The sequence below is a fragment of the Macaca nemestrina genome, chromosome 7, assembly GCF_043159975.1.
Source record: "Macaca nemestrina isolate mMacNem1 chromosome 7, mMacNem.hap1, whole genome shotgun sequence".
NCBI classification, from domain to species: Eukaryota; Metazoa; Chordata; class Mammalia; order Primates; family Cercopithecidae; genus Macaca; species Macaca nemestrina.
Window position 1 is genome coordinate 161,429,046 of NC_092131.1, and position 107,612 is coordinate 161,536,657.

The following is a 107,612-nucleotide window of genomic DNA, read 5'->3' on the forward strand; positions in this document are numbered from 1 at the left end:
AAATCAGCGCTGTGCTGACTTCAGGTCTAACCCAGTGCAGTCCCAGTAGTGAGGCCACATATGCTTGCATCACCACACTGCCACCTACAGGTGGCTCAGGACAGAGAGAGAAAGTGACTTCATTTGTTTGGGAGAAGTAAGGGAAGAACAAGAGTCTCTGCCTGGTAATCTAGAGTATTTTTCCAGATCTTAGCCAAGACTACTAAGGCAGTACCTCTGAGTCTGCAAAAACCACAGCGTCATTGGGCTTCGGGCCCAAGTCTCAAAGCCAGACTGTGAAGATTACAGTAAATACCTAACTCTTCAATACTCAGACACCGACAAATATCTACAAGCATCATTTCCATTCAGGAGAACATGACCTCACCAAACAAACTAAATAAGTCACCAAGGGCTAATCCTGGAGGAACAGAGATATCTCTGACCTTTTAGACAGAAAATTCAAAATAGCTCTTTTGAGAAAACTCAGATTCAAGACAAAAGACAAAAAAAGAATAAAAAATGAAGCACACCTACAGGATCTACAAAATAGCCTCAAAAGGGGGAAAATCTAAGAGTTATTGGCCTGAAAGAGGAGGTAGAGAAAGAGATAAAGATAGAAAAATTTTCAGAATTAGCCATCTAAAAAATATGAAAGAAAACAAAAATAAAAAAGCTTACTCAAAGGAAGAAATAATATCAGAGAACTTTCCAAACCTAGAAAAAAATAAATAAATTTTCAACTACAAGAAGGTTATAGAACACCAAGTGAATTTAACCCAAATAGGACTACTACTAATAATCAAACTCCCAAAGGTCAAGGTTAAAGACAGGGCCCTAAAAGCGGCAAAAGAAAAAAAAAACAAATACCATACAAGGGAGCTCCAATATGTCTGGCGGCAGACTTTTCTGTGGAAACCTGGAAACCTTACAGGCAAGGAGAGAATGCCATGACTTGGCCGGGCGCGGTGGCTCAAGCCTGTAATCCCAGCACTTTCGGAGGCCGAGGCGGGCGGATCACAAGGTCAGGAGATCGAGACCACAGTGAAACCCCGTCTCTACTAAAAATACAAAAAAAAAAAATTAGCCGCGCGCGGTGGCGGGCGCCTGTAGTCCCAGCTACTCAGGAGGCTGAGGCAGGAGAATGGCGGGAACCCGAGAGGCGGAGCTTGCAGTGAGCCGAGATCGCGCCACTGCACTCCAGCCTGGGCAACAGCGTGAGACTCCGTCTCAAAAAAAAAAAAAAAAAAAGAGAATGCCATGACATATTTAATGTGTTCCTTGTCATCCCATTCTTTCCTTGCTTGTAAGGTTTCCATTGAAAAGAAAGAAGGACCGGCCGGGCGCGGTGGCTCAAGCCTGTAATCCCAGCACTTTGGGAGGCCGAGACGGGCGGATCACGAGGTCAGGAGATCAAGACCATCCTGGCTAACACGGTGAAACCCCGTCTCTACTAAAAAATACAAAAAACTAGCCGGGCGAGGTGGCGGGCGCCTGTAGTCCCAGCTACCCGGGAGGCTGAGGCAGGAGAAGGGCGGAACCCGGGAGGCGGAGCTTGCAGTGAGCTGAGATCCCGCCACTGCACTCCAGCCTTGGCGACAGAGCGAGACTCCGTCTCAACAAAAAAAAAAAAAAAAAGAAAGAAAGAAGGACCTTCTGAGACAAACAAAAGCTGAGGGATTTCCTCAACACCAGACCTATCCTACAAGAAATACTAAAGGGAGCTCCTCAATCTGAAAGAAAAGAATGTTGACGAGTATAATGAAATCATCTGGGCCAGGTGCAGTGGCTCACGCCTGTAATCCCAACACTTTGGGAGGCCAAGGCGGGCAGATTACCTGAGATCAGGAGTTTGAGACCAGCCTGGTCTACGTGGCGAAACCATGTCTCTACTAAAAATACAAAAATTAGCTGGGTGTGGTGGCGGGTGCCTGTAATCCCAGATACTCAGGAGGTTGAGGTAGGAGAATCTCTTGAACCCAGGAAGTGGAGGTTGCAGTGAGCCAAAATCGCACCACTGCACTCCAGCCTGGGCGACAGAGACTCTGTCTCAAAAAAAAAAAAAAAAAAAAAAGGAAAGAAAAAGAAATCATCTGAAGGTACAGAACTCACTGGTAATAGTAAGCACACACACAAAAAGCACAGAGACACATATAACAGAGACAAAGAGACACATTTAACTTATAAAGATGCACATAGACTTAACATAAAGGGATGGAAAAAGATATTCCATGCTAATGGAAACCAAAAGAGAACAGGAGTCACTATACTTATATCAGACAAAATAAATTTCAAGACTGTAATGGTGGTATGTAGACTACTCTTAGTCTTAAGTAGAAAGACTAAATAATGACCCAGGCTGGGTGGCTCATGGCTGTAATACCAGCACTTTGGGAGGCCGAGGCGGGTGGATCACCTGAGGTCAGGAGTTCAAGACCAGCCAGGCCAACATGGGAAAACTCATCTCTACTTTTTTTTTGAGACAGAGTTTCACTCCTATTACCAAGGCTGGAGTGCAATGGCACTATATCAGCTCACTACAACCTCTCCCTCCAGGGTTCAAGCAATTCTCTGCTTCAGCCTCTCAAGTAGCTGGGATTACAGGCACCCACCACAATGCCCAGCTAATTTTTGTATTTTTAATAGAGATGAGGTTTCACCATCTTGGCCAGGCTGGTCTTGAACTCATTACCTCATGATCCACCCACCTTGGCCTCCCAAAATGCTGGGATTACAGGTGTGAGCCACCATGCCCGGCCTTAACTACAACTTTTCAAGACATAGATAGTACAGTAAGACAAAGAGAAACAAAAAGTTAAAAAGCAGGGAAATAAAATGAGTGTAGACTTTTTATTTTCTTTTTGTGTGTTTATATATGCAATCAGTGTTGTCATTAATTTAAAATAATGGGTTGTAAGACAGTATTTGCAAGCCTCATAGTAACCTCAGATAGAAAAACATACAATTGATACACAAGAAATAAAAAGCAAGAAATTAAAGCATACCACCAGAGAAAATTACCTTCACTAAAAGGAAGACAGGAAGGTAGGAAAGAAGGAAGAGAAGATCGCAAAACAACCAGAAAACAAAGGTAAGAGTAAGTCCCTACTTATCAATAACATTGAATGTAAATGGACTAAACACTCCAATCAAAAGACACAGAGTGGCTGAATGGATATAAAAACAAGACCCAATGATCTCTTGCACACAAGAGACACATTTAACTTATAAAGATGCACATAGACTTAACATAAAGGGATGGAAAAAGATATTCCATGCTAATGGAAACCAAAAGAGAACAGGAGTCACCATACTTATATCAGACAAAATAGATTTCAAGGCCAGGCGCAGTGGCTCACACCTGTAATCCCAGCACTTTGGGAGGCCGAGGCGGGTGGATCACGAGGTCAGGAGATCGAGACCATCCTGGTTAACACGGTGAAACCCCGTCTCTACTGAAAATGCAAAAAATTAGCTGGGTGTGGCAGCGGGGTCCCAGCTACTTGGGAGGCTGAGGCAGGAGAATGGTGTGAACCCAGGAGGCGGAGCTTGCAGTGAGCTGAGATCACGCCACTGCACTCCAGCCTGGGCAACTGAGAGAGACTCCATCTCAAAAAAAAAAAAAATAGATTTCAAGACAAAAACTGTAAGAACAGACAAAGAAGGTCATTATATAATGATAAAGGTGCCAATTCAGCAAGAGGATATGATTATTAATATATATGCACCGAACACTAAAGCACCCAGATTTTATAAAAGCAAATATTATTAGAGCAAAAGAGAGAGATAGACCTGAATACAATAATAGCTGGACAGATCTCCTAGACCCCTTTTCTCCCAGACAGAACATCAACAAAGAAACATTGGACTTAATCTGCACTATAGAAAAAATGGACCTAACAGATATTTATAGAACATTTCATCCAATGGCTGCAGAATATATTCTTCTCCTCAGCACATAGATCATTCTGAAGGATAAACCATATATGTTAGAACACAAAACAAGTCTTAAAACATTCAAAAAATTGAAATAATATCAAGCATCTTCTCTGACCACATTGGAATAAAACTATAAATAACAACAGGAATTTTGGAAAATATATACAGATATTGAAATTAAACAATATGCTCCTGACAGTGGGTCAATGCAAAAATTAAGAAGGAAATTGAAAAATGTATTGAAATGGATGATAATGGAAACACAACATACCAAAACCTATGGGATACAGTGAAAGCAGTACTAAGAGGGAAATTTAAAGCTATAAGTGCCTACATCAAAAAATAAGAAAAACTTCAAGTAAATAACCTGATGATACATCTTAAAGAACTGGAAAAGTAATGCCCAGGCATTGGCCTGTAATCCCAGCATTTTGGGAGGCCAAGGCAGGTGGATCACCTGAGGTCAGGGGGTTAAGACCAGCCTGGCTAACATGGTGAAACCCCATCTCTACTAAAAATACAAAAATTAGCTGGGCGTGGTAGTGTGTGTGTGTAATCCCAGCTACTCGGGAGGCTGAGGCAGGAGAATCCCTTGAACCCAGGAGGCGGAGGTTGCAGTGAGCTAGGATTATGCCATTGTACTCCCACTTGGGCAAAAGAGTGAGACTCCGTCTCAAAAAAAGGAAAAAAGCTCTGGAAAAGTAAGAGCAAACTGAACCCACAGTTAGGAAAAGTAAATAAATAAATAATAAGGATCAGAGCAGATATAAATTAATTTGAAATGAAGAAAACAATACAAAAATCAACAAAACAAAAAGTTGTTTTTTTTGAAAAGATAAAACTGACAAACCTTTAGCCAGACTAAGAAAAAAAGAGAGAACCAAGTAAGTAAAATCAGAGATGAAAAAGGAGACATTACAACTGATATGGAAGAAATTCAAAGGATTGTTAGTGGCTTCTATGAACAACTATATGCCAATACATTGGAAAATCTGGAAGAAACAAGTACATTCCTAGGCACATACCACTTATCAAGATTGAACCATGAAGAAACTTAAAACCTGAACAAACCGGCCGGGCGCGGTGGCTCAAGCCTGTAATCCCAGCACTTTGGGAGGCCGAGACGGGCGGATCACGAGGTCAGGAGATCGAGACCATCCTGGCTAACACGGTGAAACCCCGTCTCTATTAAGAAATACAAAAAACTAGCCGGGCGAGGTGGCGGGCGCCTGTAGTCCCAGCTACTCGGGAGGCTGAGGCAGGAGAATGGCGTAAACCCGGGAGGCGGAGCTTGCAGTGAGCTGAGATCCGGCCACTGCACTCCAGCCTGGGTGACAGAGCGAGACTCCGTCTCAAAAAAAAAAAAAAAAAAAAAAAAAACCTGAACAAACCAATCACAAGTAATGAGATCAAAGCCATAATAAAAATTCTCCCAGCAAAGAAATGCCTGGGGCCCAATGGCTTCACTGCTGAGTTTTACCAAACATTTAAAGAAGAATTAATACCAATCTTACTCAAACTATTCCAAAAAATAGAGCAGTAGGGAATACTTCCGAACTCATCCTACTGCCGGGCACGGTGACTCATGCCTATAATCCCAGCACTTTGGGAGGCTGAGGTGGGTGGATCACCTGAGGTCAGGAGTTCAAGACCAGCCTGGCCAACATGGGGAAACCCCATCTCTAATAAAAATACAAAAATTAGCCGGGTGTGGTGGCACATGCCTGTAATCTCAGCTACTCAAGTCATCTACCCACCTCAGCTCCCCAAAGTGCTGGGATTATAGGCTAACCCCTGGTGTTTTGATAACACCTTTTCTCTAAGATCTAGAACAAGATAAGCATGCCCACTTTCAGCACTGTCATTCAACATAGTACTGGAAGTCCTAGCTATAGCAATCAGACAAAAGAAAGAAATAAAGGGAACCCAAAATTGAAAGAAGTCAAATTATTCTTTTTGCAGATGATAGGCTTTTATATTTAGAAAAATCTAAAGACTCCACCACAAAACTCAAATTCAGTAAAGATAAACAAATTAAGTAAAGTTGCAGGATTCAAAATCAACATACAAAAGCAGCAGCATTTCTTTCCTTTTTTTTGAGGCAGAGTCTTGCTCTGTCGCCCAGGCTGGAGTGCAGTGGCATGATCTCGGCTCACTGCAACCTCCACCACCTGGGTTCAAGTGATTTTCCAGCCTCAGCCTCCCAAGTAGCTGGGATTACATGTATGCGCCACCACACCCAACTTATTTATTTATTTATCTATTTATTTATTTATTTCTGAGACGGAGTCTCGCTCTGTCACCCGGGCTAGAGTACAGTTGTGCAATCTTGGCTTACTTACTGGACCCTCTGCCTCCTGGGTTCAAGTGATTCTGCCGCCTCAGTCTCCCGAGTAGCTGGGACTACAGGCGTGTGCCACCATGCCTGGCTAATTTTTTTGCATTTTTAGTAGAGACAGGGTTTCACCATGTTGGTCAGGCTGGTCTCGAACTCCTGACCTCGTGATCCGTCCGCCTCGGTCTCCCAAAGTGCTGGGATTACAGGCACGAGCCATTGTCCCCGGCCAAGCAGCAGCATTTCTATATGCCAACAGTGAACATCTGAAAAGGAAATCAAGAAAGTAATCCCATTTACCACAGCTACAATTAAAATAAAATACCTAGGGCCAGGCGCGGTGGCTCAAGCCTGTAATCCCAGCACTTTGGGAGGCCAAGACGGGCGGATCATGAGGTCAGGAGATCGAGACCATCCTGGCTGACACGGTGAAACCCCATCTCTACTAAAAAATACAAAAAACTAGCCGGGCGAGGTGGCGGGCGCCTGTAGTCCCAGCTACTCAGGAGGCTGAGGCAGGAGAATGGCATAAACCCGGGAGGCGGAGCTTGTAGTGAGCCGAGATCTGGCCACTGCACTCCAGCCTGGGCGGCAGAGCGAGACTCCGTCTCAAAAATAAATAAATAAATAAAATAAAATAAAATAAAATAAAATACCTAGGAATAAACTTAACCAAAGAAGTGAAAACTCTCTGCAATGAAAACTATAAAACACTGATATGGCCGGGTGCGGTGGCTCACGCCTGTAATCCCAGGGAGGCCAATTTGGGAGGCCGAGGCGGGTGGATCATGAGGTCAGGAGATTAAGACCATCCTGGCCAACATGTTGAAACCCCATCTCTACTAAAAATACAAAAATTAGCTGGGTGTGGTAGTGTGCACCTGTAGTCCCAGCTACTCGGGAAGCTGAGGCAGGGAAATTGCTTGAGGCCAGGAGGTGGAGATTGCAGTGAGCCAAGATCATGCCACTGCACTCCAGTCTGGGCGACAGAGCAAGAATCTGTCTCAAATAATAATAATAATAACAACAACAACAACAATAACAACAACAACCAGGCTGGGCATGGTGGCTCACACCTGTAATCCCAGCACTTTGGGAAGCCAAGGCAGGTCGATCACAAGGTCAGGAGATCAAGACTATCCTGGCTAACACAGTGAAACCCCGTCTCTACTAAAAATACAAACAATTAGCTGGGTATGGTGGCACGTGCCTGTAGTCCCAGCTACCTGGAAGGCGGAGGCAGGAGAATCACTTGAACTCGGGCGGTGGAGGTTGCAGTGAGCTGAGATTGTGCCACTGCACTCAATCCTGGGCAACAGAGCAAGACTGCATCTCAAAAATAATAATAAAAATAATAACCAGAATATATAAGGAGCTGAAACAATAGACAAGAAATCTAATAATCCAATTAAAAATGGGCAAAAAGGGCCGGGCGCGGTGGCTCAAGCCTGTAATCCCAGCACTTTGGGAGGCCGAGGCGGGCGGATCACAAGGTCAGGAGATCGAGACCACAGTGAAACCCCGTCTCTACTAAAAATACAAAAAAAAAAATTAGCCGGGCGCGGTGGCGGGCGCCTGTAGTCCCAGCTACTCAGGAGGCTGAGGCAGGAGAATGGCGGGAACCTGGCGGAGCTTGCAGTGAGCCGAGATCGCGCCACTGCACTCCAGCCTGGGCAACAGCGTGAGACTCCGTCTCAAAAACAAAAAGAAAAAAAAAAAAAAAATGGGCAAAAAATCTGAATAGGTATTTCTCAAAAAACATACAAATGGCAAACAAGTATATGAAAAAGTACTCAACATCATTGATCCTCAGAGAAATGCAAATCAAAACTGCAATGAGAATCATATCACCTCAGTTAAAACGGCTTTTATCTAAAAGACAGGGAATAATGAACGCTGGCAAGGACCTGGGGAAAAGGGAACCCTTGTACAATGTTGGTGGGAATGGAAGTTTATATAACTACTATGTACAACACTCCGGAGGTTCCTTAAAAAACTAAAAATAGGCCGGGCGCAGTGGCTCATGCCTGTAATCCCAGCACTTTGGGAGGTCGAGTCAGGCGGATCACGAGGTCAGGAGATCGAGAACATCCTGGCCAACATGGTGAAACCCCATCTCTACTAAAAATACAAAAATTAGCTGGGCATGGTGGTTCGCACCCTTAGTCCTAGCTACTCGGGAGGCTGAAGCAGAAGAATCACTTGAACATGGGAGGCAGAGGTTGCAGTGAGCCGAGATTGCATTCCTGCACTCCAGCCTGGTGACAGACCAAGACTCCATCTCAAAAAAAAAAAAAAAAAGGCCGGGCGCAGTGGCTCATGCCTATAATCCCAGCACTTTAGGAGGCCGAGGAGGGCGGATTACAAGGTCAGGAGATGAAGACAACGGTGAAACCCCATCTCTACTAAAAATACAAAAAATAAACTAGCCAAGCGTGGTGGCGGGCGCCTGTAGTCCCAGCTACTCGGGAGGCGCCTGTAGTCCCAGCTACTCGGGAGGCTGAGGCAGGAAAATGGCGTGAACCCAGGAGGTGGAGTTTGCAGTGAGCCAAGATCGCGCCACTGCACTCCAGCCTGGGCGACAGAGCGAGACTCCGTTTCCAAAAAAAAAAAAAAAAAACAACAACAACAACTAAAAATAGAGCTACCATATGATCGAGCAATTCCACTGCTAGGGGTATATCCAATAGAAAAAAAAAAAAATCAGTATATCAAAGAGATATCGGCACTTCCATGTTTATTGCAGCACTATTCACAATAGACAAGATTTGGAAGGAACCTAAGTGCCCATCAACAGACAAATGGATAAAGAAAATGTGGTACCTACACACAGTGGAGTACTATTCCGCCAAAAGAAAGAATGAGATCCTGTCATTTGCAACAACATAGATGGAACTGGAGGTCATTACAGTAAATGAAATATGCCAGACACAGAAGGGCAAACTTTACATTTCTCACTTATTTGTGGGCACTAAAAATTTAAATAATTGAGGGCCAGAGCAGTGGCTCATGCCTGTAATCCCAGTACTTTGGGAGGCTGAGGCAGGCAGATCACGAGGTCAAGAAATCGAGACCAACCTGACCAATATGGTGAAATCACGTCTGCACTAAAAGTACAAAAAGTTAGCTGGGCATGGTGGCAGGCACCTGTAGTCTCGGCTACTTGGGAGGCTGAGACAGGAGAATCACTTGAACCTGGGAGGCGGAGGTTGCAGTGAGCCGAGATCACGCCACTGCACTCCAGCCTGGCAACAGAGCAAGCCTCCGTCTCAAAAAATAAAAAAATAATTAATTAATTAATTAAATAAAATTTAAATAATTGAACTTATGGAGAAAGACAATACAATGATGGTTACCAGTGACTGGGAGGGTAATGGAGATAGAGGCGAGTGTGGATGGTGAATGAGCACAAAAAATACAGTTAGGGCCGGGCGCGGTGGCTCAAGCCTGTAATCCCAGCACTTTGGGAGGCCGAGGCGGGTGGATCATGAGGTTAGGAGATCGAGACCATCCTGGCTAACATGGTGAAACCCCGTCTCTACTAAAAATACAAAAAAAAAAAAAACTAGCCGGGCGTGGTGGCGGGCGCCTGTAGTCCCAGCTACTCGGGAGGCTGAGGCAGGAGAATGGCGTGAACCCGGGAGGTGGAGCTTGCAGTGAGCCGAGATGGCGCCACTGCACCACTGCACTCCAGCCTGGGAGACACAGCAAGACTCCGTCTCAAAAAAAAAAAAAAAAAAAATTCCGTTAGATAGAATGAATAAAATCTAGTATATCATAACACAAGGTGATTAAAAATTTTAACAAATAATTGTATGTGATACTAAGTTTAGCATAAAAACAGGTTTTAGACAGAATCAGCTTATATGTCATGAAATCTCTATACTTAGCCATGGACAACAATATTTTCCATCTTAGTCCATTTTCTGTTGCTTGTAACAGAATACCTAAAACTCAGTCATTTATAAAGAAACAAAAATGTATTTCTTACAGTTCTGGAGGCTGAGAAGTCCAAGGTTGATGAAACACATCTGATGAGGGCCTTCTTGCTGATAGGGACTCTGATGGGGATGCCTGTTGGCAGAGGGCATCACAGGTTGAGGGGGTTGAGAGTGTTAGCTCAAGTCTCTTTTCCTTTTTTTTTTTTCTTTTTTTTGTGGGGGACAGGATTTCACTCTCATCTAGACTGGAGTGCAGTGGCATGATCTTGGCTCACTGCAACCTCTGCCTCCTGGGCTCAAGTGATATTCCCACTTTAGCCTCCCAAGAAGCTGGGACCACAGGCATGCACCACCACACCCTTCTAATTTTTTTTTTTTTTTTTTTTTTTGAGACGGAGTCTCACTCTGTCGCCCGGGCTGGAGTACAGTGGCCGGATCTCAGCTCACTGCAAGCTCCGCCTCCCGGGTTTACGTCATTCTCCTGCCTCAGCCTCCCGAGTAGCTGGGACTAGAGGCGCCCGCCACCTCGCCCGGCTAGTTTTTTGTATTTTTTTAGTAGAGACGGGGTTTCACTGTGTTAGCCAGGATGGTCTCGATCTCCTGGCCTCGTGATCCGCCCGTCTCGGCCTCCCAAAGTGCTGGGATTACAGGCTTGAGCCACCGCGCCCGGCCTAATTTTTGTATTTTTTGTGCAGATGGGGTTTTGCCATGTTGCCCAAGCTAGTCTCAAACTCCTGAGCTCAAGCGATCCCCCAACTCGTTCCTCGGCCTCTCACAATGGTGGGATTACAGGTATGAACTACTGTACCTGGCCCTCTCACCCTTTTTTTTTTTTGAAACGGAGTCTTGCTCTTGTTCAGGCTGGAGTGCAGTGGTGTGATCTCAGCTCACTGCAACCTCCACCTCCCGGGATCAAGAGATTCTTCTCCCTCAGCCTCCCAAGTAGCTGGTACTGCAGGCAGGTGACACCACATCCAGCTAATTTTTGTATTTTTAGTAGAGACAGGGTTTCACCATGTTGTCCAGGCTGATCTTGAACTCCTGACCTCACATGATCTGCCCACCTCAGCCTCCCAAAGTGCTGGGATTACAGGTGTGAGGCACTGCACCTGGCCAGCCTCTCTTCCTCTTCTAAAATAGCCACCAGTCCGACTCCCATAGTAACACGTTAATCCATTCATGAGGGCACAGCCCTCATGACTTGAATCACCTCTTAACGGCCCCACATTTCAATACTGGCACATTGGGGATTAAGTCTTAAGCGTTTTGGAGGGGACAAAACATTCAAATCATAGCAGTTGCTTTCTCATAACATTGATTCCTGCAATAATGCTGTTCTGATAATGTGAATGTCAGTTGTGTTTACAATAAAGTATATGAATAAATGTGTTAAGGTTTCATTAATAACAATTAATAAAATGTGTTTATGTTACACTATATAAGAGCTGCTATGTAGAAGTCTCTTGTGTTTGGTTAGTGCAAGTCTGAACACCTTACAGAGCTCCAGTAAAGGTTTGACCCAGGAAAAGATTTTAGACAGAATCTGCTTATGCATTGTGAAATCTATGTATTTACCCATAGACAACTGTGGTGGCAAACCACAGTTCAAGAGATTCTCCTGCCTCAGCCTCCTGAGCAGGTGGGACAGAGGCATGCGCCACCACGCCCGCCTAATTTTTGTATTTTTAGTAGAGATGGGGTTTTACCATGTTGGTCAGGCTGGTCTCAAATACCTGACCTCGTGATCCGCCCACCTTGGCTTCCCAAAGTGCTGGGATTACAGGCGTGAGCCACTGCGCCCAGCCATATCCTGGGGATTAAAATCTCTTACATCATTTTTTTTTTCCCTAAATATTTCTGGTGAAATATTTTTAAAGGAGTGAAATGTGTATTTTTGCCTCTTGGGATTTATTCTGTCATTTAGTCTAAAGACCTTCTTCAGCTAAGTGTAATTATTCTCAGCTATAGGTCCTACCAGGCTCAGTCTGATTTGTTATTTATGTTCCTTTTCTTTTCTGTTTTTCTGGAGACAGAGTCTCACTCTGTCCCCCAAGCTGGAGTGCAGTGGTGCCATCTCGGCTCACTGCAACCTCCGCCTCCCAGGTTCAAGCAATTCTCCTGCCTCAGCCTCCCGAGTAGCTGAGACTACAGGCAAGCACCACCACACCCAGCTGATTTTTTGTATTTTTAGTAGAGATGGGGTTTCACCATGTTAGCCAGCATGATCTCAATCTCCTGACCTCATGATCCGCCCGCCTTGGCCTCCCAAAGTGCTGGGATTACAGGCGTAAGCCACCATGCCCAGCCTTACTGTTCCTTTTCACAAACTTTAGAACTGAAGAAAATTTTAGGCCAGGTGTGGTGGCTCACACCTCTAATCCCAGCACTTTAGGAGGCCAGTGTGGGTGGGTTACTTGAGCCCAAGAGTTTGAGACCATCTTGGGCAACATGTTGAAATCACATCTCCACAAAAATTAGCTGGGGGTGGTAGTGTGCATTTGTAGTCCCAGCTATTTGAGAAGCTGATGTGGTAGGATTGCCTGAGCCCAGGGAGGTCAAGGCTGCAGTAAGCCATGATCGTGATACTGCACTTCAGCCTGAGTGACAGAGACCCTGTCTAGAAAAAAAAAAAAAAAGAAAAAATTTTAGAAGCAAACATATTAGTGCCGGGAATCAATCTCTTGCCCCACAAGTATTTTTTATTTGTGGAGCAATCACCTTCAAACTCTTGTTCTTCAAGTCTGATCTGGATCTTTGGGGCTGAGCTCTGTTATGAAGTCATGTTCTACGAAACAGTAATAATCTCATTTTCTTATTGACTAAGAAAGACATACATATTTAAGACTGGGCACAATGACTCAGGCCTGTAATTCCAGCCCTTTCGGAGGTTGAGGCGAGAGGATCATTTGAGCTCAGGAGTTTGAGACCAGCCTGGGCAACATAGTGAGACTTGGTCTCTCTCTCAAAACAAAAACAAAAACAACATAAATATTAAAAAACAAACAAACAAAAAAACAGATTAGGAGAAGAATGAGTGATAAAAAACATTACTTAGAATCAAATATATTGGGCCGGGCACAGTGGCTCACGCCTGTAATCCCAGCACTTTGGGATGCTGAGGCAGATGTATTACCTAAAAAAATAAAAGTATCATCTTTTTTTTTTTTTTTTTTGAGACAGAGTCTCGCTCTGTCGCCCAGGCTGGAGTGCAGTGGCCAGATCTCAGCTCACTGCAAGCTCCGCCTCCCAGGTTTACGCCATTCTCCTGCCTCAGCCTCCCGAGTAGCTGGGACTACAGGCGCCCGCCACCTCGCCCAGCTAGTTTTTTGTATTTTTTAGTAGAGACGGGGTTTCACTGGGTTAGCCAGGATGGTCTCGATCTGCTGACCTCGTGATCCGCCCGTCTCGGCCTCCCAAAGTGCTGGGATTACAGGCTTGAGCCACCGCGCCCGGCCAAAAGTATCATCTTAAGTACTTGTTAAAAGAATGAAAATAGGCTGGGCACAGTGGCTTATGTCTGTAATCCCAGCTCTCTGGGAGGCTGAGGTAGATGCATCAACTGAGGTCAGGAGTTCGAGACCAGCCTGGCCAACATGGTGAAACCGTCTCTACCAAAAATACACAAATTAGCTGGGTGTAGTGGCGCACACCTGTAATCCTAGCTACTTGGGAGGCTGAGGAAAGAGAATCGCTTGAACCTGGGAGGTGAAGGTTTTGGTGAGCCGAGATCAGCCACTGCACTCCAGCCTGGGTGACACAGCAAGACTTTGTCTCAAAAAAAAAAGAATGAAAATGAGCTAGGTACTTACTATCACAAGTTAGAAAAAGAATAGCAAACTGGGAGCAGTGACTGACACCTGTAATCCCAGCAATTTGGGAAGCTGAGATGGGAGGATCTCTTGAGTCCAGGAGTCCGAGACCAGCCTGGGAAACATAGTGAGACCACATCTCAAAAACAATGATTTTTTTTTTTTTTTTTTTTTTTTTTTTGAGACGGAGTCTCGCTCTGTCGCCCAGACTGGAGTGCAGTGGCGCGATCTCGGCTCACTGCAAGCTCCGCCTCCCGGGTTCACACCATTCTCCTGCCTCAGCCTCCGGAGTAGCTGGGACTACAGGCGCCCGCCACCACGCCCGGCTAATTTCTTTTTGTATTTTTAGTAGAGACGGGGTTTCACCGTGTTAGCCAGGATGGTCTCGATCTCCTGACCTCGTGATCCGCCCGCCTCGGCCTCCCAAAGTGCTGGGATTACAGGCTTGAGCCACCGCGCCCGGCCTTTTTTTTTTTTTTTTTTTTTTAGATGGAGTTTCGCTCTTGTTGCCCAGGCTGGAGTGCAATGGTGCAATCTTAGCTCCCTGCAACCTGTCTCCCATGTTGAAGCGATTCTCCTGCCTCAGCCTCCCAAGTAGCTGGGATTACAGGCATGCACCACCACGACAGGCTAATTTTGTATTTTTAGTAGAGACAGGGTTTCTCCATGTTGGTCAGGTTGGTCTCAAACTTTCGACCTCAGGTGATCTGCCCACCTCAGCCTCCCAAAGGGTTGGCATTACAGGCATGAGCCACTGTACCCACTTGGGTAAAAAATTTTACCCAAGACAAAAATTTTTTTAGAGACAGGGTCTTGCTATGTTGTGTAGGCTGGATTTGAATTCCTGGCCTCAAGCAACCTGCTTGAACTTGGCCTCCCAAACTGCTGGTATTACAGGTGTGAGCCATTGCACTTGGCCTAATCTCAGTTTTGAAAAGGTAGGTGTCTCCAGAGGAAGGTTTCTTTGGTATATCTTCAAAGGTCTACTGGATAAATGCTAAAATACTCTTTATAAAGAAACACTACTCACAAAAGATTTCAAGTAATACACTTATTTTAATAGTACAAAATGTAATCTGCTTTCCAACCAATGAAAGAAAAACTTTCAAAAAATTTATGAAACCAGTCAATACCTTGAACAAAGAAAAACGCAAATAACTAAGTAAATATTACAATTATGTACTCCAAACCCCAAAAAACAGAGACCATCATTACAAGCCAAATCTTTTTTAGAGTTGGTTGTTGCAGGTTACTAAAATGCATAAAACAAAATCTCTAATTTTCAGACTTACAGAAAAGAAATAAAACAACTCCAATAAGAAAGCTAACTTAAGTTTCATGGGAAGCAGATCATATTGATGACTTTAAAATGTTTTTCAAGGAGTTTACGGAACAGACATCTATATCTTGATTTTTATGGCAAATGAGATTTGTATTGACTTTTGAAGCTTATGTGTCTTTTGACATATCGTTCAGAAGAAAAAACCAATCAAGAGGGACAATAACATTCAGGGGACCCACAGGACTTTAACCTGATCTGAAAACATAAAGCAAAATTTTGAGACAAATTAGTTTAAAAATGCAAATGTATTTTGGTTTAGAATTAAATATTAAACAAAAATTATCACAATTAGGATGTGACTGAAGTTTGAGTAAATTTTTGTCTACTTCATACATCGTATTGGTCATTTAATAATGTGTATGACAAGGGTATGACATCAGAAAACAAAACTTACAGCAAGTCTATTATTACTGCTAGAAATTGATAAAACTAGTGTTTTGGATGTGACATTGTTTGATGTGTCATTATTTAATAAAATAAAATAGAAAATTTTGCTGTAAAACATTCTTCAGAAAGACGGAAACTGCCTAGGCAAGTGAGTATCTATATATCTCAATGAATTTCTATATACATCTCCTTACTACATCACAAGCACAAAAACATTAATATATTTACATGTATGTACTAGACAAAAATGAATTAACTTTCCCTAGAAAAACTACACTTATTAAGAAAACATTGCTGGGCATGGTGGCTCACACCTGTAATCCCAGCACTTTGAGAGGCTGAGGCAGGCAGATCACAAGGTCAGGAGATTGAGACCATCCTGGCTAACACAGTGAAACCCCACCTCTACTAAAAATACAAAAAATTAGCCGGGCGTGGTGGCGGGCACCTATAGTCCCAGCTACTCAGGAGGCTGAGGCAGGAGAATGGTGTGAACCCGGGAGGCGGAGCTTGCAGTGAGCTGAGATCATGCCACTGCACTCCAACCTGGGCAACAGAGCAAGACTCCATCTCAAAAAAAAAAAAAAAAGAAAAAAGAAAAAAAAAAAAACATTAATAGACACCATAGAATAAAAAGCAAGGCCCTCAACAAAAAAAAGGCAACCATTTCAATAGCTGAGTGCTATTGCTTTTTCTCTTTTTTTGAGACAGGGTCTTGCTCTGTTGCTTAGGCTGGAGTGCAGTGGCACGGTCTCAGCTCACTGCAACCTCTGCCGCCTAAGCTCAAGTGATCCTCCTGCCTCAAGCTCCTGAGTAGCTGGGACCACAGGCACAAGCCACCATGCCTGGCTAATTTTTGTATTTTTTGTAGAGGTGGGGTTTCGCCATGTTTCCCAGGCTGGTCTTGAATTCCTGGACTCAGGCTATTCGCCCACTTTGGCCTCCCAAACTGCTGGTATTACAGGTGTGAGCCACCGCACCCAGTCCTACTTTCTCTTAATAGCATTTTAGTAATGGAGAAAAAGGATAAAAGTTTGTAGAAAGATACATCTCTACTCCAGAAATATCTGCTAGGCAGAAGCCAGGCAACCTAAAAATCATAGCTCTATCTATTTATGGGAAAATGGCTCATGTTTTTGTCAGTGGTAACACTTCTTCTTATACTTAAAAGTTAATCCTTAGGGTTTGTACTAAAGCAGAAAGCACTAGTTTAGTTAGGAGACATTTTTCCTAAGTGTCCTATTACTTAAACCTTTGGTACAAAGATGAGTAAGTTGACAGTAGGCTATGAGGCCTACTATCCAGACTTCATCACCATCATTCTGCAGAAATCTAAAAAACATACAGATTAACTATAACATCATCAGAAGGAATTTTACTCAGCTTGTAATGACCTAAAAACAAAGGCTAAACAGCTATGGGACCCTGAAATAATATCAAGTACATTCCGCTTGGTTGTTCCAACGGTGGTCAAAGGGTCTAGTGGTAGAAATGGCAGTCCTGAAACAGATCTTGGTAAATTTGCTTGACCACATTCTTCAGGTAGTTGTTCTCCAGTGGCACTTTAGATAGAATGGCAGCAATATCATCTTGGCTGGAAAGAACAAAGGTTAATCAATTTTTTTTTTTTTTTTTTTTTGCAACGGAGTCTTGCTCTGTTGCCCAGGCTGGAGTGCAGTGGAACAATCTCAGTTCACTGCAAGTTCCACCTCCCGGGTTCATGTCATTCTCCTGCCTCAGCCTCCCGATTAGCTGGGACTACAGGTGCCTGCCACCATGCCCGGCTAATTTCTGTATTTTTAGTAGAGATGGGGTTTCACTGTGTTAGCCAGGATGGTCTCCTGACCTTGTGATCTGCCCGCCTTGACCTCCCAAAGTGCTAGGATTACAGGCATGAGCCACCGCACCTGGCCAGGTTAATCAATTTTTTAAAAATCTTACACTTGTCTCCAACTGAGTGGAATTTATGTTCTTGGTCTCTCAGTTTCCTAGGAAGCACAAATGAGCATTTCTGGAAATAACCAGATGTCCAGTTTGAAATGGGATTCCAAAACAGGGCCTAAGAACCAATTCTATATGTAATTGTGAAGTATCTTTACCTAGCTACTTTTGTTGGTCATAAAAAATGTTAGTCTTGGTGTTTGCTGACAAATATAAGGTGAGCACATTTTATTTTATTTTTTTGGGAGGACAGAGTCTTGCTCTGTCGCCCAGGTTGGAGTGCAGTTAGTGGCACAATCTAGGCTCAAGGCAACTTCCATCTCCCGGGTTTACGCCATTCTCCTGCCTCAGCCTCCCGAGTAGCTGGGACTACAGGCGCCCGCCACCTCGCCCAGCTAGTTTTTTGTATTTTTTAGTAGAGACGGGGTTTCACCGTGTTAGCCAGGATGGTCTCGATCTCCTGACCTCGTGATCCGCCCGTCTCGGCCTCCCAAAGTGCTGGGATTACAGGCTTGAGCCACCGCGCCCGGCCTCGAACTTCTGACCTTGTGATTTGCCCACCTCGGCCTCCCAAAGTACTGGGATTACAGGTGTGAGTCACCACGCCTGGCCAAAAACAAAGGGTTTCGTCATGTTGGCCAGGCTGGTCTCAAACTTCTGGCCTCAAGCGATCTGCCCAACTTGGCCACCCAAAGTGCTAGGATTGCCGGGCGTGGTGGCTCAAGCCTGTAATCCCAGCACTTTGGGAGGCCGAGACGGGTGGATCACGAGGTCAGGAGATCGAGACCATCCTGGCTAATATGGTGAAACCCCGTCTCTACTAAAAATACAAAAAAAAAAACTAGCCGGGCGAGGTGGTGGGCGCCTGTAGTCCCAGCTACTCGGGAGGCTGAGGCAGGAGAATGGCGTAAACCCGGGAGGCAGAGCTTGCAGTGAGCTGAGATCCGGCCACTGCACTCCAGCCTGGGCGACAAAGCGAGACTCCGTCTCAAAAAAAAAAAAAAAAAAAAAAAAACAAAAAAACAAAGTGCTAGGATTACAGGCATGAGCCACCATGCCCGGCCTAGGTGAGCACATTTTTAACATCTGTTATCTTCCAATCTGTCAGCAGTGTATCTAAAAAGTCACAGAATACATCACAGTCTAGGAGGAATGAGACATTTTTAGGTCTGGTTCCACAGACTCTGTTTTGAGACAGCCTGGTTCTGTCACCCAGGCTGGGGGCCAGTGGCATGATCCTGGCTCATCGCAACCTCCACCTCCCAGGCTCAAGCAATCCTCCCACCTCAGCCTCAAGATTAGCTGGGACTACTCACCACCACACCCAGTTAATTTACATATATTTAGTAGAGGCAGGGATTCGCCATGTTGGCCAGGCTGCTCTCGAACTCTTGAGCTCAACTGATCCACCCACCTTGGCCTCCCAAAGTGCTGGGCTTACAGACATGAGCCATCATATCTGGCCCTAACTTTCTGTTTTTTTTGAGACGGAGTTTCACTTTGTCTCCCAGGCTGGAGTGCAGTGGTGTGATCTTGGCTCACTGCAACCTCTGCCTCCCAGGTTCAAGCAATTCTCTGCTTCAGCCTCCCCAGTAGCTAGGATTACAGGCATCCACCACCACGCCTGGCTAATTTTTTGTATTTTTAGAAGTGGGGTTTCACCGCTTTGGCCAGGCTGATCTTGAACTCCTGACCTCGTGATCTACCTGCCTCAGTCTCCCAAAGTGCTGGGATTACAGGTGTGAACAACCGTGCCCAGCCAACTCTGTTTTTTTTTTTTTTTTTTGAGATGGAGTCTGGCGCTGTCGCCCAGGCTGGAGTGCAGTGGTGCGATCTCGGCTCACTGTAAGCTCCGCCTCCCGGATTCACGCCATTCTCCTGCCTCAGCCTCCCAAGTAGCTGGGACTACAGGAGCCCACCACCTCGCCCGGCTAGTTTTTCGTATTTTTTAGTAGAGACGGGGTTTCACCCTGTTAGCCAGGATGGTCTCGATCTCCTGACCTCATGAGCCGCCCGTCTCGGCCTCCCAAAGTGCTGGGATTACAGGCTTGAGCCACCGCGCCCGGCCCAACTCTGTTTTTAAGGTCATAAAAGTTGTTTACATATTATCTGTACTAAGCTAATGGTGAGTTTTTTCCTTCTTGATTCATGTTTTAGGTTGAAGTATTCAAAAAGTGAAGCAGGCACAAAAGAATAGACCAGTGGTCTCCAGCATCCACTGGAGATAGCAATGAAGGTCACTGACTTTAAGAAAAAATTCTTCGCCTGTAATCCTAGCACTTTGGAAGGCTGAGGTGGGCAGATCACTAGGTCAAGAGATCGAGACCACCCAGGCCAACATGGTGAAACCCCGTATCTACTAAAAATGCAAAAATTAGCTGGGTGGGTGTGGTGGCGTGTGCCTGTAAATCCCAGTTACTCGGGAGGCTGAGGCAGGAGAATCACTTGAACCCGGGAGGAGGAGGTTGCAGTGAGCCGAGTTTGCGCCACTGCACTCCAGCCTGTTGACAGAGTGAGACTCCATCTCAAACACACACACACGCATACACACAATCTTCAAAATGAACTCAAGAGAACTGATATTTAGCTCTCACTATGGTCCACTGATTTGCTGACCACTTTGAGGAATCCTTCAAATAAAATGAACATTAAAAAGTAGTCCAGAGTCTTACCCTGTTGGCCCTTTACTCACCTAGTGTTCCCAATATGATTCTGAATGGTGGAAGGTAATGGTACAGATGGATAATAGGCTGAGAGAGACAAAGTTATTTCAAACTTTGCAAATGCTGCAGAGCTAGAGAATAAAAGTCTCAATCTGTAAAAGACAAGATCCACAATTAAAAATGCAACACAATAACAGCATGAAACACAATTTTTTTTTTTTTTTGAGATGGAGTCTAGATCTGTCTCCCAGGCTGGAATGCAGTGCACCATTTTGGCTCACTGCAACCTCCACCTCCCAGGTTCTATCGATTCTCTCAAGTAGTTGGGATTACAGGCGCCTGTCACCACATCCAGCTAAGTGTTGTATTCTTAGTAGAGACAGGCTTTTGCCAATGTGGCCTCAAACTTCTGACCTCAAGTGATCCGCCTGCCTCACCTCCCAAAGTGTTGGGATTACAGGCGTGAGCCACTGTCCCAGCCCAATTTCATTCAGTTTTTAACTGGCATGTCCAAGTTAGGTATACATTATTTCTTTTCCTTTTTTTCTTTTTTTTGGAAACGGAGTCTCACTCTGTTGCCCAGGCTGGAGTGCAGTGGCGTAATCTCGGCTCACTGCAACCTCTGCCTCCCAGGTTCAAGCAATTCTCCTGCCTCAGCCTCCTGATTAGCTGGGACTACACATGTGCACCACCACACCCAGTTAATTTTTGTATTTTCAGTAGAGATGGGGTTTCACCTCATTGGCCACATTGGTCTTAAATTTCTGACCTCAAGTAATCTACCTGTCTCACCTCCCAAAGTGTTGGGATTACACGTGTGAGCCACTGTCCCAGCCCAATTTCATTTTCTTTTCACACTGGCATGTCCAACCAAGTTAGGTATATATTCTTTCTTTTCTTTCTTTCTTTTTTTTATTTTGAGACGGAGTCTCACTCTATCACAGGCTGGAGTGCAGTGGCGCGATCTCGGCTCACTGCAACCTCCATCCTCCGAGTTCAAGCGATTCTCCTGCCTCAGCCTCCCAAGTAGCCGGGATTACAGGTGCCTGCCACTGTGCCCGGCTAATTTTTTGTATTTTTAATAGAGATGGGGTTTCACCATCTTGGCCAGGCTGGTCTTGAACTCCTGACCTCGTGATCCACCCACCTTGGCCTCCCAAAGTGCTGGGATTACAGGTGTGAGGAGATGGAGTCTTTTTGTGCCCAGGTTGGAGTGCAGTGGCGAAATCTCGGCTCACTGCAAACTCCGCCTCCTGGGTTCAAGTGATTCTCCTGCCTTAGCCTCCTGAGTAGCTGGGACTACAGGCGCCCACCACCATGCCTGGCTAATTTTTGTATTTTTAGTAGAGACAGGGTTTCACCATATTGGCCAGGCTGGTCTTGAAGTCCTGACCTTGTGATTCGCCCACCTCAGCCTCCCAAAGTGCTGGGATTACAGGAGTGAGCCACTGTGTCAGTTGTTGACCAAGTTGACCAAGTACTTACTGTATATATATATTCATTTAATAAATTGTTGACCAAGTACTTACTGTATATATATATTCATTTAATAAATTGTTGACCAAGTACTTACTGTTGGGTTGAACTGGATTCTCCCAAATTCATATGTTGAATTACAAACCCCTAATACCTCAGAAAGTGACCTTATTTGGAAACCTGGTCGCTACACAAGTAATATGTTAAGATGAAGTCCTTCTAGAGTAAGGTGGGCCCCTAATCCACTATGACTAGTGTCCTTATAAAAAGGGGAAATGTGGATGCAGACATGCACAATGAAAGAACACCACGTGAACATGAAGGGAGGTTATGCATTTACAAGCCAAGGAATGCCAAAGATTGCCAGCAAACCACCAGACATTGGGAGAAGGCATGGACAGATTCTAACAGCCCTCAGAAAGAACAACACTGTTTACACCTTAATCTCAGACTTCCAGCCTCCAGAACCTGTTGTTTAAGGTACCCAATTTGTAGCACTCTGTCATGGCAGTCCTTGGGAACTAATACACTTACTCAGTATTATTAACATCTATGTTCATTAGGTTATAATTTGGTCCCCATCTCTTTAAATACTCAATCTCCTCTCCGAGGAGTCTGCAATGGTGCACTACCAGTGAGAATTCTTCAAGCATCTAGAAAAAGTGGGAAAAAAAATCCAATGAAATTATGAAAACATTTCAATGCTTAGTGGCTCACTTATAACTAACTCAAAAAAGTTAAACAACTGAATACATTTATCATTTCAGGGTCCACTATCATTTATGTAAAGTTTCAGTTCTGCTTTTTTTTGGAAAGATATCACAAATTTTCCTTTAAATACTTCAATTAGGCTTTACCTTGGGTACCTGATGTTGGGTTCTACATGTCTTCTTCCAGGATTCCTTTTCCTCAACGTACTGGAAAATAAGCTTATGAACTAAAAGGGAGGAAGGAGGAGCTTGATCCTCTGGGGAAGGAAAAAAAAGCAAAAGCAGGTTAATATTTATGATACATGTATTTTATATAAGCAAAAAATACTATATTATATAAGCTAGAAATACTCTAAACACTACCAGGTACATAAGTATTCTGTCCCTTTTTTTTTTCTGGAGTCTCCCTTCTCCCTCTGTCGCCCAGGTTGGAATGCAACGGCATGATCTTGGCTCACTGTAACCTCTGCCTTCCCAGTTCAGGCAATTCTCGTGCCTCAGCCTCCTGAGTAGCTGGGATGACAGGCATCTGCCACCATGCCCGGCTAATTTTTGTATTTTTAGTAGAGACAGGGCTTCACCACGTTGGTCAGACTGGTCTTGAACTCCTGACCTCAGATAATCCACCCGCCTTGGCTTCCCAAAGTGCTGGGATTACAGGCGTGAGCTACGGCACCCAGCAATCCTGGCTTTCTTTAATACCTAAGTGATCCTAGACACAACACTTAAGTTTTTTGATCTGTAGTTTCCTAATTTGTAAAATGGGGAACAAATCGCGTGGACTTCATAGTGTTAAGTAATACACATGCCTGATACAGACTAAGTGCCCATAATAGTAATTTTTAAATTATGAAAATAGCTACTATTAATCATTGCTCAAGACCTAGTAATCATTTTTTTTTTTTTTTTTTTTGAGACTGAGTCTCGCTCTGTCGCCCAGGCTACAGTGCAGTGGAGCGATCTTGGCTCACTGCAAGCTCTGCCTCCTGGGTTCACACCATTCTCCTGCCTCAGCCTCCTGAGTAGCTGGGACTACAGGCGCTCGCCACCATGCCTGGCTAATATTTTTTGTATTTTCAGTAGAGACGGGGTTTCACCGTGTTAGCCAGGGCGGTCTTGATTTCCTGACCTCGTAATCCACCTGCCTCGGCCTCCCAAAGTGCTGGGATTACAGGCATGAGCTGCCGTGCCCCGGCCTGTAATAATTTTTTTTTTTTTTTTTGAGACGGAGTCTCGCTCTGTCGCCCAGGCTGGAGTGCAGTGGCCAGATCTTGGCTCACTGAAAGCTCCGCCTCCCGGGTTTATGCCATTCTCCTCCTGCCTCAGCCTCCCAAGTAGCTGGGACTACAGGCGCCCGCCACCTCGCCTGGCTAGTTTTTCTGTATTTTTTAGTAGAGACGGGGTTTCACTGTGTTAGCCAGGACGGTCTCAATCTCCTGACCTTGTGATCTGCCCGTCTCAGCCTCCCAAAGTGCTGGGATTACAGGCTTGAGCCACCGCACCCGGCCAATAATCTTTTTTTTTTTTTTTTTTTTTTGAGACGGAGTCTTGCTCTGTCGGCCAAGCTGGAGTGCAGTGGCGCGATCCTGGCTCACTGCAAGCTCCGCCTCCTGGGTTCACGCCATTCTCCTGCCCCAGCCTCCCGAGTAGCTAGGACTACAGGCGCCCGCCACTGCGCCCGGCTCATTTTTTTTGTATTTTTAGTAGAGACGGGGTTTCACGGTGGTCTCGATCTCCTGACCTTGTGATCCGCCCGCCTCGGCCTCCCAAAGTGCTGGGATTACAGGCTTGAGCCACCGCACCCGGCCAATAATCTTTTTTAAATCATTTTTTTTTTTTTTGAGACAGAGTCTTGCTCTGTCACCCAGGTTGGAGTGCAGTGCCACGATCTCAGCTCACTGCAACCTCCACCTCCCGGGTTTAAGCAATTCTGCCTCAGTCTCCTGAGTAGCTGGGATTACAGGCACCCGTCACCGTGCCCAACTAATTTTTGTATTTTTAGTAGAGATGGGGTTTCATCATATTGGCCAGGCTGGTCTCAAACTCCTGACCTCGTGATCTGCCTTCCTTGTCCTCCCAAAGTGCTGGGATTACAGGCGTGATCCACCGTGCCTGGCCAAAAAGATCATTTCTTTTAAAAGCTACCAAAAAATTTGGAACATTACCCAAGCAGTTTTATGTCTAATACACATTTCTAAGAAAACATTATTAATGTTGTCGTTGCTTATATTTAACATAGTTTGTGAGAGTTCTCAAGGAGCAATTTATACCTGTAAAGCACCAACAAATATTTGTTTATTTATTTAGAGATGGAGTTTCGCTCTGTGGCCCAGGCTGGAATGCAGCGGTGGAATCTCGGCTAACTGCAACCTCCACCTCCTGGGTTCAAGCGATTCTCTCACCTCAGCCTCTTGAGTAGCTGGGACTATAGGCATGCACCACCACGCCTGGCTAATTTTTGTATTTTTAGTAGAGATAGAGTGTTTCACCATGTTGGCCAGGCTGGTCTCGAACTCCTGACCTCAGGTGATCCGCCTGCTTCAGCCTCCCAAAGTGTTGGGATTAAGGTATGACCCACTGTGCCTGGCCAATTTTTTTTTTAATTAAAAAATTTTTATTTTTATTTTTGTAGAAACAGGGTCTTGCTATGTTACCCAGGCTGGTCTCAAGGTCCTGAGCTCAAATGATCTGCCCACCTCGGCCTCCCAGAGTGCTGCAATTACAGACATGAGCCACACTGCACCTGGCCCAACAAATTTTTATTTTTATTTATTTATTTATGATTTATTTATTTTGAGACGGAGTCTCGCTCTGTTGCCCCAGGCTGGAGAGCAGTGTCGGGATCTCAGCTCACTGCAAGCTCTGCCTGCTGGGTTCACGCCATTCTCCTGTTTCAGCCTCTCCAGTAGGTGGGACTACAGGCACCTGCCACCACACCTGGGTAATTTTTTTTGTATTTTTAGTAGAGATGGGGTTTCACTGTGTTCACCAGGATGGTCTTGATCTCCTGATCTCATGATCCACCCACCTCGGCCTCTCAAAGTGCTGGGATTACAGGCATGAGCCACCGCGCCTGGCCTTATTTTTTATTTATCTTTGAGACAAGGTCTCACTCTGTCACCCGGCTGGAATGCAGTGGCGTGATCTTGGCTGACTGCAACCTGCACCTCCCAGGTTCAAGTGATTCTTCTGCCTCAGCCTCCTGAGTAGCTGGGGCTACATGAGGGCGCCACCATACCTGGCTAGTTTTTGTATTTTTAGCAGAGATGGGGTTTCACCATGTTAGTCAGGCTGGTCTCAAACTCCTGACCCCTGGTGATCCACCCGCCTCAGCCTCCCAAAGTGCTGGGATTAAAGGCATGAGTCATAGTGCCCAGCCCCAACAAATTTTTAGAGGCTTTAATGTTTTCAACTTACCATCCAACAGAGATTGAAAATTCACATCAACAATCTTCCTATAACGCTTGTCCAGGAAAGGGAGACCAACTAGAAAGAACCAGAATAATGATTTTTAAAAAATTTTTTAGACAGAGTCCCACTTTGCCTCCCAGGCTGGAGTGCAATGGCGTGGTCTTGGCTCACTGCAAGCTCCGCCTCCCAGGTTCAAACAATTCTTCTGCCTCAGCCTCCCAAGTAGCTGGGACTACAGGCACGTGCCACCACACCTGGCTAATTTTTTGTATTTTTAGTAGAGATGGGGTTTCACCATGTTAGCCAGGATGGTCTCGATCTCCTGACCTCGTGATCCGCCCACCTTGGCCTCCCAAAGTGTTGGGATTAAAGGCATGAGCCACCATGCTCGGCCTTTTTTTTTTTTTTTTTAACTACCTGATTAGAAGTCACATAAAACCCAGTACTTTAGAATCCTACTCCTGCGTAGCAGAGTTTTTTTCCACAGAAAGTTGAAGGGTTATCCTTGAATCATTATTCTCTGTATCTAGTAAAGGCTCCCCTGAGACTGTTCAACTACACTGATTGGCATGTCTTTGAAGGACATTTAAAAGGTAGTACACAGCTATATTTGTTAAGGCCTCCTCTTTTAACCCCTAACTTCTGTGCAAAGATAATTTTATTTTCAGCAATCATATAAGGAAAATGGCTATGATCTCCCTACAACTACTCTCCTTGTATAAATACAGTAAAAACGAGTTATGCTTTTAGCATTGCTATAATACGTTTTAGGTAGCTGAGATAGCTGCTAGTTCCTCCAGACTCTAGGGTTATCTCTGTCTCCTAAATTGATTATTTTCTCTTTGTTGAATGCTTTGTTATATATTTTCTATGTGTTAGGTACTGTGGATACCATGAGAAAAACAGCATACTCAACCTGTGCCCTTAAGAAGCTTACAACTCAGGGAGATGCACAGATAACTGCACTAATAAACACAGCAAGAACTACAAACTATGATAAGCACTATTAACGAAAACCACAGGAAGCAAGAACATACAACAGAAGGGCAAGAAACTGATCACCGAGAGCTGAGCTCTTACAATTATCAGTAGGAGTTCATTAGTGAAGTGGGGGAAAAGAGCGTTCGGGCATAGGAAACATCAGCATGAAGGTGTTGAGACAGGATAAATTCAGCTGAGCAGGAAAGACCATGATCATTTAAGGAAATAAAAGAAGTCCACTGTGGCCAGTGTGCAGAGGTAGGAAGGTAGTATGAGACAGGAAAAGGAGAAAAATTCAGTTCAGACAATGAATTGAATTTTTCAATGAATTGAATGATCAAATACTTTGATCATTAGCCTAAGAGTAATAGGTGCATAGTCAGATTTTCAATAATCACTGTAGCTTCAGGGAGAAGATTCATAAAGTCCAGTTGGAATGTTACTGTAGTCATCTAGGTTAGAGATGATTATTGACAGAACAGATGAAAAACAGTGGATGAATATTAGAAACTAAAACCAGTAGGTTGGGCACTGTGGCTCATGCCTGTAATCCAGCATTTTGGGAGGCCAAGGGGGGCAAATCGCTTGAGGTCAGGAGTTGAGACCAGCCTGGGACAACATGGTGAAACCCCATCTCCACAGAAAATAAAAAAATTAGCCAGGTTTGGTGGCACAAGCCTGTAATCCCAGCTACTTGGAAGGCTGAGGCAGGAGAATCACTTGAACCTGGGAGGCAGAGGTTACAGTGAGCAGAGATTGCACTGTTGCACTTCAGCCTGGGTGGCAGACTGAGACTGTCTCAAAAAAATAAATACATAAATAAAAATAAAAACAAAAACAGCATGTCGTACTGATGATTTGAATTATGTACAGCGAGGGAGAAAGAGGTATAGAGTGATTCCTAAGTTTTAATTTTGGACCTGGACAGAAGGTAATAATATTCATGGAGAAAAGAAACTTTCAAGGAGAATCAGGTTTAGAGGCCCAGAGATTGTGAAGATCCTAAGTTCCAATACGGCCATGTTTGCTCATGGTTGGCCATGTTGACACTGATTGGTTAAAGAGAAAAGACCTAAAAGAGGCCGGGCGCGGTGGCTCAAGCCTGTAATCCCAGCACTTTGGGAGGCCGAGATGGGCGGATCACGAGGTCAAGAGATCGAGACCATCCTGGCTAACACGGTGAAACCCCGTCTCTACTAAAAAATACAAAAAACTAGCCGGGCGAGGTGGCGGGCACCTGTAGTCCCAGCTACTCGGGAGGCTGAGGCAGGAGAACGGGCGTGAACCCGGGAGGCGGAGCTTGCAGTGAGCTGAGATCTGGCCACTGCACTCCAGCCTGGGTGACAGAGCAGGACTCCGTCTCAAAAAAAAAAAAAAAAAAAAAAAAAAAAGACCTAAAAGAGACTGACAATTAGTAAACTCCAACAAAACAGCTGGGCCTCTGTCCAGTTACCATATAGTGATTTCCACCCTTTACAGTGATTTCATCCTTTTAGATGATAAACCCACCTATACACACAGAACTTCCAATTAGCTTGTTAGGGCCTCACTTTTTTTTTTGAGACAGAGTTTCGCTCTGTTGCCCATGCTGGAGTGCAGTGGCACGATCTTGGCTCACTGCAAGCTCCACCTCCTGGGTTCAAGTGATTCTCCGGTCTCAGCTTCCCGAGTAGCTGTGATTACAGGTGCATGCCCAGCTAATTTTTTGTAGTTTTAGTAGAGATGGGGGTCTCATCATGTTAGCCAGGCTGGTTTCAAACTCCTGACCTCAGGTGATCCCCCTGCCTCAGCCTCCCAAAGTCCTGGGATTATAGGCGTGCAGGGCCTCACTCTTAAGTAAAAAAAGAAAAAAAAAAAAAAAAAAAAGAAGAAGAATCACCAGTCATTAGGGTAAATTCTCTATCACGAAAGATGGAGATGAAAAGAAAGAAATTCAGTAAATAGACATGAGTCTATTTTATCCATTATTTTGATAGCAAAATTTTTATTTATGATTGACTCTTCTAAGACTTTCAGCAGTGCTCTCATCATGTCAACAGTTATCAGTATAGTAAAATAAAGATTTGAATCTTTAGTGAGTGTAGCCATTTATTTTTTTGTAAAGGAATTCTCTCACTTTGGCTCCTTACCAACTGACTCTTCAAAGGTGATGGTGAGTTGTACTGTGTCATAAACAAAGGTGAATACAGCTTGATCATCACTCCACTCAACAACATCCCACTCAGACAAGCTGAAGAGAGATAAACAAGATTTTTAAAAAGCATTTTTAAAATTAAGATAAAAGAGAACTTCTGATACCACCCAAACAGTACCAACAGCAGCTGCTAATGTTTTTCCACTGGACTGGGAGACAATATTTCTTTTTTTTTTTTTTTTTGAGACGGAGTCTTGCTCTGCCGCCCAGGCTGGAGTGCAGTGGCCGGATCTCAGCTCACTGCAAGCTCCGCCTCCCGGGTTCACGCCATTCTCCTGCCTCAGCCTCCCAAGTAGCTGGGACTACAGGCGCCCGCCACCTCGCCCGGCTAGTTTTTTGTATATTTTAGTAGAGACGGGGTTTCACCATGTTAGCCAGGATGGTCTCGATCTCCTGACCTCGTGATCCGCCCGTCTCGACCTCCCAAAGTGCTGGGATTACAGGCTTGAGCCACCGCGCCCGGCGGGAGACAATATTTCAATTCAAATATTGTGAATGTACAAACTTAAGCTTTTGAAATAACTAAGAACTCAATCTTGAGTTGTATATCGGAGAAACACCAAGTCTAGGCAATGAAAAGTATAAAATATTGAGAAATTATAATTCCATAGTTCTTCTACTCTATTTTCAACTTACTGCTGAGTACACTGACTCTTTTTGAAACAGCACTGTATAGGTTAAGAACAGCAACACATTAAAATTACATCAATTACGGCCGGGCGCGGTGGCTCAAGCCTGTAATCCCAGCACTTTGGGAGGCCGAGATGGGCGGATCACAAGGTCAGGAGATCGAGACCATCCTGGCTAACATGGTGAAACCCCGTCTCTACTAAAAATACAAAAAAAAAAACTAGCCGGGCGAGGTGGCGGGCGCCTGTAGTCCCAGCTACTCGGGAGGCTGAGGCAGGAGAATGGCGTAAACCCGGGAAGCGGAGCTTGCAGTGAGCTGAGATCCAGCCACTGCACTCCAGCCTGGGCGACAGAGCGAGACTCCGTCTCAAAAAAAAATAAAATAAAAAAAATAAAAAAAAATAAATAAAAAATAAAATTACATCAATTGCTCCAGTTGCTTCAGACAACCACAAGGTACAGAATAAAACACAAACAAATGACACCTGCATTTCCTTACCTCAACTGATCCAGCAGCTCTTCAGTTCTATTTCTTTGTTTTTGCATAAAGTCTATTTGAGCAAGGGTCTGCTCTTTTTGTACCTCCAGTTCTAAAAGATTTCTGCAAATAAAAGCAGGTATTCAGAGAGAGATAAGGCTTTTGTTAGAGAATTCAGACTCTATCAATATAAAAGGTTTATAATAAGAAGTCACATGCTACGTGACTCCCCATTGAGGTAATAATGTTAGGTGTATGGCATCCATTTCTGCATTCTTAGTTTGTTTTTTTTTTTTTTTTAAATAAGCATTAATTTAAAAGTGCGTCTACCTGGGAAAGGCATAAATGATTGTTTTTCAAATTAGGATCCATGAAGATATCCTTGGGATTCACATGTTAAGATAATGTTTAAATATTACATTTATATTTTTGATAAAAAGCAAAAATATAAAAATATAAGCATAATGTAGATAAGATCTACTTTAAAACTGAGACATGTCACAGTTTTGCTTTTTTTGGCCTGTATTTGGTTTTGTTTAGTTGTTACAGCTAAACAGAACACATCTTTGTTAATCATTTTGCTAGCATCAATTTAATTTCAGCCAAACACTGTCACCTGTCAATTAATGTTGTCAACTAGAATTTTAGTGGTTTTGTCATTATTTCTATTTACTTTTAGACTTATAGTTGAATGAGATTCATAGGCCTAAGAAATATATAGTTCATTTTATACTTGTTTATATTTATATTTATTAAATAAAAAGGATACTGGTAGTATTCAAGCTTGAGAAACACTGTGGTGGATAAATGCCCTGTAAACAGTAAGTGCTTCAAAACTACTGTTGACTAAGATGGACTCTAGGTTTCCATTCAAAGTAGAGAAGCCCTGAGTCAGCCTAAGTCAAGACTCATGTCCCCAATTTTGTCAGTCTCTGGAGGCAGGAAGTCATCTAGCCTTCTATAGTTTAGCATTATATTTTCTAACACTTGGATTAAAGGCTGACCTTTGAAGCTCCTCTTCTTCAGTTTTCAGCTGTTCCAATTCTTTGGAAAAAGAAAAAAGAAAAAAAAAACAAAAACAAAAACAGAACAAACATATTAGAATGTTGCCACAAAAATCATCTGTTTTATTGAAAATTCTACCTAACTTAATCTCACCTAAGTATACAAATAAACTCAGAACAGAAGGGCTTCTCCCACACCCATTTATCTCCTTAACTAATTCAATTACCTTTCTCTGCAGCTCTCATTTCAGAATCCCATTTGTCCACAGGATTGTCTTTCTCTTCATCCTCCAAATTCTTAGTTTCTAAAATAGACAATATGTGTTAGAATAATTCAGTGAAAAATAAGTAAAAAAGAAAACAAAATAAGGAAGAAAAAAAAGAATAATCCAGTCAAAAACAATTTATTAAACAATGAGAGATTGTTTCTTTGGTAGTAGAAAGTTTAGAAGTTCCAGTCTGATGGCTTATATATTTTTTTTCTGTGAAAGAGAAAGTAAGGTAGTCAACAAAGGGGTGAAGTTTAGACTATGGACTTCATGTACTCGTGGTCAATTCAGTGCAAAAAACATGTACTAGGCACTTACTCTGAACGAAACATAGTCCTAGGGACTCTGAAGGATATGGAGAAAAAGAAGAGCTGATTCTTACCTCCACCGAGCTTATAATTTAATCAGGAAGATAAACTATACAAAATAACTATAATACAAGTAGATGTGATGGGTAAAATAAGAAGTACTAGCAAAAGAGCCGTGGGAGCTCAAGGAATATAGACTACTTTCTTTGGTGAAAAACAGGAGAATGTAGTATGTAGCAGCAAAGACAAAAGTAGAAATGATCAGGCTAGTGGCATGTGTCTGTAGTGTCCAACTACTCAGGAGGCTGAAGAGGGAGGATTCCTTGAGCCCAGGAGTTTGAAGCTGCAGTGAGACTCTGTCTCTCTCTCTCTCTCTCTTTTTTTTTTTTTTTTTTTTTTTTAAAAAGGCAGGTGTAGTGGCTCACACCTGTAATCCTAGCACTTTGGGAGGCCGAGATGGGCAGATCACTTGCAGCCAGGAGTTTTGAGACCAGCCTGGCCAAGATGGTGAAACACCATCTCTACTAAAAATACGAAAATTACATGGGGGCGGTGGTGCATGCCTGTAATCCTAGCTACTTGCTACTTGGGAGGCTGAGGCACAAGAATTTCTTGAATCCAGGAGGCAGGTTACAGTGACCAAAGATCATGCCACTGCACTCCAGCCTGGGTGACAGAGCGAGACTTTGTCTCAAAAAGTGGCCGAACTGCATAAAAATAGCAATGTTTGGTTGGAATTTAAGACGTTTATGGGAGTAGTAACAAATCATGTAAATCTGAATACAACTGTAGAGGATATGAAATGTCAAGCTCAGAAGTTTGGACCTTTTTTTTTTCCTTTAAGCCAACCACAGAGAAAGTTAAGTTTGGGTCGGGTGTTGTGGCTCACGCCTGTAATCTCGGCACTTTGGGAGGCCGAGGCGGGCGGACCACCTGAGATCGCGAGTTGGAGATCAGCCTGACTAACATGGAGAAACCCCATCTATACTAAAAATGCAAAAAAAAAAAAAAAAAAAAAAAAAAAAAAAAAAAAATTAGCCGGGCCTGGTGGTGCACGCCTGTAATCCCAGCTACTCAGGAGGCTTAGGCAGGAAAATCACTTGAACCCGGGAGGCAGAGGTTGCGGTGAGCTGAGATTACGCCATTAACTCCAGCCTGGGCAATGAGAGTGAGACTCCATCTCAAAAAAAAAAAAAAAAAGAGGCCGGGCGCGGTGGCTCACGCCTGTAATCCCAGCACTTTGGGAGGCCAAGACTGACGGATCACTAGGTCAGGAGATCGAGACCATCCTGGCTAACACGATGAAACCCCGTCTCTACTAAAAAATACAAAAAACTAGCTGGGCGAGGTGGCGGGCGCCTGTAGTCCCAGATGCGCGGGAGGCTGAGGCAGGAGAATGGCGTGAACCCGGGAGGCGGAGCTTGCAGTGAGCTGAGATCCGGCCACTGCACTCCAGCCTGGGCGACAGAGCCAGACTCCATCTCAAAAAAAAAAAAAAAAAAAAAAAGAAAGTTAAGTTTGGACTTTACTTTGTAATAAATGGAAAGACAGAAGTTTTTCAGAGGAGTAACATTAATGAAAACTATCTTTCATAATTACTAATCTGGCAGCAATGTGCAGTTTGGTCTGGAAGGAGGCAGAATAATGGTAAGAATGTATAAAGGTTAGATAGAAGACTGAAATAGCACATTTCAGAATTAAGATGAGCCTTAATGGGAAAGGGAAATAAACACATGAGATACTGAAGCTGCGGATGAGAGGACTTGTTAAGAGAACCTCAAAGACAATGAAAGTATTGAGCCTTTTACAATTTATAAGAATTGTGACTGCTATAAATAAAGATGAGAAACATCATAAGAGAGAACAAGTTTTTGGATTTTATTTTGGAGCTGGGAGAATGTATTTAAATTTATTTATTTATTTAGTTCACTCTGTCGCACAGGTTGGAGTGCAGTGGTGTGATCTTGCCTCACTGTAGCCTTGACCTCCTGGGCTCAAGAGATCTTCCTGCCTCAGCCTCCCAAGCAGCTAGGACTACAGGCATGTGCCACCACACTGAGCTAAACTTTTGTTTTTTGTAGAGATTGTGTAACTGTATTCAGAGTTTAAGGTGTTTAAGGATATTTTTGCATACAGGTTAAGTCTGGAACTCAAGAGAGAGAGGCTAAAGATGCCCTCACCTGAAATGATTATAAGCTACTTTAGGGCAAAATCTGTGTTTTAAATATTTTTATTGCTTTTCTGATACTAAGCACAGTATCTGGCATGCCGTACATGCTCAAAAAATGCTTGAGGAATTTAAATTTGGGAATCAGTCACATAATTATTAAGGCAGACGAAAGCACTGGGGGAGAGAATATAGAAAAGAATAGATGAGAAGATATAAATCCCCACAAGGGATCAGTTAGAGAAAGAGAGGCCAACAGAGAAGCTGGATGGAGCAGCCAGGAGAAAACAACTGGGTCAAGGTAGTGCATTATCATAGAAATTAAGGGAGATGAATATTTCAGGAAGAAAAGAACAGTCATCAGTGTCAAATGCTGAAAGAGGTCAAAATGGCTAAGGACTGAGAAGAACAAAATGTGATGACTATGCAGAATTATGTGATCTTTGAGAAAGCAGTTTCAGGAGAGTAACTCTAAAAAGTTGGGATTATGAAAGGCCAAACTGAAAAGACAGACAGTTTTCAAACTGAGATAAATTCATCTATTAAAAAACACAAAATTACAATCTAGGTTATCTTGAGAAGCTCTTGATTGTATTATGCATGACTATAGTAAAGGAACTTTAATTTGCTCTAATTTACTTATTTATGTATTTATTATTATTATTTTTGAGATGGAGTCTCACTCTGTCACCCAGGCTGGAGTGTAGTGGTGCAACCTTGGCTCACTGCAACCTCTGCATCCTGGGTTCAAGCGATTCTCCTGCCTCAGCCTCCTGAGTAGCTGGGACTACATGCGCCCGCCACCACGCCCAGCTAATTTTTAAATTTTTAGTAGAGATAGGGTTTCACCATATTGGTCAGGCTAGTCTCAAACTCCTGACCTCAAGTGATCTGCCCGGCTCGGCCTCCCAAAGTGCTGGGATTACAGGTGTGAGCCACTGTGTCCAGCCAATTTACTCTAATTTAATATCTCAAGTTGCTAAAAAAGGCTTCAATATTGTGGTATCAACATTCTCTACTGTAGGAGAGCATTTAGATACAATTAAATTTTTTTTTTTGAAAAGTATTTAAAATACTTTACCTGTTTCCATCTCACTAAGGCAGTTATCGATCTTCTTAAGTATTTTATCCATCTCATCTATCTTTATTTGAAGTTTCTCCTTCTCATTCTAAATACAAAAGATTATAGACTGTCAGGTTAAACCTCTAAAGAAAATATTATAAATGGTTCAGATTGCTCACATAATTGCTCTATCATGATCACAAACAGTCAAATCTTTTTTTTTTTTTTTTTTTTTGAGGCGGAGTCTCGCTCTGTTGCCCAGGCTGGAGTACGGTGGCTCGATCTCGGCTCACTGCAAGCTCCACCTCCTGGGTTCACACCATTCTCCTGCCTCAGCCTCCCGAGTAGCTGGGACTACAGGCGCCCGCTACCACGCCCGGCTAATTTTTTGTATTTTCTGTAGAGATGGGGTTTCACCGTGTTAGCCAGGATGGTCTCAATCTCCCGACCTCGTGATCTGCCTGCCTTGGCCTCCCAATGTGCTGGGATTACGGGCGTGAGCCACCACGCCTAGGCCACAAACAGGCAAAACTTAAAATGAAGGTCAAAGCTTTAAGTTGGAACTTAAAAAATAAAAGATAATTTTATTAAAATAAGTTTTAGCCAAAAGAACTCCGGAAAATAAGTTTATTTTATAAATTTAATAAAATATTTTGTTAAAAGAAAATGAAATAATTTAAAAAGTATATTGACATAAAACTAATTTTGGTACTTTATTTTAGCATTTCTGTAAGTGTTCCATGGAATACAATATATTAATATTTATTACTTAAAAACATTTCTATGATGAACTAAACATGGGAAACAGTGGTCAAAAATAATTATAGCATTTATGCTTAGACTTTAAAAAATTGTATTTCTCTGAAAGGGCATATTGCTTGCAACATTTCCCATACTTATTTGCCAATGGAAAGTTTTTTAATGCAGAGCCTTTTAAAAAAGCTAATCATTTTGGGAAATGCTGCTTTACACACATGTACACACATATACAGCTTAGTATGGACTATGAAGAAGATAATACTATGATATAGTCCTTAGCAATGGGAGACCAGAATCCTATATATTTTATTTCAGTATGTGTGATGGATAATAGTATTTGAGATTAGACATAGGTCCACATTAGTAATTATATTCCAGTATTACTCAAGATGCCAGGATTTGCCACTTTTGACAAATTGAACCTTACCTCTTAATTGTAAGTTTTTGCCCAAGTCTTATTCACATGTCTTCTAAGGAAGATTCTTCATATTCTATAACCACTATAAAGTAATTTTAATATCTCTTTCTATGATATTAACTGTCTCAAATTACCTGAGCTGACTGCACCAGCTTGCCATACAGAGCCACTTTTCCTTGGTGAGTGAAGACTTTAGTCATCTTGGTAAAACGTGATTTTATTTTGTTAAGGTAAATTCCAAAGGCCTTCAGCTGGAAGGGAAAGTTATAGAGTACATTGCATTAAAACAAATGAGTCAGAAGAGGTAAATGGATTTGCCTATCCTAAGGCACAACATTTGTCATTGGCAAATTTAATTCCATATAATTGTTGTCTAAGACCAGAAAAAATATTTCAGTTTTGATTCCTGCCTTTAATTCACTTATTCATATTATGAATTAGAAAATGACAGGCTCGGCCGGGTGCGGTGGCTCAAGCCTGTAATCCCAGCACTTTGGGAGGCCGAGACGGGCGGATCACGAGGTCAGGAGATCGAGACCATCCTGGCTAACACGGTGAAACCCCGTCTCTACTAAAAAATACAAAAAACTAGCCGGGCGCGGTGGCGGGCGCCTGTAGTCCCAACTACTCGGGAGGCTGAGGCAGGAGAATGGCGTGAACCCGGGAGGCGGAGCTTGCAGTGAGCTGAGATCCGGCCACTGCACTCCAGCCTGGGCGGCAGAGCGAGACTCCGTCTCAAAAAAAAAAAAAAAAAAAAAAGAAAATGACAGGCTCCTAGTTAAGGAAACTTTTTAATATATTAGGGCACATTTATAAAATGGGTCGCTTGCTATTTAATCAATTAAAGTAAATCTTCTCTTCATCTAAATCTAAGTGAAAGGCAAACAGCAAGGAGGGAACTCTAAATAAACTTCAACTATAGTTCATATATTAAATTGATCATCTCAGGTTTGAAATGATTACATATTAACAATTGTGTGTAATTAAATAAGACCTTGGTACCACATTACACCTAAAAAATAAGTTAAATAACTCATCACTGATGACCAAGTAACAGTTACTTATTTCACAATAAACATTGTTCAGAATGTCTTTACTGATTCCCATTCAGAAAATGAGACAAAAGTACCTCGTCGTCAGAGCAGTGTCTCATTTTTTCCCACAGGTTCTTATTTATATCAGCCAACAGCTTATCTTGGTTCAATGCAGAAAGCTTTAATCTAAAATACAGAAAAGTTAATTAGCACAGGGTTCAGAAGCCAGCTTGAACAAAACAGCCCAGATCTACAGTCAGGCTTAATTTAATTCTTCCTAGTTTTTTTCTACATAATAAGAGGGGAATTCATTCAAGAAAAGCTTGATTATTCAATCTGATTATTCACTTGAAAAACAGTTCAAGAATGTCATAAATCAAAAAAACTTCTGTCACTAATAGAATTCGCATCTCAACATACCAGCTTGTTCCAATGTGAAGCATTTTGCTTATAAAGAATCCTAAAGTCTGTCAATGATCGCTGCTATAAACTTGTAGCTACTGTTATTATTATTATTATTATTATTTTTGGGATGAAGTCTCATCCTGTTGCCAGGCTGCCAGGCTGGAGTGCAGTGGCGCAATCTTGGCTCACTGCAGTCTCCGTCTTCTGGGTTCAAGCAATTCTCTTGCTTCAGCCTTTGCCTCAGCCTCCCGGTTAGCTGGGAATACAAGTGCGCGCTACCACGCCCAGCTAATTTTTTTGTATGTTATTTTAATAAAAGTTCCTGGCCAGATGCGGTAGCTCACGTCTGTAATCCCAGGACTTTGGGAGGCCGAGGCGGGCAGATCACGGGGTCAGGAGATAGAGATCATCCTGGCTAATACGGTGAAAACCCGCCTCTACTAAAAATAAAAAATTAGCTGGGTGTGGTGGCGGGTGCCTGTAGTCCCAGCTACTCGGGAGGCTGAGGCAGGAGAACGGCATGAACCCAGGAGGTGGATTTCTCAGTGAGCCAAGATCGTGCCTGGGTGACAGAGTGAGGCTCTGTCTCAAAAAAATAAATAAATAAATAAATAAATAAATAAAGTTTCCAATTCAGTTCAAAGTCATATTTCACATTTTTAGAATAGCATTTATAAAAGCAGCAAAGCTATTATAGTCTCAATATATATATTAGTATTTTGTTAATAAATGGAGAAAATAAATTTCTAACGGAGATAAAAGATCTCTTGTAGAGGATATATGCAGGCACACAGATGCAAAATCAAACAGTAAAGCACACCTAAACCGACTGCTCATTGAGTGTAAGATCCTCTTTCATTCAAAATAAACATTCTCAGCTGGTGCGGTGGTTCATGCCTGTAATCCCAGCACTTTGGGAAGCTGAGGTGGGTGGATCACTTGAGGTCAGGAGTTCAAGACCAGCCTGGCCAACATGGTGAAACCCCGTCTCTACTAAAAATACAAAACTTAGCCCGGCCTGTTGGCGGGCACCTGTAATCCCAGCTACCTGGGAGGCTGAGGCAGGTGAATTGCTCGAATCCAGGATGAGGCAGTTGCAGTGAGCTGAGATGGCACCACTACACTCCAGCCTGGGCAACATCGCAAGACTCTTGTCTCAATTAAAACAAACAAAGAAACAAACAAACAAACAAACATTCTCAGGGAAATCCTGACCCAGCCAACTCTTTCCAACAACATGAAGATATAAAATTTGCCAGTTTTGTTCAGTGACGAACCCCAGTGCATTGTATAGTACCTGGCAGATATAGGTGCTCAATAAATATCTGTTAAATGAACAGAATCAGGCAAATCTGAAATATCTTACATTTCTGATTTTAAAACTATGTAATTCTTTTTAAAAATTTTTAATATTCTTTTTCTTCTACTTCTAAAACACAGATAATTCTTAAAGATTATTTTATTTCTTTTCTGTTAGATTGGTTCAAATTTAGTTGGATAGTCCCAGATGAGTATGACATAAACATTATTCTGAGTTTTAAAGTCTGATTTACCTAAGGGAATCTAGATATATCTAATTTGTAAATCAGTCTGCAGTATTTATGTATACCATAGCAATGAGCTATCTTCTAAGTAAAACCATGTTCTTTCATATACGTAAACAAGCGTAAATGTGGTAAAATTATACACTCAAAGGCAATCTGATTTCAGGCACTATATACAGATTGAGTACCCCTTATCTGAAATGCTTGGGACCAGAAGTATTTTGGATTTTGGACTATTCAGATATATGAGAAATCTTGCGGGTGAAACCCAAGCCTAAACGTAAAATTCATTTATGTTTCATATATACCTTGTACACATAGTTTGAAGGTAATTTTATACAATATTTTAAACAATTTTGTGCATGAAACAAAGTTTGTGTAAAGTACTTAAGTATTTACGTGTGGAATATTCCACTTGCATCATGTTTGTGGCTAAAACGTTTTGGATTTTGGAGCATTTCAGATTTCTAATTTCCATATTAGGGTTACTCAACTTCCATAAATCTCAAAAGGGTTATTTTCTTTTGAAGATGTTCTCTAGCAATCAACTTATGATATCATAATCTAATAATTACTGTTTATTCTTATTAAGGACCTACTTTTTCCTAAGAATGGTATGAAAACAATTTATATACGCCATTTCTATTGTTCATATCTATTGGCTGAGTAGGTTTTATTAAGCCCACTTGATGGATTTGGAAATGAAGGTTAAATGACTTACCCAAGGCTACACAGCTAGTGTTGAAGCCAAGATTGAGCTTCAATCTGACTACAAGGCCAAAGCTCTTTCTCCCACATCACACTGCCAATTAATGCCATCAACTTACCCCATGCCAGTGTTATTCTAATCAAAACGTTACCACACAAACTATTCACTAATCCCTCCCCTCCCCTCCCCTCCCCTCAAAAAAACACACATAAAAATTAAAGCCTTCATACTCTTCAATCTTTTGGCGACGAGCCTCACAATCTTCTCTATAAATCTGTATCTTGGGTCGGTAAACATATTGACTTAACATCAGGTCTTCTGGAGTAGGTGGTGTGTTTATAGTAAACTGGAAAAAAAACAATTCAGTCCCTGAGAACTGGTATCTTGCAGACAAAACCATATATAAGAATTAACTCAAATTTCAGACTGCCTATTTTAAAACGTTCTATAAAGAAAAATTTGAATACTCCATCAAGTTCATAATGCCAGTAAGCAAAAAATTGGAATCTGAATTCAAGTCTCTGACTTCTAAGTCCCTTTCCCCATAGATGTTTACTGGAATTGTGTTTTTTCTTACTCACATGGGAATGACAGTAGTTTGAATATGGCTATGTGTTAAGAAAATAAATATTGTCGGCCGGGTGCGGTGGCTCACGCCTGTAATCCCAGCACTTTGGGAGGCCGAGACGGGCGATCACGAGGTCAGGAGATCGAGACCATCCTGGCTAACACGGTGAAACCCCGTCTCTACTAAAAAATACAAAAAAACTAGCCGGGCGAGGTGGCGGGCGCCTGTAGTCCCAGCTACTCGGGAGGCTGAGGCAGGAGAATGGCGTGAACCTGGGGGGCGGAGCTTGCAGTGAGCTGAGATCCGGCCACTGCACTCCAGCCTGGGCGACAGAGTGAGACTCCATCTCAAAAAAAAAAAAAAAAAAAAAAAGAAAGAAAGAAAATAAATATTACCTAAAAATTCAAACTTACCAGGAACGCTTTTAAATTTTTTTTTTTTAAGCCAGTTTCCTAGTAACTATTCCTATTCTCTAGCCATAATCCTTACTCTATTCCAGGCTGAACTCAACTTTTCTGGCATATCCTCCAATTATAAAATAAGGCAGGGAAAATTTGGTTATTTAAAAATGTTTTTATAGCACTAATCCAATGGCTTTGATGTCCTTGATGCAGTATTGAAAAAAATCAAGTCAGGGCCGGGTTTGGTGGATCACACCTGTAATCCCAGCACTTTGGGAGGTGGCAGGCAGATCACCTGAGGTCAGGAGTTTGAGACCAGCCTGGCCAAATGGTGAAGCCCTGTCTCTTCTAAAAATACAAAAATTAGCTGGGCGTGGTGGCACACGCCTATAGTCCCAGATACCCTGGAAGCTGAAGCAGGAGAACTGCTTGAGCCCGGGAGGTGCAGGTTGCAGTGAGCCAAGATTCCACCACTGCACTCCAGCCTGGGCAACAGAGCAAGATTCCGTCTAAAAAAAAAAAAAAAAAAGAAAAGAAAGGAAAGAAAGAAAAGACAAAAATCAAGTCAGCTCCTTATTTACAAAAATCAAACAAAACCCCACAAATGAACCTCCAACTCCGAGGCTCAAGTGCTCTTCCTGCCTCATCCTCTCCAGTAGCTAGGAGTACAGGTGTGTCACCATGCCTGGCTAATTTTAAAATTTTTTGTAGAGATGGGGTCTTGCTACGTTGCCCAGCAATTCGTTGTTTCGAATTCCTGGCCTCAAGTGATTCTCCTGCCTCGACCTCCCAAAGCACTAGGATTACAGATGTTAGCCACTGTCTCCAGCTATGACTAGACTTTTTTTGTTTTTTTGAGATGGGGTCTGGCTGTCACCTAGGCTGCAGTGTAATGGTGTGATCAAGGCTGACTGCAGCCTCAGCCTCCCAGGATCAAGCAATTCCCCAGCCTCAGTCTGCCAAGAAGCTAGGACTACAGGTGCATGCCAGCCACCATGCTTGGCTAATTAAAACAAAATTTTTTTTCCTTTTTTTTTTTTTGAGATTAAGTTTTGCTCTTGTTGCTCAGGCTGGAGTACAGTGGAGTGATTTCAGCTCATTGTAACCTCCACCTCGTGGCTTCAAGCAATTCTCCTGCCTCAGCCTCCACAGTAGCTGGGATTACCGGTGTGTGCCACCATGCCTGGCTACTTTTGTATTTTTAGTAGATATGGGGTTTCACCATGTTGGCCAGGCTGGTCTCGAACCCCTGGCCTCAGGTGATCTGCTCACCTCGGCTTCCCAAAGTGCTGGGATTACAGACATGAGCCATCGTGCCCGGCCAAATTTTTTTTTTTTTAGGTATAGGGTTTTGCTGTGTTGCCCAGGATGGTCTCAAACTCCTAGACTCAAGTGATCCTCTTGCTCTGGTCTCCCGAAGTGCTGGGATTATGAGCATGAGCCACTGCACCCAGCCAAAAAAAAAAAAAAAAAAAAGATTTTTAAGGCTAGACTTAAACATAAAAATCAAAACTATATGTACTGGTTAAAAAAGAAATGGAAGGCTGGGCACAGTGGCTCATGCCTTTAATCCCAGCACTTTAGGAGGCTGGGGCGGGCAGATCACCCGAGTTTGGGAGTTCATAACCAGTCTGACTAACAATAGAGAAACCCTGTCTCTACTAAAAATACAAAATGAGCCGGGTGTGGTGGCACATCCTGTAATCCCAGCTACTCGGGAAGCTGAGGCAGGAGAAGCGCTTGAACCCGGGAGGTGGAGGTTGCAGTGAACTAAGATAGCGCCATTGCACTCCAGCCTGGGCAACAAGAGCAAAACTCTGTCTCAAAAAAAAAAAGAAAAAAGAAAAAAAAAAAGAAATGGCAGACAGGCATGGTGGTTCACGCCTGTAATCCCAACACTTTGGGAGGCCAAGGCAGGCAGATTGCCTGAGCTCAGGAGTTCGAGACCAGCCTGGGCAACACAGTGAAACCCTGTCTCTACTAAAAATACAAAAAAAGTAGCCAGGCGTGGCAGCATGCACCTGTAGTCCCAGCTACTCGGGAGACTGAGGCAGAAGAATTGCCTGAACCTTGAACCCAGGAGGCAGAAGTTACAGTGAGCCAAGATCACGCCACTGCACTCCAGCCTGGGTGACAGAGCGAGACTCCATCTCCAAAAAGAAAAGAAGAGAAGAAAAGAGGGAAGAGGGAAAAGGGAATACATACTGAAATGTATTCGGTTTGTAGGGAAATGTATTCAGTATGTAAGGAAATGTATTCAGTATGTAGGGAAATGTATTCAGTATGTAAGGAAATGTATTCAGTATGTAGGGAAATGTATTCAGTATGTAGGAAATACATACTGAAATACTTATAGATTGATTGATGATGCTTGGGATTTGCATCACAATAATGGGGGGCAGGGGAAATGGAGGGTTAGGTAGAGAGAAAACAAGAATTGATAATTTTGAGACAAGGTCTCACTCTGTTGCTCAGGCTGGAATGCAGTGGCGCAATCTCAGCTCACCGTAGCCTCCATCTCCCTGGTTCAAGTGATTCTCCCACTTCAGCCTTGCGAGTAGCTGGGACTACAGGCATGCACCACCACTTTCAGCTAATTTTAGAATTTTTTTGGTAGAGAGGGGTTTCACCATGTAGGCCAGGCTGGTCTCGAACTCCTGACCTCAAGTGATCCTCCTGCCTAGGCCTCCCAAAGTACTGGGATTACAGGTATAAGCCATAGTACCAAGACAAGAGGTGATAATTTCTGAAGTTGAGTGACAGACACACAGGGGGTTAATAAAACTATTCTCTATTTTCTGATATGTTTGAAATTTCCTATAATACTAAAACTTTTTTTAAAAAGGAGGTTTCATCATAAACTTTCATAACAGATAAAGTGAAGCACAAGACCACGTTTCCAGAGATCTGACAGGAACTCACGCCTGTAATCCCAGCACTTTGGCACTTTGGGAGGCCGAGGTGGGCAGATCACCTGAGGTCAGCAGTTCGAGACCAGCCTGGCCAACATGGCGAAATCCCATGTCTACTAAAAATAGAAAAATTAGCCAGGCATGGTGGTGGGCACCTGTAACCCCAGCTACTGGGGAGGCTGAGGCAGGAAGAATCACTTGAACCCGGGAAGTGGAGGTTGCAGTGAGCCGAGATCCCGCCACGGCACTCCAGCCTGGGCGACAGAGTGAGACTCCGACTCAAAAAAAAAAAAACCAAAAAAAACCACAAGAGTTCCTCAACCTTATAGAAGATGTGAGTTATAGTGCTTTGGCCTGAGTCACTACATGACCATGCAGGGGGGTCATGGGCCTCTACAATAGCATCTTCTGCTCATGCTGCCAACTGAGTTCCTGCCACAGTACGTATACATGGGAGCTGTGTACATGTCTATGAGGGCTGGTACACATCTCTCCCCCTGCCTCAAGAATACATTCCCCAGGTGGGTGCGGTGGCTCACACCTATAATCTCAGCACTTTGGGAGGCCAAGGTGGGCAGATCATCTGAGGTTGGGAGTTTGAGACCAGCCTGATCAATGTGTGGAAACTCCACCTCTGCTAAATATACAAAATTAGCCAGGCATGGTAGTACATGCCTGTAATCCTAGCTACTTGCGAGGCTGAGGCAGGAGAATCACTTGAACCCGGGAAGCGGAGGTTGCAGTGAGCCGAGATCGTGCCACCGCACTCCAGCCTGGTCAAGAAGAGCGAAATTTCATCTCAAAAAAAAAAAAAAAAATTCCCAAATTCCTCTACCTTAAAAGAGCCACAGTCATTCAAATCCTGAAACAGATTCCCATAGCCATGAACCTCATTTTCCATGTTCCATATATAATCCATCTCTTTGGCCTTTTCCTATTTTGGGATTTTCTTTTTTTTTTTTTTGAGACGGAGTCTCGCTCTGTCGCCCAGGCTGGAGTGCAGTGGCCGCATCTCAGCTCACTGCAAGCTCCGCCTCCCGGGTCTACGCCATTCTCCTGCCTCAGCCTCCCGAGCAGCTGGAACTACAGGCACCTGCCACCTCACCCGGCTAGTTTTTTGTATTTTTTAGTAGAGACGGGGTTTCACCATATTAGCCAGGCTGGTCTCGATCTCCTGACCTTGTGATCCGCCCGTCTCGGCCTCCCAAAGTGCTGGGATTACAGGCTTGAGCCACCGCGCCCGGCGGGATTTTCAACTTCTTTCCTGAGGTACCCTGAACTCTCTTCCCATTTTGATAGATTTGTTCCCAGATGTATTTTCTTATCATTGCCCCTCCTGACTTCAGCAAGACCTGGGAGGAAAGGGGAAGATTCATAAACATCAATTTGTCAAGGATCAATTCGTAAAGCATCCTCTCCCTCCTTCACCCTGCCAGCATCCTCTCTGTTCCTATCCTTCCCCTCTGCTCTCCTCTGTTTGGTCTTGGTCCCCTGATACTCTTTCTACTTTTCTTATAAAGGGAAAGTAGGCCGGGCGCGGTGGCTCAAGCCTGTAATCCCAGCACTTTGGGAGGCCGAGACGGGCAGATCACGAGGCCAGGAGATCGAGACCATCCTGGCCAACACGGTGAAACCCCGTCTCTACTAAAAATACAAAAAATTAGCCGGGCGTGGTGGCGGCACCTGTAGTCCCAGTTACTCAGGAGGCTGAGGCAGGAGAATGGCGTGAACCTGGGAGGCGGAGCTTGCAGTGAGCTGAGATCTGGCCACTGCACTCCAGCCTGGGCGACAGAGCCAGACTCCGTCTCAAAAAAAAATAAAATAAAATAAAAGGAAAGTAAAAAGAGTATTAGCCCCTGGATGCACACTTAAGCACCTTTCTCCTCCCTATCTATAGCTGAGGCAAGAGGATTCTACTGGCAAGGGGTAGCTACCATGGCAATGAGGCTGAAGCCCAAAAGGGGTGTGTCCATCTTCCCAATTTCTATTCTTGATTTACCTTTCCCATTCGAATATATAATTTTCCAGGAATTGATTTGTTTCTAAACAGCTTTATGGAGATATAATTCATGTACAATGCAATCCATCCATTTAAGTATACAATTAAATGAATTTTAAAGTATATTCAAGTGCCAGGTGCGGTGGCTCATGCCTGTAATCCCAGCACTTTGGGAGGCCAAGGTGGGCAGATCACGAGGTCAAGAGTTCGAGACCAGCCTGGCCAAAAGGGTGAAACCCTGTCTTTCCTAAGAACACAAAAATTGGCCAGGTGTGGTGGCATGTGCCTATAATCCCAGGTACTTGGGAGGCTGAGGCAGGAGAATCTCCTGAACCTGGGAGGCAGAGGTTGCAATGAGCCGAGATCGTGCCACTGCACTTCAGCCTGGGCAACAAGAGTGAAACTCGGTCTCAAAAACAAACAAACAAACAACAACAATAACAAAAACCTAAGATACAAACACACACATTAGCCTAGGCCTACACAGGGTCAAGATCATTAATATCATTGTCTTCCACCTCCACTTCTTGTTCTACTGGAAGGTCTGGAGGAACAGTAACACCCATAGAGCCATCATCTCCTATGATAACAATGCCTTCTTTTGGAATAACTCCTGCAGGACTTGCCTGAGGCTGTTTTACAGTCAATTTGTTTTATTTATAAGTTGGAGCACACTCTAAAATAACAATAAGGGCCAGGCATAGTGTCTTGCACCTGCAATCCTAGCACTTTGAGGGGTAAGATAGGATTGCTTGAGGCCAGGAATTTGAGACCAACCTGGTCGACATAGCGAGACCGCATCCCTACAAAATATTTAAAAATTAGCCAGGTGTGGTGGCTTGTGCATATAATCCTAGCTACTTGGGAGGCTGAGGCAAGAGAATCACTTGAGCACCAGAGTTTGAGGCTGCAGTGAGACAAGGTCACTATACTCTGGCCTGGGTGACACAGTGAGATTCTGGTTCAAAAAAATAAAGTAACATAACAATAAAGAGTACAGTATAGCAAATACATAAAACAGCAACCTAATGGTTTGTTATCTTTATCAAGTACTATGTTACTGTACATAATTATAGGTACTACCCTTTAATAGGAATGGCAGCGCAGGTTTGTTTACATTAGCATCACCACAAACATGTGAGTGATGTGTTATGCTATAACATTACAATGTCACTAGACAATGGGAATTTTCCAGCTCCATTATAATTTTTTTTTTTTTTTTTTTGAGACAGAGTTTTGCTCTGTTGCCCAGGCTGGAGTGCAGTGGCATGACCTCGGCTTACTGCAGCCTCCACCTCCTGGGTTCGAGTGATTCAGTAGCTGGGACTCCAGGCACGCGCCATTATGCCTGGCTAATTTTTGTAGAGACAGGGTTTTGCCATGTTGGCCAGGCTGGTCTCAAACTCCTGGCCTCAAATGATCCACCTGCCTTGGCCTCCCAAAGTGCTGGGATTATAGGTGTGAGTCACCATGCCTGGCCTCCATAAAAATCTTTTGGGACCACCTGTGTATATGTGGTCCACTGTTGACCAAAATGTCCCTATGCAGCACATGACTGTTATTTGGAAAAATATCTTTTCAGATCCTTTGATCATTTTTAAATTGGGTTGTATTTTATTTATTTATTTAAATAGAGATGGGGTCTCACTATGTTGCCCAGGCTGGTCTCAAACCCCTGAGCTCAAGCAGTCCTCTAGTCTAGGCCACTCAAAGTGCTAAGATTAAAGGCATGAGCTACCAAGCCAGGCCTAAATTGGATTGTATTTTTATTATTGAGTTGTAAGAGTTCTTTATCTATTTTGGATAAAGCTTCTTATCAGATGTATGACTTCAATTGTTTTCTTGCATTCTGTCATTCTGTGGGTTGCCTTTTCACTTTCGTTTTTTTTTGTTGTTTTTTTTTTTTGAGACAGGGTCCAGCTCTATCTCCAAGGTTGGAGTGCAGTGGTACAATCTTGGCTCCTTGCAAGTTCTGCCTCCTGGGCTCAAGTCATCCTCCCACTTCAGCCTCCCGAGAAGCTGAGACTATAGGCATGTGCAACCAGGCCTGGCTAATTATTTTATTCTGTACAGGATTTTACCTGTTGCCCAGTCTGGTCTCAAACTCCTAGGGTCAAGCAATCCTCCCACCTCAGCCTCCCAAAGTGTTGGGATTACAGATGTGAGCCATGGCACCCAGCAAAAACTTATTTTGACCTCTTTTAATCTATGAGTATGTATTCTTTCTTAATCTTCTATAGTTCGGCTTTCTCTTTTTTCATTCATTCATTTAATTAAAAGATGTGGGAGGGGTCTCGCTATGTTGCCCAGGCTGATCATGAACTCTTGGTTTTAAGTGATCTCCCCTCCTCAGTCTCCCACGTAGCCAGAATTACAGGAACCAGCCAGTGTGCGCAGCTGCTTGTTTCTTCTTAATTAGACTCCTCAGGAGTTTTCTAATTTTATCATCTTTTCAAAGTATAGCTTTTGGATTTATTCTTTTGTTGTTGTTGAGATGGGGTCTTGTTCTGTTGACCAGGCTGGAGGGCAGTGGTGCAATCATGGCTCACTGCAGCCTTGAACCCCTGGGCTCAAGAGATCCTCCCATGACAGCCTCCTGAGTAGTTGGGACCACAGGCACAGGCCACTACACTTGGCCAATTTTAAAATTTTCTGTAGAGACAGGGTCTCCCTATTTTCCCGAGGCTGGTCTCAAATTCCTGAGCTCAAGCATTCCTCTCGCCTTGGTCTCTCAAAGTGCTGAAATTATAGGTGTGAGCCACCACGCCTGGCCTGGATTTATCCTTTCCACCAATTTTTGTTTTCCATTTCATTAGCTCCACTTTTTACCTATATTAATTCTATCTTTCTATTTTTTTTGTGGATATTATGAGTATTAAAAATATCCTGGCTGTCCGGGCGTGGTGGCTCAAGCCTGTAATCCCAGCACTTTGGGAGGCCGAGACGGGCGGATCACGAGGTCAGGAGATCGAGACCATCCTGGCTAACACGGTGAAATCCTGTCTCTACTAAAAAAGTACAAAAAAACTACCTGGGCGAGGTGGCGGGCGCCTGTAGTCCCAGCTACTCGGGAGGCTGAGGCAGGAGAATGGCGTAAACCCGGGAGGCGGAGCTTGCAGTGAGCTGAGATTCAGCCACTGCACTCCCGCCTGGGCGACAGAGCGATACTCCGTCTCAAAAAAAAAAAAAAAAAGCAAACAAAAAAAAATATCCTGGCTGGGCATGGTGGCTCATGCCTGTAATTATAGCACTTTAGGAGGCCAAGGTGGGTAGACTGCTTAAGCCCAGGAGCTCAAGAACAGCCTGGGCAACGTAGCAAGATCTCGTCTCTAAAAGTAAATAAATAAATAAAAATTTCTTTAGTTTTAGACTCCATGACAACAAAGATATCTAAGGCTTTTAATTCCTGCTAAGTATAGCTTTTGCTATATGTCCCACAGATCAGCCATTAAATATTCTCCTTTACTAAGTTTCAACTTATCTGATCTAGGAATTATCTAGAAGTGTTTCCTGTTTTTTTACCCAACTATGTTGTCTACAACAGCAGTTCCCAACCTTTTTGGCACCAGGGACCAGTTTCATGGAAGACAATTTCTCCAAGGACCAGGATGAGGGGACAGCCTCAGGATGATTCAAGCACACTACATTTATTCTGAACTTTCTTTTTTTTTGAGACAGGATCCGGATCTGTTGCCTAAGCTGGAGTGCAGTGGTGCAATACTGGCTCAATGCAACCTCTACTTCCTGGGCTCAAGCCATCCTCCCACCTCAACCTCCCGAGTAGCTGGGACTACAGGTGTGTGCCACCATGCCCAGCTAATTTTTGTATTATTTTAGAGACAGGTTTAGCCATGTTGGTCAGACTGGTCTTGAACTCATAAGCTCGGGTGATCTGTCTGGCTGGGCCTCCCAAAGTGCTGGGATTACAGGTGTGAGCCACCATGCCTAGTCTAAACTTTATATTATTACTACATTGTAATATATAATGAAATAATTATATAACTTATCGTAATATAGAATCTGTGGGAGCCCTAAGATTATTTTCTTGCAACCGGTCCCATCTGGGAGTGATAGGAGGCACTGACAGATAATCATGCATTAGATTCTCATAAGGGGTGCGCAACCTAGATCCTTCATGTGTGCAGTTCACAATAGGGTTCGCACTTCTATGAGAATCTAATGCCACTGCTGATCTGAAAGGAGGCAGAGCTCAGTTGGTAATGCAAGCAATGGGAAGTGGCTGTAAATACAGATGAAGCTTTGTTCGCTCCACCACCATTCACCTCCTGCTGTATGGCCCAGTTCCTAACCCCAGGGGTTGGGGACACTTTGTCTACAAGATACTGTGTTTCTTAATTTCTAAGAATCTCAGAATGTTTTGGTTCTTTTATTAGTTCTAAATTGTATTGGATCAAGATTAGATGATGTAGTCTCTATAAAACCTCCATTTAAAAAAATTTTTTTTTTTTTTTTTTTTGAGACGGAGTCTCGCTCTGTCCTCCAGGCTGGAGTGCAGTGGCCGGATCTCAGCTCACTGCAAGCTCCGCCTCCCGGGTTTACACCATTCTCCTGCCTCAGCCTCCCGAGTAGCTGGGACTACAGGCGCCCACCACCTCGCCCGGCTAGTTTTTTGTATTTTTTAGTAGAGACGGGGTTTCACCGTGTTAGCCAGGATGGTCTCGATCTCCTGACCTCGTGATCTGCCCATCTCGGCCTCCCAAAGTGCTGGGATTACAAGCTTGAGCCACCGCGCCCGGCCAAAATTTATTAATGTTTTCTTTGTGGCCAAGAGTATAACTAACTTTTGGAAATGTTTGATAGACTTAAGAGAAAAAGGCCGGGCGCGGTGGCTCAAGCCTGTAATCCCAGCACTTTGGGAGGCCGAGGCGGGTGGATCACGAGGTCAGGAGATCGAGACCATCCTGGCTAACATGGTGAAACCCCGTCTCTACTAAAAATACAAAAAACTAGCTGGGCGTGGTGGTGGGCGCCTGTAGTCCCAGCTACTCGGAGGCTGAGGCAGGAGAATGGCGTAAACCCGGGAGGCGGAGCTTGCAGTGAGCCGAGATCGCGCCACTGCACTCCAGCCTGGGTGACACAGTGAGACTCCGTCTCAAAAAAAAAAAAAAAAAAAAAAAAGAAGAGAGAAAAAATATTCCTATGTAAGGAATATAAGTTTTTCTATTAATCTTTTAAATTGAGTTTGTTGATTGTATTATTCAAATATTTATGATTTTTATCCAGTTTACGTATTTTTGATTTTGAAAACTGTTCATTAAAAACCTCTGCTACCTTTAGATTTTTATAATGGAGGAAAAAGCACATTTAGTTTTGTAATCAGGAAAATGTATCAAAAAAATAGATGGCAAGGAATGAAGGGAAAATTCAAATTTTATCTTATCAAAATCCATGATAAAAAAAATTCATGTGAAAATTTTTGTTTTTTGTTTATGCTAATAACAAATCTCTCTACTATAAGAAAACTCTTGGCCGGGCATGGTGGCTCACACTTGTAATCCCAGCACTTTGGGAGGCTGAGGCAGGCGGATCACGAGGTCAGGAGTTCAAGACCAGGCTGGCCAATACAATGAAACCCTGTCTCTACAAAAATACAAAAATTAGCTGGGCGTGGTGGCACGTGCCTGTAGTCTCAGCTACTCAGGAGGCTGAGGCAAGAGAATCACTTGAACCCAGGAGGCAGAGGTTGCAGTGAGCCAAGATCATGCCGCTGCACTCCAGCCTGGGCAACAGAGCGAGACTCCATCTCAAAAAAAAAAAAAAAAAAAAAAGCAAACTCTCTATAGGAAAATTTGCTCTCTTCCATTTTTTTTGTGCTTTTAAATAAATGTTTGCTTTGATGCAGTTTAGTAAAAAGTGCAACATATTTTAACTGAGATAACCAATTTGCCAAGAAACTGCACTTACATTGCCTGGGAGATTGCTCTGTCGGGGTTTCTGTATCAAGATGTGGACCTGGAGAAGTATAAAGAACTCCCTTATTGTTATTCTCCCATCTTGGAGTTTCTGAGAAAAGAAAAAAAAAGTTCACACGACCATTCGATGTGATCTCACTTTGATATAACCACCTCATTTGTTTCTAAAAGCTTAAAGTATATTGTATACATTTATGGAAATATTATCCAGATATATGCAGGCTATACATGAGCAGATTTTATCTAAGATTATTTCTTTTTTTTTTTTTTTTTTTTTTTTTTTGAGACGGAGTCTCGCTCTGCCGCCCAGGCTGGAGTGCAGTGGCCGGATCTCAGCTCACTGCAAGCTCCGCCTCCCGGGTTCACGCCATTCTCCTGCCTCAGCCTCCCGAGTAGCTGGGACTACAGGCGCCGCCACCTCGCCCGGCTAGTTTTTTGTATTTTTTTTAAAGTAGAGACGGGGTTTCACCGTGTCAGCCAGGATGGTCTCGATCTCCTGACCTCGTGATCCACCCGTCTCGGCCTCCCAAAGTGCTGGGATTACAGGCTTGAGCCACCGCGCCTGGCCATCTAAGATTATTTCTTAAGGTTATTGAAAAACAATAGAGTTTTAAAAATCCCAAAACCCAAAACATACATCTTTTTTTCTCTTTTTTTGAGACAAGGTCTTGCTCTGTCACCCAGCCTGGGGTACAGTTGTGTGATCATGGCTCACTGCAGCCTTGAACTCCTGGGCTCAAGTGATTCTCTTGCCTCAGGCTCCCATGTTGCTGGGATTACAGGCATGCACCACCATGCCCAGCCAAAACAAATTACCTTTTAATTGTGACTTCTACTCCATTTAATTAATTGCTATGTTGGATCTTTAACTAAGAAAAGTAGTCTTCTGTATATTTGAAATATTTCGTAATTAAAACAAAATTTAAAACCAAGAATATTACATGTATTAGAAATGAGATGTTTAAACTTCTTTTCTTTATAAATTAAAAAAAAAGAAAAATAATTTTAACATACCTCCCTCAAGCTCTCTTCACAAATAGTATCTCTGAGAAACTGTGATTCCATTTTACTACTGCGGTAAGCTAGAAGTAAAGCAAATTCTGGTGATGAACAAGTCAAAACTGAACTGTAAACTTAACTGTGGTTATCATTCAGATTGTTTCTGATCCTGAAGCCACCCACTGGGATCTTTCTGGGAAGACAGTAATGTAGCACACAGCAAAGTATATTATAGCTTTAAGGCTCCAGGGTTTCTCCACTAATTATAAGCCCATGAAGGAAATCACTCTATTTCTCTGTAGTATGTCACTTCTCAGTGCATTACAATAACTAAGAAATAAAAATAAACTAAACATTATTTTACTGATCAACTTTTTATAATCCCAGAAAGGCATATACAACATTCAAATATTTCCTGAACTGAAAACTACTTATTATTAGTCAAGTAAGCAGAAGGCTGCTATTATTTAGCCTTCATGAAGCTCTTACTGCTGAAGTCCAGACAGGTCCCATCAGCCTTGACTGAATCCAGAGAGCTGCTGCAACTAGATGGGGTCCTGCTCAGGTTTTTTGTCAATACGCTGTTAGCACTTTTATCTATATCCTCTTCAGTATGGTGATCAAAAATCTGAAATTGTCAATTAAGGAATATCATCAAAATAAAACATATACTGTACACTTACGATGAACACTAACATAAATACTACTTCTAACATACAATGTATCTATAATTCATATGAAATATCTTAGTAAAGAATTAGAACAAGTAACAAGCATCTTAAGCCTAATTAGAGTTAAAAGTAATTTTATTGAATATAACTCTATGGATTATACTGTGTACGCAAATTATTTCTCATTATGTATCTAAGTTAAAACCAGATCCCGTAAGCTACCAAATGTTCACCTATCCAATTATTCAACTACTAGCCACCAATAGCAGGGCAACCACACTGCAGAAAACCAGACTAGAATATTGGCTGAATGTGGTGGCCCTGGCTAGAGTCCAGATAAACTTATTTCCAGGCTTTTCTACTTTCCTCTCCAGCTGACCAAGACTTCTTTAGCTGAGTAAGTTATGTGGTCCTGCTTTTACTATTTTAACCATTTGACTTCACAGCTTTAAATGCCATCTTCATCTACCTTCTTATATGCTTTTTGAAAACAACTTTTTTTTTTTTTTTTTTTTTTGAGGAAGAGTCTCACTCTGTCACCCAGGCTGGAGTGCACTGGCGCAATCTTGGCTCACTGCAAGCTCCACCTCCTGGGATCATGCCATTCTCCTGCCTCAGCCTCCCGAGTAGCTGGGACTACAGGCACCCGCCACCACATATGGCTAATTTTTTGTATTTTTAGTAGAGACGGGTTTTCATCGTGTTAGCCAGGATGGTCTCGATCTCCTGACCTTGTGATCCACCTGCCTTGGCCACCCAAAGTGCTGGGATTACAGGCATGAGCTACCGTGCCCGGCTGAAAACAATATATTATTTTATCTAAATGCTATTAAGGGGGCTGGGCACAGTGGCTCACGCCTGTAACCCCAGCATTTTGGGAGGCTAAGGAAGGCAGATCACTTGAGGTCAGGAGTTTAAGACCAGCCTGGCCAACATTGTGAAACTCCATCTCTACTGAAAACACAAAAATTAGCCGGGTGTGGTGGCACATGCCTGTAATCCCAGCTACCGAGGAGGCTGAGGGAGGAGAATCACTTGAACCTGGGAGGCAGAGCTTGCGGTGAGCTAAAATCACACCACGGCACTCCAGCCTGGGCAACAGAGCAAGACTCGATCTCAAAACACAACAAAAATAATAATAAATAAATAAACGCCATTATGGGCTGCAGTGGCTCATGCCTGTAATCCCCGCACTCTGGGAGGTCGAGGTAGGTAGGTCACTTGAGGCCAGGAGTTTGAGACCAGCCTGGCCAACGTGGTGAAACTTCATCTCTACTGAGACCAGCCTGGCCAACGTGGTGAAACTTTATCTCTACTAAAAACACAAAAATTAGCAGGGTGTTGTGGTGTGCACCCGTACTCCCAGCTACTTGGGAGGCTGAGACATGAGAATCACTTCAACCAGGAAGATGGAGGATGCAGTGGGCTGAGTTCACTCCACTGCACTCCAGCCTGGGCGACAGAGCAAGGCCTTGTCTCAAAAATAAATAAATGAATAAATACTATTATGTAAGCTCCATGAGAGCAGATTTTTGTCTGCATTCCCAGCACATAAAACAGTGCCTGGCTGGGTGTGGTGGCTCACGCCTGTAATCCTAGCACTTTGGGAGGCCGAGGTAGGTGGATCACTTGCAGTCAGGAGTTTGAGACCAGCCTGATCAACATGGTGATCATCTCTACTAAAAGTACAAAATTAGCTAGGCATGTTGGTGCATGCCTGTAATCCCAGCTACTTGGGAGGCTGAGGCAGGAGAATGGCGTGAACCCGGGAGGCCAAGGTTGCAGTGAGCCGAGATCATGCCACTGCACTCCAGCCTGGGTGACAGAGCGAGACTCCATCTCAAAAAAAAAAACAAAAAACAAAAAAAAAAACAGTGCCTAAGACATAGCAGATTATATATTTATTGAAAATAGAATGCAGTCTGGGCGTGGTGGCTCACTCCTGTAATATCAGGACTTTGGCAGGCCAAGGTGGGTGGATCACCTGAGGTTAGGAGTTCAAGACCAGACTGGCCAACATGGCGAAATCCTGTCTCTACTGAAAATACAAAAAATAGCCAGGCATGATGGCGGGCGCCTGTAATCTCAGCTATTCAGGAGGCTGAGGCAGGAAAATCCTTGAACCCAGAAGGCAGAGGTTGTAGCAAGCCAAGACTATACTATTGCACTCCAGCCTGGGTGACAAAAGCAAAAGTCCATCTCAAAAAAAGAAAATAGAATGTTAATTTTCATAAAAGCTACTGTTAAATTTTATATTGCTACTTTCTCATAATTTCATGACTAGCCATCGCATGACATTATCTTACAGAGCCACTGAAATCACCTCCTATGCTTATCTTTTTAACAGAGTTGAAGCTTTGTTTTCTATGAAACTCTGATACTTCCTAATCTTTATTTCTCCGCCTACAAAATTTGGTCTAAGTGACAGATTTTGTTCTCCCCAAGTTATCCAAATAGTACTTGACTTAAAAAAATGTGTCTTCTTTCAATTAATACAAAATGACCTAGGCATTCTCCTAATCACTAAAGAAATAGACTCTCTAAGTCTGGGTGCAATGGTTCACACTTGTAATCCCAGCACTTTGGGAGGCTGAGGCAGGCAGATCACTTGAGGTGAGGAGTTCGAGATCAGCCTGGCCAACATGAGGAAACCCCGTCTCTACTAAAAATACAAAAAAAAAAAAAAAGAAATTAGCTGGATGTGGTGCCAGGCGCCTGCAATCCCAGCTACTCGGAAGGCTGAGGCAGGAGAATCACTTGAACCCAGAAAGCGGAGGCTGCAGTGAGCAGAGATCGCACCACTGCACTCCAGCCTGGGCAACAGAGCAAGACTCTGTCGCAAAAATAAAATCAAAATCAAAATCAAAATTAAATTAAAAAATAAGGAAAATGGACTCTCAACTTCTACATATCCTTATCAGCCAAGAAAATTCAGTCAAGCTTTACTTCATGCAGCTGGCAAAATAGAAAGGCTTTTTACTCCCCAAATATAACTCCACTGAAGATGACTTTTCAAGCTATATATACCCTCCCTAGAAATTCTTATATAAAGCCAAATTGACAAATCACTAGAGGTGACAATATTTACCTTTTGAAATTATACAACCATAACTCTGGCTACTTTTTGAACAATTTTCCATTTAATTTTTTTGTGACTATTTGTCACTTTAAATTGCTTTGAAGTCTAGCTGTTAGTCAATTAATTCCTGAAGGTTCTACATAATACTTCTCCAGCCCTGTAAGTGGAAATAATCATTTTCTGCCTGCCCAAGACTAAGATTAAAATTCAAGAATACCCACAATTTAAAAAAACAAAACAAAACCCAAAACTCAAGAACATTGCTTGGTTCAGGACAGAGCTCACCTCCCGATCTTGTGTAGTATCACTAAAGTTAATCTCATTTTTTCTGATTTTTTTCTCCTTATGAATATCTTCTTCTTCTTGTACCCACATTCTTTTTTGGCTATTGCAAGTTTTTTCCATTTTATTTTCATATGGTGAAATATCTTTTTGGTATGTCTCAATCAAAGCCTTTTCCTCAGTTTCTATGTTAATAGAGTCTGAAGAATTGATCTCATCAGGATATATAGGAAGATTTTCCTCATTTATATATTGAGAAGGACTTAGGTTCACTTTAGCTGCAAGAGATCCAATGCCTGAATCTTTGCTGGAGACTAGCTGAATTTCTAAGTGATTTAAATCAGTTGTGTCTGCTGGAATCTGTTCCAGGTCATCAATACCAGTGACACTACAATTTCTCTTGTTTGGCAATCTAGGCAAAAAGATTCCCAAAGAACATCTCCTTACTTTATCTTTAAAAATTGTCTTTGATGGTAGACAGGTGGTTTCAGCTCCATTATGAGACTTTTTATTTTCTTCATCTCTACTATCTTTAGCATTGCTGGAGATTATGTTAATATTACGTATTTCTGTAGCTTGCACTATACTCATATCGTTGTGTGCCTTATTTCGTAATTCAAGTAATTGCTTTGGAAGGGGTGGTATATGAACAGTTTGAAAAGCTAAGAACTCTTCAGTTTTTCCATTCAAATTATTCAGATTTGGTTTGATACTATGAAAACATGGAACATTAGATGTAATTACAGGATCTGGTGCTTCTTCAGCATTGACATGAGTTTGTATGACTTGCTTAGTTAAGTCTGAGTTACTGTGGAAATCCAGAGCTGTATTATAGTTAGTTGTTTGAATATTTTCCTTCAGTTCTTTTTTACAGGCTGCAGCAAACCACTTCTCATTACTGAGCATTTTGGGCTTTTCACATATGGGTGCAGAGGAATTTCCTATAATATTTAAACTCTTATTTTCAGCTTTAGACAGTATCACTTCATCTTTATTGATACTACTCTGTCCTTTTTTAGGTAATGGAGGTTGGTCAGTTGAGAAATGAGGCTGAGAAATAACACGAATATCATCAACAAAGACTTTCATTTGATCCTTTTGAAGCTTAAAAGATATTCGCTTTGAATTAAGTTTAGTCATCTCCCCCAGATCTTGACTATATACTAAAGTTTGATTAGCCAATAGATTTCGTGGCTCCTTAATCAGATCTTGATCTTTGTGCAGTGTTATGACACAGTCTAACTGTCCTTTGTTACTGGTTTGAATAACTTCTTCCTTCTTTAACAAAGGACAAGGAGCAGAGAGATGCTGTCCCTCAGATTCCAAGTAATATTCACTGGCAAAATCATTTGCATAAGCACGGTCATTTTGCACTGGGCAATTATCGGCTTTTTCCTCATCTTTATCACATAAGGGCATGGCACTACCCTCCAAAATATCAGTATAGGAAATAACATTTGGTAAACAGGAATAATTATCACTGGATCCACAAATAGCAGTTGCATGACTGCTTGTAAAGCCCACATTTCTTCTATCTCTATTATTTAACCGACAGCTTTCAATTTGGGCTTTTTCCAATGTACAGGCCTGTTCTACAACTTTCCCTATGACCTTTTCATCCATAGCAGCATTATGGAATTTGACGATTTCATTAGTAGTTTTATTAGTAGAAGCAAAGAGTTGTTGCTTTTGCTCACTGTGAACAATTTTGTTTCCTACAGCCAGTGCTTGTTTTTCAGCAATTTCTTGAACACAGCTATTATCCTTAGGAAAGGAAACACCCAAGTTTTTTCCTTTTGCTATTCCAAATTTAGGGTTCTCTTCAAGTATTTTCTCTGCGGCTTGACAGTCAATGAAAACAGTATCAGAATTGGTGACTTCCAGATCATTGTAATTATCTGTGAATAACACAGTTTTGTCCAAGGGCCTAATAGCTATTTCATTTGATGGGACAGTTTTACATTCTAAGGCAGTTGTGTGACTCCTAGTGACCTCCATGTCATCCTGCCCACATGAATACAAAATAGTTTTAGAAGCCCCTGCAAAAGGCACCAAATGGAAGTCCTTTTTATTCTCCAGGGCACTTTTGTTACCTATTGCCACCATACAACTCTGGGTAATATCCATATCATTTTTATCATTCTCTGAAAATACAATGGTCTTGTCATTTTTTAGCTTAAGGCTTTTTCTTCTCTGACTTTTGCCTGATAGAGGTTCATTGAGAAATCCAGAATTTTGTACAGCTTTGATGTTTTTCCAAGTGGCTGATTTAGACAATTCTGTGTTATCAGCTACCTCTACAGGGTCCCTATTATTAGACCATTCCTCCAGAGGTGTTAGCTGGCTGTCATTTGCTACTAGACGGTCACTTTCACCATTTTCTGGAAAGAAAACACTCTCCTCAGTAGGAGTACATATCACTTTTGGTGTTCCTAGGCTTTTCCTTTGGGATAGTTCAAAGTTAGGTCGGTCTGTTCTTTCCTTTTCTTGGTAATCAATGAAAACAGTATGGGACTTTGTCATTTCTAGTTCATCATGATTATCTACAAACACTACAGTTTTGTCCATAGGCCTAGTAGTTATTTCATCTGGTAAGACAGTTTTACATTCTAAGGCAGTTGTGTGACTTCTAGTGATCTCCATGTCATCCTGCCCACATGTATATAAAATAGTTTCAGAAGTTCCTGCCAATGGCACCAAATGACAATCGTGTTTCTCTAATAAAGGTCTATGGTTTATTTCTACTGTATAACTCTTAGTGATATCCATATCATTCTTAACATCTTCTGAAAATATAATAGTCTTATCAATTTTTGGTCCGCCAACACTTTTCCTTCCCCAAATTTTGACATTTTGCTTTTCCTTTGGAAATTTAGGTTTCTGTATACTTTCGTCCTCTAACACATCCATAATACAGTTAGATTTAAGTACTCCACTTTTTTCTGTGGGACTTTTACCACATTTTTCAACTTTCACAGCTATCTGCCTGCTCGTTGTTGTTAGCTGGCTAGTAGTGTGTTCTAAATTAGTTTTACCAAGTTCTTGTAGTTCAGAAGGACCAAATCCAATGACAACGGTGTGGCTCTTTGTTAGATCCATATTTTGCTCTTCCTCTGAACATATAATCATCTTGTCATGGCAACAGTCAGGTGTGGGATTGCTTAAACTTTTCCTCAGTGGCCCAGCCAGTTTAGAATTGTGGCCTAGTACAGATTTCACTGTATGACTACTTATAGTAGTATCATGATTTTTCATAGAGGATTGTCCTGATGAAAATAATGGCTTTGTGGTAGAAAACAAAGATTGTTCACATGAAACTGTATTTCTATTAGCTACTTGTTTATCAAGAACTCCACCACAGTAGACTACATTATGGCTTGTTGCTATCTCCTGATTACAATCAGCTGACTGAGGAGAATCTTTATCAAGGTAGGGCAAAACCTTCAAAACCCGATCTTTGTCTTTGTTCCAGGTATCGGTTAAGCTGTTTTTGGTTATCATGTCTGGCCGTTGAAATGGTTCATTATGACTTTTGGTCATTTCTTCACATTCATCTGAAGAGCTTTTGTTGTGAGAGTGAGATTCACTGGTATTCTCCGGTGCTAGATTATAAGTTGCAAGAGGAATTTGACTTCCTAAGTTACTTGTGTGACTTTCAGTCAAATCCATATCTTCACCTGCTAAGAGTTCAGTCTTTCTATCAGTCAATGAAATAGATAAAGGATTTGACAGGCTCTGCTGTATTCTTTCCTTAGACATATGAGGAAGTGAGTTACAATTTACATTCATTTTCCCATCTTCTGATGTGGTCATATGATTTTGGAGCATCATTTCTTTTTCAGGTGTTGGTACAGCTGCTATTTGCACATTTGATTGATCTTGTTTAAAAATCTGATTATCTATTGCAACTGTATGACTCTTGGTAATGTCCATGTTCTCCTCTCCGGAATAAATAGTTTTCTCTGTGAGACAAGGCATAGCATCTGGATTGCAATACATTTTAGAATAATTACTGTCATGCTTTAGCAAATTCTTCTCCTCTCTCATATTTGAGAGACATTTGGTCATTTCCATGGCATCATTACAACTAGAATAGAAAACTGTCTTACAACCTTGAATACATGGATTAGAACAAACAGATTCTGGGGTCATGGCTAATATTCTGGCATCTTGATTACAAGTCTGTGAGACTATGTGAGTTTCTGCCCCCATATGACTTCTGGTAATATGTATTTTGTCTGCAGGGTTTATGGAAGGGTCTTGAAAAGCAGCATTTTGTTTACTCTTAAAATTTATTTTACTTCCTGAAGCTTTAGTTCCATAACCTGTTGTTACATCCACGGCATTCTGAGTTTGATTTTCTATTTCAGAAAAATTATTTGTTGCAGGTAAAATCTGTATAGTGTGGTTAAATGTCAAGTCCATAAAGTCATTGCCATAAATTGTAATATCATTACCTTTAGATTCCCGTGAGTTGGTCTCACTGGATGTGGGAATCAATGTCTGAATATTGGCTGTATGACACTGGGTGAAATTCATCCCATCATCTTTTTCTCTAAAGATTCTAGTAACATTACTGTTATTCTCATCTTTATTAAGAGATATATGCATTTGATGTATAGAAGAGGCACTATTTGATTCATTGGAATAAACAGGTATCTCAAAATTTTCTTTATCAGGCCCATTAGGAAAAGCATTACATTTTCCTGTTTTCAATCTCTTTATGAAATCATTGAAATTTATTTTATTTTCTGAAGAAGTGCTTTGATCCATGGAAAAATTTACTTCTTTTTTCATTCTTGAGTCCTCAGTGTGAAGCTTTAAATTAGCTAGAAATGATGTGGTATCTATCTTGGTGGACTTTTCACTTTTGGGATTATCTAAAAGGCCTTTGGTAATCATTACAGTATGACTTGATGTCAGGTCCATCTGGTTTTCATCTGAAAAGATGACTGTCTGGTCGTTTGCATGTTTCCTTTCATGGTTATGTTCTATAATTGAAAACTATAATGAAAGCAAAATATAAGAGATCAGAACAAAAGCAAACTTTTAAAAAGGCATTTTACAACATGTACTATATAAAAAATCCTCAGTGATGGTTTCATAACACATTGGTTTGTTTGAATCAATGGTGTAGTATGTTCCATATAATTTGTCATTAAAAATTATTCTTGGGAGGCCAAGGCAGGCGGATCACGAGGTCAGGAGATCGAGACCATCCTGGCTAACACGGTGAAACCCTGTCTCTACTAAAAAATACAAAAAACAAAATTAGCCAGGTGTGGTGGCGTGCGCCTGTAATCCCAGCTACTCGGGAGGCTGAGACAGGAGAATGGTGTGAACCCGGGAGGCGGAGCTTGCAGTGAGCTGAGATTGTGCCACTGCATTCCAGCCTGAGCAACAGAGTGAGACTCTGTCTCAAAAAAAAAAAAAATTATTCCAGGCTGGGCACAGTGGCTCACACCTGGAATCCAAGCACTTTGGAAGGCTGAGGCAGGAGGACTGCCTGAAGCCAGGAGTAACAAAGTAAGATCCTGTCTCTACAAAAAAATTTAAAAATCAGGCACAGTGGTGCATGCCTATAGTCCCAGCTACTAGGAAGGCTGATGTGGGAGGACTGCTTGAGTCCAGGAGTTTGAGCTGTCATGAGCTAGGATCACATCACTGCACTCCAACTTCGGCAACAAAGTAAGACCCAATCTATTAGGAAAAGAAAAAAAAAAATTCTAAAGTCTATGAGTAATTTACTTTTTAGTGTTAAGGGACAAATTAAAAATTCAAGTTTAATTATACACCCACTAGAATGACTAAAAAATTAAAAACACTGACAGCACCAAATGTAAACATGACAAAAATTTAATTACTATATTGAATAGGTCATTCTTATCCTAAATTTTAAAAGTCTAGGAAAGGCATAAGTCCATGATGACTAATCTATGTTACATTCTAGACTGGGCTTGGTGGCTCACACTTATAATCTCAACACTTTGGGAAGCCGAGGCAGAAGGATCCCTTGAGCCCAGGAGTTCAAGATGAGCCTGGGCAACATAGTGAGATCTTCTGTCTACAAAAAAATGAACAAAGTTAGCTAGGTATGGTGGCATGCACCTGTAGTCCCAGCCACTCAGGAGGCTGAGGTGGGAGGATTGCTTGAGCCCAGAAGGTTGAGGCTGCAGTGAGCCAAGATTGTGCCACCTTCTTGTAGGAGATAGCTTATATATATATATATTTTTTTTTTACACTCTGTGCTACAAGATTTTTTTTTTTTTTTTGGTGAGGACACAGATTAACTCCTTGCTACTGAAAGTATGGCCTACGGACTTGTGTACTAGTATCACTCAAGAAATACTTAGAAATAAAGACTCATATGCTCTTTAAACTTTGAGAGGTACTGGTATACTGTATCTCCCATTATTTAAACGGGCAGTGACTTAACTACCCTTAAGTTAATTGGAAAGCTAGGAAGCCTTTCCAGTTTATGCTGATTCATTTTATTAAGTCATCCCTAAATTATGCCATTATCATTGAACTGTGTTTTCTGTTTTAACAATCAGAAGACATTAAAATATGAAGGTATTTGCATTAACTCTTACCTCCTTCTGTTGCATCTGGGTATGAATGGGAGCAGAAAGCAATGTGTTCATCCCTATTTAGAAAAAAGAAAAAACTGTAGTCAGAAAATATATCACCGAGCCTGACTTTCCTTTTCTTAGGTTCTTCATCAGTTACAAGTATTTACTAGAATTTACCAGTAACTAAGCCCTTAAAAACTTATGTATTAAATTTTTTTAAAGTTTTAAAAAATTGATACATAACAGTGGAACATATTTTTGTGTTACGTGATATTTTGATATCTGTATACATTGTGTAATGATCAAATCAGGGTAATTGGAATATCCACCACATCAAACATTTATCTTTTGTGTTGGGAACATATTAAATTTCATAAGACTTTTAATTGTCCTATGTTAGTGACAGAGAGACCAATAATTATTATATCCTCTGTGTGGCTGAAATATTTTTATAATGTGGTGGTGATTTTAAAGATGGAAAGTCTGGACTACTACTTATTATTATTATTATTATTGACTTCTCTGTTTTTATTTCCTGGATAGTAGAAGTCCCATGAAGAAGAACATCAAGTGATGAGTCTGAAAGGTTAGGGTAGGATTCTGAAGGGTCTTTTATTCTATGTTAAGGAATCTAGACGTTCCCATGATAAGACATTTGTGTTTTATAAAAATAATCCCATTATAAAATATAATGCATTTTAGAAAAATAGTAAAAAGTAATAAAAAGAAGTAGATTCAAGAGAAGATAAACCAATAAGGAAGTTACTACAACAGTTCAGATTAACGTAAGAGGTCATGTTAAACCAAAAGAGCAACAAAAATGGAAATAAAGGATTAGACTCAAGACTTATTTTAGAACTACAAATTACACTTTGTAAATAAGGAAGGGATTCAAAAGGCTGTATTAAAACAGGAAATAGGCCGGGCACGGTGGCTCAAGCCTGTAATCCCAGCACTTTGGGAGGCCGAGGCGGGTGGATCACGAAGTCAGGAGATCGAGACTATCCTGGCTAACACGGTGAAACCCCGTCTCTACTAAAAATACAAAAAAAAACTAGCCGGGCGTGGTGGCGGGCGCCTGTAGTCTCAGCTACTCGGGAGGCTGAGGCGGGAGAATGGCATGAACCCGGGAGGCGGAGCTTGCAGTGAGCCGAGATCACGCCACTGCACTCCAGCCTGGGAGACACAGCGAGACTCCGTCTCAAAAAAAAAAAAAAAAAACAGGAAATACATTTAAAAACACTTACATTTAAAGTTTAAAGGCAAATTTTTAGAACATACTAAATAATTTATAGCAACTTTGAGTACATATAATGAAATAATTATAAGCTTTTTTTTTCTTTTTTTTACTAAAAGCCTTATTTATATGTCAGGCTTCCATTCATTTTTTCAACAAATGTTGATTCAGAACCTATTACATGAAAAAAACAAAACAAACAAACAAAAACACACCTCAACTGTCTACTAAGGTATAAAGAAGAACAAGACAAAATTTCTGGACTCCCAGAGATGGTAGTTCAGGCTATTCTGAGCACACTGCCTATGGGGTAGCCCTGCTCCTCAAGGAGGAGTATCCCTTACCCCCCACAAACAGTTCTGGCCTCTTTAATAAGACAGTCAGAAAAATACTTAAAATACAATGTGATAAATTATAAAATACACCAAGAAATAAAAGAGGTGTTATGGGAGTGCAGAACATGCGACTAACTCCTTAGTTCTGCCAGAGAGGGTTCCATGTAAGCCAGTGCTACTTGAAGTACAGTGCCAGACTGTGAACTGCTTGTTACCAATTCATAATGAGATAAAGAGCTGGTGGCAAACATAAATCATATAATAATAATTGCTAGAAAAAAAGTGTATGCTAAACTAAACGGTGGCTTAATGCCACAGTTAATGCACATTATGGTGCAAGTTCCTTTTCTGTCATGGACTGAGCAGTTAGTTTGTGGAATGGACACTTTGAACAGCACTGAAGTTAAGCTAAGTGAAGTGAAAAATGAGAAGATTGACAGGCAAACTGGAGTAGAAAGATCACTTTAGATAGACAAAATAGCATTAATAAATGCATATAGGGGCTGAGCACGCAGGCTCACACCTGTAATCCAAGCACCCTGGAGGCCGAGGCAGGTGGATCATCTGAGGTCAGGAGTTTGAGACCAGCCTGGCCAACATGGTGAAAACCCGTCTCTACTAAAAATACAAAAATTATCTGGGCCTGGTGGCATGCGCCTCTAATCCCAGCTACTTGGGAGGCTGAGGCAGGCTTGTTGCAGTGAGCCAAGATCGCACCACCTCACTTCAGCCTGGGTGACAGAGTGAGACTCCATCTCAAAAAAATAAAATGAAACACAATGAAATATAAATGCATATAGGCAGAAAAAGAGTTCATATAGTGAACTGCAAATAATTCATCACGGGCTAGAGCACAGGATACCTATAAAGGGCAGGAGATAAGTCTGGAGAAGAAGACAGACCAAGTGATAAAGGACATTCTAACTCACTGCTAAGGAGTATGGGCTTTATTCTCTAAGCAAAACAGTGTCATTGAACCATTTTAAGCTGGGAGGTAACATAATTAAATTTAGAAACATGGAGAATAGATTGGAAGGATAAGAAATGAAATACAGGCCGGGCGCGGTGGCTCAAGCCTGTAATCCCAGCACTTTGGGAGGCCGAGATGGGCGGATCACGAGGTCAGGAGATCGAGACCATCCTGGCTGACACGGTGAAACCCCGTCTCTACTAAAAAAAATACAAAAACTAGCCGGGCGAGGTGGCGGGCGCCTGTAGTCCCAGCTACTCGGGAGGCTGAGGCAGGAGAATGGCGTAAACCCGGGAGGCGGAGCTTGCAGTGAGCTGAGATCTGGCCAGTGCACTCTAGCCTGGGCGACAGAGCGAGACTCCGTCTCAAAAAAAAAAAAAAAAAAAAAAGAAATGAAATACAATAGCCCAAGAAAAAATAATAGCAGCTTGAGTTAAAGCAGGGGCAGAAGGAATACAGAATAGGTAATAGATTTTCAAGACATTTAGGAGACAAAATACAAAGTAGGCCAAATGGACATAAGACATAAATGAAGAGTTGAAAATGACTTCTTGATTACTGACTTAAGTGAATAACTGAACGAGCGGGAGTCCAAGACAGAGAAAACAGGAGAAACAGCAGGTTTGAAAGAAATAATAGTGAATCGGCCAGGTGCAGTGGCTCACACCTATAATCCCAGCACTTTGGGAGGCTGAGGCGGCTGGATCAACTGAGGTCAGGAGTTTGAGACCAGCCTGGCCAACATGGAGAAACCCTGTCTCTACTAAAAATACAAAAAAAAAAAAAATTTGCTGGGTGTAGTGGTGGGCGCCTGTAATCCCAGCTACTCAGGAGGCTGAGGCAGGAGAATTGCTTGAACCTGGGGGGTGGAGGCTGCAGTGAGCTGAGATCGTGCCACTGCACCCCAGCCTGGACAATAAGAATGAAACTTCGTCTCAAAAAAAAAAAAAGAAGTAATAGTGAGTCTGTGAAATTTTAAACTGAAGACACTGTGTAAACAACAAAGCCCTGGGCTGGGCACGGTGGCTCATGCCTGTAATCCCAGCACTTTGGGAGGCCGAGGCGGGTGGATCACGAGGTCAGCAGTTCGAGACCAGCCTGACCAACACAGTGAAACCCCGTCTCTAATAAAAATACAAAAAAATTAGCTGGGCGTGGTGGTGGATGCCTGTAATCCCAGCAACTTGGGAGGCTGAGGCAGGAGAATTGCTTGAAATCAGAAGGCGGAGGTTGCAGCAAGCTGAGATTACGCCACTGCACTCTAGCCTGGGCAATAATAGCAAAACTCTGTCTCAAAAAAAAAAACAAAATAATAACAAAGCTCTGTTTGGAGCCACTACTAGAGTGGCTCAAGGAACCTAGATGAATAGACTATCTTACTGTAAGAAAAGTATTCTAGTCATACTCACCAGTAATTTCACAGTAATTATCTTCTAATTTCTTATTCCTAAAAATTAAAAAGTATTTTTATAATCTATACCCCAAACAATTACCAACAATCTTTCAATAACAGCTGAAAGAGTAGGGAAGATGAAAGACTGTCATAGAATGACTAGCAGAAAATTATAAAGACTTTTTTTAAAAAAGACTCATCTAATGCAGAAAATTATAAAGACATCTTTTTAAAAAAGACTCATCTAATACTGACTGAAGCAATTGCAAGGCAATTAAAGGATACTTTTCAGATTGGTCTTAATGGTTTGCTAATTTCAAGAATATTATCAACCAGTCGTGGTGGCTCACATCTGTAATCTCAACACTTTGGGAGGTTGAGGTGGGAGGACCACGTGAGACCTGGAGTCCAGGGCTGCAGTGAACTATAATCATGCCACTGAACTCCAGCCTGGGTGACAGAGTGAGATCTCATCCCAAAAAAATAAACTAGAAAAATATGCTTAATATATACTGCTTGCTTATTTTTTCAAAAAAAGACCTATAAAGCAATTCATTTTCTAAACTTTGAGCCTTAAAAGTACATAAAAGAAACCACTCAAGTGTCCATCAATAGGGAGTTTACTAAATGTTGGTGCAGCCATACAAGAGACTATAACAGACTGAGGTAAATCTTTATGTAATAACGTAGAAAGTGTCACAATACATATTACTAGGCAATCCCATTTTTGTCTTCTTTAAAAAAATAAAAGCTAAACATGCACTTAGACACACAAAAAGAATTTCTGCAAGTACACCAAAAATTGTCAACAGTGGTTATCTGTGAGGATTGAGTCACCTGAAGAAGACAGAATAGGCCGGGCGTGGTGGCTCAAGCCTGTAATCCCAGCACTTTGGGAGGCCGAGGCGGGCGGATCACAAGGTCAGGAGATCGAGACCACAGTGAAACCCTGTCTCTACTAAAAACACAAAAAATTAGCCGGGCGCGGTGGCGGGCGCCTGTAGTCCCAGCTACTCAGGAGGCTGAGGCAGGAGAATGGTGGGAACCCGGGAGGCGGAGCTTGCAGTGAGCCGAGATGGCGCCACTGCACTCCAGCCTGGGCAACAGCGTGAGACTCCGTCTCAAAAAAAAAAAAAAAAAAAAAAAAAAAAAGTAATATAGCTTAGAGATTTCTCTATTTAGCATACAATTTTTTTTTTCGGCTGCACAGTAGTCAATTAATACAGAAAATGTAGCATTTATTTAACCAGTCCCTTATTGATGGACCTTCAGGACCTTTCACAACATTTACTATTATAGTAAACACTGCAGCGAATAACCTTATCTATTCATCATTTCAAACATTTACAAGTATATTGGTGAGATAATTTCCAGACATAAAACTGAAGTCAAAGGGCATGTGCATTAAAAATTCTGAATGATATTACCAAGTTGCCTTCTACAAATCATACTACCACTAGCAATGAGTGACTTTTTACCTATTTCCTTAACTGACTGGATAAAAATATCTCTTTTTTAGGCCAGACATGGTGGCTCACGCCTGTAATCCCAGCACTTTGGGAGGCCAAAGTGGGCAGATCACAAGCTCAAGAGATCAAGATAATTCTGGTCAACATGGTGAAACCCCGTCTCTACTAAAAACAGAACAAAATTACCCAGGCGCGATGGCAGGCGCCTGTAGTCCCAGCTATTCGGGAGGCTCAAGCAAGAGAATCACTCGAACCCAGGAGGCAGAGGTTGCAGAGAGCCGAGATCATACCACTGCACTCCAGCCTGGCGACAGAGCAAGACTCTGTCTAAACAACAAACAAACAACAACAAAAACAAAAAACAAACAAACAAAAAAAAAAACCTCTTTTTTGGAGACAGAGTCTCGCTCTGCAGCCCAGGTTGGAGAGCAGGCACATGATCTCAGCTCACTGCAACCTCTGCCTCCCGGATTCAAGCAATTCTCATGCGTCGGCCTCCTGAGTAGCTGGGATTACAGGCACAGTGCCACCATACCTGGCTAATTTTTTGTATTTTTTTTTTTTTTTGAGACGGAGTCTCACTCTGTCACCTAGGCTGGAGTGCAGTGGCATGATCTCGGCTCACTGCAACCTCTACCTCCCAGATAGAAGTGATTCTCCTACCTCAACCTCCTGAGTAGCTGAGACTACAGGCGCCCACCACACCCAGCTAATTTGTGTATTCTTAGTAGAGACAGGTTTCACCATGTTGGCCAGGATGGTCTCGATCTCCTGACCTGTGATCCACCAGCCTCGGCCTCCCAAAGCGCTGGGATTACAGGCGTGAGACACCACGCCTGGCTAAAAATATATCAATATATTTAAATTTGTACTTCTCTTATGATGAATAAAGATAGCCATCTTTTCATTTGTTAAAGAGCTACTGGTATTTGCTTTTCTATGTAATAATATTATAAGAAAGACTTAATAAAAAAACTAAAGACTTGGTATCTATTGTTTTATATTAGTTGATAAATATAACGGTTTATGTATTATATTGTTTCATCACTATTAAAACTATAAACTGTACAATGGTCATATTAATCAGATATAGCAGTATACTAAATTCTGCAAAGAACTTGTTTTCTGAATTAATCCTAAGTATTCCACAAAAAGAATACAAAAATAAGAAACAAAATATTAATTTATAACTTTTTAAATATAATTTGAAATTACTTACTGTATCAAAAGAAGATTTTCTCCTGCTTCTGTTTCTAAAAATAAAATTAAAATTAAATTTGTCCAAGGATACACTGATAAAGCATTAGGAAAAATTGCTTAAGGACGGCCGGGCATGGTGGCTCATGCTTGTAATCCCAGAACTTTGAGGGGCCAAGACGGGCAGATCACAAGGTCAGGAGTTTGAGATCAGCCTGACCAACACAGTGAAACCCTACTAAAAATACAAAAATTAGCCGGGCGTGGTGGCGTGCACATGTAATCCCAGCTACTCAGGAGGCTGAGGCAGGAGAATTACTTGAACCTGGGAGGTGGAGGTTGCAGTGAGCCCAGATTGCACCACTGCACTCTAGCCTGGGTGACAGGGCAAGACTCCGTCTCAAAAAAAATAAATAAAATAAAATTTTTAAAAAATTACTTAAGGGCCGGGTGCGGTGGCTCAAGCCTGTAATCCCAGCACTTTGGGAGGCCGAGACGGGCGGATCATGAGGTCAGGAGATTGAGACCATCCTGGCTAACACGGTGAAACCCCGTCTCTACTAAAAAAAAAATACAAAAAATTAGCCGGGCGAGGTGGCGGGCGCCTGTAGTCCCAGCTACTCGGGAGGCTGAGGCAGGAGAATGGCGTAAACCCGGGAGGCGGAGCTTGCAGTGAGCCAAGATCTGGCCACTGCACTCCAGCCTGGGCGACAGAGCGAGACGCCGTCTCAAAAAAAAAAAAAAAAAAAAAAAAAAAAAAAAATTACTTAAGGACATTAACAACATTTTAAAAAATTATTAAAAAATTGGCCGGGCGCGGTGGCTCAAGCCTGTAATCCCAGCACTTTGGGAGGCCGAGACGGGCGGATCACGAGGTCAGGAGATCGAGACCATCCTGGCTAACACGGTGAAACCCCATCTCTACTAAAAAATACAAAAAACTAGCCGGGCGAGGTGGCGGTGCCTGTAGTCCCAGCTACTCGGGAGGCTGAGGCAGGAGAATGGCGAGAACCCGGGAGGCGGAGCTTGCGGTGAGCTGAGATCCGGCCACTGCACTTCAGCCTGGGCGGCAGAGCGAGACTCCGTCTCAAAAAAAAAAAAAAAATAAAAAAAAAAAAAAAAAAAAAATTATTAAAAAATTATTAACTGCTGGGCGCGGTGGCTCACGCCTGTAATCCTAGCACTTTGAGAGGTCGAGGCAGGCAGATCACTTGAGGCCAGGGGTTCAAGACCAGCCTGGCCAATACGGTGAAACCCAGTCTCTACTAAAAGTACAAAAATTAGCTGTGTGTGGTGGTGCATGCCTGTAATCCCAGCTACCCGGGAGGCTGAGGCAGAAGAATCACTTAAACCTGGGAGGCAGAGGTAGCAGTGAGCTGAGATAGCACCATTGCACTCCAGCCTGGGGTACAAGAGTGAAAAATCCGTCTCAAAATAAATAAATAAATAAATAAATTTACTTACTATCCACGCTACTCTCTACCCCCAAGACTCAAGGAATACTTTTTTTGTTTTTGAGACATGGTCTTGCTCTGTTGCCCAGGCTGGAGTACAGTGGTGCAATCACCGCAGTCTCAATCTCCTGGGCTCAAGTGATCCTCTCACCTCAGCCTCCCGAGTAGCTGGGGCTACAGGAATGCACCCCCACACCTGGCTAATTTTTTATTTTTTGTAGAGACACAATCTCACTATGTTGTCCAGGTTGGTGCTGAACTCCTGGGCTCAAGCGATCCTCCCACCTCAGCCTGCCAAAGTGCTGGGAACACAGGTGTGAGCCACTATGCATGGCCCATCATATATTTTTTAAGCAATAAGATAGACAATAAGTTATATTCGTTGTCTGGTTAGAGAGCTACAGTAAAATTTTTAAAAAAGCAGATTTAGCAGGAATTACAGTAACATACTTACCTGCCATTTCTGACTTTCTCTCTATTTTCATATGAGACTCTGTCTGGAATACCCTAGGAGAGAAAATAAAGATTATTAAAAACCTGCAATTTGTAATCAGTATCCTTTGGTGTTAATTTATAGTCTGTGTTGAGATAGGCAAAGATAATACTTTGATTTTAGCTTCCTCTTTGCTATGCCATATACTCCTAGTATTTCAAATGCCAAAATTAGTTTACCACAATAAAATCTACTATAGTTTTGTTTTTATTTTTGTTTTTAAATAGGATCTCGCTTTGTTGCCCAGTCTAGATTGCAGTGGTGCGATCACAGCTCGCTGTAGCCTCAACCTCCCAGGTTAAAGTGATCATCCCACTTTAGCCTCCCGAGTAGCCTCACCAACAAGCCTAATATTTTTTATTTTTAGTAGAGACAAGGCTATTATAGTTAATTAGTTTATTTATTTTTAACTAAGATTCTGAGCCATTTGTTACTGCAGAGGGTATAATCTTTAAATGAGCTCTGACTTAGTAATTATTTATCCCTCTCAATAACCTAAAATATTCATCTAATTCAACAAGTATTTATTAAACACTCACTATATACCTGGTATTATACTACGGCCTGGGATACAAACACGTGATCCTTGACTCAAGGAGCTTCCACTATAAATAGAGCTAGAACAGTGATTACAAACATTATTTCACTGGCTTTTGTTATTAACAATTCAGGTATGGTAGCATGGATTCCATAGGAAGGGATCCCTTTTCACTGGGATGGTTAAGAATAAGCTTCAGGGAGCATTTTGACATCTGCCTTGAATCTGACCAGTTCATTCTAATTTTGCTAATATTAAGTATCACTCACTATATAGAAGCTATTCTTTTTTCTTTTTTGAGACAGGGTCTCATTCTGTTCCCCAGGCTGGAGTGCAACGACACTATCATGGCTCACTGCAGCCTGGGACTCCTGAGCTGAAGCAATCCTCCAGATTCGCCTCCCGAGTATCTGGGACTACAGGTGCATAGTATCATGCCTGGCTAATTTTTTTTTTTTTTTTTTGTAGAGATGGGATCTCGCTAAGTTGCTTGGGCTAGTCTTGAACTACTGGCCTCAAGCAATCCTCTGGCTTCAACCTCCCAAAGTGCTGGGATTACAGGTGTGAGCCACCACATCTGGCCGCTAGTACAATGTCAAGTAACAGTTGGATATCACTGTTTTGTTCCTGACTTTAGAGGGAATGCTTTCATTGTTTCTCTTTTAAACATAATACTGAATAACCTTTTAAATAATAACTAATGTTTCATCAAAACAGATTATTCAAGTCAGTACCAATACATTTGGTTTGATACACAAAATACTAGTACCTGTAATATTTTAGTTATTTCTGCTTTCAACTTACTTTATAGTATCTGCAAAGCTGACTCGACGAGAGTTTTTCTTATTTCTCAAAGCATTGGATTCCTAAGGGCAGAGAATATATGGTATAATTATTAATAAAATCACTGTGAATTACATTTCCAGAGTACTATAGACAGAGATCAAGTCTTTTTTTTTTTTTTTTTTTTTTGAGATGGAGTTTTGCTCTTGCTACCCAGACTGGAGTGCAACAGTGCGATCTCGGCTCACCGCAGCCTCTGACACCCGGGTTCAAGCGATTCTCCCACCTCAGCCTCCCGAGTAGCTGGGATAACAGGCACGCGTCAGCACGCCCGACTAATTCTGTATTTTTAGTAGAGACGGGGTTTCTCCATGTTGATCAGGCTGGTCTCAAACTCCTGACCTCAAGTGATCCTCCCACCTCAGCTTCCCAAAGTACTGGAATTACAGGCATGAGCCACTGCACCTGGCCAGAGATCACGTCTTATTCTGAATTACCTCTTCAAATGTTGTAGTATGTGTCAGAATTTCCTTCTTTTTTTCAAGGCTGAATGATATTTCACTGCACGTATATATTACCACATTTTGTTTATCCATTCATCAATGGACACTTAAGTTGCTTCCACCTTCTGGCTACTGTGAATCATGCCATTATGAACATGGGTGTACAAATATCTCTTTGAAACTCTCAATTCTTTTGGATATATATCCAGAAGTGAAATTGTTCAATCATATGGTAATTCTATTTTCAATTTGTTGAGGAATTGCCATACTGTTTTCCATAGCAGCTGTACCATTTTATATCCCCACCAACAGAGCACAAGGGTTCCAATTTCTCTGTATCCTCATCAACACTTGTTATTGTCTGTCTTTTATTTTAACCATCCTAATGGGTGTGAGGTGATATCTCATTTAGGTTTTGATTTGTATTTTCCTAATGGTCAATGATGCTGAGCATCTCTTCATTAGAATACAGTATTTTTACTTTCCTTCCCCACCCTCCTTAACAAGAGCAAACATTTCTACTCACATAAATACCATACACAAAAACCAAAAGACATTAAGGATGAGCTTGCTGTTAAGTAAAAACATAAAATAATAATAACCAAAAGACAGAAACAAAATCCACAGAGAATTTTACTGGGTTAATTCTGAATACCTGACCATAAGTCTTATTATAATAAAGAATCAGAAATGGTAACCCCTCTGCGTCAAAGCAGTGATGTGATTAAGGTCCTAGAAGATGCTACAGGTAGCCCTGAGCTTAATATGACAATTATAATACTGACATGGTAAACACTGGGACTAACAGAGACTAATATATTTCTTACTGAAAAAAAAGAAAACTGATATTTTCATAGTTCATAAGTGTGACTGGGTTTTCACACGCATGTGAGATGTGCTTTCCTCAAACTTTGTTACATGTTGGCACATTATACATCTGACATGAAAAAAGAAAGGCGCAGCACGATGGCTCATGCCTATCATACCCACACTTTGGGAGGCCCAGGCAGGAGGACCACTTGAGCCCAGAAGTTCAAAACCAGCCCAGTCAACATAGCAAGACCCTTGTCTGTACTAAAAAAAAAAAAACAAAAAAAAAAAAACATGTTAAGGGCCGGGTACAGTGGCTCACGCCTGTAATCCCAGCACTTTGGAAGATCAAGGTGGGTAGATTGCTTGAGCCCAGGAGTTCAAGACTAACGTAGGCAACATGGCGAAACCCCTTCTCTACAAAAAATAAAAAATTAGCCAGGCATAGTGGCATGTTCCTGTGGTCCTAGTTATTCAGGAGGCTAAGGTGGGCGGATCTCGAGCCCAGGAGGAGGAGGTTGCAGTGACCCATGATCGCACCATTGTACTCCAGTCTGGGCAACAGAGTGAGACTCTGTCTCTAAATAAATAAATAAATAGCCAGGTATGGTGGCATGTGCCGTAGTACCAGCTACTCAGGAGGCTGAGGCAGGAAGACTGATTGAACCCAGGAATGCAGGGCTACAGGGAGTTATGATTGTGCCACTGCACTCCAACCTGGGTAAGTGAGAGAGATGCCATTTCTAGAAAAGAGAAGAAAAAAGAAAAATCATGAATGCCAGTATATTCAACTGTTTGGAAAGCCATGGGATGCTTACACATTCCCTCTTCATATAGTTAATAAAGTTCTTGACTTAAAAATATAACTGAAAATAGTCATCTATAAAGTATTTGCACAAGAGACTTACCTGAACTGTTTCATTCCCACCTCTGAGGTCCTGAAGAGGACTCCTTGGGGGTTTCAAAATCTGTGGTAACAATTAGAATTATTCAAAAAAAATTTGGCATATCTATTAAGAATCAGTTTATTTCATGTTATATCATAGGTAGAAAGCTAAAATTTTCATTACAAACTCTGAAACTCCTCAAATTCATTCTGCTCAATGCTACACCGTGTGGCAGATTTAAATATCTGACATCTATTCCCTTCTACCTGCCCATCCTCTCCAATTATTTTACCCACTCTCATCCCATGTGGTCTGAGTGAACATGACACCAACTCTAGGGTAAAACACATAGCTCTGTCTAGAACAATGTGATATTCTCTTGTCAATGATGATTTGTTCAGGAATGAGGACTTGACCCATATCAGGATAATCGAGCTAAAATGATTCAATTCTGAGTCTTTTCTGTTTTCAGGAAAAAGACACTATTCTTCACGTAGGACTTGAGCCTGGAAGTAAAAGAGCTAGATGTACCACAGTAATTACAGGGAAAGAATCTATCTGCTGGAGATTACCCAGAGGAAGCACTAAGAGTAGAAAAAGAAAAAGGAGGCTGGACGCAGTGGTTCACGCCTGTAATCCCAGCACTTTGGGAGGCCAAAGATGGGGCGGATCACGAGGTCAGGAGATCAAGACCATCCTGGCTAACATGATGAAACCCCATCTCTACTAAAAATACAAAAAATTAACCGGGCATGGTGGCAGGTGCCTGTAGTCCCACCTATTCGGGAGGCTGAGGCAGGAGAATGGTGTGAACCTGGGAGGAGGAGCTTGCAGTGAGCCGAGATCGCGCCACTGCACTCCAGCCTGGGTGACAGAGCGAGATTCCGTCTCAAGAAAAAAAAAAAGAAAAAGGAAATCCTAGTACTGGTGTCATGGTTACAATCTCTGGTCAGTAAGCTGTGCCTAAAGCCATCCCTTCTTTGGATTTGTTAGTATCATAACCCAATGTATTTTGTGCTTAAAGCAGTTTGGGCTGGGCATAATGGCTCAGCAGTTTGGGAGGCTGAGGCAGGAGGATCACTTGAGGTCAGGAGTTTGAGACTAGCCTGGGCAACATGGCAAAACCTCATCTCTTCTAAAAAATAAAAAAATCAGCCACGCATGGTGGTACACGCTTGTAATTCCAGCTACTCAGGTGGCTGAAACATGACAATCGCTTGAACCCAGGAGGCAGAGGTTACAGTGAGCCGAGATCACACCACTGCACTCCAGTCTGGGCAACACAGCGAGACTCTGTCTCAAAAAACAAAAACAGTTTGAGTAGGTCTTTTGTCTCTTGCAACAGCTTTGTACCACAGGTTAAACATATCTTTTAAATAGCTTTATTGAAATATAACTTACATAGCATAAAATTCGTAAAATTACTACAAAATTCATAAAGTATGAATTTTGGTATATTTACAGAATTGCATAACCACGTTAAATATCTGAGTCTTTACCTAGAGAGCAATAGGAAGCCAGTGAGGGTAGGATGGTGAAGCCACAGTCAAAACTACTGTGATATATAGTTATCATTAAATAAAAGCTGACAATTATTAATTCAAGAAAGTCTTTCTTACTGAAGAATGCCGTCTTCTAACAGGTCTCTCTATATTGTCACTGAAAAAGGAAAAAAAAATTATAAACACATTGATAAAAAACTGAATTCCCAAAAGGGATCATCACAGCACCCCTTACATGCTTTCAAACTGGTCATCACTTTCACTTAGCACTCTGACAAGCAAAATTTATATACAAGACTTTAAATTCAGTTAGTAATTCAGTGTTTTAAAATACATACTGTGTACTACGAGACTATCTCTTGAATAATAATCAGTACAACATAATTTACCATATTTACAGAGATATAATAATATGATAAAGGGCTATAAGTCAAGAGACGCTACTTTTGGTTTTACTACTATATGACTTTTGGAGCAGGTTTTGGAAATTCAAATGCCTCTGAGGCTAAACAGATAATTTTTTAGGAGTAAGAAAAATAGGTAGTGTTGAAATGTAATGACCTAGAGAATTCCTCTCTCACCTAAAGGTCAGTCATTCCTCTGCTGTGGTTAGTTGTTGCCAAACAAGAATACCAGCCCAGTGTTGCCATGCTTGATTTTTCAAGAGAAGCTGAAAACCCAATTGTACAAAATTTTGAGATCTTGAAGTTTTGGCAACTAATTCAAAAACTAAAAAACATGTGTAGGCCAAAGCCAGCCACGGTGGCCCATGTCTATAGTTCCAGCTATTCAGCTGGAGACTGTGGCAGAAGAATCACTTGAGCCCAGGAGTCCAAATCTAGCCTGGGCAATGAAGCAAGACACAGTCTCTTAAAAAGAAACAATCAAAAAACATTATGTATAAGCCAAAAACTTATGACTAAAGGCTGCAAACAAGCCATCAGATTGTGATGGCAATTTTAGACAAATCATTTTATCTTCCTGGTTCTCAATTTTCTCATCCTTAAATTGAAGAGATGGGAGATAGTATCTAAAGTCCCTCTCAGATTTGACTCTAGATGAGATGATGATGATGATGATGATGTTTGAGACAGGATCTTGAGGTAGGAGGCAGAACTTGACTCCAGAGGTGGGGCTTGGATACAGGACCAAATTGAGGACTAGCTAAAACAGGTCTGGGACAAAAGCACTTCCCCATAAGACACTCCCATCAGGGTGCCTTGTCAGTTTACCATTGCCACGGCAAAAACCCAGCAGTTACCTGCCCTTTCCATGGCAATGACCAGACAAGCTGGAAGTTACTACCCTCACTCTAAAAATGTCTGCATAAAACACCCCTTAATTTGCATATAATTAAAAATGGGTATAAATATGAGTGCAGAACTGCCTCTGAGCTGCTACTGTGGGCTTAGTGCCTACAGAGTAGCCCTGCTCTGCAAGGAGCTATACCAGTGCTGCTGCTTTACACTAAGCCACTTCAATAAAAGTGCTGTTTAACACCGCTGGCTAGCCCATGAATTTTTTTTTTTTTTTTTTTTTTGAGACGGAGTCTAGCTCTGTCGCCCAGGCTGGAGTGCAGTGGCCAGATCTCAGCTCACTGCAAGCTCCACCTCCCGGGTTTACGCCATTCTCCTGCCTCAGCCTCCCGCGCATCTGGGACTACAGGCGCCCGCCACATCGCCCGGCTAGTTTTTTATGTATTTTTTAGTAGAGACGGTGTTTCACTGTGTTAGCCAGGATGGTCTCGATCTCCTGACCTTGTGATCCGCCCGTCTCGGCCTCCCAAAGGGCTGGGATTACAGGCTTGAGCCACCGCGCCCGGCCAAATTCTTTTCTGAGCAAAGCCAAGCATCCTCCCTGGCTGGTAAAGCCAAGAGCCCTCCATTTAAAAAATTTTATTTTTTGTAGAGATGGGGGCGGGGGTGTCTTATTATGTTGCCCAGGTTGGTCTCAAATTACTGGGCTTAAAATATCCTCCCGCCAAAGCATCTCAAAGTGCTGGGACTACAGGTGTGAGCCACCATGCCCAGAGTAGATGAGTTTATACAAAGATATGGCAATGGCAAGGAAAACTATGAGTCTGTAACATCTCCTTCTTTTTGGATGAGTTCATGTACTTTGCAAGGACATGAATGAAGCTGGAAACCAACATTCTCAGCAAACTATCACAAGGACAGAAAACCAGACACCGCATGTTCTCACTCATAGGTGGGAACTGAACAATGAGATCACTTGGCCACAGAGCGGGGAACATCACACGCTGGGGCCTGTCCAGGGCTGGGGGATGGGGGAGGGATAGCATTAGGAGACATTCCTAATGTAAATGATGAGTTGATGGGTGCAGCAAACCAACATGGCACATGTATACATATGTAACAAACCTGTACATTGTGTACATGTACCCTAGAACTTAAATTAAAAAAAAAAAAAACTACTTCTTTTTATTGGAACACAATGGAAAAAGATCTCAGAAGTTATGGATAGGTCCTACTAATTAGAAAAATATCTTTCTCTGATAGAATATAACATTCTTAGCTGCATTAAATGAACTTACTTTTCTTCATTAGCCTCTGAAGATGCCCCATCCATTTCTGAAGAAAACTTTTCTGTAACAAATATACAATATTAGAAAAGATGAGGAAAAAGGAAAAGCAACTGCAATCTAAGAAGAGATTAAGAGTACAGTTGGTGACTTCAGGGTTACTTTCTGAGGGAAGACCAAAGATGGGAAGGAAAGGCTGGGCACGGTGGTTTATGCCTGTAATCCAGCACTTTGGGAGGCCGAGGCGGCCGAATCACCTGAGGTCGTGAGTTTGAGACCAGCCTGACCAACGTGGAGAAACCCCATCTCCACTAAAACACAAAATTAGCCGGGCGTGGTGGCGCATGCCTGTAATCCCAGCTATTCGGGAGGCTGAGGTAAGAGAATCACTTGAATCCAGGAGATGGAGGTTGTGGTGAGCCGAGATCGCTCCATTGTACTCCAGCCTGGGCAACAAGAGCAAAACTCCATCTCAAAAAAAAAAAAAAAAGGAAAACACCACTATACTTAGGAAGATACAAAACATGACTCATTTTAAGGAGTTTAAACCACTATTATAATAAACATTCCTGGAAAATTCTCATACTCAAGATAAAATCAGTGACTAACTTTGATCAGGATGATAGGGACTTCACTGGTTCAAATAAAAATTTGGCCTAGCTTATAAGAGTTTGCAGATTATTTGGCCGGGCGCGGTGGCTCAAGCCTGTAATCCCAGCACTTTGGGAGGCCGAGACGGGCGGATCACGAGGTCAGGAGATCGAGACTATCCTGGCGAACACGGTGAAACCCCGTCTCTACTAAAAAAATACAAAAAACTAGCCGGGCGAGGTGGCGGGCGCCTGTAGTCCCAGCTACACAGGAGGCTGAGGCAGGAGAATGGCGTAAACCCGGGAGGCGGAGCTTGCAGTGAGCTGAGATCCGGCCACTGCGCTCCAGCCCCGGCGACAGAGCGAGACTCCGTCTCAAAAAAAAAAAAAAAAAAAAAAAAAGAGTTTGCAGATTATTTAATAATCTACTCCCAAAATGGACATCAATTAGATAAATGGTCCCCAACCTTTTCCAAATCAGGGATCAGTTTTGTGGAAGACTATTTTTCCACAGACTAGGAGGGTGTGATGGGGGATGGTTTCGGGATGCAACTGTTCCACCTCTGATCATCAGGCATTAGACTCTCATAAGGACCCCGCAACCTAGATCCCTCGTGTGCACAGTTCACAGTAGGGTTTGTGCTCATGTGAGAATCGAATGCCGCTGCTGATCCAACAGGAGGAGGAGCTCAGGCGCTAATGCTCACCTGCTGACCTCCCGCTGTGCCACCAGGCAGTGGACCTATACCGTTCCATGGCCCAGGGGGTTGGGGACACCTGAATTAGATATCTAAATACAGTGAATTTGCATCATATGTATATTTATCTGAGGAAAAGTCAACTATAAGTACTCAGCAAAAAAAATTAACACATGAAAATAACATTAGCATAGCTGATAATGCTTTAAATTTAACTCAGTGAGTATTTGCCCTGGAAAGAATATGAATTAAGAGGCATAATGTGAGGTTTCCTCAACTGGTCTCAGTTGCTGCCTCCCTATAACTATATTTGATTTTCACTTTATGTATTAACTTTAGAACTTCATTCTTGGGTAAGAAAAAAATGCCACTGCAGATTTCAAAAAAGAATAGCTGGAGATTTTGACTCGACCATATTAGCATTTCTGCCACAACACTAAATTAATACAATACACAAAAACAGGATCAATGTTCTTGCTTTTAGCAATAAGTAAACAGGTACCTGAAAGATGTCTGATGTGCTTCAATCCACCTGCCTCTGTTTCCCAAAGTGCTGGGATTATAAGCAAAAGCCACTGTGCCCAGCTATTTTTCTAGTTTTAGCCATTAAACTGTCTTCGCACCATGGGAGATAAAAATTTAACTCCCTTTCCTGCAACCACCTCCAAGACACACATACACACACAGCAAGGAAAGATTACATGCCATTCTCAAAAGTATAAAAATCCCAAATAGCCGGGTGCGGTGGCTCATGCCTGTAATCCCAACACTTTGGGAGGCCAAAGCGGGTGGATCACCTCAGGTCAGGAGTTTGAGACCAGCCTGGCCAACACGGTGAAACCCGTCTCTACTAAAAATATAAAAACTAGTCAGACGTCGTGGTGGGTGCCTGTAATCCCAGCTGCTAAGGAGGCTGAGGCAGGAGAACTGCTTGAACCCAGGGGATGGAGGTTACAGTGAGCCAATGTGGGGCCACTGCACTCCAACCTGGGCAACAAAGTGAGACTCCGTCTAAAAAAAAAAAAAAAAAATCCCAAATAAATATCAGCAAAAAGAATCCAGCAATTTGTAAAAAGGATAATAGGATAATATATCACGGTCATGTTGGTTTCTTTGCAGAAATGCAAAATTGGTTGGGCACATATGGGGTAATGTGCCTGTAGTCCCAGCTACTTGGGAGGCTGAGGCAGGAGGATCTCTGGAGCCCTGGAGTTCCAGGCTGTAGTGCACTATGATTACAACGGTGAATAGCTACTGTACTCCAGCATGGGCAACATAGTGAGACCCCGTCTCTTAAAAAACAAACAAACAAACAAACAAAAAGGAATGCACAGTTTAATATCAGAAAAATCAACCTTGCAATTTACCATACTAACAGATTAAAAGGCAAAAATGATATAATCATCTCAACAGATGAAGAAAAAAGTTTAGGGCTGGGCACAATGGCTCACACCTGTAATCCCAGCACTTTGGGCGGCTGAGGCAGGCTGATCACTTGAGCTCAGGAGTTCAAAAGGGGCCTGGACAACACGGCAAAACCGCATCTCTACAAAAAATACAAAACAGCCGGGCATGGTGGCTCGCACATGTAGTCCCAGTTACTCTGGAGGCTGAGGTGGGAGGATCGCTTGAGCCTGGGAGGCGGAGACTGCAGTGAGCAGAGATCAAACCACTGCACTCCAGGCTGGGCAACAGAGAAAGACTCTGTCTCGGGGGGCGGGGGGATGTTTAATGATTTTTTTTTTTTTTTGAGACGGAGTCTTGCTCTGTCACTCAGGCTGGAGTGCAGTGGCGTGATTTCAGCTCACTGCAACCTCTGCCTCCCAGGTTCACACCATTCTCCTGCCTTAGCCTCCCGGGTAGCTGGGACTACAGGCGCCTGCCACCAGGCCCGGCTAATTTTTTTGTGTTTTTAGTAGAGACGGGGTTTCACTGTGTTAGCCACGATGGTCTCGATCTCCTGACCTCATGATCCGCCTGCCTCGGCCTCCCAAGAATAATTTTTAATGACAAATTATATGCAACATACAGATAAAAATATTAACTACTATCAACTCAAGATCACCTAAATATCTTTGTTGTTTAAAATAGTCATTAAGCATAATTCCTGTCCAACCTGTAGACCAACTGGTTGGCAATTAACTGATGAAATTCAAGCTTAATGAAGTCCCCCTTTTAAAATATTCTATAACTGTTAAGTTCCACTTTCTTTTTTTTTTTTTTTTTTTTGAGACGGAGTCTCGCTGTGTCTCTCAGGCTGGAGTGCAGTGGCGTGATCTCAGCTCACTGCAAGCTCCGCCTCCCGGGTTCACGCCATTCTCCCGCCTCAGCCTCCCGAGTAGCTGAGACTACAGGCGCCCGCCACCACGCCCGGCTAGTTTTTTGTATTTTTAGTAGAGACGGGGTTTCACCATGTTAGCCAGGATAGTCTCGATCTCCTGACCTCGTGATCCACCCGCCTCGGCCTCCCAAAGTGCTGGGATTACAGGCTTGAGCCACCGCGCCCGGCCAAGTTCCACTTTCAACACAAATAGAAGACTCCACACTCACAAGTTAAGCTTCATTTATAAAACATTGTTATGGCCAAACTCTTGATCACTGACACGTTAAGTTACTGGTTCCAGGAGCTGGGTGTGGTGGCTCAAGCCTGTAATCTCAGCACTTTGGGAGGCCGAGGTGGGAGGATCACTTGAGGCCAGGAGTTCAAGACCAGCCTGGGCAACATGGTGAAACCTCTGTCTCTACTAAATATACAAAAAAATTAGCTGGGCATGGCAGCGTGCTCCTGTAATCCCAGGTACTTGGGAGGCTGAAGCAGGAGAATCCCCTGAACCCAGGAGGTAGAGATTGTAGTGAGCCAAGATGGTTCCACTGCACTCCAGCCTGGGAAACAGGGTGAGTGAGACTCCGTCTCAAAAAGAAAAAGAAAAAAAAAAAAAAGTTACTGATTCCAAACTGTGTACCTGGCACCCAAGGGTGCTGCAGCATACTCACAATGGTGTCCTGGAATATTTAAAAATTTTGAGAGATGCACAGCAGTTCTGAACATCTGTCAGGTACTGTGTGAACTACTAGCTCAAAACAGTACCATATGCATTACATTAGTTTTAATAACTTATCACTGTAAATATAAACTGTTTGCAGTTGCTGTGATAAAAAGCAAGTACTTTTTTTTTTTTTTTTTTTTTTTTGGGATGGAGTTTCACTCTTGCTGCCCAGGCTGGAGTACAATGGCGCAATCTCAGCTCACTGCAGCCTCTGCCTCCCTGCAACCTCTGCCTCCCGGGTTCAAGTGATTCTCCTACCTCAGCCTCCCGAGTAGCTGGGATGACAGGCATGCGCCACCACGCCTGGCTAATTTTGTATTTTTAGTAGAGACGAGGTTTCTCCATGTTGGTCAGGCTGGTCTCAAACTCCCGACCTCAGGTGATCTGCCCCCTTGGCCTCCCAAAGTGCTGGGATTACAGGTGTGAGCCACCTCGCCCGGCCCAAAAGCAAGTATTTTTTATTAAGGTAGTACAGGACATGAGGGTGACAGGGTATAAACTGATTCCAAAGTTTCAGAAGTTGTGCAGTGTCCAACAGGCACACATATCCAATCAGTAAGTGTGATTATTTAATAATAAAATTTTGGCCAGGCACAGTGGCTCACACCCGTAATCCTAGCACTTTGGGAGGCTGAGGTGGGCAGATCATGAGGTCAGGAGTTCAAGACCAGCCTGGCCAACGTGGTGAAACCCCCGTCTCTACTAAAAATATAAAAATTGGCTGGGCGTGGTGGTGGGCGCCTATAATCGCAGTTACTCGGGAAGCTGAGGCAGGAGAATCATTTGAACCCAGGAGGCGGAGGTTGCAATGAGCCAAGATAGAACCACTGCACCCCAGCCTGGGTGACAGAGCGAGACAAAAAATAAATAAATAAAATATTAAAAAATAATCTTTTCCTTCAATTTCTGTATTTTTTTAAATTGGCTACTAAGTTTGGGACATATATACTTAATGTTTGGACCCGACCACTGTACTCAGTAAATAGACTGTTAGGTATTTCTTTTGATCTAAGGGTGCCATGCATCAAGAAAATTTAGGAACCACTCGTCTAAATAATCCGTAGGTCTTCAAATAGCTACTGAGCCCAATTAGCCTTTGAGCTAAGAGTGTTTTTTCACATTTTTATTGGATTGTAGAAAACAAGGCAAGCAGGCCGGGCGCGGTGGCTCAAGCCTGTAATCCCAGCACTTTGGGAGGCCGAGATGGGCGGATCACGAGGTCAGGAGATCGAGACCATGCTGGCTAACACGGTGAAACCCCGTCTCTACTAAAAAATACAAAAAATTAGCCGGGCGAGGTGGCGGGCGCCTGTAGTCCCAGCTACTCGGGAGGCTGAGGCAGGAGAATGGCGTGAACCCAGGAAGAGGAGCTTGCAGTGAGCTGAGATCCGGCCACTGCACTCCAGCCTGGGCGACAGAGCGAGACTCCGTCTCAAAAAAAAAAAAAAAAAAAAAAAAAAAGAAAACAAGGCAAGCAATAACAACTAAACAAAGAAAATGTGACAAAAACCATGTAGCCTGCAAAGCTGAAATATTTACTATCTGGCTCTTTGTCCACTCGTACATTTATATAACCGATATCTAGAGTTAGTATTTTCCGGGATTGTAGGAGGGTAAGAGTGAAATGACAGAGACTCCAGACCTGTGCTGTCCAATACAGTAGTTATTTACATTTAAATTAATTAAAATAAAATTTAATAATCAGTTCTTTGGTCACAATAATGACATTTCAAGTGCTCCATCGTCCCATGTCGCTAATGGGTACTATGTCGGAGTGCAGATACAAAACATTATCATTTTCATAGGGAGCCCTATTGGACCGCACTGTTTTACTGTTAATATCTGGAGTATCTTTTACAGTCTATTATTTAACATCGAATACATCATTAATACCACCATTCCAAACATTTTATTCAATTTACATGTATTTATCATCTTGTTAAGATTTCCAGCCATTCACAAAGTCAAGAATTATACTGCTTTGACCCTAACCTTTAATTACCAAAATTTTACCATATATTAACTCCCATCTCTGTAAATCATCTCTCCAACGAACATCCACCTCAAATGCGGTCTTCTCCACGAATCCATCACCAAAAACATCACATGAGCTCTCCCTTTTCTATGCTCCCACTCCACTCTAGAATGTCGTATAATCTTTTACATTCTGTCTTGTGTTCTAGTTATTTGGGTATATTAGTTTGTTTCCCTTTCTGGATTGTAAACCCCTCTAGATTTGGGACTCTGAATCATCTGTCCCCAGCCCTATCACAAGATAACGAACCCAATAAATACCTACGGGATTAGACGGAAGTGAAAACGTCAATTTTAATATCTAGACTGGAATAAGCTTCTGCTTTGGTCTTCATCCACATCCTGTCTCTGTTAATGCCTATTAAACCTATCTGAAATTCCAATCGGTAATTATTTTTCCCCCCTCAAACTTCAGTATTTAAATAAACATCAAGAACGGGGGCTTAAATCCTGAGGAATAATGAACGGAGAAGGATTTTTAAAAACTAATTTGCGGAGTACTAATATTGGCTTTATTTGTTAATGTTATATCTGCAGGAAACGAAAAATCTGTTACGTGCCGCCAGCACTCCGAGCAGACACCTTAAACCACGAAGAGCTAAGAATTTTAAAATCACTCATTGCTGTCACTTCATTTAGAGCCAAGAAAAGCTTAAGTGAGAAATACAAACAGCCTACAGGTCCCTAGGGAAGAGCAGCAGGGGTGCAAGAAGAGTCCGCGAGCCCTGACAGAAGACCGCAGGGCGGGGCGGAAGGGGACGCCAAGAGAGCGACCGACGAGCAGCCAGAGCCGGGTGGCCGGAGGGGCCCAGGTGCGGGCGGAAAAGTATTAGGGAAGCGGGAGGCGCCATAACCTACAGGCCGAGGAGACGAAAAAAGAGCACAGTGTGCCCGGCCCGGGGCAGAGGCGTCTGTCTACTCGACCCGGCGCTAACGGAGGCCGCCAGGCTGAGGGAGCGTTCCCCACCTCCCACCGCGGGAACTTCAGGGCGCCCAGACAAAACCCGAAGCCTTCCCTGGAGCCCAGAAGGAAAGGGTCATTCTCTTTACCTGCCGTGGCCCACCTGCTCGACAAATTTTGCGCTGGTTTGGGGTCCACACGCTCCTCAGAGCGGAAACTCAGCGCCGCCTCTAGCCGTCACCACACAACGCCCGGCTCGCCTCAGTGAAGTATTCAAATCTAACCGCCTAGGTGCTGCGCACGCGCAAAGCGGCTCTACGCGTCGGCTCCGCCCCTTAGGCTCCACATCAACCCTATTTCTAAGACTCCTTTAAGGAAACTACTTTCCTAGCCTCCGTGCCAATTTTATTTCCTTCAAGTTTATCTCATTTTCGACCGAATTTCCTCTGCCCCTCCCCACTGCAGACCTCCCCCACAAACATGGGAGCGGCCATCTTCTTTCGATTGCTTGCTAAGGAAATGATTGGATTTTGGCTTCCGTACAAAATGGCGGCTTCCATAACATTGCGTCACATCCCCTTGATATTACTCCCTATAGCAATCAGGAAAGTGTATGCTTCGGGGACGAGGTGGCCGAGTGGTTAAGGCGATGGACTGCTAATCCATTGTGCTCTGCACGCGTGGGTTCGAATCCCATCCTCGTCGAAGTAATGGCAAATTTGTTTTTGTTTATAACCAAAGTAAACTTGTAGAGCGGAATAAATTTTTTTTTTTTTGAGACGGGGTCTTGCTCTGTCGACCAGGCTGGAGTGCAGTGGCGCGATCTCGGCTCACTGCAAGCTCCACCTCCCGAGTACATGCCATTCTCCTACCTCAACCTCCCGAGTAGCTGGGACTACAGGCGCCCGCCACCAAGCCCGGCTAATTTTTTGTATTTTTAGTAGAGACGGGGGTTTCACCGTATTAGCCAGGATGGTCTCGATCTCCTGACCTCGTGATCCGCCCGCCTTTGCCTCCCAAAGTGCTGGGATTACAGGTGTGAGCCACTGCGCCCGGCTGAGCGGAATAAATTTTTTTTATAACCAAAGTAAATTTGCAGAGCGGAAAAAGTTGAATACTCATTATTTATTACTCAATTAATCCGGCACCATCAATCTCAGGTATGAAATAGTTGAAATACAGTATTTGGAACGTTCCGACATCACAGATAAAGAAAAGGGAGGGAAAGAGACTTTCCAGGAATCAGAAAACGCGCTGAATTTATTTTTATATGAAGTTAACAACAGTGTATATAATTCCACAATTATTACCATCCCATATGTTCCAATGCTGCTCTGTTCCAACTTTAACATAGCTCCTGAGGAGTTTCAATTATTGTACACTCTTACTCGGGTTTTTAACACCTGTCCGGATTATGAAATACCAGGTTTCACTTCAAAAGCTACCACGAGACACTTTATTTATCCGGTATTTATTATCTACAGGCACATCACTATAACCCTTGATCATGACAGATATTTTTATTACTCCATTTTACAGATGAGGAGACTGAAAGATAGCTTGCCCGAGGTTATCAGCTTCTAAATTGTAGAAAGAAGAGTGTAACCCAAATCTACTGGACGCTGGCTTAATCACCCTCCTAATCTGTGCTGTAGATTAATAATCAGTATTTATCAATCCTGTACTGTGCTATAGATTAATAATCAGTATTTATCAATCTTTTGAAGCCATGGTTTACGGATTCTCTCCTCCACGAGGCTGTCTGCATTGCACCATGCTCCACAACCCAGCACCTGGCAGGTGCTTCAGCAAGGTTTGGGCACTGAGTATGGAAAGCGGTGGCCCCATTCTCTGCTGGCTCCAGTGGCTCCTTCCTGTTAAAGATCCAAATCCGTTGGGAATGTTGATACCTCCTTGGGCTCAGGACATTGAGTCAACCTTCCTTAGCCTTGCTCTCCAATGCATTCTCCACCCTGCTGCTAGGAAGGGTTTCTGCTGGGTTCCATGCATTTCCAAGGGGTCCATGGATAGAATTCAGTGGATTATTTGGTTCAGAATAAAGATTTCATCCTTATTTCCATACTCCCTAATTGAAAGCACATTCTTCAGTAACGGTAAGCAGCTCACTACAGTAATGTTAACCTTATCCATTATTTTGTCACTAATAGAAATCACAGATATTTTTATACCAGATTACTGTTACTGCTTTACGCCCATTGCTACTTCAAAATTATGGTAATTTTTAGACGTGCTATTAGATCTTGTAATGTTACGCATTCATTAAGAAGTGCATGCATCAAGCCGGGCGCGGCAGCACACGCCTGTAATCCCAGCACTTTGGGAGGCTGAGGCGGGTGGATCATTTGAGGTCAGGAGTTCAAGACCAGCTTGGCCAACACGGTGAAACCCTGTCTCTACTAAAAATACAAAAGTTACCCAGGCATGGTGGCATGTGCCTGTAGTCCCAGGTACCCGGCAGGCCGAGGCAGAAGAATTGCTTGAACCCAGGAGGTGGAGGTTGCAGTGAGCCGAAATCGTGCCACTGCATTCCAGCCTGGGCAACAGAGCAAGACTCCATCAAAAAAAAAAAAAAGTGCATGCCTTATTATATTATTACATCACAAATTTTGAGAATATTTTGGCAACTATTCCAACACAATTGGTTGCCTTTGTATTCCAACGTATTTAATTTTATGCACTTAAAAACAACATTCTGGCCAGGCATGGTGGCTCATGCCTGAAATCTCAGCACTTTGGAAGGTCAAGGCAGGAGTAGCCCATGAGTCCGGGAGTTCAAAGACAGTCTGGGCAACATAGTGAGACCCCTGTCTCTACAAAAAAATTTAAAAATTTAATCAAAATTTAAAAAAAAATTCTGAGATGAGATCCCAGACTGCCAAAAGGGTCTGTGTCACCAAAAAAAAATGTTAAGAGCCCCTGAGAGATACCTTTCTAAATCTCCCTGGAGACACTGATCTTACCTTTCCTTCAGTAGGATTTTTTTCTCTTTCCATAACACGTTTGTAGATACTGTCCCTGCTCCTCTCACGGCAACATACCCCTGACCCCACCCTCTTCTTTCCCATCATGTAACTTCCTGGCTGGCTGCCGCTCCTCCTTTGGATCTCAGCTTAGAGATCACCCCCATCAACAAGCCCTGCAACCTGCAGCTCCCTCTTCCATTTCAACTAGCCCCTGTGCTCTCTCTTGCTTCTGGACCTTTGTAACCCTCCTAGACCCTTCTGTAGCCTGCTAGGCTTTTCCCAGCACATGCCAGGAAAGTGCCGGGAATGCATTTGTAAATAGATTTTTACTTACATTGCCCATTAGTGCTGCAACTTCTCTAGAGACGCCAGGGCTGCATCATTTTCTGAGGTTTGCCAGCTTCTTGCAGTGATGACTATAGGTCTATCAATGTCTGTGCAGAGTATGGGTAGATTTTCTTTCTTTCTTTCTTTCTTTTTTTTTTTTTGAGACAGGGTCTCGCTCTGTCGCCCAAGCTGGAGTGCAGTAGCACTATCTCAACTCACTGCAACCTCCACCTCCCAGGTTCAAGCAGTTCTCCTGCCTCAGCCTTCCCAGTAGCTGGGATTACAGGCGTGTGCCACCACGCTGTTAATTTTTCATTTTTAGGAGAGGCGGGATTTCATTGAAGAAGGAACTCATGAATTTTACAAGTATAATCAAAGACAACTAAAATTTTTTACTTTTTCCTTCAAAAGCTAAGTGTAGTGTAGCCACCTCCCCCGCCACTCCCCGCCGCCACTCTAGAGAAGAATACTAACTGCTTGTTTTTCCTTCAGTGCTCAGCGAGCCTTATCTGTACTTGCTAGTTTCACATTCCTTGAGGCTCAGCGAGTTCCTGCTTCACCTCCCTAGGGCAGCTGCAAAGTTACAAGGTTGATACAAGGTTGATTTCTCAGGGATGTGGAACATGTAATATAGATAAATGTAAAAGACTGATCAACTGTCTTTGTTCTCGCTTCTGTAAGTCCGCTTCCTGCATCACGTTTCTCCCGGCCACTGACTGCTTTCTTTGTCCCGGACTCAGACTTTCCTGGACGCTAGTCCTACTCACCCAGGTGATCAAGTTTTAATAAAGACGTTTCCTGAACTCACTCTGTTCGGTCTCTCCCATCTTTTGATTGTCCCAGAGCATCACCATGTTGGCCATGCTAGATGGGACGTCGTGCTGCGCGGGCTGGGAAGATTATTTTTTCAAAGGAAAATCTTCAGCTGTAGAAGTTGTGAAAATGAAATGTACTGGCAGAATATAGAGAAAAAAAAAAAGAAAAAAATTGTGAGTTGAAAACTCACTTTTTTAGGCCGAGTACAATGGCTCACACCTGTAATTCCAGCACTCTGGAAGGCTGAGGTGGGAGGATTGCTTGGGTCCCGGCGTTCGAGACTAGCCCAAGCAACATAGGGAGAATCTGTCTCTATTTAAAAAAACACAGAAAGAAAGGGAAAAGAAAGAAAAAAAGAGGCTGGTGTGGTGGCTAGCGCCTGTAGTCCTACAGAGGCTGAGGTGGGAGGATGGCTTGAGCCCCAGAGGTTGAGGCTGCGGTGAGGCGTGATCGGTCCACTGCACCCCAGCCTGGGCGACAGAGCGAGACTCCGTCTCAAAAAAAAAAAAAGTCAAGGTAAAGAAGTATTTGAATTAGAAACGGAAAGAGAGGCCGGGCGCGGTGGCTCAAGCCTGTAATCCCAGCACTTTGGGAGGCCGAGACGGGCGGATCACGAGGTCAGGAGATCGAGACCATCCTGGCTAACACGGTGAAACCCCGTCTCTACTAAAAAAATACAAAAAACTAGCCGGGCGAGGTGGCGGGCGCCTGTAGTCCCAGCTACTCGGGAGGCTGAGGCAGGAGAATGGCGTAAACCCGGGAGGCAGAGCTTGCAGTGAGCCGAGATCCGGCCACTGCACTCCAGCCTGGGCGACAGAGCGAGACTCCGTCTCAAAAAAAAAAAAAAAAAAAAAAAAAGAAACGGAAAGAGAAACTTGTAAGAAGCTGACAGGAAAGCCGGGCGCGGTGGCTCACGCCCGTAATCCCAGCACTTTGGGAGGCCGAGACGGGCGGATCACGAGGTCAGGAGATTGAGACCATCCTGGCTAACAGGGTGAAACCCCGTCTCTACTAAAAATTAAAAAAATTAGCCGGGCGTGGTGGCTGGCGCTTGTGGTCCAGCTACTCGGGAGGCCGAGGCAGGAGAATGGCGTGAATCCGGGAGGCGGAGCTTGCAGTGAGCCGACATGGCGCCACTGCGCTCCAGCCTGGGCCACACAGCGAGACTCCGTCTCAGAAAGAAAAAAAAAAAAAAAAAAGCAGCAGCAGCTGACAGGAAAAGAGTTAGAGGCGCCATCTACTGGAACAGCTGAGCTACCGCAAGACTCGGACAAGATGCTCTTATCCACAGGGATGGATGCTCTGTCTACAGAGATCTCTATTAACTCCCCAAATTCTTCAACAAACCACAGCTCAAAGAAACCATTCTCTACAAACACCGATGTTCTTCCTTGCAAATACTATCCTCAACTACTGCAGGAGACCTCAACCTCTGGAAGACCGCAAGAAAGGACTGTTGCATAAATATATTACCAAGATATTCCAGCTTTTTTACTATTGGGGTGTCAGGTAATGGGTCTTCATTATCTGGGGCCAGCTTTAAGAGGACCAGTTCCCTCTTTTGAAAATGAGGTTCTCTGGGAATCAATGGCCAATGTTTATTTATTTATTTATTTATTTATTTATTTTTTATTTTTTTGAGACGGAGTCTCGCTCTGTTGCCCAGGCTGGAGTGCAGTGGTGTGATCTCGGCTCACTGCAAGCTCCGCCTCCCGGGTTCATGCCATTCTCCTGCCTCAGCCTCCCGAGTAGCTGGGACTACAGGTGCCCACCACCTCGCCCAGCTTTTTGTATTTTTTTAGTAGAGACGGGGTTTCACCGTGTTAGCCAGGATGTCTCGATATCCTGACCTCGTGATTCGCCCGTCTCGGCCTCCCAAAGTGCTGGGATTACAGGCTTGAGCCACCGGGCCCGGCCAGCCAATGTTTATTATGAAATAATAAACTGGTCCACAGCCCAGACAGGCTATATGTGTCAGCAGCTGCCCTTATATGACATAGCTCTGAAGGAAGAATTGAAATCAATGCTTTGTTTTTGTGTGGTTGGTTTGGCTTTTTTTTTTTTTTGGACACATCTAAAGTTTATTTCTTAACTCTTGCAAGAAAAACCCAGACCTCAGGCTCCAAGACTTACAAAGACTGGTTTTGAGAGGCAAGCAATGACAGAAGTGAAGTCAATTTGTTCCTTACCATCAGGTTCTCTCACTGGAGAACCATCTCTGGGAACACAGTGATGACAGGGTCTGGAAAGGCTCCATAGTGAATCCATGCATTCTACTTTGAGTCTGCAACACCGACCCAAAATGTTTTTCTTTGCTGAAATCATTCCCTGAGATGCATGCTATCGTATGAAAATACTACAACAGCTTCTAGGAATGTCTACTGAACTGAAAACTAAACATTTTCATATTGAAGATCAGTAGAGCAAAACGGAAATCCAGTTTTAGAAACATTGTTTAGGAAAGCCAAGATGAATGAGTAAATGCCAAAGACTCGGGGAAATAGGGAATAATACTTGATGGTATATCTCAAGCTGAGGTGGTGATGGATAGTTAGCCAGTTGTTTATTCTGATTTTTTTTTTTTTTTTTTTTGAGATGGAGTCACTCCGTCACTCAGGCCATAGTGCAGTGGCGCGACCTCAGCTCACTGCAACCTCTGTCACCCAGGTTCAAGCGATTCTGTTGTCTTAGCTTCCCGAGTAGGTGGGATTACAGATGCACGCCACAGCACGCCCAGCTAATTTTTGTATTTTTAGTAGAGATGGAGTTTCATCATGTTGGCCAGGCTGGTCTCAAACTCCCAACCTCAGGTGATCCGCCCCCTCAGCCTCCCAAAGTGCTGGAATTACAGGTGTGAGCCACCCTGCCTGGCTTAGAATTCTGATTTTTAAATTATTGAATAACACAGAAACTTGACATCTGAAAAAATGTTTTGTTTTGTTTTTGAGACAGAGTCTCGCTCTGTCGCCCAGGCTGGAGTGCAGTGGCACGATTTCAGCTCACTGTAAGCTCCGCCTCTCGGGTTCACGCCATTCTCCTGCCTCAGCCTCCCGACACGCCCAGCTGATTTTTTCTATTTCTCAGTAAGACGGGGTTTCACTGTGTTAGCCAGGATGCTGTTGATCTCCTGACCTCGTGATCGCCCGCCTCCGCCTCCCAAAGTGCTGGGATTACAGGCGTGGGCTACTGCACCCAGCCAAAATGTTTTGTTTTGATTTTTTAGTTTTAAAAAAACTGGCCGGGCGCGGTGGCTCAAGCCTGTAATCCCAGCACTTTGGGAGGCCGAGACGGGCGGATCACGAGGTTAGGAGATCGAGACCATCCTGGCTAACACTGTGAAACCCCGTCTCTACTAAAAATACAAAAACTTAGCCGGGCGAGGTGGCGGGCGCCTGTAGTCCCAGCTACTCGGGAGGCTGAGGCAGGAGAATGGCGTGAACCCGGGAGGCGGAGCTTGCAGTGAGCCGAGATCGCGCCACTGCACTCCAGCCTGGGCGACAGCGTGAGACTCCGTCTCAAAAAAAAAAAAAAAAAAAAAAAAAAATTATTATTATTTTTTTTTCTATCCTCTTGGCAGGTGGCAGATTACTAGCACCTTTGATGCTTCCTGTGTGTCCCTTCCTGGAGGCATCCTCCCACCAAAAAGATAACTACTTTGGCCGGGCACAGTGGCTCACGCCTGTAATCTCAGCACTTTGGAAGGCCGAGGTGGGCGGATCACGAGGTCAGGAGTTTGAGACCAGCCTCGCCAACATCGTGAAACCCTGTCTCTACTTAAAAAAAAAAAAAAGATTAGCCGGGCGTGGTGGCAGGCACCTATAATCCCAGCTATTTGAGAGGCTGAGGCAGGAGAATCGCTTGAACCCAGGAGGCGGAGATTGCAGTGAGCCGAGATCCTGCCACTGCACTCCAGCCAGGGCAACAGAATGAGACTCCGTCTCAAAAAAAAAAAAAAAGAAAAAAGAAAAAAAAGATAACTACTTTTTGTTTGTTTGTTTTGTTTGTTTGTTTGAGACGGAGTCTCACTGTGTTGCCGCGACTGGAGTGCAGTGGTGTGCACTCCAGTCTCCTGCCTCAGCCTCCTGCGTAGTTGGGATTGCAGGCGCGTGTCACCACGCCTGGCTAATTTTTTGTATTTTTAGTAGAGACGGGGTTTCACCGTGTTAGCCAAGATGGTCTCAATCTCCTGACCTCGTGATCTGCCCGCCTTGGCCTCCCAAAGCGCTGGGATTCAATCCCTGATTTCGCTGGGATTCCACCATGTCCGGCAAAGATAACTATTTTTCTGAATTTCATGTTAATCATCCTCTTGTTTTTCTTACCAAATATACATATTTATACATATTTGTAGTCTTAAATATGTTTTGTCTGTTTTTGAATTTTATATAATGTATTCATTTTATATAATGTATTCATCTGTGACTGTCACTGGACACTGTTTTATCCATATAATTCATTCATTTTCACTGCTGATTATTTTACGATTGTCTGAGCATACAATTAGGTATCCATTCTCTTATTGATGGATATTTTTGTTATCTCCCGTTTTTTGCTGCAAGAACACTGCTGTGACTGTTTTTATATGTCTGTTGGGGCACATGTACAGTGTTTCTGTAGGTAGATAGCTAGAAGTAGAGTCACAGGTTATGTGCGTGTTCAACTTTAGTAGGCAATTCTTAACTGTTTTCACCTAGTTAATGGTGACAAAAAGTTGCAGTTTTGAAAACGTGGACAAGCTTCAAATGAAAAGAAGACGGTGACAGAGGACTTGGAGGGGAAGAAAACAATAATCATAATCATAGACAATATTGTTCACCATGTACAAGACAATGTTCTAAGCAGAATGAGTGCCTTTGGTGATGATACCTCGTCAGGACCACAGTAAACTTATCCAACTAAAAACTGGTCACATTCCATGGCTGCTCTGCTTCTATCTTTGGTTTTCAATAATCGTTATGTTCTAGAATGTGTGAGTCTTGAGGATCATCATCCAAACCTTGAAAGGCTTTGAAATGAGTCCATTTTCTCTCAAGTCTTTGGAAGCAAGATTGACTCAAGCAAGTCTAGGTCGTCCATGAAAAGATATAGACATTCAGGAAAACCCACGGTTCCAACCCCTGGCTGGAACTAATGCGAACTTTAAAAATGCAGCTGCTGGATCAGCTGCATTTTCAGTTGCTGCATTCAGCTGCCTCAGCCTCTCACATGATTGGAGAGAATGAAAATTGGTATAATCTTTCTGGAGGGCAGTTTCCTATTACCTATTTATATTTAAAGCCATTGACCCCATAATTACACTAAAAAAAAAACTGTCCTGTAGAAACTATGCTACAAGTGTGGAAGGGTATAAGGATGTTTACTATGGTTTGAGAATAGTGAAAAACTGCAAATACCTAAAATTTCAGCAACAGGAGATAGATTGCAGTACAATGGAACACAATGCAGCTATTAAAAAAAAAAAATCAAGTCCGGGCACGGTGGCTCAGGCCTGTAATCCCAGCACTTTGGGAGACTGAGGTGGGTGGATCACAAGGTCAGGAGTTTGAGACCAGCCTGGCCAATATGTTGAAACCCCGTCTGTATTAAAAATTTAAAAAAAATTAGCCGGGCGTGGCGGTGTGCGCCTGTAGTCCCAGCTACTCGGGAGGCTGAGGCAGAATTGCTTGAACCCAGGAGGCGGAAATTACAGTGAGCCAAGATTGCGCCACTGCACTCCAGCCTGGGTGACAGAGAGATTTCGTCTCAAAAAAAAAAAAAAAAAAATCAAGTTGCAGAATAATTTGTATGGCATGATCTCATTTTTATTAAAGGAAATACATATCAATTTGTGTATCTATGAGTAGAAAACAGGCAGGAGAACCCTTAATAATTTTTATCATTATTTTTCCCCCTCCCCGTTACCACTAGAGGGTCTTGATTGCAAGTTGTCCAGGTTCTTGGCGTTTTGAACAAAGAGTTGGACAAAATGCACAGCAAAGCAAGGAAAGAATGAAGCAGCGAAAGGAACGAAATGAAGGCAGGGATTTATTGAAAATGAAAGTACACTCCACAGTGTGGGAGTGGGCCAAGCAGTGGCTCAAGGGCCCCCAATACAAAATCTTCTCGGGTCCAAATAGCCCCTAGAGGTTTCCCGTTGGCCACGTGGTGTTCACCTCATGGTTGCAGAAGGCAACCAATCAGAGGCTAAAGTGAAGTTACAAAGTTGCACTTCTATGCAAACGAAGACTTGGCCAGCAATCAGTTCGATTGGTTGCAGACAGCAACCAATCAGAGGCTGAAGTGATGTTACAAAGGTCACACTCCCACGCAAACATCTGATCAGAGGTACTTTCAATTTCCCATCTGCCAGGCAGAGAAGTTGGGGGTTTGCAAAGGGGTAGTAACCTCTGGTCCTTTTGTTACTTAGTAGTGGAAAGTTAGGGCTTTCCTATCAATTTAGTTCTAGGAAGTCAGTGTGAAATGGCCTTAGATTCCCTGCCTCCAGACCCTATTCTCCTGCCTCACCCCCACCCCTTTGAGACCCCTTAGTTATTAATAGTGGTTACCTCCAGCGTAGGGGTAAGGGAAGGGGGCTAAAATAAAAGTTTAAAAAGATACCTTTTTTTTTTGGAGAGCCAGAGTCTTGCTCTCTTGCCCAGGCTGGAGTGCAGTGGCACGATCTCGGCTCACTGCAACCTCTGCCTCCCGGATTCAAGCAATTCTGCCTCAGCCTCCTGAGTAGCTGGAACAACAGGCACACACTGCCACGCCCAGCTAATTTATTTTGTATGTTAGTAGAGACGGAGTTTCACCATGTTGCCCAAGCTAGTCTGGAACTCCTGAGCTCAGGCAATCCGCCCACCTCGGCCTCCCAAAGTGCTAGGATTACAGGCATGAGCCACTACGCCCGGCCAAAAGGATACCATTTTATAAGGACAAAAAACACATTCAAGAACAGCCAGCTGTTAACCATAGCAAAGGCCAACTAGATTCAACCTGAGCTCCTTACAGGCAGTACCTTTGTCACAGGTTTTTGTATTAACATTCTAGTGAGAGGTTAAGCCAGCTGGACTTCCTGAGTCAGTGGGGACTTGGAGAACTTTTCTGTCTAGCTAGAAGATTGTAAACACACCAATCTGTGCTCTATAAAAATGCACCAATCAGCGCTCTGTGTCTAGCTAAAGGATTGTAAACGCACCAATCAGCACTCTGTAAAATGGACCAATCAGCACTCTGTAAAATGAACCAATCAGCAAGACATGGGCAGGGACAAATAAGGGAATAAAAGCTGGTCACCCCCCAGCCCCTCCAAAATCCAGCAGCGGCAATCCGCTGGGGTCTCCTTCCATACTGTGGAAGCTGTGTTCTTTTGCTCTTCACAATAAGTCTTGCTGCTGCTCACTCTTTGGGTTCATGCCACCTTTAAAAGCTGTAACACTCACCCAGAAGGTCTGTGGAAGCTGTGTTCTTTTGCTCTTCACAATAAGTCTTGGTTGCTGCTCACTCTTTAGGTCCGTGCCACCTTTAAGAGCTGTAACACTCACCCAGAAGGTCTGTGGCTTCATTCTTGAAGTCGGGGAGACCAAGAACCCACCCGAAGGAATCAACTCTGGACGCACTAGACCCAAGCACAGCATTTAATTAACACAGAGAGACCAATTACTTGATTAGTATGTGCAAGATAGAAGAACACACACACACACACAACCTGTTTTTTAGGCGTCTGCAGACTAGTGGAGTAATTGTAGTTAGGAACTCTTATTTTGTGTAGAGATCCTTTGAAGCAATGCCACCCAGTAGAACTTTGCTAGGTGATGGAAGTATTCTATATCTGTGCTGTCCAATATGGTGGCCACTAGACCAAGTGGATTTGAACACTGGGAATGGAGTAAATGCAGCAGAAAAACTACATTTTGTTTCATTTTTATGTTTATTTATTTAGAGACAGAGTCTCGCTCTGTCCCCAGCCTGGAGTGCAGTGGCGCGATCTCGGCTCACTGCAACCTCTGCCTCCCAGATTCAAGCAATTCTCTGCCTCAGCCTCCCAAAGTGCTGGGATTGCAGGCATGAGCCACTGCGCCCAGCTTATTTTTATTTTTATTTTTTTGAGACAGAGTCTTGCTCTGTAGCCCAGGCTGGAGTGCAGTGGCGCGATCTCAGCTCACTGCAACCTCTGCCTCCCGGGTTCCAGCGATTCTCCTGCCTCAGCCTCCCAAGTAGTTGGGATTACAGGCACCTGCTACCACACCTGGCTAATTTTTTTGTATTTTTAGTAGAGACAAGGTTTCACCATGTTGCCTATGCTGGTTTCGAACTCCTGAGCTCAGGCATTCTGCCTGCCTCAGTCTCCCAAAGTGCTGCGATTACAGGCGTGAGCCACCATGCCCGGCCTGCATTTTATTTTATGAGATAGTCTCACTCTGTTGCCCAGACTGGAGTGCAGTGGCATGATCTCAGCTCACTGCAACCTCCACCTCTCGTCTTCAAGCGATTCTCCTGCCTCAGCCTCCCGAGTAACTGGGATTACAGGCACAGGCAACCATGCCTGGCTAATTTTTGTGTTTTTAGTAGAGACGGGGTTTTACCATATTGGCCAGGCTGGTCTTGAACTCCTGGACTCAAGTGATCCACCTGCCTCGGCTTCCCATGCATTTTAAATTTTATTTAATTTTAATTAAATACCCATATGTGGCTAGCATTGGACAATGTAGCTTTAAAAGATCTGTTGAGGTATTAATGTATAGACTCTCCTCAGAGATACACATATACAACATTTTCCATAAAATTTCAAGAGATCCAGGGATCTTCTCAAGCCCATCCATGTGTCTCTAGCTCAAGAACCTCTGAAATAATGAGAATAGGATAAACAGCACTAGAGAGGGTAAAATTTAGAACTGAAGAAGTGAGATGGAAAATGGACAGATGTTAATGCTCCCATTCAGAACCCTGGGATCCTGGAAGGAACCACACTAGGTGTGCCTCCCTCCTCCTCCTGTCACACAGAACATTTACCACATTGTTTACTGTTTATTTTCCCACATTGTGCTGGACGTTCAGACTGTATACTTCATAAAAGTGGAGACCATATCTGTCTTACTCACCATTATACACCCAGAGCCTAGTGTGAATCCAGCACATAGTTGGCTCTCAAATATCTGCCATATGAATTCATTTTATTGGATACCTGATTCTTCCCAGTTCTAGGAGCCCACAGCTCCTGAGTTATGGAGGTTCTCAGTGATAAGAAGAGTTGGCTGGCTCATGGAATGGAGATAGGGTTTTCCTGAAGCTGAGCAAATACCCAGATCCATGAGAATCCCATATTACTGGGTTTGTTTCTATGCCTTGTGATCTGAGAGCCACTCAAGGGCTTCAATAGGCCGGGCGCGGTGGCCCACATCTGTAATCCCAACACTTTGGGAGGCCGAGATGGGCAGATCTAAGGTCGGGAGTTTGAAACCAGCCTGATCAACATGGTGAAACCCTGTCTCTACTAAAAATACAAAAATTAGCTGGGCGTGGTGATGTGCGCCTGTAGTCCCAGCTACTCAGAAGACTGAGGCGGGAGAATTGCTTGAACCTGGGAGGCGGAGGTTGCGGTGAGCTGAGATTGTGCCACTGCACTTCAGCCTAGTGACAGAGCGAGACTCTGTCTCAAATTAAAAAAAAAAAAAAAAGGCTTCAATAGTAAGTGATAGGGAGCCATATACTAGAACCCCAGGGTTAAACGCTCTCCTTGAGTGTCTCCTCTGTCTTTTTGAGTAATAGAATATGACTACCTTCTCTCAAATTGCCCCACTATCTGGAATTCTCTTATATCTCTAGTAGGCAAATTCTAACTCACTGTTAAATGCCTTTCTCTGGGAAATCTATGTAGTACTTCCAGACAGAATTATATCGTATTTCCACTGATTCCCTTTGTACTTGCACATTTCATCATGTGTGTTCTAACAGGGCAGGAGCCATCCATTCATCTCTGTATCCCAGCAATAAATAATGTTTGGCATATACTAGGTGGTTAACGACCAATACAAACCACTAAAAGAATATAAACACAATTGCTTTCTCCACCTACACTACTTCTGCTCCACATGTTCTGGTCAAAGGCAATGGATTCGGTATGAATAAGCCTTTGTTATTCACCCTGAAGTTACCTGAAAACAAAAATCCATGGTTCTCTTTATGAGTACTGCAACAAATACATGACAGGTGTACAACAGAAGGAACAGGAAAGAAAAGGTTTCTGCCTGAGCAGAGGTCAAAGGGCTGTCCAGGTAGAAATGTAGGGCAAGAAACAAGCAGAAATGCAGGGCAAGGGCTGGGCGTGGTGGCTCACGCCTATAATCCCAGCAATTTGGGAGGCCAAGGTGGGTGGATCAGCTGAGGCCAGGAGTTCAAGACCAGCCTGGCCAACATGGTGAAACCCCATCTCTACTAAAAAATATAAAAATTAGCTGGATGTGGTGGTGGGCACCTGTAATCCCAGCTACTCGGGAGACTGAGGCAGGAGAATTGCTTGAACCCAGGAGACGGAGGTTGTAGTGAGCCAACACAGTGCCACTGCACTCCAGCCTAGGCGACCGAGCGAGACTCTGTCTCAAAAAAATTTAAAAAATAATAAAAAAAGAAATGCAGGGCAAGAACGTCCTCAATATGGTCAAGGGCATTTATGAAAAGCCCACAGGTAACATCACACACAATGGTGAAAGACTGAAAACTATCTGCCTAAGATCAGGAGCAAGACAAGGAGACCCACTTTCCCTGTGCTATTTCTATTCAATATTGTACTGGAAGTTCTATCCATAGCAATTAGACAAGAAGAAGAAACAAAAGGCATCCAAATTGGGAAGGAAGAAGTAACATTATCTCTATTTGCAGATGACATGGATTATATATGTATAAAAATATATATAATATACAGTATAATTTGTATATTATATAATATATAACCCTAAAGAATCCACAAAAAAAGCTAATAAACAAATTCAGCAAAATTGCAGAGTACAAAATCAACATACATAAATCATTTTTTTTTTTTTTTAGAGACAGTGTCTTACTCTGTCACCCAGGCTGGAGTGCAGTGGCACCATCTTGACTCACTGCAACCTCTGCCTCCTGGGTTCAAGTGATTCTCCTGCCTCAGCCTCCCGAGTAGCTGGGACTACAGGCACATGCCACCACACCCGGCTAATTTTTGTAGTTTTAGTAAAGATGAAATTTCACCATGTTGGCCAGGCTGGTCTCGAACTCCTGACCTCAGGTGATCCACCCCCTCATTGGCCTCCCAAAGTGCTGGGATTATAGGCATGAGCCACTGCCCCCAGCCAAAAAATTGGTCATATTTCTATACAGTATCAATGAATAAATAATTAAACATGAAATTAAGAAGACAATTCTGGACAGGCATGGTGGCTCACGCCTGTAATCCTAGCACTTTGGGAGGCCAATGTGGGCGGATCACTTGAGGTCCAGAGTTCGAGACCAGCCTGACCAACGTGGTGAAACCCCATCTCTACTAAAAATACAAAAATTAGCCGGGCGTGATGGCGTGCGCCTGTAGTCCCAGCTACTGGAGAGGCTGAGGAAGGAGAACTGGTTGAGCCCAGGAGGTGGAGGTTGCAGTGAGCCGAGACTGTGCCACCACACTCCAGCCTGGCGACAGAATGAGATTCTGTCTCAAAAAAAAAAAAAAAAAAAGGCTGGGCGCGGTGGCTCACGCCTATAATCCCAGCACTTTGGGGAGGCTGAGGTGGGCGGATCACAAGGTAAGGAGATCGAGACCATCTGGCTAACACGGTGAAACCCCATCTCTACTAAAAATACAAGAAAATGGTCCGGGCGTGGTGGCAGGCGCCTATAGTCCCAGCTACCCAGGAGGCTGAGGCAGGAGAATGGTGTGAACCCGGGAGGCGGAGCTTGCAGTGAGCTGAGATCGTGCCACTGCACTCCAGCCTGGGCGACAGAGTAAGACTCCGTCTCAAAATAAATAAATAAATTTTAAAAATAATAAATAAATAAAACCAAAAAACAGACAAATGGAACTGTATTAAACTTTAAAACTTCTGTGCTTCAAAGAACACAATCAAGAAAGTGAAAAGACAACCTATGGAATAAGAGAAAATATGTGCTAAGCATATATCTGATAATTATGAGTTAATATCCAGAATACATAAAGGGCTCCTGCAGCCCAACAACAAAAAAATCAAATACGATTGGCCCTCCATGTCCATAGATTTTGCATCTGTGGATTCAACCAATCCTAGATTGAAAATATTTGGGAAAAAAATGTATGGTTGCATCTGTACTGAACATGTACAGACTTTCTTCCCTTGTTATTATTCCCTAAACAGCACAGTATAACAGCTATTTATATAGCATTTACTTTGTATTAGGTAAAGTAAGTAAACTAGAGATGATTTAAAGTATATGAGAGGACATTTAGGGCCGGGCGCGGTGGCTCAAGCCTGTAATCCCAGCACGTTGGGAGGCCGAGGCGGGCGGATCACAAGGTCAGGAGATAGAGACCATCCTGGCTAACATGGTGAAACCCCGTCTCTACTAAAAACACAAAAAACTAGCCGGGCGAGGTGGCGGGCGCCTGTAGTCCCAGCTACTCGGGAGGCTGAGGCAGGAGAATGGCGTGAACCCGGGAGGCGGAGCTTGCAGTGAGCCGAGATCGCGCCACTGCACTCCAGCCTGGGGGACAGAGCAAGACTCCGTCTCAAAAAAAAAAAAAAAAGTATATGAGAGGACATTTATATGCAAATAATATGTCATTTTATATGACACTTGAGCATCTATGAATTTTGGTATCTTGGGGCGAAGGTGGAGGTATCCTAGAACCAGTCATCCATGGATACTGAAAGACAATTGTAACTCAATCAAAAAATGAGGCCGGCCGCGGTGGCTCAAGCCTGTAATCCCAGCACTTTGGGAGGCCGAGACGGGCAGATCAGGAGGTCAGGAGATCGAGACCATCCTGGCTAACCCGGTGAAACCCCGTCTCTACTAAAAAATACAAAAAAAAAAAAAAAAAAAAAAACTAGCCAGGCGAGGTGGCGGGCGCCTGTAGTCCCAGTTACTTGGGAGGCTGAGGCAGGAGGATGGCGTAAACCTGGGAGGCAGAGCTTGCAGTGAGCTGAGATCCGGCCACTGCACTCCAGCCCGGGCGACAGAGCGAGACTCCATCTCAAAAAAAAAAAAAAAAAAAAAAAAAATGAGCAAAGAACTTGGATAGACATTTCTCCAAAGATGATATAAAATTGCCAACAAGCATATGAAAAGATGTTCTCAGTAATCATCAGAGAAATGTACCTCAAAATCACAATGAGATATAATCTCACACCCATTATGATGGCCACTATCAAAAAATGAAAAAAATGACAAGTGTTGGTGAAGATGCGAAGAAATCGGACCCTTGTGCACTGTCAGTAGGATTGTAAAATGCTACAAACACTATGAAAAACAGTATGGAGGCTCCTCCAGAAATGTAAATTAGTATTACCATATACCCAACTATTCCTCTTCTGGAATTTCCTCCCATTCTGTAGGCTGTCTTTTCACTTTTTTGATAGTGTCTTTTGATTTGCAAAAGTTCTAATTTTGATAAAGTGCAATTTATTTTTTATTTCATTGATTATTCTTTTGGTTTTGTATCTAAGAACCCATTGCCAAATCCAAGGTCTTGAAGATTTATCCCAGTATTTTCTTCTAAGACTTATGTAGTTTTAGTTCTCTTTAGGTCTTTGATCTGCTTTCTGTTGTTTCATTTCTGTTTGTTTTTAGAGATGTGTTCTTACTCTGTTACCCAAGATAGAACGCAGTGGCACCATTATAGCTCATTGCAGCTTCAAATTCCTGGGCTCAACTAATCCTCTTGCCTCAGCCTTCTAAGTACTTAGGGCTACACCACTGCAGGAAGCTAATTTATTTATTTATTGTAGAGATAAGGTCTTGCTATGTTGCCCAGGGTCTTCTCAAACTTCTGGCCTCAAGGGATCCTCCTGCCTCGGCCTCCCAGAGTGTTGGGATTGTAGGTGTAAGCCACTGTCCTTGGCCTATTTTCAGTTATTTTTGTGTATGTGAGCTGGGGGTCTAACTTTATTCTTTTTTATGTGAATACCCAGTTTTCCCAGCACGAACTGTTTAAGAAAAAAGAAATTTGTTTAAGACTATTCTCTCTCGGGCCGGGCGTGATGGCTCACGCCTGTAATCCCAGCACTTTGGGAGGCCGAGGCGGGCGGATCACGAGGTCAGAAGTTCGAGACTAGCCTGATCAACATGGTGAAACCCTGTCTCTACTAAAAATACAAAAATTCGCCAGGCATGGTGGCATGTGCCTGTAATCCCAGCTACTCAGGAAGCTGAGGCAGAATTGCTTGAACCTGGGAGGCTGAGGTTGCAGTAAGCGGAGATCACACCACTGCACTGCAGCTTGGGCGACAGAGCGAGACTGTCTCAAAAGAAAAAAAAAGACTATTCTCTCCCCACTGAACAGTCTCAGCACTTTTGTCAAAAATCAGTTGCTGGGTGTGGTGGCTCACGCCTGTAATCCTAGCACTTTGGGAGGCCGAGGCAGGCGGATCACGAGGTCAGGAGATTGAGACCATCCTGCCTAACATGGTGAAACCCCCTCTCTACTAAAAATACAAAAAAATTAGCCGGGCATGGTGGCGGGCGCCTGTAGTCCCAGCTACTTGGGAGGCTGAGGCAGGAGAATGTCGTGAACCTGGGAGGCGGAGCTTGCAGTGAGCCAAGATCGCGCCACTGCACTCCAGCCTGGGCAACTGAGCGAGACTCTGTCTCCAAAAAAACAAAACAAAACAAAACAATAAAAAAAAAACCACCAATTGACCTTAGATGGATGGGTTTATTTCTTGACTCCTGATTTTATTCCATCACTCTGTGTCTATTCTTACACTAATGCCACAGTTTTGATTTGCATTCCATGATAACTTTTAATTTAATGTAACTTAATTTAGGAGAGCTAAGTAATTAAACATGAGGCCAAAGTACGTAAGAAAGTGGCAGTCTTTTATTGCAAATATGCACACACTCTCAGGCGAGGTTCTCTGGTCCTCAGGTGGGGGGGTGGGGCGGCCAGGGAAGTCGCACCGGCGCTCTCGGGTGAGGTTCCCCGGCCCACGAAAACGGGGCAAAGAAGTCACCCCGGCTCCTGCTGGCGGCGGACTTTTATGCATTGGTACTGGAAGGGGGAGGGCAGTGGACGGGATAAGGGCCTGATGGGGCGTCTCTGTAGGCGTGGCCAGGTAAGTTTCGATCTCTTTGGATTGAGGTCACCTGGCGCATGCTCGGTTGATCTGCATCTTCCCCGGCGTGGGCTGCATTTTCCCGCACGCGGGAAAGTTGGTGAGGAAGAACCCGGAAGCAACATGGATTGTGCCTCCTTGTTCACCTTCCTCCATCTTGTCCTTTCTCCCTCACCCAAACAATAATGTTGAGCTTTTTTTCATATGCTAGCTGGTCATTTGTATATCTTCTTTAGAAAAATGTTCAAATCCTGGCTGGGCGCGGTGGCTCAAGCCTGTAATCCCAGCACTTTGGGAGGCCGAGACGGGTGGATCACGAGGTCAGGAGATCGAGACCATCCTGGCTAACACAGTGAAACCCCGTCTCTACTAAAAAAATACAAAAATCTAGCCGGGCGAGGTGGCGGGTGCCTGCAGTCCCAGCTACTTGGGAGGCTGAGGCAGGAGAATGGTGTAAACCCGGGAGGCGGAGCTTGCAGTGAGCTGAGATGCGCCACTGCACTCCAGCCTGGGTGACAGAGCGAGACTCCATCTCAACAACAACAAAAAAAAACAGAAAAATGTTCAAATCCTTTGCCCATTTTTAAGTTGGGCTGTTAGTCTTTTTGCTAAGACTCTCACATCCAGAATATATAAAGAACACTTACACTCAACAACAAAAAGACTAACAACCCAGAATGAGATGCCACCTCACTCCTACTAGGATGAATATGATCAAAACAAAACAAATGTTGGTGCAGATGTAGAGAAACTGAAACCCCTGTGCATGCTGGTGGCAATGTAAAATGGTTCAGCTGCTGTGGAGAAGTTTAGTGGATTCTCAAAGAATTACCATACGACCCAGCAATTCCACTGTGAGGTATATACGCAAAAGAACTGAAAACATATTCAATGTTCACAGCAGCACTATTCACAATAACGAAAAGGTGGAAACAACCCAAATATCCATCAATTGATGAACAGATAGACAAAATATGGTATATCCATACAACAGATGATTCTGCCATAAAAAAAAGAATGAGGTACTGATACACACTACAAGTTGAAAAAACCTTGAAAACATTATGCCAAGGGAAACAGAGACACAGAAGGTCACATGTTGTATCATTCCATTTATATAAAATGTCCAGAATAAATAGGCAAATCCATACAGAAAGTAGATTAGTGGTTGCCAGAGGCTGGCAGAAGGCGAGTGGAAAGTGACCACTTACTTAACAGGTACAGGTTTCCTTTTGGGAAATATATGAGGTTATGGTTGTACAACACTGTAAATGTACTAAATGTGACTATGCTGTACATCTTAAATTGGTCAATTTTTTTTTTTTTTTTTAAGACCCTGTCCAGGGTCTGGAGTGCAGCAGCACAATCACAGTTCACTTTTTTTTTTTTTTTTTTGAGACGGAGTCTTACTCTGTCGCCCAGGCTGGAGTGCAGTGGCGCGATCTGGGCTCACTGCAAGCTCCGCCTCCCGGGTTCACGCCATTCTCCTGCCTCAGCCTCCTGAGTAGCTGGGACTACAGGCACCTGCCACCACAACCAGTT

At 43.1% G+C, this 107,612-nt stretch overlaps 1 protein-coding gene, 1 non-coding gene and 1 pseudogene across 4 annotated transcripts; 2 read left to right on the forward strand and 1 right to left on the reverse strand.

Annotated features, from left to right (window-relative positions):
* Positions 1–15,033: 15,033 nt before the first annotated feature.
* LOC105493188 (kinetochore scaffold 1) lies at positions 15,034–91,653 on the reverse strand. 3 transcript variants are annotated; one of them, XM_071067090.1, is made up of 26 exons: positions 90,014–91,653; positions 79,438–79,489; positions 77,001–77,040; positions 75,403–75,462; positions 73,203–73,264; positions 71,822–71,874; positions 69,936–69,969; positions 67,264–67,301; positions 63,334–63,386; positions 56,744–61,744; positions 53,198–53,336; positions 52,724–52,791; positions 51,702–51,800; positions 40,127–40,242; positions 37,334–37,424; positions 36,339–36,455; positions 35,046–35,133; positions 31,448–31,525; positions 31,221–31,260; positions 30,238–30,339; positions 29,044–29,144; positions 25,940–26,008; positions 22,670–22,779; positions 22,347–22,465; positions 20,366–20,488; positions 15,034–17,326 (listed from the first exon to the last, which is right to left on the reverse strand). In XM_071067090.1, exons 2-26 carry the CDS (start codon positions 79,470–79,472, stop codon positions 17,212–17,214), a joined length of 6,951 nt encoding a protein of 2,316 aa, XP_070923191.1. In that variant the 5' UTR covers positions 79,473–79,489; positions 90,014–91,653; the 3' UTR covers positions 15,034–17,211. The 3 variants fall into 3 exon arrangements, with proteins under 3 accessions (XP_070923191.1, XP_070923190.1, XP_070923189.1); XM_071067089.1 differs by lacking the exon at positions 90,014–91,653 and adding an exon at positions 86,859–87,354; XM_071067088.1 differs by lacking the exon at positions 90,014–91,653 and adding an exon at positions 86,845–87,354.
* On the forward strand, positions 74,530–74,627 carry LOC112428694 (small nucleolar RNA U13; annotated as a pseudogene).
* TRNAS-GCU (transfer RNA serine (anticodon GCU)) lies at positions 87,319–87,400 on the forward strand. Its single transcript has one exon. It is a non-coding gene; the product is annotated as a tRNA-Ser (tRNA).
* Positions 91,654–107,612: the final 15,959 nt, after the last annotated feature.

Excerpts from the sequence above, each read along its gene's own strand:
- LOC105493188 (XM_071067090.1), bottom strand. The coding sequence starts at position 79,472 with ATGGATGGGGCATCTTCAGAGGCTAATGAAGAAAA. Across the intron at positions 71,875-73,202 it reads AGCTTTGCAGATACTATAAA|GGTATTCCAGACAGAGTCTC; the intron begins GTAAGTTGAAAG and ends TTTCTCTCCTAG. Across the intron at positions 17,327-20,365 it reads AATCATATTGGGAACACTAG|CCAAGATGATATTGCTGCCA; the intron begins GTGAGTAAAGGG and ends TGTTCTTTCCAG.